Consider the following 144,179-nt stretch of genomic DNA (forward strand, 5'->3'; position numbering starts at 1 on the left):
GTAGCTTCCTTGAGATTTGAGTCTGAAAACATATATATAGTAATCCATGTGGGATTACTGGATGCTGACTAAAGCTCTGTACAACTGAGGTATTACTACAGGATTCTAACCCGTTTGAGAAAAATGCCCACATCCCATTTGCCTTTGTGATAACTTGAATTTTTCTTTATGAGTTGAACCCAGCCTCACTTTCCTGCTCACTCTTTAAGTCAAATAATATTCCTCTTAAGAGGAATTCCTTTCTTAAATTTATGGATTTTGTTTTAACAACTGATTGTGGAACAGGAGTCTGCATTCTAAAAACTTCTATATCACCTCTTTTTGTTCTTTTTGAAACTATTATCTTGTTACCACTATGAAAACAATGAAATATAATCTAACACCAGGTTCTTGCTACAACCCTTCATAATCTAAGATCTCAATCAATTTAGCCATAACCTATTTAAGATCTTGTGAAAAATGCCTCAACTTCTTAAATCTTGATTCATAACTAACACAACTATTTGTCTTTCGCTCCCATCCCTGAGCTCACCTTGAAAATGAGATCCCTTGCCTGCTCCCTTGACTCCAAATTGATGAAAAATTTTCCCACTTCCATTCAAAAGAATTATCATGCCTCTCCTCCTCAAAAGTCTAACCTCAAAAGCTACCACTGCCTCTCCAATCTCTCCTCTCCAAAATCCTTTAATGTGATATCAGGTCCCAAATTTGTGCTCATTTTAGATCATAGAATCATAGAAACCCTACTGTGCAGAAAGAGGCCATTTGGCCCATCGAGTCTGCACCAACCACAATCTCACCCAGGCCCTACCCCCATATCCCTACATATTTACCCGCTAATTCCTCGAACCTACACATCTCAGTACACTAAGGGGCAATTTTAGCATGGCCAATCAACCTAACCCGCACATCTTTGGACTGTGGGAGGAAACCGGAGCACCCGGAGGAAACCCACACAGACACGAGGAGAATGTGCAAACTCCACACAGACATTGACCCAAGCCGGGAATCGAACCCAGGTCGCTGGAGCTGTGAAGCAGCAGCGCTAACCACTGTGCTACCGTGCTGCCCTCAGCTCCATTTCTCCTGTCAGGTTTTGCCTCCCTACAGCTCTCAAACAGCTCTAATCAACATCTCAAATAACTCTGACAATTATCTATGTTATCACTCTCCATGCTATTTGTAGCCTTTGATGTTGTCGATGGCACCATCATTTGTTAATGACTGTTCCATTGTCCAGCTCACTTAGTCCAACTCTCGCCCAATCAATTTGGAGGGCAAATGGCATGTTAGCCTTATTACAAATGGAGTATAAGAGTAAGTAAGCCTTACTATTCCTTGGATTAATTGAATATGTAGACAGGTTGAAATTATATAGGGCCTTGGTAAGACTGCAGCTGGAGTACTGTGTACAGTTTTGATCTCCTAACTGAAGAAAGGACTTAGAAGGAGTAGAATGGTGATTCACTAGATTGATCCAGGAATGAAGGGATTGTCCTATGAGGAGAGACTGAATGGAAAGGTCTGGCTTCCCTAGAATTGAGTAGAACAAAAAGTGTTCTCATTGACGCTGGAACGATATATTTCCCCTCGTTGGGAAGTCAAGAACTCAGGGTCACAGTATAAAAAAGGGGCCATTTAGGACAAAGGTGAGGATTTTTTTTCATTCAAAATGTTGTGAATCTTTGGCAGTGTCTACCCCAGAGAGGTGTGGATACAGAGTTGTTGAGTGCTTAGCACAGTGACTGATAGATTTTGGGATATGGAGGAATTAAGGGATATGGAGGAATTAAGGGATAATGAGGCTTGTGCAGGGAATTGGCACTGAGGTGGAAGTTCAGCAACAAAAACAGAAAATGCTGGAAAATCTCAGCAGGTCTGACAGCATCTGTGGGGAGAGAATAGAGTAAGAGTTTTAACAACACCAGGTTAAAGTCCAACAGGTTTATTTGGTAGCAAATGCCATTAGCTTTCGGAGCGCTGCTCCTTCGTCAGATGGAGTGGAGAGAATAGAGCCAATGTTTCGAGTCAGGATGACCCTTCGTCAGAGCTTTTTCTCTTTTTGTTTCAGAAATTCCAGAATTCGCAGTATTGTGCCTTTATCTAGAAATTCAGCCTTTGATTTTCTTGAATGGCTCGAGGGGCTGAATGGCCTATTCCTGCCCTCATCAATTTAAAAAAATCTTTCGAAATGTTGGTCCACTCATATACCAAGTAAAAGTAAACTCTAAAACGAATGGAAAATAATATATTTAATACGATCCGGAAAAGTATTTTTCTGAGTCGGACTACTCACACCATTCAAATGGGCTGAAGCTCGCGCGCGCTCTAACGGCTGTCAAATTCGGCACCGCCCTACTGCGCAGGCTTGCTCGAGGATGGGTGGGCGCCAGTCTCGACAGAAGGCGCATGCGCTACAACAGACGGGTGACGTCACGTCGGTTGAGTCTGGAGTCCGGTTTGCTCACTCACTCCCTCCCTCGCCGCACGCAGGCGCGGCGCGGCGAGGGAGTGGGCGAATCCCGGGCGCCTGCTTGAGGTGGCGGAAGGGGGCGGCGGCGGGTAGTGCGCAGGCGCGGAAGGAGGCGGGTAGTGCGCAGGCGCGGGAGGCGGCGGCTGTAAACTGTAGCAGCAGAGGCGACGACGAGCGTTGCCCGGTCAGGAAGGAGGGCGCGACAGAGAGAGAGAGAGAGAGAAACGGACGGATTGATGTGCGCAGCTCAGTCTGCGCAGACTCCACACGGCAGCGTAGAGCGAGAGACGGACCCGGGCGAGAGAGAAAAAAAACAGTTTGAGCGAAGAAGGTTGGGAGAGTGGGGGGGGGGAAGGCTGCAATTCTGTTTGACAGCCCGTGAAGAGGAAAAAAAAAACCCCTCCGGATTCTCGTCTGAATGGTCGCCATTAGCCCACCGTGTCGAAGGCGACTCTCTTCAGGGTGAGTTGGCGTCGGTTTGTAATGGCTAAGAGGCTGGGCGCTCGAGGGGGTTGGCGGGGAGAGAGAAGAGAAGCCGGGGCTTCCTTTCAGATTATGTGGCCGCTGCCTTGCTGTGTGGTAATAAAATGGCGCCCGGCCGTTGGTAAAACATTAAAACGGGGGACCTTCAAATGATCCGACTCTCTGCCGCTGCCTTTTTTTTCCCTCCCTCTGCGACCTTTTGGGGTGTATTTCAAACGCAGTTCCTCAAAACATCATAAAGTCGCCGACGTGGCCTCTTAAAAGAAACGGACATCCATTTTTTTTCTCTCTCTTTTGTATTTGGTTGGGAGTTTGACCCAATTCCTTTCTATGTCGAAAAATTGCAGGTTGGTATTTTTTCTCTCTCTCTCTTCCTCTTGCTGCTGTGTGGCCGACGCCCGGGGTCCAGACACATTAGATCTCAATCCGTTCGTTTTCATTTAGAAAAAATGATCTTTAAAAGTGTGCGCAATCGAATGGATGGGCATACTTGCAGGTTATGAACAGTACTGATGAGTTTGGGTGGAGTGAGAAGAAACAAGATTTTTTTTACCGCAGGGTGGATCTTGACTTGTGAGACGCCCAAACGGTGTTATCCAATTATTACGTGCGTGTAAATATCTATGTGTGAGATATATAAAATTGCTGAACGCTTCATTTTGTTTTATGATCTTGAATGCCTGATGCAATATCTCATCTTTTTTTTCAGCGTTTTAGTTGTCATATTTTCATGGTCGGTGCAGTGCCATGAACCACATGCATCCTGCTTTCTGGTGATGCAGGATTAACATTACGACATTTTTTAAAAACCAGCTGCTTTTTTCATTTGCCAGCTCTACTGGTTCTGCAGAATACTCATGAACTCTTGACTGTTTATCAGTGCTTTTATGATGTGCAGAATTTTAAGCTGGAACTGATTTTACATTTTCTGGCAGCAACAAAAAAAAATGGGATGTCAATTTTCCATTCAATATTTCATAATATCAACACTAGTGTATTTTTTGGATGCAAATAATAGTTAACCAGGACAAATAAGAGCATCATTTCACGTTTGAACAAGTATTATGGTCGCATTTACATCATGATCAGCTTGGTGAGAAAGTAGGCTGTTTCAATTGTTAAAACAGGTTTCAAAGAGTTCCATACCTCAGGCCAATGACCAATTTGACATTTTCGTAACTTGACTATGGAGAAAGCCCACACGTGATCATATCTAACTAAAATATATGTAAATTGAGAAAATAATTTAAGATGTAAACTATTGTGTGATTGCAGTCGAAGGAAGACTAATAATTCATTATTAAACTTGTGCATTTTGGGGGGGAAAATTGGATGACAAATTATTATTTTCTATTCAAAATAATTGTAAACAGGAATGCTCATTATATCACATCAGTTAGTGAATAAGTGGTTCTTTGAAATAGCAGAAAAAACATGGTAGATCTGTTAGTATCTAAAAAGGAGAGAAATTAATGTTAGCTGGCCACCCTTTATCAAAAGCTATTATACTAAACCTATATACTCTTTATTGAGATACTGGCAAAATGCTATGTATTTTCAACATTTTCAGTTTTTGAAAATATTTTTGTCTCAAGTGTGTTTTTGCTAAGTTTTCACAAGATCTGATCAGAAAGTCCATACATGTAAAATTTAGAAAAAATGATACCCAAATCTTAACATGAAAGTCAAAAGTAAGCTCAAATAATTTTAGTAGTTCAGGTAACCATTCACAACAAAAAAACAAAATATTGTGCATCCTGGAAATTTGAAATAAAGACAGAAATAGTTGGCAGGATCTGTGTAGAGGGAAGCAAAGTTAATGCTTCAGGTCTGTGACCTCATCAGAACTTTCTGATGAAAGGTCACACACAAATCTGAAGTATTATCTCTCTCGATGCTGCGAAGCTGAATATTCCCAGCATTTTCTGTTTTTATTCCATACATCCTGTCATGTCTATAATTTTCTATTAAATCTGCCTTAATTTTGTTTGGTACACAATTTTGCTGTCAAACTGTTGAATTCAAAGATTTGCCATATTTTCTATTTGAATCTTTTGTTTATTGAACAGACCAACGTCGTCACATGAAAAATTTATTGGTCCAGTATAATGAAATAGAAGAATAGTCCAAAGGTGTGCAGGCTAGGTGGATTGACCATGGTAAATTGCCCCGTAGTGTCAGGGGGATTAGCAGGGTAAATACATGGGGTTATGGAATAGGACCTGGGTGGGATTGTTGTCAGTGCAAGCTTAATGAGCCAAATAGCCTTCTGCACTGTAGGGATTCTATGAATAGTGAGCAGAAGGCAAGATTGGTCCTTTAGAAGATGAGATGGGGATAGCGGGAAATGAGGAAATGGCAGTCTTCACAGTGGAAGACACGAATAACATACCAAAAATTGATGACAAGAAGGCGATGGCAGGTGAGGACCTAGAAGTGATCATTATCACTAAAGAAGTTGTGTTAGGCAAGCTAATGGAACTAAATGCATCCCAGGGCATTTAAAGAGATGGCCGGGGCAATAGCTAATGCACTTGTGGTTTTTTTTACCAAAATTCGCTGGCCTCTGGGGTGGTTCCAGCAGATTGGAAAACAGCAAACGTGACAAGATTATTTTAAAAAGGCGGTGTCAGTTGAGTCACGTCAGTTGAGGCGTGTAACTATAGGCCGGTTAGCTTAACCTCTGTAATAGGGAAAGTGCTTGAACCTATCATTAAGGAAGAAATAGCAAGACATCTGGATAGAAATTGTCCCATTGGGAAGACACGGCATGGGTTCATGAAAGGCAAGTCATGTTTAACTAATTTGCTAGAATTGTTTGAGGACGTTACAAGTGCGATGAACAATGGGGAACCTGTGGATGTGGTGTAACTGGATTTCCAGAAGGCATTTGATAAGGTGCCACACCAAAGGCTGCTGCATAAGATAAAGGTGCACAGTGTTACGGGTAATGTACGGGCATGGATTGAGGATTAGTTAACAAAGCAAAGAGTAGGGGTAAATGGGTGTTTTTCTGGTTGGCGATTAGTGTTGTACCTCAGGAATCAGTGTTGGGACTGCAATTGTTTACAATTTACATAAATTACTTGGAGTTGGGGACCAAGCGTGTGTCAAAATTCACAGATGACACGAAGATGAATGGTAGAGCAAAGTGTGTAAAGGACACTAAACGTCTGCAAAGGGATATAGATAACTGAGTGGGCAAGAGTCTAGCAGATGGAGTGCAGTGTTGGTAAATGTGAGGTCATCCATTTTGGTAAGAATAACAGCAGAATGGACTATTATTTAAATGTTAAATTGCAGCATGCTGCTGTGCAAAGGGACCTAGGTGTCCTTGTGCATGAATTGCAAAAAGTTGGGTTTGTGGGTGCAGCAGGTAATTAAGAAGGCAAATGGAATTTTGTCCTTTATCGCGAGAGGGATGTAGTTTAAAAACAGCAAGGTTATGTTGTAGCTGTATAAGGTGCTGGTGAGGCCACACCTGGAGTACTGTGTACAGTTTTGGTCTCCTTACTTGAAACAGGATATACTGGCACTGGAGGGGGGTGCAGAGGAGATTCACTAGGTTGATTCCGGAGTTGAGAGGGTTGGCTGATGAGGAGAGACGCAGTAAACTGGAACTATACACATTTGAATTCAGAAGAATGGGGGGGATTTATAGAAACATAAAATTATGAAGGAAATAGATGAGATAGAAGCAGGGAGGTTGTTTCCACTGGCAGGTGAAACTAGAACTGGGGGCATTGCCTCAAAATAAGGGGAAGCAGATTTAGGACTGAGTTGAGGAGAAACCTCTTCACCCAAAGGGTTGTGAATCTGCCCAGCCCAGTGAAACAGTTGAGGCTACCTCGTTAAATGTTTTTTGAGGCAAAGATAGATTTTTGAATAGTAAAGGAATTAAGGGTGGTAGTGAGCTGGCGGGTAAGTGGAGCTGAGTCCACAAAAAGATCAGCCATTGTCTTGAATGGCGGAACAGAATCGAGTGGCCAGATGGCCTACTCCTCCTAAATCCTGTGTTCTGATTGCTGTCTGCCTTGTTTGTTCTGGACACAGGGCTGCATGGTGGCACAGTGGTTAGCACTGCTACCTCATAGCATCAGAGACCTGGGTTCAATTCCCGGCTTGGGTCACTGCAAAGTTTGCGTGCTCTCCCCATGTCTGCGTCGGTTTCCTCCCACAGTCCGAACGACGTGCTGGCTAAGTGCATTGGCCATGCTAAATTCTCCCTCAGTGCGCCCAAACAGGTGCTGGAGTGTGGTGACTAAGGGATTTTCACAGTAACTTCATTGCAGTGTTAATGTAAGCCTACTTGTGACAAATAAATGATGAACTGCAAAAATCTCTGAAGAATGCAAAATACACTTTTAAATTTGAATTTTCCGTTACAATGATTCTGCAGTCTTTTGGCATTGAAGTTTCAAATGGCCCACTGAGCTAATAGACCTAATTTTAGCTTGGAGAGCCTGACCAGTGTCTTTCTGAAAGCCTGCCAATTGATTAGTACTGTCAACATTTAAAAAGAAGTTTTTTCCACGTTTTCATTTTTAATATTTAGTCAAAACAAAATTACAGTACATCAGGAAATATTTTTATGCTTCATTTTTGTTGCAAAATACAAATAACTTTATGCATTTGTCAGTTCCTACTGTACTAGATTTCAAGTTTAACTATATCAGTTAATAGAAATTAATTGTAAATACTGATGTGCTAGGCATATAGTGAGCCATTTGGTATGACTTTGTACCTTATTTAATAGCAACATATTGTTCTCTAACTGTTGCTATTTTAAAACATTTCGCATTTTTTATTCTTTCGTGGGACATGGGCATTGCTGGCGAGGCTTGCATTTGTTGTCCAGCGTGAATTGTCTTTGAACTGAGTGACTTTCCAGGCCATTTCTGTGGAGTCACTTGCATTTCTGTGGATCTGGAGTCACATGTAGGCCAGACCAGGTATGGATGACAGATTTCCTTTCCTAAAGGCTATTAGTGAATCAGATAGGTTTTTAAGGCAACTAATAGTTCCATGGTCACCATTACTGAGATTAGCTTTCAATTCCTGATTTTATTTGAATTTAAATTCCAGCCGCTATGGTGGGAGTTGAACTTTGTCCCCAGAACATTAACTTTTGGATCACTAGTTCAGTGAAACTACCACTATGATGCTATCTTCCTTAAGTTTATAAAGAAATCTGGTGTATAAGGAGCATTTTTACACTTGAACAACTTCATCTATCTTGTGTTTTTCATATTTCTTCAGTTACCACTAGCAATTTGCAATTTTTTTCTTCAAAATGAAATACTTTATTTTATTGATTGTTTCAAAATGGATGCAACACAGGATAAAAGGAGGGGACTGGTATTTGGCCAAATTGGTCAATTTTCCAAGTCTCAATCCATGGCATGTAACTAGCCTCTGTACAGCATTGGAAATCTTTCTGTTGTGTTTGAGCACGAGAAAAGCAGTTAAAGCATTTGCACTTTAGTTCTCTGTTCATCAGAACAGTGTTTATGTAATTGCCAGATTGTGCTTTTTGTTAGTAAAGGTATCAAGGGATATGGAACAAAGCTGAGTAATTGGAGCTGAGATACAGATCAAGCTTAAACTAATTGAATGAATGACAACTGCTTAAGGGGCTGAATGGCCTGCTACAATTCCTAGGTTTTCTAACAATGCATCCATCTGTGAATGGATAGTCAAGTTTGCAGAAAAGGGTCATTGATAGACACTCTGTTAATGTACAAATTATGAATGTTAGTAAAATGATAAAATCCCTTGAATACACTGGCACATTTACTAAACATATGAGGCTTACTAAGCATTTCCAGGGACAGATCAGGATTTGAAATTAACACCCATATGTTATCCAGTCAAGATTGCAGTATTTTTAAACTGTGAAAGGGAGCATGATTGATTTGACAGATTGGTAAATGTATTCCATTGTCTCACGTGTCATCCATGACACTTCCATCTTCATAAAGATTGTGCACTGTTTCATTAGTCATATTTGTCTGTACAATACATTGAATTTCTCCCCATCTATGTAACCCACTCCAGCCCTACAATTGTCTGAGATATTGGTACTTTCCCAGTTCTGATCTTTGCACATCTGATTCCCATATCCCCACGATTGGCAGCCAGGTGTTCAGCTGCCTTGGGCATAGAGTCTTGGTTTCATTCCCTGTCCCCCTACATCTTTAAGTTGCTCTTTTTAAAAAAAAATCTGTCTTGTTCTTCCCTTGGCTCAGTGTCATTTTTTTTATTGCCTTGTGACCTACAGTGTTGAAGGTAATATACAAATTGTTCATCGTTAACCAGTGCATTTTCTTAGTCCACACCAGATTGTTGTCAGCCACTTGTCCTGTTTAGATTTTATGCCTCAATGGTAAATCTTACCAGTTATATTTGTTAGATTCACAGTGTCCACTGTCTGAATCCAGAATTGGACTTGAGAACCTGCCTGGGGTATTCTGTTAAACTTTCCCTGCTGCTTCAACCTTTCATGGAACAATTGTTACATAGGTTTTCTTTGAAATAATATGCCTTTTCTCTCTTCTTGCGGAAGTCAAAATATTAGGCGATCAATGACTAGTGGTGTGCCTCAGGGATCAGTGTTGGGACTGCAATTGTTTACAATTTACATAGATGATTTGGAGTTGGGGCCCAAGTGTAGAGTGTCAAAATTCGCAGATGACACTAAGGTGGGTGGAAGAGCAAAGTGTGCAGAGGACACAAAGTCTGCAAAGGGATATAGATAGTTGAAGTAAGTGGGTGAGGGTCTGGCAGATGGAGTACAATGTTGGTAAATGTGTGGTCATCCATTTTGGTAGGAATAATAACAAAATGGACTATTATTTAAATGGTAAAAAATTGCAGCTTGCTGACATGCAGAGGGACCTGGGTGTCCTTGTCCAGGAATCTCAGAAGGAGTTGGTTTGCAGGTGCAGCACATAATTAAGAAGGCACATGGAATTTTGTCCTTCATTGCTAGAGGAATGGAGTTTAAAAACAGTGAGGTTATGTTGCAGCTGTATAAGGTACTGGTGAGGCCACACCTGGAGTACTGTGTACAGTTTTGACTCCTTACTTGAGAAAGGATATACTGGCACTGGAGGGGGCGCAGAGGAGATTCACTAGGTTGATTCCGGAGTTGAGAGTGTTGGCTTATGAGGAGAGACTGCGTAGACTGGGGCTATACTCATTGGAATTCAGAAGAATGAGGGGAGATCTTATAGAAACACATAAGATTATGAAGGGAATAGATACGATAGAAGCAGGGAAGTTGTTTCTACTGGCGGGTGAAACGATGGGGGCATAGTCTCAAAATAAGGGGGAGCAGATTTAGGACTGAGTTGAGGAGGAACTTCTTCACACAAAGGGTTGCGAATTTGTGGAATTCCCTGCCCAGTGAAGCAGTTGAGGCTACCTCATTGAATATTTTTAAGGCAAGGATAGATAAATTTTTAAACAGTAAAGGAATTAAGGGTTATGGTGAGCGGGCGGGTAAGTGGAGCTGAGTCCACAAAAAGATCAGCCATGATATTGAATGGCGGAGCAGGCTCGAGGGGCCAGATGGCCTATTCCTGTTCCTAGTTCTTATGTTCTTATTTTCAGCATTATTTGGAGATAATATGGCTTTAACCGGTGTCCTTACCCTTTCTATTTTCTCCCCTTGCCCCATGAGATTCACAAATACTGCCATGCAAAACATTGGCACAAAGTTGGACTTGGCAGTTCTGTGTGAATGACTATTTACGTAACTTCTGGGTATTCGCTGTTCAATTTGCTATAAGGTGTGTGTCAATATGGCATTCATTATGGGGCACGTTTTGCTTCCCTGTTTCTTGATTTAGGAGTGAAAAGTTGGTAATAGTCCCTGTTCAAGGTGGCAAGCTCATGATGTAATGATTATGGCTTTTAGTGAATCATAATGCAACTGATTTTCAAACAAATGTGCAAAATAGTAGGCGGGGATCCATCATGTCACTCCGCACAGAATCTTGAATTGATTTGGTTTGTTGTTGATGCTGATTTTACAGCTTTCTGCTGCTTAGTGCTCACTTATTGCTGGAGTTTCACGTAGTATAGTAGTTCAGAATTCTAGAAATATTTTGCAATGTTCCATGAGCAGAGCAAGTTGTGTTACATGAAATTAAAAGTGCTACCAAGTCTTTCCAATGAATATTGAATACAGCGTTAAATTTCAAAATTTGCCAATGATACCATGATACCAAACTAGAGTTACACCAATAGGCTGCAGCAGGACATAAAAGCGCTATCTAAATGGTCAGATAAATGAGAGATGGAATTTAACACACACGTTGGCAGAAGATATAGGAAAAGGCAGGGTGGCAGGACATTTTGGAGAATTGTTAGCAAGAAATATGGGATCTTGGGCTTGAGGTATTGTGCAAAAAAGGCAGGGAAGTTGAACCCTTACAAAGCTCTGTTTGGGCCACAACTTGAGTATTGTATCCAGTTCTGATCACCCCGCTTTAGGAAGGATGAGGTTGATATGAGAGATTTTTGAAACCGCTATCTATTAATTTCAGTGTGTTGAAAATTGGAGAAAGGTTGCAAAAGCAATAAGACTTCTGGGAAGAAAAGTCAATTTTTGATGTATGGATAAGCTTGTAGTCTGTCAGGACATCAGTAATTAATCTATCTTACATAAGGGATTGAACATCCATTGTTTACTTGAATAGCCCAGAAATCAAGTTTTTAAACTGTCAACTAATAGAGATCGATCTTGCAGGTTTGTTTTCTTTTTGTATCCTTTGAAAGATATAATTTGAATGACATGTTAAAGTGAATATTAAAAAAATCCTGTGAAAAGTAAATAAGAGTTGTGATCATCTGTCAGTTTTTGTTTTTAAAATAATATGGATTGAGTTAGTGGAGATGTGTTTGATGGTGAGCCCAACCGTGTGCAAGAACCAATTTAAACTGCCAGGAAGGGAGAATTTAGAACCATGGCAATGACAGTCATTTTGTAACTGATTTGGTGGTATTTTGTATAAAAGCCAATAATTTTCATGTGCATCATCTCTTGAAGATAATGATGTGCAATGGTGTATAGCTGCAATGGGGTATATCACCTAAGTGGTTCTTCCTGGTTGAACCTAGACCAAGATGCTGAATGTCAATTAGTGCTCAATCGTGGAAGCTTTGAGATGAGCTTGATGCTACCTCCATCTGATACTTTTAAACATGCAGAGCAATAGTCACTAAATAGTAATGAGCATTACATGAAACAACTTGAAACTTGCCTGTCAGCAAGTGAATTCTTTGCTTTTAAAGTTGGGTGGGTACAAATTAAAACTTTCAAAGGAACATTTGGTGCTATGGCTCTAATTACATTGGCATAAATTTGGCAATGGAGTTTTTAGTGCATTGGTTAATGTTAAAATATTCTGATCTTTGGCAGTTATTGAGAGGCATGCTTGCTTCTGCAGGCATAGTACACGAGTAGTTTTTCCCTCCTTTGGATACCTATGGCAACAGAAACTGCTACAGGATATTTGTAGATAGGTTGAGTACTTGGTCTGTATTTCAGAAATATGATTTTCTAATTGCTTATCTCTGTAGATCATTCTCCATGAAGAGTTGTGGCTGGTACATGAGACATAAGCAGGCGCTGTTTGAGTTGCCAACAGTGCTCAATTTGATTAAGGGTGGGGATGGAATAGATTCCACTGTTGGAGCTGCAACAGGCTGAATAACCTACCTCAAATGAAAACAGTATTGCAGTAGTAATCACCTTGAGAGTCTAAGTAGAGGCTATTTGTAAGAAGTGAATTTTATTGCATGTTAATATGCCAGTATTTTACAAATCATTCTTTGAAAATTGTGTTTTATATCTCTGCTTATAAAATGACTTTTATTAATTGTAAGTACTCTTAATTATACCTCTCAATTGGTTATACCATCCCAAGTGATTTGGATAATTTACATAAAAGTAAAATACTGCACTTGCTGGAAATCTGAAATTGAAGCAAAAATGCTTGAAAATCCGGCTTGGCATTTGTGGAGAGAGAAACAGAGTTAATGTTTTGAAGAATCGTATTCAACTCAATGTTATCTCTAACTTAGATATTTATTTCACTTAGAAACTGTTAAATCTAAAAAGATGACTAAGATAGTTGCTGTAAAATTTGAAAGAATGGCTCATTTCCAAGTAGTTTGGTGAAACTGATCAAAATTAATGGATTTCCTGAATAACTATTTCCATGAGACCTGCAGGAATTATACCTAAAAACATGGAGTTATGTGTAATGACTGGCAAAATCATGATTTTGCCAATTTTACAAGGGTGAAATGTTTCATTTTCTGCTTAATAACACTAAGCAAATTGGCAATTTGCTAGAGTATTGTACAACAGTTGATTTTGTTCAGAAGGTGGTTTGCACGTGATATTTTTGTTTTGTCATCCTGTCTCTTTTAAATGTGATGTTCTATGTGTACCAGATATATAGGATCCTCTCTAAATAGTCATTCTTTGTGAACAAAGACGATGAATGTCAATCGTTGGGCCAAATCAAATGCAGTACTGAACCTGATATTGTGCGAGCTTTTCAGCAGGAATTGAGTAATAACTGGGACTGAGCCATTGGCCCCTCAAGGGCAGTGACACACCAATTATAGTGCCCCACTTAATAACAACTTCAACCAATGCAATTTGAAAGTCTGTATAAGGAGATCTTATTAGTTTTTAAACTCCCAACTAAAAATTTAACTTCAGCACAAATGCAAATATATAAAAACTTCCTTAAATCTGTCATTGGTGGAAAACAACTGGGGGTATTTTTAAGTGTCCAGAAAATAGTGCTGTGCTTTGCAGAGATGTGATGACTTCTCCATTAACACACTGCCATTTTATGTTACTTAAAATTTCTCTTCAGACACTGACCTTTTTCACACTTGCTGGGAATATATACCTCAAAAGCACACTGTAAATTGGATTTTGTACAGTGAAATGTGAGTTTGATTAGCCGTTCCTGTGACTACAAAACATTGCTGTCTCTCTGCTTCTTGTGTTGTAAATAATGGGTTCAACTTGTATTTTTGTGCTTTGAAGCTAAAAAAAATCAGTTGTAACTTTTCAGAAGGTAAGGCTTGAAGGAATTTTATCCTTGATTCCTTAAAGTTTCTTGTATACAACTTATCCCAGCCCGTGGGATTTATTTGCCTGAGGTTTTTCACAGCTGTTTGGCAATCGGCTAGTAGTGATGAGAGTTGTCGTAACTTTGGCTCTGCAATACCTGCTAATTCCCTATCTGTATCATCTAAGTTAGTTATCTGCTGTCTCATTAAATACTGAAGAAAAAAATCTTATTTTGCACCCTGGAGAGTCAACTTTCACACACCTAATCCTAGTACCAGTGGCCCCACTCTATCCATCACTTTCCTTCTAATGCAACTTAACGATCTTGCCATCTTTCACTGCATTCCATATTCGATTCAGAAAATCATCTTTGCTATTTTAATGCCTTATTTTCACTCCTGGCATGCTTTTTGATATTGAAACCGCCTTAGTTGTGGAACGTCTAGAACTAGGGAACACAACCGTAAAAACGTAGGGGTCTCCCATTTAAGATTGAGATAAGAATTTTTTTCCTAAGGGTCGTTACTCTGTGGATTTCTCTTTCACATAGGTTAGTTCATCGGATATACTCGGGGCTGAGTTAGATAGATTTTTGATTGACAACGGTGTCAGGGAACTGTCTCAAAAATGGAGTTGAGGTCACAATTAGCTAAGCCATGATCTTATCAAATGGCTGAGCAGGCTTGAGGAGCCAAAGGACTGACTCCCAAATTCTTACGTTCTTAGTTCTGTGCCATATTCTTTGAGTCACTTGGCAGTTCAGTTTGACTGGTCATTGCTTTTAAACTTGATGTATTTTGTTTTGCATTAATCTACTGCATTCGGAATCCTCCTCCTCCCTCCTCCTCCCCTGCCCCCCCCCCTTGCAAGAACTCAATGGCTTCTCTACCCCAGTTGTCATGTTGAAATCTTCCAAGTCTACTCAAACATGACTTCTGATGTGCCTGAGGCATATCCTCTTAACACTTGGCACTTCTGTCTCTAAATTTCTCCAATCCTTGAAATATGATGCTGGCAAGGTCCAACAAACAGGAATGCAGTACAGAGCCCAATATTTTGCTTTTTAGTAATTATTGGTTGAGAGTTAAATGATGACCCAGGCTGTTAGGAGGATTCCACCACTCTTGCTTGAATCGTATCCAGAGATCTTTTACATCCACATGAATGAGCAGATGAAGCCTTAGTGTAGGGCTCACCCAAATGACAGCACCCCTTCATTAATGCACTGAAGTTGTCAGCCAGATTGAGTTGAAGTATTTGAAGTAGAACTTAAGCATTCTGACACGAGGCGAGTGAGCCAAGGCTGATACTTATAATTCCACCTGCCATTGAGTTGTGGAGTTGAGTGCTCGAATCGAATTCACGCTTCTCCTTGTTTGCATCTCCACAAACTGAATCGTGGAATATCTTCGTAAATGGCTTGGAGTCATAAATCAGTGGCCAAGACGCTATTTCCCTGGCCCTGCACTCAACCCTGGAACACCTAGATAACAAGGACACCTATGTCAGACTCCTATTTATTGACTACAGCCTTCAACACTATTGTTCCCACGAAACTCATCTCCAAACTCTGTGGTCTGGGCCTCAGCACTTCCCTCTACGACTAGATCCTGAACTTCCTAACTCACAGACCACAATCAGTGAGGATAGGCAACAACACCTCCACGATCATCCTCAACACTGGTGCCCCACAAGGCTGTTCTCAGCCCCCTACTATACTCCTTATACACCGATGACCGTGCGGCCAAATTCTCCTCCAATTCGATTTTCAAGTTTGCTGACGACACCACCATATTGGGTTGGATCTCAAACAATGATGAGACAGAGTACAGGAATGAGAGAGAGAATCTGGTGTGGCAACAATAATCTCTCCCTCAATGTCAACAAAACGAAGGAGATTGTCATCGACTTCAGGAAGCGTAAAGGAGAATATGCCCCTGTCTACATCAACGGGGATGAAGTAGAAAGGGTAGAGAGCGAGAACTTCAAGTTTTTAGATGTCCAGATCACCAACAACCTGTCCTGGTCCCCCCATGCCAACACTATAGTTAAGAAAGCCCATCAACGCCTCTACTTTCTTAGAGGACGAAGGAAATTTGGCATGTCAGCTACGACTCTCCAACTTTTACAGATGCACCATAGAAAGCATTCTTTCTGATTGTATCACAGCTTGGTATGGTTCCTGCTCTGCCCAAGACAGCAAGGAACTACAAAAGGTTGTGAATGTAGCCCAATCCATCACGCAAAGCAGCCTCCCATCCATTGACTCTGTCTACACTTCCCGCTGCCTCGGCAAAGCAGCCAGTATAATTAAGGACCCCACACACCCCGGACGTTCTCTCTTCCACCTTCTTCCTTTGGGAAAAAGATACAGAAGTCTGAGGTCACGTACCAACCGACTGAAGAACAGCTTCTTCCCTGCTGCTGTCAGACGTTTGAATGGACTTACCTTGCATTAAGTTGATCTTTCTCTACACTCTAGCTATGACTGTATCACTACATTCTGCAATCTCGCATTTCCTTCTCTATGAACGGTATGTTTTGTCTGTATAGCATGCAAGAAACAATACTTTTCACTGTTAGTACATGTGACAATAATAAATCATCAAATCAAATGTTTGCAGATGATACAAAGTTAAAGGTGATGGGATTATTTGGGTATGCTTGGGGATTGGCATATGAAATTCAACACGGAGAAATGGAGTTCTTCTTGAAAACATCCAGGTAGGTAATACATAAATGACACAACATATATGGAAAATGAGAGCGCTGATCCTGATTGTCAGTACATGGAAGCTATAGCAGTAGTGCTCACTAACCATGAGTAAAACTAATCGGATGTACTCAAGGTCAATACTGAAAATAAATGATGAGATTTCTGACTCTCTTGAGCAAACAGTATACAGTTCAGGTTACCATAATACAGAAAAACTGCTGGAGCTATTCAAAAGATATAGAAAAGGACAACTAGCATGGTGGATAGATTGGAATATGATGAGCATTTTCATAAATAGGGCTTGTTCTCGCTGGAAAGGAGATAGTTCACTCTGAATTCAGTTTGCTGTGCGTGGCTGGCTTGTTGCACTGCTTGGTCTCTTTAAGACTAAAGCATGGTCACACATTTTAAAGGAAACACTGCTTATGCATGGCTTGTTTGTTCATTGCGCTGCACATTCCTGTTTGTTGCTAGGCACACAGCTTAAAATGGACGTGCAAGATTGCTTCTTTAGGATTCTAAGGGAGCCGAATAATGTAGACCATGATCAACTGTTTTACGTATTTCAAAAGAACTGAAGGACACAGCCTGTACTTCAAAGGTAGCTCGCTGTAGTCCACGAGGAACCATAGACATCTCTATCTGTTGGAGGGAGAGCCAAGTGGTAATAAAATTTGAGGAGCACCACTCTGCCTCAAACAGGGAGCAAGGTAAGGAGGCAGTCCTCCATGAAGTACTCCAAATCTAACCGACAAGAAGTTATTTGAGTCATCAGTGTGAGGAGGCAGGTGAAACAGTAACTTGTTCAACAAAAAACTGGATTTTTAAAAATAAAGTAATATTTTGGGATAGTAAAAATGCCATAGAAAATAGGAGTAGCTCATTTAGACCTTCGCGTGTACTCTGCCATTTTATACGATCATGGCTGATCCTTTATCTCAATGCCAAACTCCCGCATTCTCCCCATTATATAATCTATATATTCCTAAATATACACAGGGATACAGTATATAAGTAATTTGAGACATAAATGAACATGTGACTTTCAACCTGTGGTTCACAAAGCTTTCCAGGAATATGGATTTTGTGTGTCAGGTTTGAGTCTGTTGTAGATTAATTTATAGAAATTGTCATGATTAGTCATTATCATACAACTACCAGTATGATAGATGGCAAATTAGATGGACTTGGGGTCTTTTTAATGTATATTCCAATGTACGTAAAACCTATTAGTTGTCTGCAGGTTTGGTTGCTGCCTTGGTTGCTGGAAGGACTTGACACTGCTTACAAGCCTCTTTTATAAAACGAGCTGAATGACCAGCAGGTGTTATGCTGCTGCTGGCTTCTTCTCCATCCTGCTTTGAGTATTTTGGCTGCCATTCAGCCTGCTGAGATGTAGAAAGGATATAAATACAAGGTATTGCAATGGACAAAAACTACTGAATTGTGGCAGAATAGAGAAATATGTCAGACTCCAAGTTTCTGAATTGGTGGTTAGGTATTACTGATAAAGTTTTCTGGCATTGTAGGACTCTTAGAATTTTTAAATTTAAGCCTGAGAAGCAGAAATATTTGTGTTCTAGTGAAATGCTGCTACGGTTTACTCTGGTTCCAAAATGGCTAATATTGAATTTTGTATGTCTTTTATCCTTTGATCAAATGCTGAAGTGTATCGAAGTACAATTTAAGTTTTAATTAGATATCTAGCTTGCTGCTGTCCTGTATTAAACTGTATCAAATATCACTGAAGAAGAGGCGGTCATAGCTGACTCAACATTAACTTTGTTCCTCCACAGATACCGCCAGACCTGCTGAGTATTTCCAGCACTTTCAATAGTGGCTGCTTTCATGTTATTTTCATTTACATTTAAGTAATCCTAATGTCAAGCCAGAGATGAAAATAATACTAAGGGCGACTGAAGGTTTAGTCAGAGGTGGGTTTCACGAAATGCCTTGAGATAAGGGAGGAGGTGAAGGCAGACACATTTTGGAAGAGAATTCCAGATCTCTCCCGAGATCATTGAAGGCACAGTTGTCAATAGGCAAAGAGGAATGAGAGATTTACAAAAACTGAGACTTGGATGAAATGCAGAGTTTTTGGAGAGTAGTAGAGCTGGAGATGGTTAGAGCGAAGGGAGGTGGAAACCTCAAGCTCTTGAAAGGGTTTAAACATGAGGATGAGAATTTTAAAATTTGAGATTCAGAAACCTGAAGCCCGTAAGAGAATAGGAAATTGAATTATAGATGAGTGGAACTGAGTGCAGGACAGAATACAGGTAGCAAGAGATTTGGATGACCTGAGAATGGGCAAGCATTGGGACAATTGAGTCTGGAGGTGAGAGGCATAAATCAGAATTTCAATAGCAGGTATGATAAGATGGGGAGAGAGAATGATGGAAATTATATGTCTTTTACAGAACAGATATGGGGTTAGCAACACGCTTTGGGAGCAGATTGGACACCAAACTTGAAAGCTTTGCGAGGTTGGTAGGGGTGCAGTATGTGTCACGAGGCAAAGGCAGTGACTTTGGTTTTTCCCAATTTTGATGTTGAACTGAAAGCTCACCCAGAACTGAATGTTGGGAAACAGTTAACAGCAGATGCAGTGAAGAGGTTGAGAGAGGCTTTTTGTTTTGAACTATTTATATCACGTTTTCATGTTTCAAAGTGTAGCTTTCAAGTAAGTGTTCTTTTTCTCTTATGAGCAGACGTATAGCAATTTGGTTGCTCAGCTTTGTGATTCATTCAGTCACATCCCAAAATGCTGTTGTATGCTGATCCTGCCCAGCGCGCTCCCTAGAATGATGCTGTGCTGGACTACATCAGGAGATGGAGAATATGAGGTTGTGTGGGGAAACTGGTTACTGGTGAAATCTTGATTGGGATTCATATTGTAACTGCTCTTAATCTGCAATGATCTCGATGAAGGTGTGGATAACACAAAATTTATGCTATTGATAGGCACCTATAAAGGAAAGGAAAGCAAGCTACCATCAACTTGATACGATGGAAGAAAATGCTTGACAGAAATGTTTGAAGCAGGAAAGGAATCAAGGTGTAATGTGAATCTATTAAAATGCACAACCAGTGTTTAGCAGACTGTTGCTTTATAAAAAAGAGCACTTCGATATAAAACCACAATTTGATATCAAACTAAAATAGCTTCGATATCTTTGTATAATACCCTGTTTAGGCCTCACGCGGTTGTCAAGACCACATGGTAACCCTGAAGGGATTGTAAGAATGATGCTTATCTTAAAAGCTGAGTTGTCATATAGACCTAGACTTCAAATAAGTCTGGAGTTATAAGTCTATAACTCCAGACTTATTTGAAGTATTGGAAATGTTGAATACACGAGTGTGTGGATAAGGTATGTGAGCTGGATAGAGCAAAAATAAGAATTTATACCCATTAACTCCGCTATTCCAACCTCTTGGAACTTGTTTTTTAGGGCTTTAATGAGTAGGAAAGGATTTTTTCCTGAATTAGCCTAGATTTTTTTAAAAATTGTTTTTCAGAAGATTATATAATGATTACTAGATGGGAACTTGAAGTTTTGATGGTTACAGCAAAGGGGGAGGGTGGAAACTTCAAGCTCCTGAAAGGATTTAAACATGAGAATCAATTGACTCAATTGTCCCAATGCTTGCCATTCTCAAGTCACCCAAATCTCTTGCTGTCTGTATCCTGGCGAGGGCAGAGTTGATGGTTACAAGATGATTTTACCTTGTGGAAGATGTAAAGGTTATGGAGAGTCAGGAGGTGACCCGCTTGCTGCAAAATACCCAATTGCAGTGTTTACCTTGTTGACCCAATTAAGTCTCTGGTCGGTGTTGATTTTACTCCCAACATTCTTTTGCGCGCACTCTCTCTTCTCCCTGCCCCCAAAAAAACATGTTGGTCGGGGATAAGGGGATGTCGTTATGTACGTTCTTAAGATTGTTATCTAAAATTTGTGTGGTGCAAACATTACTTGCCACTTATTAGCCATGCCTGAAGGTTGTCCAGGTCTTGCTACATACAAGCAAAGATTGGTTTGTTGTCTGCATTCGTCACTGAGCATCCCCACTTCTGACCTTTAGGGAAGTCCAATTAATGAAGTAGCTGAATATGGTTGGACCAAGGATACGGTCCTGAAAAACTCCTGCAGTGATGTCCTAGTGCTGACAGGGTTGGCCTTTAACAACCACAGCCATCTTCCTGCGAAGTATGATTCCAGTAAGAGTTTTAACAACGCCAGGTTAAAGTCCAACAGGTTTATTTGGTAGCACTCCATCTGACAAAGGAGCAGCGCTCCGAAAGCTAATGGCATTTGCTACCAAATAAACCTGTTGGACTTTAACCTGGTGTTGTTAAAACTCTTACTGTGTTTATCCCAGTCCAACGCCGGCATCTTCGCAAGTATGATTCCAGCCAGTAGAAAACCTTTTTATCGATCCCCTTTGTCAATTTTACTCCGATTCCTTGGTAACTCACTTCACCTCCAACATTTAGCTCTTTTTCCTGTGTTTGGATCAAAGCTGTCGATAAGGTCCTGGCAGCACCCAACCCTCAACATCAGCAAGCAGGATAAGAGTAATAATCACTTGATAGGCTTGCTTATGACATGTTCTATCACTTTGATCGAGAGTTGGATTGCTGGTGTGGGATTTGGCCTCATTGAATTTGTCCTGCTTTATTTGACAGTTACCTGGATTATTTTCCACTTTGTCAGATTGATAGTGGTAGTTGTACTGGAACGTCTTGACTAAAGGTGTGGCAATATCTCTAAAGCGTATGTCTTCAAGGCTACAAATAGGATGTTGCTGGGACCAGTACTCTCTGTTGTATTCCTTACTCTCAGCTGTTTCGTGTTAAAATGTGGAGTGAATTGAATTGACTGAAGACTGACTGTTATTGTGGGGACCTTGGATGAATCATCCACTTGGCACTTTTCTAGCTGAAGATGGCTGCAAGCTCTTCAGCCCTGTCTTTTGCACTCGCATACTTGACTCTACCATCACAAAGGGATGGGATGTTCATGGAGCCCCTATTTTCTATTAGTTAATTGTCCATCACCATTCACAACTGGTTGTGGCAGGACACCAGAGCTCTGTTCTGATATGTTGGTTGTGGGATTGCTAGGCTTTATCTATATCATGCTGCTTCTGTTATTTAGCCTCTATGTAGTCCTGTATTTTAACTTCTTCAGGTTGGCATCTCATTGTTAGATATGCAAATATGGTAATTCAGAACAGAAGTTGGCCATTTGGCCTCTTGAGCCTGCCCTGACATTAGAAAAGATCATGGCAGTTCTCACTGTGACCTCGACTCCACTTTCCAATGTGTCTGCCATAAACTTTAACTCCCTTGTAGACCAAAGGTGCGTCAGTTAGGTTGATTGGCCAAGCTGAATTGCCTCTTAGTATCCAAAGATGTGCAGGTTAGGTGGATTGGTCATGGTAAATGTGTGGGGTTATGGGCTAGGGCAAGGGTTGGACTTGGATTAGATGCTCTTTTGGAGTGTTGGTGCAAAGTCGATGGGGCTGAATGGCCTCTTATTGAACTGTAGGGATCCTTTGAAGAGTCAACATACTAATGGCCCTCTGCGTAAAAACAATTCTCATCTCTATCTTAAATGGGTGACCCTTATTTTTAAACCGTGTCCCCTGGTTCTAATGTCTCCCAAGAGGGGGAATATCTCTGCATCCATCCCCTTAGAATCTTGTTTAAATAAGATCAACTTTCCTTCTGAACTCTGGTGAATTCAGGACCAGCCTATCCAACCATTCCTCGTAAACTAACCCCTTCGTACCAGGAATCAGTCGCGTGAACCTTCTCTGAATTGTTTCTAATGCAGTTTTACCCTTTGGATAAGGAGACCAAAGCTATATATAGCACTCCAGCTGTGGTCTTAACAATACCCTGTATAACTGTAACAAGTTTCCTATTTTTACTGATACTATTCAGGCTGACATATATACTGACTTGTGGGGTGAGGTAGAAAAAGTTGCCTCAGTAACCATTCACTGTGGCAAGGGGTCAAGCGTTTGATGGGTGGAGCAAAAGTTTAGAGGAAGAGGTGATTCAAAGGTAACCTTATAAATCCTGCAAATTTCTAAAATGGGAATGGGGCAAGTATGTATAATAATAATGAAAATATAATTGCATTGCTTGGAGCATGGGTACTGATTAGGCCATTTAGATCCATGAACCTGTTCATTTAGATGATAATATTTGGTTCAATTCCATAAATGCCTGCTTTTGCCCAATATTCCTCAATACCTTTGATTTAACATAGTCTATCAATCTGATTTTAAAATTAACAAGTAATCTTGCATCTGTTGCTGTTTGTAGAAGATTTGCAAACTGCTATCGCCCTTTGGGCGGCACGGTAGCACAGTGGTTAGCACTGCTGCTTCACAGCTCCAGGGTCCCGGGTTCGATTCCCGGCTCAGGTCACTGTCTGTGTGGAGTTTGCACATTCTCCTCGTGTCTGCGTGGGTTTCCTCCGGGTGCTCCGGTTTCCTCCCACAGTCCAAAGATGTGCGGGTTAGGTTGATTGGCCAGGTTAAAAATTGCCCCTGAGATGCGTAGGTTAGTGGGATTAGCGGGTAAATATGTGGGGGTAGGGCCTGGGTGGGATTGTGGTCGGTGCAGACTCGATGGGCCGAATGGCCTCCTTCTGCACTGTAGGGTTTCTATGATTTGCATGTAAAAGTGTTTCCCAATTTCTGTTTGTGTGTAATATTCACCAGAAGCAACTGAAATTGACAAGATTCACAAATATGCTGTACATAGGGTGGCATTAGAATTGAGACTTATTCTCTGAACCTGTATAGTGCTTGCCATACAACATTCATTGTTCACCTTTAGTTACCCTGAGACCCAGTGCACTCTGATGGTGCTAGATATATTTCTCATCGCTTTATTTCAAAGCAGTTGAGCAACTGTTTGACTCTTCTTGTCCCCTGAAGTGGTTATTCACCTATTGTGGGACTGGAGTCACATGCATCCCAACCAGACGGTGCTGATGGGATCTATTCACTAAAGGACCTAAATTAATCCGTTGTGTTTCTTTCAATGGTATAGCTGGAATAGTGTGTGCAGTATTGGTCCCCTTATTTGTGGAAAGATATATTGGCCTTGGAGGGAGTGCAGAGAAGGTTCACCAGGTTGATACCAGAGATGAGGGGTGTTGATTATGAGGAGAGACTGAGCAGATTGGGTTTATATTCGTTGGAATTTAGAAGGCTGAGGGGGGATCTTATAGAGACATATAAGATAATGAAGGGGCTGGATAGGGTAGAGGTGGAGAGATTCTTTCCACTTAGAAAGGGAACTAGAGGGCACAGACTCAAAATAAAGGGGGTTCAGTTTAGGTCAGAGTTGAGGAGGAACTTCTTCTCTGAGGGTGGTGAATCTCTGGAATTCTCTGCCCACTGAAGTGGTGGAGGCTACCTCGTTGAATATGTTTAAATCACGGATAGATGGATTCCTGATCGGTAAGGGAATTAGGGGTTATAGGGATCAGGCGGGTAAGTGGAACTGATCCACTTCAGATCAGCCATGATCTTATTGAATGGCAGGGCAGGCTCGAGGTGCTAGATGGCCTACTCCTGCTCCTATTTCTTATGTTCTCTTATGTTCTTATAAATCTTTGAAATTGTTTTAATTTGATTGTGAAATTTGGACAGAATTATATCTCTTTTTCAAAAGGGAAAGACTTTAGATAGTTGCCACAAAGGAAGAATGTGTTCCATGTGTGACAGTTCCCTCATCAATTATTGAAAAGCTAGAAGCCTTAAGAATAAAACAAAAGAAGACAATCTGCCCATCTGCTGATTTAAGAACTAATTGCAAATGTGTAGACCCTGAAGGGTTTTATTCAGATTAATTTTAAAATTTTTATAATTTCATTTTTATGGGATGTGGGCATCACTGGCTAGAAACATAGAAAAACTACAGCACAAAACAGGCCCTTCGGCCCCACAAGTTGTGCTGGACATAGCCCTACCTTCTAGGCCTACCTATAACCCTCCATCCCATTAAGTCCCATGTACTCATCCAGGAGTCTCTTAAAAGACCCTATTGAGTTTGCCGCCTCCACCACCACTGACGGCAGCTGATTCCACTCGCCCACCACCCTCTGTGTGAAAAACTTCCCCCTAACATTTCCCTTGTACCTACCCCCAGCACCTTAAACCTGTGTCTTCTTGTAGCAGCCATTTCCACCCTGGGAAAAAGCCTCTGAGAGTCCACCCAATCTATGCTTCTCAACATCTTATATACCTCTATTAGGTCTCCTCTCATCCTATGTCTCTCCAAGGAGAAAAGACTGAGCTCCCTCAGCCTATCCTCATGAGGCATGCCACTCAATTCGGGCAACATCCTTGTAAATCTCCTCTGCACCCTTTCAATCTTTTCCATATCCTTCCTGTAATGAGGCAACCAGAACTGAGCACAGTACTCCAAGTGGGGTCTGACGAGGGTCTTATATAGCTGCATCATTATCCCCGGACTCCTAAACTCAATCCCTCGATCCAGCACACCATACGCCTTCTTAACCACCTTCTCCACCTGCGGGGCCAATTTTAGAGTCCTATGGACCCGGACCCCAAGGTCCTTCTGATCCTCTACAGTACTAAGAGTCTTTCCCTTTATATTGTACTCCTAAGTGTGTTGATGAAGGTAGGGCAGTTGATGTTATATACATGGATTTTACTAAGGCCTTTGATAAGGTCCCCCATGGTCGGCTTGTGATGAAAGTGAGGAGGTGTGGGATAGAGGGAAAGTTGGCCGATTGGATAGGTAACTGGCTGTCTGATCGAAGACAGAGGGTGGTGGTGGATGGAAAATTTTCGGATTGGAGGCAGGTTGCTAGCGGAGTGCCGCAGGGATCAGTGCTTGGTCCTCTGCTCTTTGTGATTTTTATTAATGACTTAGAGGAGGGGGCTGAAGGGTGGATCAGTAAATTTGCTGATGACACCAAGATTGGTGGAGTAGTGGATGAAGTGGAGGGCTGTTGTAGGCTGCAAAGAGACATAGATAGGATGCAAAGCTGGGCTGAAAAATGGCAAATGGAGTTTAACCCTGATAAATGTGAGGTGATTCATTTTGGTAGGACTAATTTAAATGTGGATTACAGGGTCAAAGGTAGGGTACTGAAGACTGGAGGAACAGAGATCTTGGGGTCCATATCCACAGATCTCTAAAGGTTGCCACTCAAGTGGATAGAGCTGTGAAGAAGGTCTATAGTGTGTTAGCTTTTATTAACAGGGGGTTGGAGTTTAAGAGCCGTGGGGTTATGCTGCAACTGTGTGCAGTTCTGGTCACCTCGCTATAAGAAGGATGTGGAAGCGCTGGAAAGAGTGCAGAGGAGATTAACCAGGATGCTGCCTGGTTTGGAGGGTAGGTCTTATGAGGAAAGGTTGAGGGAGCTAGGGCTGTTCTCTCTGGAGCGGAGGAGGCTGAGGGGAGCCTTAATAGAGGTTTATAAAATGATGAAGGGGATAGATAGAGTGAACGTTCAAAGACTGTTTCCTCGGGTGGATGGAGCTATTACAAGGGGGCATAACTATAGGGTTCGTGGTGGGAGATATAGGAAGGATATCAGAGGTAGGTTCTTTACGCAGAGAGTGGTTGGGGTGTGGAATGGACTGCCTGCAGTGATAGTGGAGTCAGACACTTTAGGAACATTTATTGGATAGGCACATGGAGCACACCAGGATGATAGGGAGTGGGATAGCTTGATCATGGTTTCAGATAAAGCTCGGCACAACATCGTGGGCCGAAGGGCCTGTTCTGTGCTGTACTGTTCTATGTTCATCCCATTTGACCTGCCAAAATGGACCACTACGCATTTATCTGGATTGAAGTCCATCTGCCACTTCTCCGCCCAGTCTTGCATCCTATCTATGTCCCTCTGTAACTTCTGACATCCCTCCAGACTATCCACAACCCCACCAACCTTCGTGTCGTCGGCAAACTTACCAACCCATCCCTCCACTTCCTCATCCAGGTCATTCATGAAAATGACAAACAGCAAGGGTCCCAGAACAGATCCCTGGGGCACACCACTGGTGACCAACCTCCATTTAGAAAAAGACCCATCTATACACACTCTCTGCCTCCTTTGGGCAAGCCAGTTCTGCATCCACAGGGCAGCAGCCCCTTGGATCTCATGCCCCCTCACTTTTTCGAGAAGCCTTGCATGGGGGACCTTATCGAACGCCTTGCTAAAATCCATATAAACCACATTTACCGCTTTCCCTTCGTCAATGTGTTTAGTCACATTTTCGAAGAACTCCACCAGGCTCGTAAGGCACGATCTGCCTTTGACAAAGCCATGCTGAGTATTCTTGAGCATACTAAACCTCTCTAAATGCTCATAAATCTTGTCCCTCAGGATCTTCTCCATCAGCTTACCAACCACTGAGGTTCGACTCACTGGTCGGTAATTTCTTGGGCTATCCCTATTCCCCTTCTTGAAAATAGGAACCACATCCGCAATCCTCTGGTACCTCTCCTGTCTCCATCGACGACGCAAAGATCATCGCCAGAGGCTCTGCAATCTCTTCCCTCGCCTCCCACAGTAACCTGGGGTACATCCCATCCGGACCCGGCGACTTATCTATCTTGATGCCATTCAAAGATTCCAGCACAACCTCTTTATTAAAGTCCACATACTCAATCTTTTCAGTCCACCGCAAGCCCGCAGTACACCCACCCAGGTCCTTCTCTGTGAAAACCGAGGCAAAATACTCATTAAGCACCTCTGCCATTTCTACTGGTTCCGTACAGATTTTCCCGCCTTCACCTTTTATAGGCCCTATTCCTTCACGTCTCATCCTTTTACTCTTCACATATTTGTAGAACGCCTTAGGGTTTTCCTTAATCCTACCAGCCAAGGCCTTCTCGTGACCCCTTCTGGTTCTCCTAATTTCCTTCTTTAGTCCCTTCCTACAAGCTGTATACTCACCTAGATCCCTATCTTTGCCAAGCTCTCTGAACCTTTTGTACGCTTTCCTTTTCTTCTCGACTAGGTCCCGCACAGCTTTCGTGCACCACGGTTCCTTTAACCTACCAACTCCCTGCCTGCCTGCTCGGAACGTTGTCCTGTAGAACTCTAGACAGACATTCCTTGAAAAACTGCCACCTCTCTTCAGTACATTTCCCCGAGAATACCTCCTTCCAATTTACTCCTCTAATTTGCTGCCTTATGTCTTCTTATTTATATGTCTCCATATAAACACTTTCCTAGCTTGCCTGATCCCCTTTTTCCAATGCAAGCGTAAAGGAGATAGAGTTATGATCGCTATCCCCAAGATGCTCTCCCACTGAGATCTGACACCTGTCCAGGTTCATTGGTCAGTATCAGATCAAGTACAGCCTCTCCTCTTGTAGGCTTGTCCACATGCTGTGTCAGGAAACCCTCCTGAACACACCTAACCAACTCCTCCCCATCCAATCCCCTTACCCTAGGGATATTCCAATCTATGTTTGGGAAATTAAAGTCTCCCATCACAACAACTCTGCTATTATTGCAACTCTCCAGGATCTGTTTCCCTATCTGCTCCTCCACCTCCCTGTCACTATTGGGCGGCCTATAGAAAACTCCCAGCAAAGTGATCGACCCCTTCCCACTCCGAACTTCCACCCACAGAGACTCTGTAAACAATCCCTCCACAGCATACACCTTCTCTACAGCTGTGACACTATCCCTGGTCAGCAGTGCCACTCCACCCCCTCTCTTGCCTCCCTCCCTGTCCTTACTGAAACATCTGAATCCTGGCACCTGTAGTATCCAGTCCTGAACCTGAGACATCCAAGTCTCCGTAATGGCCACCACATCACACTTCCAGGCATCGATCCACGCTCTGAGCTCATCCCCTTTATTCACTGTACTCCTAGCATTAAAGTAAACACATCTCAATCCTTTGGTCTGAGCTCTCTCCTTCTCTATCCCCTGTCCATCCTCCCTCTTGCACTGTCTATAACCCTTCTCTGTTTGTGAGCTAACTTCCTCGCTCCCAGTCACCTCGTCTCGATCCCCTCCCCCCAACCTATCTAGTTTAAACTCTCCCCAGTAGCCTTAGCCAACCTTCCCGCCAGGATATTGGTCCCCCTGGGATTCAAGTGCCACCTGTTTTTTGTGTACAGGTCACACCTGCCCCTGAAGAGGTCCCAATGGTCCAGGAACCTGAATCCCTGCCCCCTGCACCAGTCCCTCAGCCACACATTCATCCTCCACCTCACTCCATTCCTGCCCTCACCTTCTCGTGGCACAAGCAGCAATCCTGAGATTACTACCTTTGCTTTCCTCCTCAGCTGTCTCCCTAATTCCCTATACTCTCTTTTCATGACCCCTTCCCCCTTCCTTCCCACATCAGCGGTACCAATATGTACCGCTATCTCTGGCTCCTCTCCCTACCCCCTCAGGATTTCTGGGACTCGACCAGCGACATCCTGGATCCCGGCCCCAGGGAGGCAGACCACCATCCGAGACTCCCGCCTGCCTCCGCAAAAACGCCTGTCCTACCCCCTTACTGTCGAGTCCCCGATTAACACTGCCTTCCTCCTCTTTTCCTTAGCCCTCTGAGTTACAGGGCTGGACTCCACCCCAGAGACACGGCCACTGCTGCTTCCCCCAGGTGGGCTGTCCTCCCCCAGCAGTACTCAGGCAGGAATACTTGTTGTGTAGGGGCACATCCACCGGGGTGCTCTCAATCACCTGAGCTTTACACTTCCTGGCAGTCACCCACTTGGCCTCCACCCGTGGCCCTGGTGTGACCACCTGATGATGGCCCTTGTCTATCACCTCCTCATTCTCCCTTAACAGCCTAAGATCCTTGAGCTGCAGTTCCAGCTCCCTAACACGGTCCCTCAGGAACCGCAGCTCGACACACCCCTCACAGATGTGGATGTCCGGGAGGCCAGGTGCCTCCAGGACCTCCCACATCCTACACTGGGAACAACAGACGGGCTTCACACTCATATTTGACCCTTTATACCAAGGTACACAGAGAAAAGTGAATAAGAATTAAAAACTCACCCCTGCTCGCCCTGTCCCCCGAAGCCCTGTGAGCCAAAGCCCTTATAGCTCTCACTCTGCTTCCTGCTCGCTCTGCTGCCCGCTGGGCCAGCATTTATTGCTTATTCCTAGTTGCCCTTCAGAAAGTAGTGGTGAGCTGCCTTTTTGAATTGCTGCAGTCACTGAGGTGTAGGTACATCCACGGTGCTGATATGGAGGGAATTTCAAGATTTTTGACCCAGCAACAGTAAAGGAACGGCGATATATTTCCAAGTGATGATGAGTCACTTGGAGGGGAACTTCCAGGTGGTGGTGTTCCCAAGTATTTGTGCAGTTGTAATTTTAGTGAGTGGTTTACTGTAGTTGATCAAGCTGCATTTCTCTTTATTTGGTAAATACCAATACCTTAGCTTCGACACACTAACTGAATACCTATATTGTAGTGCAGCAAACAGATCCACTAACCAGAGAGATGGATTATAAATCCTCTGCTCTATTTAGTGCAGGATGAATTTCAATCTCAACCAGGCTGTCTTGGAGTCAGGGTGATGAATGTTATATAACATAGGAGGCGGCAATTGAAGAACAAGTTACACAGCAATTAAATAGCACAAATCAACTGATTCAAGAGCAACATGTTTGACAAGTAGCAGTTGGTACCTAGTCTCTCTTTCACGAGAAGGAACAAGAAAGAGAATGGAAAGATTCAGTGTAGGAAATAGGAAAAAGAGTAGGCCAAACAACCCCTCTAGTCTTCTCTGCCATTCGATAAGATCATGGTTGTGCTTCTAATCAACTCTGCTTTCCTGCCCTGTTCCCATAATCACTTAATTTCCTTTAATGCCCAGAAATCTATTTGCCTCCATCTTGAATATGATGAATGAGTTAAGTATCCCAGTACGCTGGTGCTGAGAATTCCAAGCATTCCTAACCTCCCAAGTGAAGAAATTTATCCTCGGCACATTTCCAATTGGTTAAAAAAGGGCGGCATGGACAAGTTGGGCTGAAGGGCCTGTTTCCATGCTGTAAACCTCTATGACCTTATCTGGACTGACCTCTAGTCCTAGATTCTCCAATTATGGAAAAATCGTCTCAACGTCTTAAAACATGTTTTCACGATAAACTGAAACAAATGCAAAATTAGTTTAATTTTTTGCATTCTGTTGGTATGTCAGCAGTGCGCTGATGGATAAAAGAAGTTAAATTTGACTTTCTCCACAAATTTTGTCATTTTCCCATGAAGCTCAAAACCCAATATTTCACTGTTGACTTAAATTACAAAATAAGCATAGCACTATGAACAAAAATATTGGTTATTTTATTTGGCAAGTGTTTATTACAATACAGCTGCTCCAATTTCTTTGAGTTCTGATGTTCCATTTGAAAATTGAAATTGCACGAACAGATTGAATATGGCCTACTTATATATTTTGATCTACTTCCTCCTTTCTGATCAACCAGTAATCGTGTACCTAAATATATAAATTGGCATTACAAATGTTACAAGTTAGTTGTTTTGTAAACTGTTTTTCTTTTATCTGCTCCTGTTCTGTAAATTATATTGGAAAAGGCAATTCAAGTTGCTATAAAATCATTTTAAAATTGTTATAGCAAGGTTTGAATACTATGATCAATATCAGATAATTGGCTCTGCAGTTGCAAATTCATTGAATAACTGTTTTCCAGAGATACAATTTTATTTCCTCTATCATTTTATTAAAGATGTGGAGAGTAGATTCTTCCTAAACAAAATTTTAGTAATACTTCAAACTAATGCAGGTTTTATCTTTTTAAGGAAAAGCTTGCATAGAATTTACAGCTCAAACAGGTGTTTTAGTCCAGCATGCTGGACTATGTTCACGCCACATATTAGACTTCTTCCATTCTATTTACCGTATCACCATGTTTGAACATATCCTTTCTTTATTCCTTTCTTTCGTATGTATTTATCTTGCCACCCTTTAACTGCATTTATTTCTACGCTCTGTTTCACATTGTCACCACTCTCTGGGTAGAGTTTCTCCTGAACTCTTAATTGGATTTATTATTGATGTATATGTAAGACTTTGGACACTACTGCGACTTGCACCTCAAGCGCTTTATGTAATCCTAGGACATAGCACTTCATGGCCAATGAAGTACTTGGATGTCACTGTAGAAATGTGGTATTGTAGTCATGTGCCTACATTCAGGTGTGTTATATGCCCTCCAAACCTAACCTCATTCTTCTCTTCTCCCCGCTCTCCATATCGCTCTGCATTTGCTGCCCCATCTGTTATGACTTTTCCTACCTTCTGTGCTTTGAACATCTCAAGGTTTGGTTCCCCATGGACTGGCTCATGATTGCTTTTTCCAACCTGGGGATCTTGCTTACCACATACTTGATCTCCCATGTGACCCACTGTCTTCCTTGCTGAAATCTGTTTGCTTTGATGATTTAAAAGGCGCCTAAACTCCCTTACCATGTCCTCTAAATTTTTTTTCCTTTCCCCTGTTAGTCTAATGTACCACAATTCTTCAATTTGCATCTCCCTTTTGGAATTTGTTGTCAATCATTAGACTTATCAGACTCCTTCCCCACTCTTTGCCTTCAGAAATACTTCTGAATACCTACCTTTGACTCTCCTTCTGATCCAAGTCTGCCTCCAGGGAGAACTGAACTATACCTCTACTTGTAACGTTAAAATTACTGAATCCATTTTGGTCTGGTTCCTTTTTTACTTTGAAGTGAAGGCTGAGATTGGTGTCTGTTGAAAGAACAGCAACTTGAAATTACCAGATATTTTGTTTGGTGCGCTTCCTACATTTTCAGTCAAGAATAGGAAAATCTTGCACTTGCTAGTGTGATATTCTTTAAGTGATGAACTGCTAAATGTTTAAATGTTTCTATTACTACATGACCCATATGTGTACTCTTTTATCCCCACCCCCACCGCCATCATCAAAAAAAGGACTTGCAGCAGAATAACACTTGATACTGTTTATGAACCCAAAATAAACTGCAGCATCTTTGCTGTTGTAATTTGAAGGGCATCACAAGCTCATGACCACTGAAGTGTCATTCTCCGATTGCAAAGAATTTATTTGATGATATGTACTTGCAACTGAAGCAAATAATTGTTTTGAAGTTAATTGATGTTTCATGTTTATTGTTTGCATTTATTCTGACCAATTTCTTTCTAACTTAATTTGCAGGTGAAATGAGTGTTGGTTGTTGAATGTTACCGAGTCCCCTCTTTGGTTCTTGGATTTGGCTTCTGCAAAGGTGTTTTGTGTTGGCGTAGGGCCACTGTGTGGCGGTACTCGTACTAAATTAGGAGTTTGCAAGGAATTTTGATCTCCTGTGGAGGAGGCAGCAGCTGCTGTACAAATCAGACTTGATTTCACACAATCAAAATGGTGTTGTCGCAGAGACAAAGAGATGAACTGTAAGTACTCCAATATATTATAGTGTGTATTTAAGCTATGTTGCTGATTGAATTTGTGGCTTCTTGTCTGTCACCTATTCAATGTGCTTTTATTTTTGAAAATAAAATTAATTCTTCAATATCTAGCTTCAATTATCCTAACTCTAAAATATATGAAGTGTGACCAAAATATTCTAAATCTTGTGTTTTTTCTCATTCAGAAAGGTTGGTGAGCTTCAAAAGGGGCAATTAAAATTAACAAAGCTTAATAAATTGAGTTGGGAAGATTTAAATGCATTGATACATGTGCGTATCTTTGTAATAAATGTCATTGTCAAATTTTAGTTACTAAACACTACTCCTGTTTGGGGGGACTTGATTTGAATTTTTCTTGCACAAAAAGCCTTTTTAATTCACATTCCTTAATTTGAGTTGCTGGATAGTTTGGAGTTTATACGCGCATAGAGCAATTTTTAATCAGCTGGAGTAAATTAAGCACCTTACTAGCTGTGCAATGAATAGTTTTTCATCTAACAGTTATATGCAGTTATGATTTATGACTAAATATTTCACATATTATGCACTACATTGGAATATTCAAATTATTTTGTCAGTTTGCTGAATCCCGTGTTGGTTATTGAAAGAAGATTGCATACATGTTCTAGAACATAATCATCACTTTGCAAGGTGTTGTAAATTTACCAGTACCCACCTATTATTTCCACGATGTATGTTGAAGTTTAAAAACTGACTTTGGATGGCTGAAATACTAACAGTTTTATTAAGTATTCAGCCTTAATTCTGTCACTATTAAGGATGCAGGGGCGACATTGCAGCTGTGCGCACAACCCGTGGACTGCAACAGTATAGTAATGTAGCTATTGTTTGGCTTTTAATCTTTGCTCCATAATGAAGAGTTGCATTCATTTTCTAACACCCACTTGAATGTAAAATAACAATCTCACTGAGTATTGATTTAAGAAATTTATTTGGTTCCTGAGATCAAGATCTTGCATCTTTTCCTATCAGTTTGGAGATATTGAAACTGCTGTCACTTTCAATGCAAATGGGTATGAGTTTCAGAAAAGAGCATAGTTCTTGTCATGCGGATCTGCACACAAGAATGACTTCCTTGTTAGTTGCTACTTGGATTGTTAGAACGTAAAAGCAGAGTATTTTTTAGAAAGCATGAAATTTGTATATGTTGATGTTCCAGGGCACTTGAGTGTGCTCGTACAAGGAGCACATATGCAGGTACAGTAAGCACTTAGGAAAACAGCCTGTTGTTCTTTATTGCAAGGGGATCGGAGTACAGGATTAAAGAAATCTTGATAACAATTGTACAAGACTTTGCTGAGATCACACCTAGAGTACTGGATGCAGTTTGACCTCCACGCTTAAGGAAAGATATACTTGCCTTGGATGCTGCACAGCAAAGGTTCATTAGAATGGTTTGTTGGGGTGAGAGCTTTATCACATTACCAATTGGATCTCCATTCTCTGGAGCTTAGAAGAATATAGGGTGATCTCACCGAGGCATATGAGATTCTGAAGGGGCTTGACAGTGTAATCAATGAGAATCTAGACACGGAATTTAGAACATGGGGGCATCATCTCAGGGCTCAGGAGTCGATCATTTAAGACAGATAAAAAATTTCTTCATAGAGTTGTGAATGTTTGGATTTCTGTACTCCAATAGATTGTGGATACTTCATCATAGAATACTAGACTGAATTTTGTTGTTGTGTCAGAATCGAGGGATATGGGGAGGGGCAGGAGAATAGAATTAAAGCACCAGTTCAGCCATGATCTAATTGAATGCCAGAGCAGGATCAACAAGCTGTATCGTCTACCCTTGCTCCTCTCTCTTCTGAGGATTGCATTCCTGAATTATTTGACTTCAAGAAGACAAGTGTAGGTTTGAACTGTCATATGCATTGGATTATAAAGGGTACATGATGTCATTTCTGCCTTCGCTTGATCTGTTTTATGTTTTGAAACTGCCTTTCAGTTTCATTGAAACTGATAGCCTGGGCATTTGTTAAGTGGAAATAGTGCCAACAGTAGTTCCAAAGTGGGGGATTGAAAGTAGATTGTGGTCTCTGGAAGCCAGTGCTTGATATGAGAGGATACGAGATAAAGTGCCATAAGTAATTATCCTTAAAATCCCAATGATTTATAGATCAACATTACAGCAATAGAACTGGATGATTTAGTTTATTATTTCCAAATATTGACTTTATGCAACAAGCCCTTTTTAATATAGTTTCAGAATTATGAAGAGGCTTTTTACCTCTAATTATATTTTGGATTTTAATGTCAACATAGTATATGAAGGATCTGACTGCAAGATTAATGTTTTTAAATTAATGGGTTTGAATTAATAAGTTCTGCACTAGAGTTTTTTTTAGTCTACCAATGAAGCTAGCAGTTTGTTCACAAAGCTTAAAGTGCATTGTGGAAGATAAATTAAGGGCTTCTGAATTTTTCTCCATCCCCTTTATCTGAATATATTGGTGACTTTATTGGGTATGCTTTTATGGGTGCCTTTCCCTCTTTAGAATTTGCTTAAGTATGTTAATATCTGAGCAGAGATGGTGGAAGTTTGACTGTTTAGGGAGGGGGAAGGGAAGGGCTCTCTTCACACCCAAAATGAATTTTACCATTGAGTGTCTCTGGAGTGTAATTGAAATAAAATGCCATGGCCAATCTTTCTCTCGGAACAGAGGCCGATTCCACAAAGCTTACAGCCACCTGGTTAAGGTCAGCCTCTTTCCAGTCCAATGTTTGATAGCAGGCTGTCTTTGCCAATAGCTATTTGAGAACCTTTACGTTCAATGAGCAGTTGTTAATTCACAAGTTGAGATGTATATCTGAAGTATACTTGTAAATCCGTGATATTGAACAATTTCTTCATATGTTTGAAAGACCACATTTGAGATTCCACATATAGTTTGTCATCAGTGCATTTGAGAGCTAAAGAGCAAAATTGAGACCAGCAGGGCAGGAATAATTATTCACCTGTTGCATAAGCTAAATGCAAAAGCTTCGTTTGTGAAACTGAACATGAAATTTAGGACATGACTGAATTCACAATTAAATCATGAGTAGAACAAATTTCTTGAGAAATGATTGGCTTATGAAATAAACTGCAAACTTGTGCAACAAACAGTCTGGTAATCTAGTTGGCAGAAGAACTGGAACCAAAAGCTTAATAAACTTTGGGGCCCAATAACAATGAGATTGATTTGATAACTAGCAGCTACTGTAGGACAAATCGCTTGGTTTAATGGGTTGTTCTGTGGCATGGTTGCAAATCATTCATCACAGTTGATACTGCTTGAGTTTTTGGAGCAAGAAGCTGCAAATTTCCTTAAATTCACAGTTGTTTCAAAGGAAGCTTTCTTCCTTTGCTTCCTATCTAAGCTCCAAATCCTTTGGTCAGTCGTTCTTGCCTCAGCCTCTTTCACTATTTTTCTTGCAGCATATCCATCACTTGAGATTTTACTACTCCACGTCCAAATCCTGATCATTTGGTTACCTTTGCTTGGCCCATTGTTTGCTCACATTGGAAGTGTTCCTTTTGTTCAGATAATACCACATGTTTCCTTTAAAAACTGCTGTCACCACTACTGGTTGATCTGCCTTTTTAGAGTATCACTTCATCTCTAACCTTACCATGTCAAAACCCATGTTTCTGTTTGAATCCTTTCAGTCCAGGTTCTACCCACCATGTTGCGCTCATCATGAGCAAAGATACCAACTATTTCCCGTATGATTCCAGCTGACATTCCTCTTAGCTTTAATATGGATCCATCTCTTGATGCAGTACAATCTACAAAAATGGATTCTTTTCCCAGGACTGCAAGCTGCACTGCCCCTTCTCTGTGCTGTGGAGATGCTGGCGTTGGACTGGAGTAAGCACAGTAAGAAGTCTCACAACACCAGGTTGAAGTCCAACAGGTTTATTTGGTAGCACAAGCCACAAGCGTTCGGAGCACTGCTCCTTCATCAGGTGAGTGGAGTTCTGTTAACAAACAGGGCCCTGTTTGTGAATAGAACTCCCACTCACCTGATGAAGGGGCAGTGCTCCGAACGCTTGTGGCTTGTGCTACCAAATAAACCTGTTGGACTTCAACCTGGTGTTGTGAGACTTACTGTCTTTCTCTGTGCCCCAGAGCCCTGCAGTATGGTGGCTCTGCAGTGCCAGGGACTCAGATTTGATTCTGGCCTTGGGTGACCTTGTGGAGTTTGCACATTCTCCCCGTGTCTGCGTGAATTTCCTCCGGGTGCTCTAGTTTCCTCCCACAGTCCAAAGGTTAAGTGGATTGGCCATGGTAAAAATGCACAGGATTACAAGGATAGGGCGGAGGGGTGGGTCTGGGTAAGATGCCTTTTTGGAGAGTCAGTGCTGACTCAATAGGCCGAATAGTCTCCTGTACTGTAAGGATTTTAAGGTTCCTCATTTGGATATTTCGCCCTAATAGCCTAATCATTAGTATAGCAGCTCAAATATATACTGTGAAACCCAGTTCTGTTCCTCCATCATTTCTTTCAATGCCATGACTGTCCCTTGTTGTCAAATTGCCTGTCCGATGTCAAGTTGAGACAAGTCATTTTCCATCAGTTGAATGTTGGGAAGGCAAAGACTTTGCTTTGGCCCCAATGTAAACTTCATTTGCTGTCATTAATTCAGTATTTCCCCCCATCTGTTTACTTAGCTGCATCACACTGTACATGACTTCAATACTTTATCCTGTTTGGTAAGGTGGTGAGCTTCAAATGCCATACCTGAGCTACCGAGATGATTTATTTCACCCCGACCACATCTGTTATCTTAGCTGGTCTCTCCCTACCACTACAGCCAGAGATTTCACCATGTCTTCCTCATTTTTTCCTCACTCAACTCCACCCTCGCACCCTTCCCCAGGTGTTGAAAGTCTAAAGTAGAACCAAAAAACACTGAAAATACTCAGCAGGTCTGGCGACACCTGTGAAGAGAGAAACATTTAACGTTTTCAGCCAATGACTTTGCTTGAGACCTGGGAAAATTTCCAAAATCTAAAAGTACCAATTGCACAGTCCAAAGATGTGCAAGTTAGGTGGATTAACCATGCTAAATTGCCCCCTACTGTCAGCAGGATTAGCAGGGTAAATATGTGTGGTTACAGGGATAGGGCTTGGGTGGGATTGTTGTCCATGTGGGGTCGATGAACTGAATGGCCTCCTTCTGTGCTGTAGGGATCCTATGATTCTCATTTGAGTCCCCTTACAATTACCTTGATTTTTGCGTTCTACGCCAGGCCTTTATTCCTCCAACTCTGACTTACTATGCCTCTCCCTCCTTGAGTTTCACCATTGACAAAACCTTTAACTGTTTTGACTTGCTTTCTGAAATTCCAACCAATTGTCTATTCTTTCCCCCCATCTTATGCTTTGACAAAAAACGTATTGAATCACATGTTTGGTCACATCTCCTAACATCCCAACTTTATCTTTTTCCTCTTAGTGCAGGAAGATGTCCCAAAGAGCCTAAAATGCAGAGTTTTAGTGTATGTAACTTTTAAAAGTTGAAAACTCAGTTTATTGAGATTGTGTGCAGAACATGATTTTATTTTTGCACCCTCCAATCAAAGCCATATATAAAGCAGCTCAGCTTCAAAATGTATAAAAGGAAGATTTGAAGTGCAAAAGACATCAGGTTTTTAAGATTATCAAATAGAAAAGTTGAGTTCTAAGTTAATAAATTGAAGTTCTTGAGAGTCAAAAGGAACAAATCTTGTTTGCGAACTAAGGGGCATTAGTTCTCTGAATCTTGAAACAGTGCGTCAACAATCCATTCAACTTGGGAACCATTGCAGCCAAGCACACTATTGCCCTCATTTAATACACCTTAGTGGGTGGGGAAAAGTGGTGCTGTCAGGAGCAGGCAAACTGCCTCTCTCCCAAATTCACATCCCAAGCCAGGATGTAGAAGCTAATTGAAGCACCAACATCTCTAACCTGGTTAGAACCCTCGCAATCAAACCGGAAACCTTTCAATATTTGTCTATTGTTTGAAAGCTCACATCACAAGTACTTAGTATATTTTGCTGCATCACATTCAAAACCTAGTGTGCTGTGCACTTATTTTCAATAAGTGCCAGAAGAGTTCTTCCAGAAGCTGAAAAATAGTAGTGCATAGGTACAATTTAGTGAAGCAAGTTGGACATTTCCTGCATGGTCATTGCAATTGAAATTTTGGTGGGATTTGCTTTTATATATGAAATGAGATGAATAAGTACTGTAGAATTCTATGGGGATATTTTTTGTGCAAGTGTTGACTAATGCAATTGAGAGAATTGGGATGCTTTTTTGATGGACACTGAGAAAGAAATGGGTGTTGGGCAGTGAAAGCCAGAGATTTGAAATGTTGTACATTGAGTCTATTTCTGTGTGCTGCATTTTAATTGCATGATTTGATAGTTATACCTGAAGTGATTGTGGATCTAACTTGTATTGAGATGGGTCCAAATTGGCACCATCATGAAGGGCCCCAGTAAAAAGACATTGCCACCATGCAACCCATCCATGGAATGGATTTTAAAGCAGAACTGGTTCAAAGCCTGAAGTGACCATGTCTTTGGGTTTTATTCAACCTCATAAGTAACCAGAGTTTTGAAGTGGAGTTGCTGGCGTTGGACTGGGGTAGGCATAATAAGTAGTCCCTCAACACCAGGTTAAAGTCCAACAGGTCTATTTGGTAGCGTGAGTTTTCGGAGTACTGCTCCTTCATCAGGTGAGTGTCACACTCGCCTGATGAAAGAGCAGTGCTCCCAAAGCTCGGGCTACCAAATAAACCTTTTGGACTTTAACCTGGTGTTGAGAGACTACTTACTAACCAGAATTAAGCTCCTACTACTACTTGACAATTTTCAAAGAGTTGAAATATTATAAGATACTGCACAATTGGGATTTAGTATATTATCCAGTGCTTCCATTATTTTATTGTCTGCAAGAGTTTTAATGTGTCAAACCAATGTGCAAGAAACATCATCTTTGGAAGGTTATTTGACCCTGTTTGGTGTTTCTGGCCCATAGCACCTCCATCACAAATACTATGCTGCAACCTCTGGGATTGCCATCTCTGCCCTATCTTGTCTCATCTGCTACTGGGACTCTTGTCTCTGCTTCTGATGCTTCTAGATTGGGTTATTATGTTTTTTGGCTGGTCTCCCAACATTCACCTTCCAAACTTTGCTTTCATATTCTCTCTGCTGTCATATTCTAGCCTGCACCAAGTCCCACTAACTATCACCCCCTCTGTGTGCTGACATGCCATCTGGGCCTCTATTTGAAATTCTCACCCTGGTGTTCAAATCCTTTCATGGACTCATCCGTCTCTCTCCAAGAACCCTGCATTCCTCTAACTTTGGACTCTGTGCAGCCTCCATCTGTTCGATCCACCATCTTTAACTATGAAGACACTAAACTCTGGAATTCTTTCCCTAAATTTGTCTCTGTCTCTTTCTCTTCCTGCATTAGGGCCCTCCTTCAAGCCAACATCAGGCCAAGCTTTAGCCAGCTGTCCTGATATGTGGTGTTCTGGCTCATTGTCAGCATTTGTCTGTTCAGAAGTACCTCACATGCCTCCGAAATACCTGCCTGGCTTTAAACCACTTTGGAACATGCTGAGATCATGAACGGTAAAGTCGCTGTAGTCCCAGATAACCATAGGCTGCTCCCCACTTGGAAGGGTTTAATCTGAGGATCACCACGCCTCAGGTGAAGGGCAAGGTTGAGAAGGCGCACCTTCATTAATAACCTCAACCGATACAGGACTTGAACCTGCGTTGTTGGTGTCACTCTGTACCACAAACCAGCCATCCAACCAACTGAGTTAAATGGTTCCCATGAGAACATGTAAGGTGCTATATGAATGCCTGCCTTTCTATGCTCATGTGAAACATATTTTGATCTTGTACATTAAAGGTGGTATGTAAATTGAGTTCCTTTGGTTGTAATCTTGCAGTAGAAACAATATATTTAGAGGTTGAAATTATTTTATTGATTTCTAATTTGTATTACTGCATAAATTGTTTTTTCTTAAGCATCAGAAATAGTACTGTTTCTTGAGGGAATGCTAGCATCCATCATTGCCTCCAATGTGCCAGCTCAGCCTTGGGCCTACCTGAGAGTTTGAACAGCAGGAGCTCAAACCTAAGACGAAGGTCATGACTTACCAGGCAGCAGTGATCCCTGCACTGCTATATGCTACAGAGAATTGGGCAACCTGCAGCAGGTATCTCGAAGCACTGAAGAAATGTCACCAGCAACGCCTTTGCAAGATCCTTTAAATCCAATGGGAAGAAAAGTGGCTTAACATAATAACATCCTCTCCCAAGCTTGCTTGCCCAGCATTGAGGCACTAATCACCCCAAACCCCAACTGTCATTCATATGTCTGACACCAGACTCCTGAAGCAACTGCTCTACCATGAACTTAGTCACAGCAAGAGACTCCCACAGGACAATAGAAAAGCTTTGGGAATGTCCTCAAAGCATCCATGAATTGATCAAACATGCCAGTCGACTCATGGAAGATTCTAGCTTGTGATCTAACAAAATAGAGAAGGTTCATTTGGGACTTTGTTGAGAACGTGCAACGTTGAGGCACTGGAGGAGCTCACAAAGTTCCAAACAGCCTATCTACCCAATCCTTCAAGCACCACCTGACCCATGTATGACAGTGTCTGTAGATTGCCCATTGGGTTCTGACATGGCAGATACGGGCATTCGGCCTCTGCTCTTCGCATAAGCGTTCTCCAAGGCAGCCTTCACGACACACGACAGCGCAGAGTCGCTGAGCAGAAACTGATAGCCAAGTTCCCCACACATGAGGACGGCCTCAACCGGAATCTTGGGTTCATGTCACACTATCTGTAACCTCCACAGCTTGCCTGGACTTGCAGAATCTCACTGGCTGTCCTGTCTGGAGACAATACACATCTCTTTAACCTGTGCTTAATGCTCTCTCCACTCACATTGTTTGTACCTCTAAGACTTGATTATCTGTAAAGACTGCATTCCAATCATTCTGTAAATTGAGTTTGTGTCTCTGTATGCCCTGTTTGTGAGCGTTTCTCCACTCCACCTGACGAAGGGGCAGCGCTCCGAAATCTAGTGGCATTTGCTACCAAATAAACCTGTTGGACTTTAACCTGGTGTTAAACTTCTTACTGTGTTTACCCCAGTCCAACGCCAACATCTCCACATCATGGCAGATATGACCATTGTAATGGAATGGAAGCAATTCATCTTCTATCCTGAGAAGTGTTTACACCGGTATTTGAGAATTTTATTTATATTGCACTTAAACCATCAGCAATGTAGAAATCCTCCAACCTAACATTTGTTCAAAAGTCTAATTTTTATGTTCTTCATTCTAAGTCTCTTACTCAAATGATAAGTATTGAATATCCTCTTTGCTAAGTTCAGCGAGAGTATGTGTAGAGGAAGACTGACAAAATACAAGACAATATCATGTAGAATAGGATGGAGAGATGGTGATGAATTTAGAATATTTTAAGCAGTTAAATTTAGTTTCTCCCTGGAATTCACCTTCAGATTTTATCACTATCTAACATTTCATTAAACCACTTGTGTAATATAAACCACTTCTGTAATATAAAGAGACTATCAAATTCCTTTGTTTTCAACTGGTTTATTGTAATTGAACTTCTGACTTGCAGATAGGTTTATACGGTAAAACCTGAAATTTTCTCTGATACATGTGCCATTACATTAGCAATAATTGAATGGACAGCTCGGTAATTAACATACACTAGACAAAAACCTCTGCTGTAGCCGGTTAGAAACTAAATTGAGTAAATGAAAGAGAACTGCCACCAAAAATTGTGGCTTTCTTTGCATCTCTGAATAAAATTGAGGTCAATAACACTTTGGAAAATGTAATCCCTTGCATCACTTGCTTACCACTTCAGAAAATGTGTCTGGGATTTTTAACATGTGGTTAAGTAAAAATTCCCTCCAAAATGCTCAAAAGAATCCTAAACAGTATGATCCACCTTCTAGATCAGAAATACCAAACCAGAAGATGTTCTGATCCGATTAAAGGATTCTGAGAAATTGCTGTTCCTTTTTCATTTAAATGCCAAATCTGTGGATTGGATTTTGATTAGTACAGTGACTACTTTACCTTCCTTTGCCATTGTTAGGATGCACAAAAAAACTAGTGCTGGTGGTTTTTTTAAAAAGCTTGTATGATCTGTATCTTGAGTAATGCTACATTGCATATACAAACTTAATTACTGGGTAATAACATTTCATCTGTTGTGAACAGGAGGCAGATTCATTTTAATTTAAACTGCCCAGATTTTTCTCCTACCTGTCCGTAAACGGGGGAGTTTTTTGATTTTTTTCTCTCCATGCCCCATTCCCAACCTTCTCATTTATGTTCTCCAACCCTTCAATTTAGAGTGGTCCAAAACTCTAGGAATAACTCGCACAACAAACTCAGGATAAGACAAAGTAAAAGAGAACTGCCATCAAGCATTGTGGCTTTCTTTGCATCTCTGAATAAAATTGAGGTCAATAACCCTTTGGAAAATGTAATCCCTTGCATCATTTGTATACCACTTCTGCCCAAGACTGCAAAAAACTGCAAGGGGTCGTGAATGAAGCCCAGTCCATCACGCAAACCAGCCTCCCGTCCATTGACTCCGTCTACACTTCCCATGGTCTCGGAAAAGCAATTAGTGTAATTGAGGGCCCCACGCACCCCGGGTACACTCCCTTCCACCTTCTGTCGGGAAAGAGATACAAAAGTCTGAGGTCACGTACCAACCGATTCAAGAACAGTTTCTTCCCTGCTGCCATCAGACTTGTGAATGGACCTACCTCGCACTAAGCTGATCTTTCTCTACACTCTAGCTATGACTGTAACACTAGATTCTTCACTCTCTCCTTTCCTTGTCCATGAATGGTATGCTTTGTCTGTATAGCATGCAAGAAACAATATTTTTCACTAATACTAATACATGTGACAATAAATCAAATTTAAAAAAAGGTTGGTTTATTGCACACACAACACAGGAAAGGGATTTCCCAACATCTGCCCCTTTTGCACTTGTACAATAAAAGAGGACTAATGTGAAGAAAGGGGTTCGGGGCCAGCCCTCAATAATGATGTACGTTATGATTTTATGAGTCGAGAATCAAAGGTCTAATGGAGTGTTCCTTAAGAGGGTAGATTGATAGTTGCAGAGTGATCTGTCTATCCAGAAGTGAGACTTCCATGATGAATGAAGGCACGTAGCGTTGAATTAGCCTCGAAGGCACTAGTTGCAATGCTCCAGTAATTCAGTGTTGATTAGGGCCAGGCAATTATACCTGGACAGAACTCCTTCGGCTGCCACCTGTTCGATGTTAAGATGGTAGACATCAACAGGCCATTCACCTGGAGTTGCTGTTCTCTTCGGAGGTCAAGCAATGACTGAAGATAAGGTCCAACAGCTTATTAATTAACTAAATTCAGACAGCTCAAGTAAGGATCATGTGACGGTGTAGATTTGGATTGACTGATAAGGTCCCTGGTTGAAACCTGTTGTGTTTTGGAGCATATAACAGGCCATCAGCACCACATTGGATATTAGGAATCGCAAACAGCTGCCTTTGTCCTTGGAGACATAGCATCTCAGGTGGCCAGAATTCTTTTTCAGAAATGCAAAGAAGGTTTGTGCAATACAGGAAGAGGCGTTAGTGCCTTTTTTTTTAAAGAAAGCAAGACTCTGCTGGTTTCTCTGAAGGTCAGAAAATCCTCTGGGATGAGTCATGGCTAGTGAGGGTAAAGCTTTGTCCATTTAAAAAAAAATGATTATACAGAGTAGCCTGGTTGATGTATTTATATTTTTCTTCCAATCTCAACTGGGGCACATCTTCTATTTTGGGTCTCTTGGGATACTCAAGTATCCTATAACTGAGAGAAGAACCACAACCAAATTCTAGGCTGTCGATGTTTTTTCTGAGAGAATATTTGTGGTAGCCCACCCAGCTCAGATGGAGGAGAAATATGCAGAATTGGGATGCGAGTCATCTAGAGTGTAATTTATAAGGTCTTTTCCCCCGAATTAATGGTGACTGAACACTTGAGAATTTTAAAATGTGCGCAAGTAGTTAATTGCTTGCGGATTTAGTGGCCGCAGGACTCATCTAAATGATTAGAAACCAGACACTGAAGTTGAATGAAACTATAAAGTTGGCTTCGAAACCATATTAGTGAATAATTGTCTCATTTTCATGTTGTTTTTGGACACACTATAGCTATCCCATTATATTTTTTTGTTGCACAAATGCAGAACAAATCTGTCTGTTTGCAAGCAATGGTCATATAAGCTTTGTTTTCTGCTGTAGTTGTGCTTATTTGCTCCTAATAATCAATTTCCAAGAAATTGGGCTGAATCACATTGTGGTTTGTATGAACAGGCGATAGAGGGATAGTCATGAAGTATACTTCATAGAAACCCTACAGTACAGAAAGAGGCCATTTGGCCCATCGAGTCTGCACCGACCACAATCCCACCCAGACCCTACTCCCATATCCCTACATATTTTACCCACTAATCCCTCTAACCTACGCATCTCAGGACACTAAGGAGCAATTTTTAACATGGCCAATCAACCTAACCCACACATCTTTGGACTGTGGGAGGAAACTGGAGCACCTGGAGGAAACCCATGCCGACATGAGGAGAACGTGCAAACTCCACACAGACAGTGACCCAAGCCAGGAATCGAACCCAGGTTCCTGGAGCTGTGAAGCAACAGTGCTATCCACTGTGCTACTGTGCCGCCCATGTTCTTCTTTTCTGTTGCAAATTTTATCTTCTATTCTCTTGGCTTTTGTGATTCCAGGTATGATTATTTTATTTAAATTGAGATCAAACTAATTATTATAAACAATTCAACATATTTTTAGTCTTCTCATTGTGCATGGTGAGTCACTTCAGTTTATCACAGTTCTATAACATAAAGGAGATACCATTACCTGCTTCATTAAGAAAACCTTTCACTTGTGCGTGTTCATAATACTTGTGTGTTATAATACCTGACAGATGGCTTTAAAGCACTTCAAGATGTTAATTTTAATCCAAACATTTGAGGAATTAAATAAAGTCAAACTAGCAATTTGATGTGTCAAAACAATACTTTTAAAAGCTGAGTTACACTGAAGGGTATATACCATCAACAATGTCAAATAAGGTGTTGGCTGTTTCTAATTTGAACTATGCACTCTGGTTGAGATAACCAAATAAAAATTTAAATAGATAATGTATTGACTCTGTTTTCACTCTAGTTTCATTCTTCCCATGTTCTGATAGCAGAAGATCTCAATTTAATGGGGGTCAAATCCCAGCAAACCAATCTTATAGCCTTTTCCACTTTCGAGAAAGGCTGTCTAGGTTTGGAACTTTGACACTTTATGTCCATGTTTCTATGTTGCTTGTTCTAATTTGTCATGCCTCAACTCTTTCCAATATTTTTATCTCTTAAATGCTGGTAGCTCCAGGAAATTTGATCTTCCTCAAGCTTGATGTTTAAGATTTCAGCTCATTGACCATAATGCTGTAGCAAGCATTAAAATACTAGGATTGATGCTCTCCAAGGCTTTAAAGCTTGCGTTAACTCTACACAAATACTGTATTCTCAACACACTGCTCTTTCTGTTCCTGTTAACTATTCTTTACTAAATACTACAGCCCCTCTAATCTGGAATGTTTGAAACTAAGGCATTTCTGGATTTTGGAGTTTTTTAAACTTTGGAACTAAGTTAGAATACCTAATTAAACCTGTGTAAATTGGTTATGAATTTATACCAGAGTCATGAATCAGTGACAAAACATTATAAAGCAGTAATAATTTTTATTTATCGAAAGACTATTGTCCATGTTTCCAAAGTGCTGTGCTCTTTAATGATAGAAAACAAATTTATCTTGTGTTGAACAGGCTTGGCATATGTGTGCTGACTTGGTAAGTCAGAAGACACCAATGTAACTCTGATTGAGTATGGGAAAAATAGGAGGTCAAGTGGCAAAGATGACTAGTGGCTTCAAGGATTGCTGTGTTTCTGCTCCTGTCTACCTGCAGTACAGACTTCTTACTTCAGGCTGGTGACTCTGAATCACAATGTTTCTAGGCAGCATCTGTGTTGTAGAGATTGGTATTTGGAAAACATGTTCTAAAGAGCAATTTTTTTTAGTCAGTTGAATCAAATTGATGTATAGAAAATACACTGGGGAGTTGAATTGGACAGCAGTCTACATTAGCTTCAAAATCTAGGTATCTTGAGTTGGTTGTGTTAAATGCACTAGTTTTTCTTGTCTTTCTCCACGTTAAATTCTACTAAGGTTTTTTGGTCAACTAATTCTTGTCTAATTAGGCTAACTGGATAGGACTTTTACCTGTTACAAGTTGTTTTTATTTGGCAACCCAACTAAAAAAAACACTTGTTCAACTGTGGAGAAAATTGGTCTCCATTGCACAGTGTCCCTTTACTATTCTCAAACTAGGATGCTTTTTTAAATTATTGTCATGTGTATTGGTATGCAGTGAAAAGTATTGTTTCTTGCATGCTATACAGACCAAGCTTACCATTAATAGAGTGCATAGGGAAGAAGGAAAGGAGAGGGTGCAGAATATAGTGTTATAGTCTCAGCAAGAGTAGAGAAAGATCATCTTAGTGCGAGGTAAGTCCATTCAAAAGTCTGATGGCAGCAGGGAAGAAGCTGTCTTTGAGTCAGTTGTGATGTGGCGTTGCCGGCGTTGGACTGGAGTAGGCACAGTAAGTAGTCTCACAACACCAGGTTAAAGTCCAACAGGTTTATTTGGTAGCACAGTTGGCACATGATCTCAGACTTTTGTATCTTTTTACCTGATGAAGGAAGGTGGAAGAGAGGGTGCATGAGGTCCTTGATTATGCTGGCTGCTTTTCCGAGGCAACCGGAAGTGTAGATGTAGTCAGTGGATGGGAGGCTGGAATCAAAAGAAAACGCTAGAAAATCTCAGCGGGTCTGGCAGCATCTGTAAGGAGAGAAAAGAGCTGACGTTTCGAGTCCAGATGACCCTGTGTCAAAGATGGAATGGAAGCTGGTTTGTGTGATAAATGTAAAAAAGCAGATGCATTTGTTCTGAAAATAAGATTTATGATGGATTTCTTTTCCATTTAAAATGAAGGGATATAAACTTTATGGTCAGTGTAAGAATTCTGTTCTTGCATAGCACAATCTGATGATGCTGTGAGGTCATCTGCATTCTCATCAATAATTTGTCAAATTCATGAAGCTGCAGACAACCTCGCACCACTATCATTTGTATTTCTTGGATTATTAGTTTTTTTGACAGGCAGAAGCCTATTAGTCTACTGCTTTTCACCAGTGACTTTACAGTGTTCAATCTGATATCTTAATCTCCCTTCGTATTAAAAGTAGATTTTAGTGGGAATCTGGTCTTATCCATTTGTTCCAGCCTGATATTTGTACATCTACCTGGAGAAACAAGCAAAGTGCAAATATTGGTATAGACTGCCTTTGAACATTGGTCTTTAACTTATTGCTGCTGCTGGATACTCTTAAGAGCTTATTACATGTATGGGTTTGGATGGTCTGCTAGATATCATTCAAATGGTGCACCAGATATCACAGTTTACTGAAAATACGTACTGCTGTGAAACATTTTTTTAAAGGAGAATCAAAATAAAGTGGAGTGCTCATTTGAAATACGTATGCTAAATCTTAAAGCCAGAGATTGATTTTTTTATGGCGTAACACAATGTGGGAAGGAGAAATGGATGCTGCAGTGTTCTACAACTTGGTGTGAATATTGCTGCAAGGTGACCAAGTGAAATGAGGGTGGCAATTTCAAACAATTTTTGTAGGGGTTACAAATTTATTATAATGCCTTCTATTCAGAACAGTTGAAAATTTTAAGTCAAGGGTGTGAGAAGTTGACATGCGAGTGCAGAGAGGGTCCTCTGCCCTGGTTGAGACACATTCTCTGCTATTCATCTTTTTGCCTCACCTCATTGGCACTGTTTTTCCTTGCATTGGGCTTTTCCCCTCAATGAAAGTTAGTGGGAAATGTCAATACGAATATAAAGTACACTTTTCTGCTTTCTGTTTAACAGATGGGGAAAAATGCAACAGTCAGACTACAAAACATGCTAATTCTTGAAGCAATCCTACTTTATCTTGTAATGGAAATCCTCTAACATTTTTACCAATGGAGAATTAATTCTGCTTCATCTGGTTTATATTTTCTTTAATCAAGAACACTGGAGTGAAGTCTGTTTTGTGCTTGAAATATTTACAGCCAGTCAATTCTTATAAGTGTTTTCAACAAATGTAATGAATAATAGGTAATCTAGTTCTTTGAATTATACCTGTATTAATCTGCAGTAAGAAGCTGTGATGTGCAGTATTAGATAAAGGAAATTCTACTCTTCCTTTCAGAGCTTGAAAAACACATTGTTCTTTTTTTCAAATGATGTGCCTCTTTCAGTAGAAAAGGCAGTAGTTTCTCTTAATTTCATCAACCCAGTGGGAGTTTTGTTAGCCGCCACTGAGTAACGGCTGCTGAAAAGCTTTTATTGTGAATGTGAAATGTGATAATTAAAATGCAATTACTGACGTTGCTGTGGCTTTGCAGACAGTTGTAGGTTGGAGCTCGTTGGTGACGAGGATTTAAACTTGTGCTGTTTTGGGAGATGATGTAATGCCAGAAGGAGTAACACACTTCCTTTTAGTCATGCTGCATGATGACAATAGCTGCTCTTGTTTTATGGGTCTGCAACAGTCTGCTGAAAGGTTGCCATTTCTTACAGCCGTAGCAGATTTTCATTCTGGCAGATTGAAGGCTGAATACTATGGGGTGTGTGTTTATGCGTAAAGGATGAGGGCCCATAATGAGTTGAAATTACAATTCAGCAAGAAGCCTCAATTTTTCTTATTTGGATTGTTTCAATGTATCTTTATTATTTCATGCTTACAAAATAGTTACTTGCCTTTTGAAGATGATTTACTTTTTGGAGATTTGGAGATTTTCATAAATTGTTTTAGCTAACATTCAAGTTATTTTCATGTGTTTAACTGTTTTCATATGCTGATCAGTGCAATGCGAGAAAGAAAGACTTCCATGGTTATCATAGAGCACTTTTCACAACCACCCGACACTTCAAAGTGCGTTACAGTCAATGAAGTAGTTTCTGAAGTATAGTTAGTATTGATGTTCTTCATCCCAGCAGCTCATTCTGTGTAGCTGGCTCAGGATACCTAGAAACATACTCCCTTGGCCCCCTCAACACCACAATAGATTCTGAACAAGTGATGTCTGGTTACGTAATTGAGGACAAAACTACTTAATTTTTAAAACTATCACAAGTTGAGTTAAGCCTGATATTGAAGTTAAAGGTAGCATTTGGAATTCAAATTTGCAACAACACATACAAACCAAAAGATACTGAACAGGTTGCACACTAGAAATTTATTTACAGACTGGTATTTTGTGCTGGTTCTGTATTATAGTACCCCATGCTTGAGGAAACATGACAGCTGATTTGCACTGAGCAAATTCCCATGCAACATGATAATGGCCAGGTAATTTTTGTGATTTTGTTTGAGGGCAAGTATTGGCCAGGAAACCAGGGTTAACTCCCCTGCTCTTATTCAAAATGGTGCCATACATCCACCTGAGCAGGCAGATGGAGCCTCAGTTTAACATCTCATCCAAAACAATGCTTCCTCAGTATTGCTAAGCCATAGAGTTAAACTTGAATCTGGAGCAAAGTGTCTATGGTCACACTAATAGGGAGAGGAGAGGGAAAAGTTCTGCAGGATATGAGGTGCCTCCTCAGGGGAAAACGAATTTTGTAGACAAATAAGAATGGATTGCCCTTGCGCACAAGACACAGGTTGTATGGATTCTAGATACTGCATTTAGGAAAAGGAATGGTCTAAAAAGAAAATGGTTACTAAAGCATGGGTCACTATAATACAGAACCAACACAAAATACCAGTCTGTAAATAAATTCTTAGTGTGCAACCTGTTCAGTATGTTTTGGTTTGTATGTGTTGCTGCAAATTTGAATTATGCGAACTTCAATATCAGGCTTAACTCAACTTGTGATAGTTATAAAAATTAAGTAGTTATGTCCTCGATTACTTAACCACACACCACTTGTTCAGAACCTATTGTGGTGTTGAGGGGGCCAAGGGAGTATGTTTCGATGTATCCTGAGCCAGCTACACAATGAGCTGCTGGGATGAAGAACACAGTAAGAAGTCTCACAACACCAGGTTAAAGTCCAACAGGTTTATTTGGTAGCACAAGCCACTAGCTTTCAGAGCGCTGCTCCTTCGTCAGGTGAGTGGGATTTCAGTTCACAAACAGGGCATATAAAGACACAAACTCAATTTACAAAATAATGGTTGGAATGTGAGTCTTTACAGGTAATCAAGTCTTAAAGGTACAGACAATGTGAGTGGAGAGAGGGTTAAGCACAGGTTAAAGAGGTGTGTATTGTCTCCAGCCAGGACAGTTAGTGAGATTTTGCAAGCCCAGGCAAATCGTGGATCACCTCAACACCTCACTGTACCGCAAGCCCATGGATAACCTCACAATGCTCACTTCTTCAGCTTCCACCCTAAACACGTTAAAGAAACCATCCCCTACGGACAAGCCCTCCATATACACAGGATCTGCTCAGATGAGGGGAATCGCAACAGACACCTCCAGACGCTGAAAGATGCCCTCATAAGAATAGGATATGGCGCTCGACTCATCGATCGTCAGTTCCAACGCGCCACAGCGAAAAACCACACCGACCACCTCAGAAGACAAACACGGGACACGGCGGACAGAGTACCCTTTGTCGTCGTACTTCCCTGGAGCAGAAAAGCTACGGCATCTTCTCCGGAGCCTTCAACATGTCATTGAAGATGAACATCTCACCAAGGCCATCCCCACACCCCCACTTCTTGCCTTCAAACAACCGCACAACTTCAAATAGACCATTTTCTGCAGCAAACTACCCAGCCTTCAGGAGAACAGTGATGACACCACACGGCCCTGCCACAGCAACCTCTGCAAGACGTACCGGATCATCGACACGGATGTCATCATCTCACGTGAGAACACCATCCATCAGGTACATGGTACATATACTTGCAGCTCGGCCAACGTTGTCTACCTGCAGGAAAGGATGTCCCGAGGCATGGTACATTGGTGAGACCATGCAGACGCTACGACAACGGATGAATGAACACCGCTGGACAATCACCAGGCAAGAGTGTTCTCTTCCTGTTGGGGAACACTTCAGCGGCCACGGGCATTCGGCCTCTGATCTTCGGGTAAGCGTTCTCCAAGGCAGCCTTCACGACATGACAACGCAGAGTCACTGAGCAGAGACTGATGGCCAAGTTCCGCGCACAACTGGGATCTTGGATTCATGTCACACTATCTGTAACCCCCATGACTTGCCTGGGCTTGCAAAATCTCACTAACTGTCCTGGCTGGAGACAATGCACATCTCTTTAACCTGTGCTTAACCCTCTCTCCACTTACGTTGTCTGTACCTTTAAGACTTGATTACCTGTAAAGACTCGCATTCCAACCATTATTTTGTAAATTGAGTTTGTGTCTTTATATGCCCTGCTCGTGAACAGAACTCCCACTCACCTGTTGAAGGGGCAGCGTTCCGAAAGCTAGTGGCTTGTGCTACCAAATAAACCTGTTGGACTTTAGCCTGGTGTTGTGAGACTTCTTACTGTGTTTACCTCAATCCAACGCCGGCATCTCCACATCAGGGATGAAGAACGTCAGTTTAGTTAACAAATATGCGATGATACTTCTGGCCTCGTCCCGTGTCTATTCGATGCTCAGCTTGCAGCAGGAAGCTTTTCTGTGGGACTGTATGGTTAATACACTTATTCCAAAGTACACAAGCCATAAATTTAATGGTATCAGTTAATTACCTGATTACATAACTATTTTCGATATAAATCTTTGACCTTTCATTTAATTCAAAGTGGAAAAATGTGCCAACAATTGCAGTTGGATATTTCCTGTACATGGATAGCATATTGTTTAGCTAATATGATGCACTTTGTGCCTGTTCGGCAATGTGTATTTATGTCTGTGAATTTTTTATTCGTTTCTAATCCAATTGAGTATTTAAGCATTAGCACAAATGTAATTTACCTTCTAATAAGATGGAGATAGGGAAGGTCTTCTGGTGTCTGAACACAATTTATCTCCAGTGAGTATGTAAGATTTTTTGATGGTGCTTTTCTGTTTTTGCTTTTTCAGGCAGTTTAAATTGGCATTCCTAAATGGAATTTAACACTATCTACCACAAGATCTTTCTCTGTCCGATGCTTCTGCAAAAGTTCCACAGACTGCTGTGGATTTTAAACTTGTCAAAAGAGATTAGCAATTAATGAAATAAAAACAGAATACTAAAAATATTCAGCAAGTCGGGTAGCATCTATGGAGAGCAACACAGATACCATTTCCAGTTGACCTTGTGGTAGAACTGATGACATAGCATTTGGCATATTTTAATAACAAAAGCGTGGAGGGTGGAATAGTGTGTGTGCAACCTGATTGTCTTATGTCAGGGTTACTGGGGCAGTTGCTTTTACTTGAAGCAGGCACTGGTCCGCAGTTCAATTAGGATGGGCAATAAATGCTGCTCTATTTGACAACGCCCACATCTCGTGAAATAAGTATTAAAAAAATTAGTGTTGCTTATTGTACTTTTGTGGTGTTCTGGTGTTTAAATGCAGATTGTTGGAGACCAGATACTTGATGTGTTGCATCTTTCCTTGATGGCACAAAGAATTTAAGTTGGACCTTTAAGACAGATCATGCTACCTTATTATTGTTTTTTCTCTTCTCACTCTTGCCCACCCCCAGCAACATAACCCACAAAGTATGCTCAGCAGCTTGCAAATTTACTCTCTGCTACTCTGATACCCATCTATAATTAGACATGGTAGATTAACTAGGGGTGAGTTTAGTCTTAATGCGGCTGTTATACAAGCATGATGGTCAATTTCTGCTTTAAGTAGTCGGTGAAGATCCTTTTGCAGTTCAACTGACATACTTATTATCTCTGATCCCAGTTTTTGCACATCCTCCAGTCAAAGGCAGTGTGCGCTCTTGGGAATCGCAATGTAACAAGGTGAGCTTGAAAGTGTTTTCTCGTAAGATGACAAACCTCTGCTACCCAATGACTCAGCTCACCATTTGCTGTTGTCAGCAAATTAAGCTATCTGTATAGTTTTTTTTCCATAGACCATCCACTAGTGTTACTGACATCTTTTATTTTGTAAAATATTTGGAATACATAGTTGGCTAACTAGAAACCATATCCAAATATAGGTTTGAAAATTTGGATTGCTGATTAACATTTAAGCACCTTTTTAAACAGTCAAACACCATTCTATTTGTATTTTAAATACTAACACTACATTTACTGTTAATTTTGCAACAATGTCTTGGTTTCTGTGGGGAACACAGAATTTGTTCCTTGATCTTAGCTCCTTTTGGGTTTTATTTGATATTTTACCACTTCGAGCTATAATCTAGCTGCACATAATTGGGCTGTTTATCCTTTTATCATGTAACTTCTTTGTTCCCTTGTTAAGATTTGCCCAGACCAAACATCATATATGGACTACTTGCTCATAAGCCTCTGCCACTACTGCTCTAGGTGGCTTCTGTGAAGTCCTTGCAATCATCTGGAAGATGGCTTGTGTTATCCCTAAACATAGTATCATAGACCAATATAGCACAGAAACAGGCCCTTCAGCTCAACTGGTCCATGCCATCCATAGTGCCCTCCCAGCTAGTCCCAATTGTCTGTCTTTGGCCTGTACCCCTCTAATCCTTTCCCATCCATGTACTTACCCAAATGCTTTACATTAATGCCATACATTAACATTAATGTACATTAATGATCTTATTGAATGGCGGGGCAGGCTCGAGGGGCTAGATGGCCTACTCCTGCTCCTATTTCTTATGTTCTTATGTTCTTAATATTTAGCAGAATTATCTCTGTACGTTAACATGAAAGGTGCAGAATCTCAATGTATTTTATTTTGGGTAAATAAATGTTAAGTTTTCCATTTCCAAACTCTAGGTCCAGTGTGATGCAATGTGTATTGGTGTAAAAGATATTTTAAAAATAAAATGCCAATTCAGTTTTTGTATTTCATGGGAGGTAATTTAAGAAACATTGAAAACAGAAGGGGAAAAGTCAACTTGAATGTTGAAGGAAACCCTGTTGATAAAGCTGCCAACCAGAGTACTAATTTGTAGGTCTTGTTTTGTTTCTCAACCCCCAGCTTCTATTTATATTCAGTCTTCACAAGTTTTGTGTTTTAAGCTGGCTTGCAGGGCTGCTGCATTTTGTGAATTCTGGTAACAGAAAAGTTGCTGATGGTCAATGATCAGAGGTCTGGGAGGATGTGGAATTTGGGTGGATGAGTTGTGTTTGGGTAGCACTTTGTGATTTTTGAAGTGTTCTTTAATTGCAGCAGAAGCTCTTCAGAAGGTTTAGCTTGAGTTCAATAATTTTGATTGTCTACACCAATCAGTAATTGGTTGAACACCTATTGATTTGAGTTAGTAAAAAGCTGCTTCTATCTGCTTGTAAAATCTGGTTATTGGCATTAATTGTTGGTTTCGCTCAGAATAATTGGCACTTGTGCAGATTATGGATGAGGCCATTCATCGAATCCTCGCAGTGCATGGAAGCCATTAGACACATCGAGTCTGCACCAACTCTTGAATAGAGCATCCTACTCAGGCCGTACCCACATATTTTCCCCACTAATCCCTGTAACCCCCCACATCCTAGGACACTAAGTGGCAATTTAGCATGGCCAATCAACCTAATCTGCACATGTTTGGAGTGTGGAAGGAAACCAGTGCATCTGGAGCAAACCCCCGCAGACATGGGGAGAATGTGCAAATGCCACACAGTCACCCAAGGTCAGAATTGAACCCGGATCCCTGACACTGTGAGGCAGCTGTGCTAACCACTGTGCCACCCTTTATTTTTTAATTTCCACATTCATAGATCAAGTCCGAGATCTGCTTGACACCACAACGGTGAGCCAGGCGGCAGATTGCTGGTTTAATGATGTCCTGAATATTATCACTAAGCACTTTGTGGTGCTGCTTTGCTCCGCCTTTACTCAGTCCTTTGCCCTCTTTCCCTCTGCCAGACATGAATATTCTTCACTCCGATCAATGCACAATAGGCCAGTATGTAATTTTTAACATTGTGGTGTTCTGTCGTGTCATTTGATCACTTTTTTTGTTCCAGTAAATATCTTTTGCCATGTTATTTCATCCTTGTGAAATGATCATGGGTTTGTATCAAGTGAAATTTATTCTGCTGATTTTGGATCAACTCTCTAGGGCTCTTAACATGCAAGTGTGCATACAAATAGTCTGTTTCTGTTCTCACACTATCCTTGTCCTACTGGGAATCATCAGCATTTAGCATTACAATGCAGTAGGATTCATTACCTATATTCAGCCAAAATTTTCAAAGCCTCAAAGCAGAGGTGAGGTAAAGGAGTCTCAAGATCTGGAAAAATGCTCCCTGGTTAGTCTTCTGAATAGAATTAACTGAGATGGGAACAAATAACTATCTGTTTTGTTGAGTATTTAACAGAAGTTGAATAGGAGTGATGCATTTGGGGGGTAGGAGTGGTGATGGACAGGGTACAATTCGATAGGCTGTGTGGAAAAAGCAAGGGAATGAGATGAATCAGTTCTTTCAGAGTTGGCACTGGAACCATGGACTAAATTGCTTAACTTCTGTGCTGTGAGCTTCTATGAAAATGGGATACAAATGGTCAAAATAACTACTAAATGCAGTAATTTATGTTCACTTGAAACCAGGAAAAAATTTTTTTTAAGAAACCCTACAGTGCAGAAGGAGGCCATTCGGCCCATCGAGTCTGCACCGACCACAATCCCACCCAGGCCCTACCCCCACATATTTACCCGCTAATCCCTCTAACCTACGCATCTCAGGACTCCAAGGGGCAATTTTTAACCTGGCCAATCAACCTAACCCGCACATCTTTGGACTGTGGGAGGAAACCGGAGCACCCGGAGGAAACCCACGCAGACACGAGGAGAATGTGCAAACTCCACACAGACAGTGACCCAAGCCGGGAATCAAACCCAGGTCCCTGGAGCTGTGAAGCAGCAGTGTTAACTACTGTGCTACCGTGCCGCCCCAATTGTTTTTAAAATATTGAAAGTGCATTAAGTTAACAGCAGTCATGCAATTTATTTTGTTTCTTTGCCTTAATCTCAGATGCTGATTCATGCTGGGGCACATTATTGAGTCCAAAAGTAAGCTAGAATGGATTTAAAATAATGGGACTTTGTTACAGTTGACCCTGATTCTATTATTGCTTGACGGGCACATGGGGTAATGGGGCTGTAATGATCAGTAACTGAGAGCAACTAATAGCGCAAACAAAAACCACACCTGTAAACTCAAGTTTTTTTATGGCTCAGTAAAGGGAGCTTAATCCACCCCACTTTTAAGTTAACGCAGCAATATTTCGACACAATTGGTTTTTGAAGTGGACTGGTAAAAATAAAAGTTGTTCTTTGAAAAAATCAAACCACTTCCTGCCACAAATATTGGGTAGAAGTATTAATTTACAAAAGATGATAGGATCCCTATAGAGACTATTAATGTTAAGAGAAATTTAAACTCTGTGATAAACTGAAGAGATTATACCATAAAATTTCACCTTTTAAACTAATACTTTACTGAATGTGTGGGGGGGGAAAAGACCAAATTAAGCATGACTAACGTGACATTATGATTTGTGAAGACTTGGATTCCAAACCCTGTTCTAGTTTTTAATTTCACCCAAGAGTTCCCTTTTACATTATACTTTCCTGAGGATTCATTCACTACTTTTGGGACCAAAGCAAAGTATGCCACAGCTCTCCAAAATTCACTTTGCGCTCTCCTCAGTATTCCAAATATTGTCTGAGGTATGAGATTTCACGGAGATCCTGGCCACTCACTTTTGGCTAACTGACCCTCCAACTCTACTTCAGAACCTCAGTTGTGGAATCTTCAGCTCAAACTTGGTCTTCACTGCCGTCTTGCTTAGAGACTAAAAATCGGTAACACCTCTGGTTCTACGCTGCTCGTCCTGACTTTGGAAGATGGATTGTTTTTCCCCAGTCTCTCAGCTGTTTTACAGATCCTAATATGGTCTGTCTCTCTGCATTCTCCAAGCTCTAACCATGCTGACTGACTCTCTAATAGAGGTAACTGCCCTTTTTTTCAGACTTTGTGGTTCCACCAAGAAGCTCCGTTCCCTTGTACAAGTTGCTTTTAGCTTCTTTTCATCTGGGAACTACATGAATAATTTAAATCATTTATTGTGATAACTGGAGGCATCGAGGCTTTACCAAGATGTCCAGAGAGGATTGTGCATTGCTTAGGGTGTTCTTTCTTCCAACTCTGATGTTGGAAAATAAACGCAGGTTACCCTTTTAAATAATTAATCTAGATCTGGTTAATTTGCACCCACTTTAGATGTCTGCCAGAAATAGGATTTCCTATTTTCCATTTTTAAAATTCAATTTTAAAACATGATTTTGAAATTAAAAGTATTCACAACCAGTGTAGTTTGTGTAATACATGACAAAGGGAAAGCTAGTGAGCTGTATCATTAACCCTGTATTGTTGTAGTGTATGAAGCAACCTGGTGTAATGACTTCCAGGTTTTGGGAAAAAATAATGAAGGCATCTACTTACACTCGTAGTATTTTAAACCAGATAGTCAACATCCAGGCTGCAGTGCAAGAGTAGCAATATCCCCTCATAATTGACCATAATTTGACCTTTGTTACCATCTTCTGATTTTTAATTGAGTTTAAAATACAGATCGTTTAATGGAGAAACTTGCCCTTAATACTGAGCAACGGTTTGCTTTGGGTGCCATTGTTGAAATTGTAAGCACTCAACACATTAACTGCCTTGTTGCTGTGGGACGATGCCACACCCATGGCTGGAAGAAAGCTGCAGTGTTCAGTGGAATTGCTGGCTAACTTGCAAATGTGTTTTGCATTAGAAAGCGAAGAGCAGAAAAGCAGCAGCATCTGCATTACTGAAGAACTTGAATAATCTGCAAGCCCCAATGAGAAAGGTATTGGGAAATACTGGCTGGACAGTTGAATAGTTTAATTTGTTCAGACCTTGAGACATTTACAGTTGAGAAGAATTGGGAAAAAGTATGCAAAATTGTCTTATCCAAAACCATACTCATGACTGTGTGGCCAAATTCTGCTCCAACTTCATGTTCAAGTTTGCTGATGACACCACTGTAGTGGATCGGATCTCACGGCACGGTAGCACAGTGGTTAGCACTGCTGCTTCACAGCTCCAGGGTCCCAGGTTCGATTCCCGGCTTGGGTCACTGTCTGTGTGGAGTTTGCACATTCTCCTCGTGTTTGCGTGGGTTTCCTCCGGGTGCTCCGGTTTCCTCCCACAGTCCAAAGATGTGCGGGTTAGGTTGATTGGCCAGGTTTAAAAATTGCCCCTTAGAGTCCTGGGATGCGTAGGTTACAGGAATTGGCGGGTAAATATGTGGGGATAGGGCCTGGGTGGGATTGTGGTCGGTGCAGACTCGATGGGCCGAATGGCCTCCTTCTGCACTGTAGGGTTTCTATGAATGACAAAACGGAGTACAGGAAAGAGAGAATCTGGTGAAATGGTGCAGCTACAATAATCTCTCCCTCAAATGTCAGTAAAACAAAGGATATGGTCATCGACTTCAGGAAATGTAGTGGAGGACATGCTCCTGTCTCCATCAACGGTGATTAAGTGGAAATGGTTGAGAACTTCAAGTTTTTAGGTGTCCAGATCACCACCAACCTGTCCTGGTCCCTCCACGCTGACACTATAGTTAAGAAAGCCCACCAATGCCAGGAGGCTAAGGAAATTCAGCATGTCTGCTACAAATCTCCAATTTTTACAGATGCACCATGGAAAGCATCCTTTTTGGATGTATCTCAGCTTTGTGTGGCTCCTGCTGTGCCCAAAACTGCAAGAAACTACAAAAGATTGTAAACGTAGCCCAGTCCATCAGGCAAACCAGCCTCCCATCCATTGACTCTGTCTGCACTTCCCACTGCTTTGGAAAAACAGGCAGCCTAATCAAGGATCCCACGCACCCCGGGCATACTCTCTCCCACCTTTTTTTGTTGGGAAAAAGATAGAAAGATCTGAGAACACATGCCAACAGACTTGAACAGCTTCTTTGCTGCCATCAGACTTTTAAATGGACCTACCATACATTAAGCTGACCTTTCTCTACACCCTATCTATAACTGCAACATTATATTCTGCACACCCTCCTCCTCTCTGTACAGTATGCTTTATCTGTATAGTGCACAAGAAACAATACTTTTTGCTGTATTCCAATACATAAAACAATAATAAATCAGTGGTTCTTTCTGCACTAAAAAGAGGAAAGGGGAATACCAACCTGTGCAGACTATGAAGTGTGTTGAGGAAAATTCTGCATCAGAATATCAGTGGGAGCCTCTACCAGGCTACTTGTTTCCACTAAGATCAGGGGAGATAAAATTGGCCTGGATTTCTACTCCAATTGCTCTCCAACAACCCCACAATGAAACTTCAATGTGTGCATCTTTGGACATCATGTTCTGTTGTGATGCTCCCTGTTCAAACACAGTAGTCATATAGCTGATCTACTTCAACAAGGAATGTTCGCCTTCCAAAGTGGGATTAAAATTGGCCTGAGGCGCGCACAGAAGCTATAATGTAATCTAACTGGCTGCAGATCCTGTATGTGTAGTGTTGTTGGCTTCATTTTCTACGGTGATACAATATATTTTCGGTATAGGTGAATATTATTTTAAACTGCTGCTTTGGAAGAGTTATGCCATTTCTGTTCAGTATGAAATGTCAACTTGGAGATGAGACGGTTCTCGTAGGCAAGTGAATTTGCTATTTTTTAAAAAGGTGGCAGCTTTTAATCGAAATCTGCATACTTGCCCCTGCCAATACAGGATAAAGGAATGATTCCATTAGTAAATTTTAAATTATTTCTAGCTTCTCAAATTTGCACTATATAACATTGGCAGTTTGTTACAAAATTGCATAAGTAATATGCTCCTGCAGGCAATTCTACCATGACTGCAGAACCACCCAGGCTAACATGCGAGGGATATCCTTCCACCTATGCAGTTTCTCAACTGGAGTGCTAGTTTCGGATCACTCCACCCCGCCCCCCCACTCATATATGTTCTTAAACCACAATTATAGGAATAGATGGTAAGTCTGAAGTTTTATAAGAACAGGGGTGTTTCATAAACATTGACATATCTGCATTTAAGGTGGTTCTGGCAGTGCTGAGTGTGTGTTTGGGGGTCGAGTAAAATTTTGAGACACGATCTCCAGTTCAGGGAACTCTTAAAGAATTTATTTACGGGATGTGGGCAATGCTGGATAGGCCAACATTTATTGCCCATCCCTAATTGTCCTTGAAGGTGGTGATGAACAGCCTCCTTGAACTACTGCAGTTCATCTGGTATAGGAACACCCACTGTGCAGTTAGGGAAGGAGTTCCAGCAACAAGTGAAGGAAAAAGATATATTTCCATGTCTGGGTGGTGAGTGACTTGGAGGGGAACTTCCAGGTGGTGTTGGTCCCATGTGTCTGCTATCCTTGTCCTTGTAGATGGTTGCTGTTGTGGTTTTGGAAAGTGCTGCCTATCAACCTTTGAGTTCCTGCAGTGCATCTTCTAGATGATGTACACTACTGGCACTGTTTGTAAGTGGTGGATGGGGTGCCAATCAAATGGGCTGCTTTGTCCTGGATGATGTTGAGCTTCGAGTGTTGCTGGAGTTGTATTCATCCAGGTAAGTAGTGAGCATTCCATCACACTCCTGACTTGTGCCTTGCAGATGATGGACAGCTTTGGGGACCATAAATGGAATTACTTACCGCAGGATTCTTATAGCAATATTTATATGGCTAGTCCAGTTCAGTTTTTGGTCAGTGGTAACCCCTGGGACACTACATTCTGCACTCTCCCATTTCCTTCTCTATGGATGGTATGCTTTGTCTGTATAGCACGCAAGAAACAATACTTTTCACTATGTTAATACATGTATCAATAATACATCAAATCAAATAGGGTATTCAGCGATGGCAATGCCATTGAATTTTATGGGTTAGATTCTCTCTCGTTGGAGATGATCATTACCTGGCACTTGTGTGGCATGAATGTTATTTGCACTGGTCAACCCAACATTGGATATTGTCCAGATCGTGTTGCATTTGGACAAGGACTGCTTCAGTATCTGAGACGTGAATGGTACAGAACATTGTGCAGTCTTCTATGGACATCCCGACCTCTGAACTTATGATAGAAGGAAGGTCATTTATGAAACAGCTGAAGATGGTTGGGCCTCGGACACTACTCTTGTGAATTTGCCCAAGAACTGAGAAATTGGGTGGGGGGGGGGCACTTTCTATGAACACTGGGGAGGATGCTGGGAGGAGATTCCCAGGACCTAACAGGATTAAAGAGAGAATTTTTGAAATCCATGAATAGTGGCTGTTGGATTTGGGATCACTGGTGATGTCACAGGGTGGAATGGAGAAGGGAGAGATACAGCCATGTACAGAATGAGGTTTTAGAGAATTAGCTATTGTGATTGAGTCTGTCGTCATCAGATTCTTAACCTTGTACATGCTATCAGCACTTAAGCATAAATTTGTTAGAATGTAAAATTGCTGGACAGGACCTGGGAAGGGGATGCACAATTTTCTCATAGGGAGTTTCCAAAACTCTAATTTAAAAAAAGTTCATAATGAAACACACTACCTCAAAACACAGTTTGTCGATGCAGTTTTTAGGTTTTTATATCAAACATTGCTCATTATATAGCCAAAAGCGTTGATTGACTAAAGAAATTTCAAGTTTTCTTTCCAAGCTATTAAAAATGCCAAAACTCCTCTTCCCATCTCTAAAGACTATTTTCTCATGTTTGCTTTTATTTTTCTTTACCAACTTCATAATAAAAAAAACATAGAATATAAGTTTATCACTTGCTTCATAACATATTTGAGAATTAAAGCTTGTGTTTTTAAGTTATTGGATTCAGGAGAAATTAGAATCAGGATTAGAAGAAAACACCTTCTTCCCCTCCCAACTCCTGTTACACTGCTTGCTGGAAAATACTGAAAATCACATGTTGAGAATACACAGCAGTGAAAACTCAATTGTTTAGAAAATTCTTGAGGTTTTGAACTAAAAACTTCAATGAACTTATTTAAAGACACTACTATTCAGTGGAAAATAATCTGAAATATGTTTTTAAAATGTATATTTTAAATTTCTCTATTTTGAGTGTTTTATTGGAAACTGATGGTCTGTTTGCCCAATCTCTAGATAGTTTATAAAATCAAACTAATACAGTTGGAAATATGATGAACAGAGAATGTAGAAATACTCAGGGTTAGGGAATATGAGAAGAGTTAATGTTGAAAAATGGAAAAGATTTTGAGATGTAACAAGTTTTAAGGAAGTGGAGGGGAGAGGGTGAGTGGGTAAGGAGAAGGAACAAGGGAGGGCCTGTGATGAGATGGAGGACAGACGAGGTTATGATAAAAGGGACAGTAATGGTGTAAATAAAGAAACACAACATGGGTCTGAAGGAGGTGTAAGTAGGAATATCAGAATCATCCCAAGCAGCTGTCCAAAAATGGAAACTATAATTATGATCTGAAAATGTTGAACATGACGTTGAGTCCAGAAGGCTGTGCCATGCTTAATTGAAAGATCGGGTACTGCATTTCAGATTTTCCTTGAGCCTCTTTAGAATGGTGTAGGAGTGGGGCGGAGTATTAAAATGACAGGCGATTGTAAACTCCCGGTTCACTCTTGCTGACTGAACAAAGCAAGAGCAAAGCAATTATACTCTGGTCTGTCCAGTGTAGCGAGATCACATCACGAGCAGTGACTGCAGTCCAATAAATTCAAGGTAGAAGTAAATCACTGTTTCACCTGGAAGCAGTGTTTGGAATCCGGGATGGCAGGGAGAAGTGATGCATCCACTGAGCTTGCAAGGGGATGTGGTGTTGCGGGTACTTGAAGAGTGGACTCGGGTGTCATGGAGAAGCAGTCTCTGCAATGTTTAAAGGGGAGAAAAGCTATGTTTTTGTCATGAGGTGGTGAGAATGTGGAGGGCAGTACATTTAATGTGGAACAGTGTTTCCTTTCTTTCTGCTTGTGTGACTCAGTTGTTTCACTGCGTAATCACTTTTACGATTGCCACGAGCGTGCTTGTGTGCATTTTAAAGGCAATGTTGCCTGTGTATTACCTGTTTCCCTGCACAAATTCCCGGTTGCTGTCTGGGTGGACAGTTGAGGGCACATTGATATGCAGGCTGGTGGGGTTGAAGATGTGGGCGAGGGAAAACCCAGTTGTGGATTCCAGGAAGTAAATTGGTTAATCAAAGAACAAAAAAAGTTATAGTACAGGAACAGACCCTTCGGCCCTCCCAAGCCTGCAACGACCATGCTGCCCGTCTGAACTAAGCCCCACTACCCTTGCGGGGACCATATCCCTCTATTCCCACTCTCTCCATGTGTCTGTCAAGACGCCCCTTAAAAGTCACTATTGTAACTGCTTCCATTACCTCCCCCGGCAGTGAGTACCAGGCACCTACCATGCTCTGCGTAAAAAAAAACTTGCCTTGTGCATCTCCTTTAAATCTTGCTCCTCGCACCTTAAACCTATGCCCCCTGGTAATTGACTCTTCCACCCTGGGGGAAAAAGCTTCTGATTTTCCACTCCGTCCATGCCCCTCATAATCTTGTTGACTTCAATCAGATCATCCCGCAACCTCCATCATTCCAGTGAGAACAAACCAAGTTTCTCCAACCTCATAGGTAATGCTCTCCATATCAGACAACATCCTGGTAATATTTTTCTGTACCCTCTCCAAAGTCTCCACATCTTTTGGGCAGTGTGGCAATCAGAATTGAACACTATATTCCAAGTGTGGCCTAACTAAGGTTCTATAAAGCTGCAACATGACTTGCCAATTTTTAAACTCAGTGCTCCAGCTGATGAAGGCAAGCATGCTGTGTGCCTTCTTGACTATCTTGTCCACCTGCGTTGCAACTTTGTGGCTGTAATCGTAGGATCATAGAATCCCTACAGTACAGAAGGAGGCCATTCGGCCCATCAAGCCTGCACTGACAACAATCCCACCTAGGCCCTATGCCAATAACCCCACATGTTTACCCTGTTAGTCCCCCTGATACTAATGATCAATTTAGCATGGCCAATCAACCTAACCCGACAATCTTTGGAATGTTGGAGGAAAACGGAGCACCTGGAGGAAACCCACGCAGACGCGGAGAACTTGCAAACTCCACCCAGTCACCCAAGGCCAGAATTGAACCCGGGTCCCTTAATCTGAGTTTGTTTACTTGGTTTGGTTTGACCTAAAAAGAGGGCAGCAGTTCAGGAAATGGGATGGATCCAGTTAAGGCAAATCTTTGAAGAAAATCCTGGATATGCCTGCCTCATCCTCAGCAAACCCCCCCACCCCCCCCCCCTCTCTTTGTCCAACAATAGGTGTCTGTGTCACCATCCTTCATTCCTCCTGACCCAAACTTTGCTTCCACCCCTTTCATCACCTTCACATCTCCAACTCTTCCCTTCTTTCTCTATCTTTATTTCTGGAGCTAGTTTCTACATTAAGCCCATCAATTCTCATAACTACCCATTTTCCCCAATTCAATCTCTGCAAGCACACTCCCAGTTTCTAAGTCAATGTCATAGGTATTCTGATGATGCCACCTTTCATACCAGAAATTTCCTTGACTGTGGTTCACAGTGCCCTCAATAGTATCTGTCACGTTTCCCTCCGTCACAGATTCGAGTAATACCTCTACATCAGCTGTATATAAGGGGAAAACTGTATGTAAATGTTTTATGTGGCATGCTGCAGATGCATGGTTCCTTTTGGCCTCAGCAGTTCTGGGGTTCAAGAAAAAATTCTTTAATATTTATTCTTCAGATTATCACTTTTTTTCCTTTTGACTCAAGTGTTCAGCGATTTCTCAGTTGGATCGCCTCTGAGTCAGAAGGCTTTGGGTTCAAGTCCCACTTCAAGGCTTGAGCACGTAAGACTAGGGGATTTTCACAGTAACTTCATTGCAGTGTTAATGTAAGCCTACTTATGAAACTAATAAATGTGAAAACTGAAAGTCCACTACAGTGCTGAAAGAGTGCTACATTGTTGAACATGCCACCTTTCAGATGAAATGTCAAACCAGGGCCCATCTGCCTGCTCCAGTGGATGTAAAAGATCGCATGGCATTGTTTTGAAGAAGAGTAAGGAGTTATCCCCAGTGTTCGGGCTAACATCATACCTCAATCAGCATCATAATAGAACTGATTATCTGGTCAATATAACCTTGTTTGTGGTAGCTTTTCCTGTCTTACAGCAGTGACTGCACTTCAGAAGTACTTAATGGTTGTAAAGCGCTTTACAAAACATCTGGTGGTTGTACAAAGCACTAAGTTTTTAAAATCTCATGTCTTATTTTTCGTTTTTAAAATTCAATTTTATTTTTCAGAAATCGAGCTATAGCTGACTATCTTCGCTCCAATGGATATGAAGAAGCTTATTCAGTTTTTAAGAAGGAGGCAGAATTAGATATGGTAAGTCAATTTACTTTGCTGTTCACATAAGTAGGTCAATACAATAATGTGATTGAGAGCAGTTGTTGCCAATCAACTGTGTTGAGAGCTATGAAATAATTTCATAACTTAGAATGCAACTCTGTTGCACGGAGTTGAGCCAATCCAGTAGTTGTCAAAAGTTTCCAGATACCAGAAAAATGAGCCATTGGCACTAAATGGTGTTGGCCAACTGTGCTTCCAACAGCCTGCTTGGTTGCCCTGTCAAGCTGTCCCAGGATGCACAGAACCTTCATTTACTGCTTGCTCATACTCAACATCCTCCCCCACATCTGTTTCATTACTGGTTTCTTTCATTGTCTGTTTGCACCTGCCCCTTTCTACTGCCATTCCTCTGCTACTACCACAACTGTAGTCAATTCAGTCAACATAGAGGTTTTTCTCAATTTTCTCCCATTTTGACCTTCCAGTTGACATCTCATTCAAAGTGCCTCAGTCAAACAAAATCCGACATACTTCCATCTGCATCCTTTCCTAGTCTTGTGCCCTGCCCCAACCAAGCAGGTTCAAAATTTTCACCCTCCCTTTTAAACCCTCCCTTATTGCTTCACCTTCCCTGACCTTCAACAATCTTTCATCTTGGCATTTCACCTTGTACAGCTATAATATCAAGCAGCTGTTTTTTTTGCTTCTTCATTATTGAAGCCACTTAAACCCTCAGTGCTGGTTTCTTCTGGATCTTGCTGCATAGGTCACTATGCCTTCCTCAAAACTGCACTTGGAGTCCTATGAACTCAACGATTTCCTCTTGTGTATAGCATCCATTTTTATTCCCCATTCCTTGACTATAAGGCAACAGTGAAGATTGCTAGAGAAATGCATGTGTGGATTGGCTGCTACAAATCTGCTGGAAAGGAAACATCTCAAATAGGTGGACTGATACCAAGAGCTTGCGCTCCGTTGACTTGGATTCTGGGACATTCTGCAGACTTTGTATTAGAAATTTAATGCAACAAGAGAAAATAAGTTGCTATATTGTACACTTTGCATTTTTACACCTTAGCAGCTGAAATTACGATGTTGTAAATTCTTTTTTTCTGAAAAAGGCATAAATCAAGGCCTTGACCTGATCTTGGTAGACAGCCTGATATGACACAATTTGACATATTTTGTATCACACAAGAGATTTGAACCTGAATTCCAGACACAATTTTGAGTTCCCCCAGGTGATCTTTGCAGTGTTTGACACACAAACCAAAGCCAACGTGTCCAACCAAGTGAAAAATAAAATTGTCTGGGGCTCTCTTGTGGGTCATTCTTTAATAACCTCGACCTGATGCCTGCTGAGCAGAACAGTGCAAAATGCTGTGCAAACGCCACATACCTGCATAGCTTCTCAACAGAGATGGCAAGGCTGAAAGGACAAATGTATTAACCCTTGTGTGGAGTTGGAGAATGTTTTAGCCTGCTTCATGAAACCTTTTAAGGCAATCATTGAGAATTTTCCTTATTTTGTGATCTCGCCATGGTTCATTGTTCATCTGGAACAAGGTTTATTGAAGTTTGTCTAATTAGAGGCCCAACAAGCTAACTGGGTGCTTATCCATGATATTTGCTGATATTCTGCATGAAGGAAAGTACAAGGGAAAGAAATGCCATTTTATGGAATGCCACCTTTTCAAATCTTTTACACAGGATTCCTGTACCTTAAAATTCATTTAATATGTTTTATGCATAATCATAGGCACTCAGAACTTCAGTAACTTTTGAGTTCAGTTGCTCCTTTTTCATAATTAAATATTGTAACATTTCTGGGCATAGCTTTATGATCAATGGGCAAACTTTACAGAGGCTCCAGTACCAATATTGATTAAATACCATGGACGTTTGACTTCCATCCAGATGTTCTGTACAAGATGGGCTTCTGCAGCTATTATGCTCTGTTTTGTATACTTCAGACCTACCAGTCCTCGGTCTCGATGTCTGCTGTGTCAGTAGCAATCTTTTTGTTGAACAGACATTTAGCTTTTGTTGCTTTCAAAGCACCTAAAGTGAATTTGGCGCATTGTCCAAATGAGGAAATGTATGTTTTGTTGATGTGCATGACCAAAGTTCCATAAACAGTAGAAATTGTCACTGTAAACTGGAGCTTTGTTACTGTTTAAAATAGGAATCATTGTCCAAACTTAGCCATGAAAAGCATCCAAAATCAGCTGCAGTTTTTGATGTCGTTAAGTTCAGAAGCTTGACAAATGTTTGATGTTTAAGCAGAAGTTGTGGAAATTTTATTGCCCATCAGTCTTTGTGTCTTAAATTTTTTTTTTAAAGACACAAAGATGTTGATAGATGATAAAGTGGCACATGCTATATATGCAAGTAAATGGACACCAAACATAAGTTCCCACAATTACAGATTTCACAAGTTTTGAGCAAGATAGGAGATGAAGTCTTTTTTTCCTCACTTGATTGGGTTTGGAGGACAGGTGTTGATTTTTTTGGGGTCAAGTTAACAAGATGATAACTGTTCGGAAAAAATGAGTTACAGGTCATAGGAAAAATTGGATTTGTTGTTCAACTAAATTGCAACATGTATTTTTCTGACTCTTATTTTGTTTCTGTTCTCTAGAATGAAGAATTAGACAAGAAATATGCTGGACTGCTGGAGAAAAAATGGACCTCTGTGATAAGACTACAGAAGAAGGTGACTTTCTAATGTGATTTGTTGGGCAGTTGTCAGAAGAAAACACCATTGGTCCATGTGTATTTGCCTAATTTTGCTGACCTCAACTTCACTTCCCAACTCGTGAGAGATGCCTAAAATCTCAATGTCATTACAAGAGCTCAATGTTGTGTCTGACCCTCACAGGCCATCAGGCAACCCGAAGGAGGACCAACATCTTTACATTTTTCAAAAAATGCATTTAACGCAGTTTAGGAACCACTAGCTCTGGAATCGGATTTCAAATGTCCATTTGAAAAATTCTGAACTATTCTAGAAGACAAATCTAAATTCTGCATTCCTGAATTGACATCTAATAAAATGAAGGTTTGCTTGATGAGATTTTCAATTGCATATACATTTAAAACCAAATAATTTTTTTTCTTTATGAACGTAGAATTCCTTTTGAACTCCAGGCCCTTGGCTTATACGTATGGCTCAAGAAATTGTTCCAACTATTCCTATCTGCTTGGAGTTGTCTTTGTTGACCGCAGTGATCTTTTTCCAGGTTAAAAAAAAAAATTGCCCCTTAGAGTCCTGAGATGTGTAGGTTAGAGGGATTAGTGGGTAAATATGTGGGGGTAGGGCCTGGGTGGGATTGTGGTCGGTGCAGACTCGATGGGCCGAATGGCCTCCTTCTGCATGTAGGGTTTCTATGATTTCTATGAATAAGGAGGAGCATCCTATTCCAGCACTACACCTTGGTCTTAAGTTGTTGCCTAAATTGCATTTCTCTTGCAAGGAAGTTGTTCAATATCTAGTAGATATCGTCTCTGATTTCTGTAAAGCTTCCACCCCAGAACACGAAACACACGACTGTAGTATTTTGAACATAGAAGAAAATTCTCCCAAAAAAAATTTGACATTTTAAAAAATCATTTTGGTTTATTTCACAGCTACAAAATACTTTGTTTTGCATGTAATAGGCCCCATGTTCTATCACGTATTTACCCATGCTCCATCGTGAAGTGTACTCTGTTACTCCAAGTTCTCAAAATGTCCTTTGAAATTTCCATCCATTAAAATTGACAAATGGAAATGACTTCTCAAATTGCAATCGGCTCTTACAGGATCCTAGCTATCATTAGGACTGTCATCGCCTTTCCCTCCAGCTACACTCCCACATTTGGTTCCCATAAAGCTACCTGTCCTGAATTTTGAAATTAAAATCCTGAAGCGTTTGATTTAATTCTCTTTAACAGGTTATGGAACTAGAATCCAAACTCAATGAGGCAAAAGAGGAGTTCACTTCAGCTGGACCTCTGGGTCAAAAACGTGACCCAAAAGAATGGATCCCACGTCCTCCAGAAAGATACTCTCTGAGTGGGCACAGAAGTCCAGTCACACGAGTTATTTTCCATCCAGTCTTCAGTGTCATGGTATCAGCCTCTGAAGATGCCACAATAAAGGTAAAGAATGCTTTAAATGAAAATCCTCTTTCAGATATCTAAATGAAGTTAAGTCCAGCTACAGGACAAATGTGTAATTTCTATACTTCCAGGTAGAGCCTGTCACCAAATTATTATTAACTTGGATCCTTTGCTTAACTGACCATACCCATGATAAGAGAATGGTTGGCTCTGAATGGGAAAACAGAACATGTTTTTGAGAAAATAATCCACAGTATAGTTTTTCAATTCCGTACAGCTTTTTTTTGTACGATCTGTCTTTGAAGGATGAGAGTTTGAAATTTGTAATTGAATTGTACGTAACATTTAGTGTTGTTGTAAGCACTGACTTTGGATAATATACCATCCACTTTAATGGAGCCTTTTTTACTTCATTGTCATGTTTGAAATTAGCCATTTTAATAAAAGAACAAGCGAGACTTCTTAACATTAGTTTACAGGTAATTTAAATTAGACAGTATGTACGGTGGCTCATATTTACTGAAATAGATCTTCCAAGTAATAACTGGGTTGTCTGGGCAGGTAATTTTTTTGAAGTAATTGGGCGGAGTTCTGAATGAAATCTAACAATTAATTTTCTGCACTTTATGACCCTCTGCTTTGAGGAAAAATTAGACCTTTGTGTTGACTGTTCGATGTTCTAAGTTTGCATGAGTTGGGAAATTCAGTCTGGTGAAACAAGGGGGGTATGCCTGTTGGGCAAATTAGCTTTCCTCATTTGTGAGAACTGTAGAGTTTTTTTTATTGTAAATATGCGTTTAGGGTGGCTAGGTTATTGCTGATCCCTAAGCATGGGTAATGAAAGGGCAAAAAGGGCAAGTTAAACATTGGATGCCGTGTGCACATCCAACCAGTGCTGGCACAGGGCAGGCCACATAAACCGGAGAGTTGCATGAAATTTGAAAACATTATGCTTGCTGGTGCATGAATTATATGCTTTTAGTTCAGTTAGCCACTACACCTGGTCAGAATTGTGGTTTGGTGTTCGCTGAAAGAGTCTATGGTCATAATTACTCCCAGGTGTATGCTGGGTTTGAAAATCATTGTGTAGCTTTAAAGATTTTGCAGTTTAACATTGCATGTCTAATTGCTTTTAGCTCTCCGGTTAATTTTCTACCTGTCACTCCTTAAGGCACTGATTTCATACTTGGCACACTGGTTGCTCTTTATTATTTCCCTAAATGTCTATTCTTGCATGATCATGGACAATAAGTGTCAGCAGGTTTTGAACTGCAGGATGATCACTGCCTGACCCAACCCTGTGTTCACATGATACTTGTACGCACATTGCCAACTTGTAGTTCCTGTTCTAATCCAGGCAAATAACCTTGATTTTTTTTAAAATAAGAGTACCAAAGTCAGTTAAGCTTGTATTGCCATCCCTGATGTAATCAACCAATAGAACACAAAAAAGGAGTTTGACCATTTAATCAGAGTTTAACAGCACAGAAAGAGGCCCTTTGGCCCATCATGACTGCACTGGCCATCAAGCACCTGTCTATTCTAACCCCATTTTCCAGCACTTGGTCCATAGCCTTGTATGATGTTTCAAGTGTTCATCTAAATGCATTTTAAATGTTGAGGGTTCCTAAAGCTAGCCAGTCTCTCTTCAAAGCTCCAGCCCACGCAACATCCCAGTGAATCTCCTCTACACCCTGTTCACTGCATCTTCAGGAGGTATCATGAAAATGGCAAAAAAGAGGAATAAGAACATCATGATAGTATTTTTGTAGCACTTTTTGACAGAAGTAGGTTTTTATTTTGCAGAGTTTCCTAAACAGTATCCTGACTTTAGCAGAAGATTTGTGTTGTTGTGGCATTGAATGTCAATTTGGCTTCAGTTCAGGTGGACTTCTATTTTCCTGAACATTTGCTGAGTGGATTTCTTCCTTCACGAGTGCATGCTACTACAGAGCTATTAGACTGGTGTGGGCTGGTGGGTGCAGGTGTTATCCTTCTTAGTTTGAGGACCTAAAAGTGAAAATGGACTTTGTAATAATGCATGTAATCTTAGACTTGCTGTTTAATGGGGGCAAGTTGTTACAGGAGGGCAGATCTTCTGCAAGATTGGTGATTTCTGACAACTTTCCATGCTGTGTTTGCAATTTTGATTATCAAGTAAAGAATTCTTAAGGAATTCATCATTGAAGGTTGTCATATAGTCAGCTTGCTGAATGAAGTTCAGTAAGAATATAAATGCATTTAAAGCCTTTCTAATTGTACAGTTCCAACTTATTGAGTAAAATTATCCTTTTGTGTGGTTCTTTGTTATGGCACTTACCTTTCCAAAGCAAGAATTGCTTTCATTGAGGTTGACAGATAATGTCTGCCTGACTCACCTGCCCCATCCCCTTTTGGAGTCGCAAAATAAAGGAGGAAACGATTTGCATCATTTTGTAACCTTCATGGATCTATATTCATGGAAATTAGTATTTATTAAGAAGGAATGATAGAGATGGCAATCAAGATACTTTGTAACTTTTGTAGGAGGATAAATTAGCTGCCTGTTTAGAAGAAAGTGAACATTTGTTTCCAAGATGAGAAATATCCATGAATGTTGCCATCATGTTGCACAGAATTGTCTTTTTCATGGCAAGTTTTACCAGGACTATAATAAATACATCCAACATGGAGCAGCTAGAATGGTTATGCTGTCTAGTGTAATCAGAAGTCTGTGGGTTTTATAGCATTCCATCTCCATAATGCTTTTTTAAATTGTGGATGAAAAAGGTTTCTAGGCTGAAGAAAAAACGGATTCATGGAGTTATTTTTTATGGTCAATTTTAGAATCCTGCATATAGAATAGTTTCAAGCATCTTGGCTTTTTCTGACAGGATTTTACCCATTGAACCCTATTGGTAGGCTTCTTCTACTCTCCACTGCCTCCTGTATGAATATGTTAAAATTTGGAGTCCATAACTTGCCCAAGTGTGTGTTCCCTCAGAATCATATCCCTACAGTGCAGAAGGAGACCATTCAGTCCATCAAGTCTAAGCCAACAATAACCCCACGTATTTTCCCTGCTAATCCCTCTGATGCTAAGCGGCAATTTAGCAAGCCGAACCCGCACAAGTTTGGACTGTGGGAAGAAACCAGAGCATCTGGAGGAAACCCATGCAGATAGAGAGAGAACGTGGAAACCCCAAGGCTGGAACTGAACCCGGGTCCCTGGCGTTGTGAGGCAGCAGTCCCACATCTATGTGAGCCTTCAGAGGCTATTGGACTATTCCATATGAGAACTGAGCTTGAAGCTATCCTCGCCCAATATCCACATGTACACATGTCACAGCAGGAATCATTGACCAGTTAACCTGAGTGGAAACTCTTCACGGAAAAGAAGCAAAATATGCAGATGCAGGAAATCTGAAATAAAAGCTGAAAATGCTGGAAACCTCAGCCAGTCTGGCAGTATTTGTGGAGAGAACAATAGCTAATGTTTTGAGTCATATTCAACTCGAAACATTAACCCTTTCTCTCCTCTCAGGTGCTGCCATACCTGCTGACTTTACCAACATTTCTGGTTTATCATAAAACTGAGCAGCCTTCCCAGCTTCCTGCTTGGGCATATCAATTTGTAACTATCTAAATTGTATGCTACATGTAGTACAATCTTGTTTCTTTGTTTTCTGTTGGGTATATCCATAAGACTGTGCAACCATGGAAGCAAATGAAGCTATTTGCTTAAAAAAAACACGGGTATGAGAAAGCAAAAAGGCAAGGACTTCTTTGTATTTTGAAGAGGTGGTTCCTTTTGCCCTCCAGTCCTATGGCTTTTAAAATATTCCATATTTTTTGCCATATAAGCCCAATGAATTGCATGTTGAAATTTTTGAAATGGAATTTGTTCTACATGTACCAGTTACAGTTTTCAATAGACCATGCCATAACCTACAATAAGATCCACCAGCTAGTTATGAAACCACTTAAATTAGCAATTGATTATTCTAATTACCACTTTCTATTTGCATATCATTAGTCTGTGATATAAATTTTATTCAGAAGAATAATTGCCTGCAAGTCCAATTTGGAATAAATGAAAAACCCGATTTGCTGTCATTTGGAACACAGCATAACAATTTAATACTATTACATATATTACTTCATCAGTGATGGCATGGATTACCTTGTGGAACAGTGCTCAAGAGAATTAATTTTTCACAAAGATATGGTGAATTGTCCTGCTGTGTGTAAATGTGAAATTGGCAAACAATCCTGCAGTTTGTGAATTCTAGTTTTTATATTCGCCTGATAGGTTTGGGACTATGAAACTGGAGACTTTGAACGTACACTGAAAGGTCACACAGACTCTGTACAAGATATCTCCTTTGATCAGAATGGCAAACTCTTGGCATCCTGCTCTGCTGATATGACCATCAAGCTTTGGGATTTCCAGAGCTTTGAATGCATTAGGACCATGCATGGTAAGAGTCTAATTCTTTTATTGGAGTGGGGCTGGGAGGTCACAGGGATGGAGTTGCAGATGGTGACACTGTAAGGGGAGCTAGTGTCCTTTTTATCAAGTAAGTAAAAATCAATTTTTGCCGTAAATTGAATTTTAAGCAAAATTCTACTTCATAAATCAAATCACACTTCATAAATCTAATAGTAAATTTCATTCATCACTGTCAAAAATCAGAATTCCAAGACTACTGATCATTTTTCTTGCTCTGCACTGTTTCTGAAAATATTTCAAATATTTTGTGGAATTCCCGTTTGAAGGTTTTACCCTTTATTAGTCACACTGTTGAGCAGCATTTCTAATCCAGAAATTGTATAATATTTACTTGTAGCTGGTTATCACTTTGAAATGAAACTAGTCACAATGTATCAGAAAGGCGTTTTGGAAATCCTGTCTTGAATTCTTTTCTTTTCTGCCTTCCTCCCTGACCCCTTTCCCTGATGAAAGTTGCAGGCACAGTTCTGTTTATAACTGCAATTTTACAGCTGCCCTAATGCATTTTTAGATATTGTTTCATGCTTCTGTAATTGTTCACTAGTAGCTGTGCTGACTTTAATGGCTATAATTGAAATTTTAAATGCACAAATAAAATTCCACTGAAGTGGAGGAACTATCCAAGAAATAGCACAATTTTGAATTTGGATTGTCCATGATAGGATCTGACTTGGTATTGTAACTAAACTGATTTCTTTCTGTCTCTGATCCATCGATCAGTTTGATTCTTTTTAGTATGTAGTTTAAAAAATATCGGCAACAAATGCAAACCCTTATTTTAAAGCAACGAGGGGTAAACTCAAACAAGGAGAATATAATTATACGAAGCCAGAAATTCTATTTCACCTTTGCCTTGTGCTACATCTAGCTTTGTTACTGACTACTCTGGTTATTCACCCTTGAAATATAATTTACTTGCAGGATTACTGTCCATTTAATCATGTTCATGAACGCCCACTCAACCTGCCATCCTTGCTTAACTAGGTTGGTTATTGATGGTGCACAACACCCACAGGAATGTAAACACATGCTTGGAAATGTTATCTTTATTTGCCCAATGTATTACAAGATGATTGACATCTCGACAATTGTGATGATTTTTCGAACTAGTTTGCAAGTTGGGAAACAAACTTTTGAGAATAGTTGTGTGTTTTAATGTTTTTTTAAAAATTCTTGCATTTAGCAAAAGTTGCAGAACAGACTTGTATATTCACAGTAATTCCTAAAGAATAATTAAAATTTAAATGCCTGTCAACCAGGCTTAATTGGTAGCACTTTTCTCTCTAAGTTGAAGCACCACTCCAGAACTTGAGTATATAAACCAAACTGACAAGTCAGTGCAATACAGAAAGAACACTGCCTTTTCAGGTGCTGCTCTTCAAATGAGGTGTTGAGCCATTGTCAAGTTTACTTGTCAGAGTGCTTTAAGTGGTCGTGGCACAATTTGAATAAGGTCAGTTGCCCTCAACCAATGCCACTACAAAAACAGATTAGCTAGCTATTTCATCTCTTCGTGAGTTGTTACTCCCTCAATGGTCGATGTGCTTGAGTACCTTATGAAGTACATTCTAAATACTTTGGGACATACCTGAAATTGCTAAGACACTATATAAGAGCAGGTCTTTCAAAAATATAAACCTTTGTGGCACAGTGGTAGTAAGAATATGCGAAAGAAAAGAAATCCAAGGCTAGCAAGTGCTCTTGTATTTTTTTAAAGTAGAGTTAATGCCGAATAATTGAGAGGTTGGACCATTCACCAGAGTTTGATGGGTCCCATTTGAGATGTTCTTTCTCCTTTAGATGCTGTCAGAACTGTTGAATGTTAATGGCATTTTGGGGTTTTTTTTATCCCAAGCTAACTTAATTCTGTTTCACTTTTAGGACATGATCATAATATTTCATCAGTAGCTATCATGCCTAATGGAGATCATATAGTATCTGCTTCAAGGGATAAAACCATGAAAATGTGGGAGGTGCAAACTGGGTAAGTGTACAAGCAAATGCATTGAATCAAAGTCATAATTTAAAGTTTAATTTTAGAACAATATATTTTGGGCACTATTGTGGAAGATGATCTGTCACTGGAGACTATATGTAGAATCTGGTATAAAAGCAAAATACTGCGGATGCTGGAGACCTAAAAAGAATTCTAGAAAACAGCCGCAGCATCTGTGGAGAGAGAAACAGTTAACATTTTGAGTCTAATATGACTTTAGAATTGGAGAGTGGGAGGGATGTGATGGGTTTTTTGCTGTTGAAAAAGCAGCAGGGAGGGGCAGATGGAGCAAAAGAGCAGATCGGGTATAGGTTCAAACGCAGAGGAGATTAAATAACTAAGAAATCATGGAACACGAGGCAAGTGGAGTGGTAATAGTACTGAAGGCCAGAAGCATTGGTCCAGATTGAGTGTTAATAGCAGAACAAAGATGACTGTTGTTTGAAGGCAAAATGGCAGTATGTGTTAGTAGCAGAATAAAAGTCAGCCCTGTCTAAAGGCAAGAACAAGAGACATTCTGGCACCTGGAGGACTGAGAGGTCGAAAACAGTGGAGGGAAGATGTTTAATGGTGATGGGGCCAGAGACAGTCTTGGAAGTTATGTGGTGGGGTCATGGTCCGGGGTATGTAGGAAGTGTCTACGAGTTGGTGTTCAGCCTCTGCAAGGTAGAGATCAGTATGCCAGACAACAACAACTGCTCTACCCTTGTCAACAAGTTTAATAAAGTCAGGGTTGGATCCGAGTGAACAGAGCGCAGTAAGTTCAGAGGGAGACCAGTTAGCATGAGTGAGGGGCGCAGAGAAATGTCACGCTGACAGTTTTCAATGAAAGGATCAAGAGCAGTTAAGAGGCTAACGGGACGGGTCCAGGTGGATGGAGAATACTGGAAGTGGGTTCAGTGGCCCGTTGAATGTGAGGGGAAGGGGGGAGGAATGTACTATCAGTATATATGAGCAATTTCTCTTTCTCATAGCATTTCACTTGAAATGTACTCAGCAAAGGGCTTACTGTTAATTTTAGGCTGTTTATACTCCTGTGAAGGACCTTGAGACATTCTATGCTAAAGGTGCTATATAAATGTAAGTTACAGTAAACATTGCACAGCAATAGTTTTATGTGCAGTAACCTTTGTAACTTGAATGAAACGGACTTTGATACGACATTCAAATCAGCTGATATAATTATGGAAGCTGTCTACCTTGAAAATTCCAGGGATACAAATATTCCCTGAAAGTTGCATGCAATATTTTGTATATAACAATGAATAATTTATTTCGCAGCCTACTCCATGGTAAGCCCATCTGGATGGAGTCACCATGTTTGCAGTTTCTGGGCCTTTTTTCTTATGGGTTGGCATCTAAGTTCACCTGCTTTATGGATTTTTTGTTTAACGCAAAATAGCACGGATGCTGGAATCTGAAACAAAATCAGAAAAATGCTGGAAAATCTCAGAGCGTTCTGATGAAGGGTCATCTAGACTTGAAACATTGGCTCTATTGTCCCTCCACAGATGCTGTCAGACCTGCTGAGATTTTCCAGCATTTTTCTGGATTTTTTGGTTTTTTCAGATTATATTTGTGCCATTTGACTTTCCTTTTTACAGAGTTGACTGTCAGCTCTGGGTTTGTTGAGTGAGTCACTCAACTAACTTTAATGTTATGTTTTTAATGGGTGCACAAATATAATTTTGGCTGCGCTTAAAAAGCTTTTATGTAAGGATTCAAAGATGTCATTACTGGAAAGTGCAGGCAAGTAAAACCATTAAAAGCTCCTAATATTTTGGGTTTTATAAATGGGACAGAGCGTACAACAATCAAGTAATTATCAATTTATGCAAACATTTGGTTAGGCGCAGCGTAGAGTAAATAGTTTACTATGATGGGGGATTTAGCTTGACAAGGGGCCATCGATATAGTTATAATGAGGAGAGGGTGTAGAAGAAAATGTTTAAATAAAATAATGAAATTACTGAATGCTTTGCCAAAGGGAGGGATTGAAGTAGAGACCTTGGCATCTTTTATGGGGAAGATGGATAAATGTTTGAAGTAGAGGAATATATAAAGCTATGGGGAGAACAGAGCTGTTGGATTAGTTTTGAAATTTCTCTGGTAAAGAATTGGCAGAGATTTAGGGTATTAATGGCAGCATCCAGTGCTGTAACCTTCCATGGTCCTTATAGTTGGGTATCTAATCAACTGATGTTATGATGAAAGTCCCCAGGAAATTGTATCGATTTTAGCTCTTGCATTGATTTTATCTGCATAGACCTGCAGACTGAAGAAAGTGGTAAGGTCACTGAGACTGTTGCTATTACACTTTTTTAATGTTATTGGTGCTATAGGTGTTGCATGTCATCTTCCTGACTGCTGGTTATAGATTTTGCAGTTCGCCTTATTGATTGCTGTCTTGGTGGAGGGGATCATTTTTACCATATTGGTATATTGATAACCAATAGTTTGACTTTTAACATTCCTATTTGTAACTTGTAACAATATTCACTATATTCTGTGCAGCAACAGAAATCATGCTTTTAGTATGAGAAATTCAGGGAAGTATAGTAACTTCACAAGATTGAGGGCTCTGCTGCACCCACTCAACTAGTTCCAACTGTATGGCAGCTAAAGCTGATGGGTTTTCCTTTTAAAAAGGGGAGTAGTGAATGGTAAGTTGCAATATTTTGAAGCATTTTCTGAGGTAGCTTCAAATCAGAGACTAGTAGAAAAACCACAAATTTCTTTTGTTATTTACAATGCGGTAAGTACTGTTTCAAGGTTTTGCATTGATTAGGCAACAGGAGCATTTGATTGAAGGCAGTTTGCTGAACATGCAACATGAATGTTAAAGACTTCAAGGTATCGTTGTTGGTGAGAATAAAAACCCACAGAATAAAAACCTAAATACACACAATATAAATTATTTCTGAACTTGTGTGCTTGATTAGTGAATTGAAAAGAGCTGTTGATTAAATTTCTCCTCCTGTTCATTTATAAATGATCATCAATTTAACTTTTTGCTCACAGTTATTGTGTGAAAACTTTCACGGGGCATAGAGAATGGGTGCGCATGGTCCGACCCAACCAGGATGGTACTCTTTTGGCCAGCTGTTCCAATGATCAGACTGTCCGCGTATGGGTGGTAGCAACAAAGGAATGCAAAGCTGAACTTCGAGAGCATGAACATGTCGTAGAGTGCATCTCCTGGGCACCGGAGAGTTCCTACCCAACTATTTTGGAAGCAACAGGATCTGAGGTAAGATTCTAAGAGTTGGAATGGTTCTATTTCAATCGGAAGTCACAAAAAAGTTGATCTAAAACATAAGTCATTCTCATTCCAAGGAAAACAGGTTGCATTAAGGTTTCAGTAGTTCAGCAATTCCAGAAGAGTTTACATTGGCTTCAAAAGGCCATACTAAGAAATTTTAAATTTAAACCTGAATCCAAAATATTTTAATTCTAGCAAAAGGTGACTGCTGGGAAAGCGTCTGATGACCCAAGTACAATTCTGTCAAGTGATGCATTAGGCAGATATAGTGCAGATCTTTGTTTAAATAATGATGTACTTAGTGCAATACTTCACTTTCCAATCGACCCATTCATAGGTCCTCCGTTATGGTCTGGCTACTGCCAGATTGCAAGTATATTTCGGTGTTTTTTATTTTTTGAGAATTGGATTGAGAATTCTCAAGTTAATTCTTGGCATTAATGGAAAAATAGTGAAACTGGCTTTAAAGCCAAGAGGTTTAATTGTAGGATTGATCAGTATTAAAGGACAATTTTAAATGGAACCAGTCTAAAGTTAATAAACAGTTTGTTTCTCAGGCTTAAAGGTTTAATAATTGGATTTCTTCTGCTCCCATTTTTTCCAAAAATATATTTGATGCAGAATGCAACCAGTTAGACTAGCCTGCACCCATTTTCATTTGAAGGTAATCTAAGGTCACTTTGTCAAATGTGATTGACAGCTGGTGACCTCTGACTCTGTAGTAATCCATACGGTGATTGAACTTGGAGCAAGTCGCACAAAACCACATTTTTCTCCCTAAGGCTTTCCTATGCAGTTGTTCAACAATTGGAGAGTGTAACAACAATCCTTGGTGGTTTTTATTTAAAAATCCAATGTAGTCCTATTAAAATAAAGCTGAAAACTAAATACTTTTCATTGATTAGTGTTTTTCATTATTTCGTGTGCTGACTTTTTCCATTGAATGTGGCTAGTTATATGAGGGGTGCTGAGTTGAATGACAAATCTTTGTGCATTTAAGATTGCGTTTCACAATATAAACTTTTTTCCCTGATATGGCCGTTATTAGAAATCATAAATGGGTGGCATAGTTTGAATCTGCTTTTCTGATTCAAATATTTGTGTTGGTATGATAAATAAAAACGGCCATAAATTTCTTCAGTCATTCTCCGATCAGCTGCCATAACTTCAGCAGATTGGCAAACTCCCCAGGCGGATACAAAAGGGAACTTCTGAAGTTAGTGGCTTTCGCCAGGGGTGTGGTGGGGACCTTTAAGGCAAATGAATTTCTATCTCTGGTCACTGAGTAAGAGTTTTCTTTTGGATATGCAGGAAGGCTTGGTAGACAAGAGTTTTGAAGTTTGCATCAATTAATACAATGAATTTGTGGCTACAATACTGCCACAAATGGTAATATATCACCAAAACTTGGTATAAGAGAGACATTGTCAAATATAAATAGTGGATTACCTACATTTGGCTATTTCGTTAATTAGATTGTGTTACAAATATCGGCATACCATTTTAAAAGCCAAAAAGAAATTCTCATTATTACTCCTCTCAGACACTATAGCAAATCAAAAACTAGATGCTGTTCTGCATTGGATGCAAACTGCTGGTTTAAATGGAAGTAAACATCTGTTTGAATGTTTTAAAGCTTATTTTTTGAACTTCATACGAATGGTTTTGTGAACCTGTGCAAAGTTTGTCATGTACCATCTCTCAACCATTAATTCTGCTGAACCAGTGCAACCACTGGTCACTCTCTATATTAATTCACTGGTACTATTGGGAAAAGTCAGTTTCGGATTTTTATAAATGATAACTCTTGGATGTTGAGCTGTTCCTACATCAAACAGTTCAATATCCAACAAGTAATCATAGCTCAGCGTTCTCTAGTCGCACCACAGAATATTGACAAACTCATGGCCCAAATAAGAATGTTAAGGACCTGAACCAGTGCTGCCAATGAATTGCTTCCTTCAGCAATATCTATAGTATCAGTATAGCAAAATAGAATACAGATTTCTAAGAATTATACTAGCATGTCCCTAGCAGTGGTCAATTTAATTGAAGTATCTAACTTTTGTCATCAAAATATATACCTATCAATACCAATTTACTAAAAGGGAAAATGAATTTAGTTTGGTCAGATTGTAAAACACTGTTGGGAACTTGAGTAGAATTTGAACATGAGCAGTTGTTTGCTGGTTCGGATGTTGTTTCTCTTGTGCCACACATCTATCTGTGAGGCTGACGTTCCTTGGTACGGCTGAGTACTTGTTCTAAAGAAGCTTCATTGTTCCATTGAAGCTCCTTGAGTCATCTGAGGTTTCAAGAAATGTAGATTTTTCACCCTGGATCTTTGCATAGCTATCTCCTCTGAAACCAGCAGCAGCCGTTGGAAATCAAAGCATAGTGAGTGGTTCTGTGCTTCCTCTTTGGGTTCACTGTTGAAGTTCCCTCAAGACTGCAATGTAGAACTAATGAAAATGTTCCCTTTTATGCTATTAGACTTGGTATAAAACTCTTGGAAAAAGTTGTTGAGGTGTAACTGGGTTTTTACCAGCATTAAAAGTTCATAATTACTCATCAAAGCCTCAGCCCCTGATGAGCTAATCCTTTTACTTGTGGAGTGCCAAATTTCTCCAATGATATATTTTAACACAGTTTCTTTAATTCAGAATGTATCCCAGTCATTTATTTTGTTAGCTCTCTTAAAATTTTGGGGTGAGGCAGTGGTGCAGTGGACTTGTCACTGGACTAGTTAGTAATCCAGAGACCCAGGACAAGATCTGGGGACCTAGGTTCAAATCCTGCCACGGGCAGATGATATTTGAATTCGATAAAAATCTGGAATTAAAAGTCTTATAACTATGAAATCATTGTCGATTGTTGTAAAACCCCATCTGGTTCCTTTAGGGAAGGAAATCTGCTGTCCTTAACTGGTCTGGCCCATTTGGAACTCCAGATCCACAGCAATGTGGTTGCCTTTCAAATGCCTTCTGACGTGGAGAGCAGTTAGGGACAGGCAATAAATGCTGGGCCCAGCCAGTGACGCTCATGCCCTGTAAATCAATATTTTAAATGTTTTAATGTTTCTTTAATTGTCTATATCCCAGTCGTTTGTTATCTCCAATTTTAACTGGAAGTGAAAAATTCGGTGCAGTTTATTTTCTGGTTTGCGGTCTGAATATTTGAATTATGATTCATTGTAGACCCTGCTTGAAAACATCACTGTTGATGGATGCCTTGAGATCCCCTTAACTGGGCACCAGAAGTCAAGAGACGGGAAATTCACTGCACAGAGATCTCTGATCTTTGTGGGCAGCTTTCTTTGAGGTCAGCAGTGAGCGTTGTCATTTCTCTGCTGACCACGAAATCCATGCCACAGTTTTTGATGTAACTTCACATCTTATAACTTCAAATGTACCCATAAGTTAATGACTGTAAGTAGTAGTATATGTTACATTACAGCCCGTAACTTCCAATCTCCCCAGCATCGGATTTGGGACGTAAGCCAAAAATGCACTGGGTTATCCCCCTCACAATTCCCAGGTAAGGGTTTACGTGGCAATTGTTCAGAAGTGCTAACTTCCCTAGGCCAATTGCATCGCACTGAGAACCATCTGGCAGTGATTTAAATCACTATCTTCAGATGATTGTGCCAGTGTTACACTAATAGTTACTCTGGAAGTTAGAAATAGAACCACTTCGAACTTCAGCATAACTATAAACACCCAGACCAAGCCCTGTACGGGACACCCCCCTCAGAGTCGGCACCAGTACAGTGCAGCACCTTCTCATCATGGCAAAACTATCATGTTGTTAATATAATGAGCAAAGCTTCAGAATTAGTGATTGAGTTCTTGTAAAAAAAAAATTGGAGTAGAGTGGAGAAAAGAAAACAACCTAGAAAACTAGGAGGACCCACGTAAAGTTTCACATAGGAGTTCCCATTTGCTGAATGTACATGAAGTGGGCAGATGGAAAAGTAAAGAAACACTGCCAATATGCATTGGAAAGTATCCTGTGAAGCTGGAATGTCTTGAGTGGCCCTTGTTCTGAGCCCTAATTACTGGTATGGGTTCGTTGTAATATAATTCAACAGTAGCACTCGATTACCAAGCTTGCAATTATTTCTGTTAAAATAGTGCCCCCACAAACTCCCCTGTCAGATGATAGAGATGATGTGGAGATGCCGGCGTTGGACTGGGGTGAACACAGTAAGAGTTTTAACAACAGGTTAAAGTCCAACAGGTTTATTTGGTAGCAAATACCATTAGCTTTCGGAGCGCTGCTCCTTCGTCAGATGGAGTGGAAATGTGCTCTCAAACAGGACACAGACACAAAAATCAAGTTACAGAATACTAATTAGAATGCGAATCTCTACAGCCAGCCAGATCTTAAAGATACAGACAATGTGGGTGGAGGGAGCATTAAGCACCGGCTAAAGAGATGTGTATTGTCTCCAGACAGGACAGCCTGCAAGTCCAGGAGGCAAGCTGTGGGGGTTACTGATAATATGACATAAATCCAACATCCCGGTTTAGGCCGTCCTCATGTGTGCGGAACTTGGCTATCAGTTTCTGCTCAGCGACTCAGCGCTGTCGTGTGTCGTGAAGGCCGCCTTGGAGAACGCTTACCTGAAGATCAGAGGCTGAATGCCCGTGACTGCTGAAGTGCTCCCCCACAGAAAGAGAACAGTCTTACCTGGTGATTGGCGAGCGGTGTTCATTCATCCGTTGTCGTAGCGTCTGCGTGGTTTCCCCAATGTACCATGCCTTGGGACATCCTTTCCTGCAGCGTATCAGGTAGACAACGTTGGCCGAGTTGCAAGAGTAGGTACCGTGTACCTGGTAGATGGTGTTCTCACGTGAGATGATGGCATCCGTGTCGATGATCCGGCACGTCTTGCAGAGGTTGCTGTGGCAGGGTTGTGTGGTGTCATGGTCACTGTTCTGAAGGCTGGGTAGTTTGCTGCGGACAATGGTCTGTTTGAGGTTGCGCAGTTGTTTGAAGGCAAGAAGTGGGGGTGTGGGGATGGCCTTGGCGAGATGTTCGTCTTCATCAATGACATGTTGAAGGCTCCGGAGGAGATGGCGTAGCTTCTCCGCTCCGGGGAAGTACTGGACGACGAAGGGTACTCTGTCCACCGTGTCCCGTGTTTGTCTTCTGAGGAGGTCGGTGCGGTTTTTCGCTGTGGCGCGTCGGAACTGTTGATCGATGAGTCGAGCGCCATATCCTGTTCTTATGAGGGCATCTTTCACCGTCTGGAGGTGTCTGTTGCGATCCTCTACAGACTCCTCCGGAGCCTTCAACATGTCATGACATCTGGCATCTCAAAGAGCTTTACAGTCATAGGCACTTTTGAACTGTAGTCACTGTTATAATGGAGGAAACTTGGTAGCCAAGTTGTGACAGCTCCAGCAAATTTCCACAAACAGTAATGTGATCATTCTGTATCATGTAGATTGAGGGTTAACTTTGGTTATGATTTCAGTGGTAACTTCCCTGCTGTCTTTTGAAATGGTCATTGGATCTTTGCATGCACTCAAACTGGCAGATGGGACTTCTATTTAATGTCTCATTGAAATATCAGCATAAATTGATATTTTAATTACCAGTATTATAGAATTGAAGTGAATTGCATTCTTTAGATTGGATGCAAAGGTGCAGTTATTGCTCCTAGGATTAGGCAGCTTTTGTGACCCAGTTTATAGTTAGGTTTCTGATCTGTGCATTGGCATCTTATGGATAGAGAAAGCATGTCGTTGTGGCTTCCACTGAGCTGAATTCTTTCTACTATCTGGACTCTCACTTAGAAGTTCACAGATGGTAGAATCACCTTTTGGTTTTAAGTTTTTGCTAGTTACATTTCTCAAATGTCTACTGTTTTTTGTCTTGAGTGCTTTAACTTCAGCAAATAATGATGGCACTAGCTATCATTGTGCATTCTGCATAATTTCATGCTGAATAAAAAATTTAAGACAGCAGTTTAGGTAAACTATTTGACTGAACCACCATTCAAAGATACTGGATTATTAGAACAATCAATTATTTGCCCAACAACTGATATCCTGTGTGAAATACAGTGAAGATTTTTAGATAATGCTTCTCATTTTTCTAACACTCATATCTGCTATATTAAAAAGAATTAGTGAAGTATGCAATCTATTCCCACGGTTGAGGTGAATACTTTCAGCCTGACTGTTTTTTTATTAAACAGTCATCTTGTATGATTTATTTTAAATGTTAATGTGCTTTACACAGTAGTTATCGAGATGACTTTGCTGTGTTACCAATATCTGCACCATCACGTGGACCTGTGTTTAACCAACTTGTTTGTCATGAACTAGCCTACTGCGACTTGTATCCAAATTAATGGTTAAAATTGTAATCTGGGAAATTAAAGCAAATGCAAATAACCAATAATATATTTTTTCAAACCAGTGTAGAAAATTATTTCTCTTCCTTTCAGTGGTGTACTTTAATATGCATTTTTAGCATCTTCAATTTCTGTTCCTTCCAGACTAAAAAGAGTGGCAAACCTGGACCTTTCCTTCTGTCAGGATCCAGAGACAAGACTATTAAGATGTGGGATATTAGCATTGGAATGTGCCTTATGACACTGGTGAGTGCATGTCACAAGCTGAAAAATATATTGGAGATAATTTAGAGTGTTTCAGTTGTCCTGGTCAGTTCTTTTACCAATGGCTCAGTTGGTCAATGCACTGAACCACATGGGCTGGGAGTAAGGTTAGACTCCAATTCAAGTATGAAAGAAGTAGCCGCCTAATTTTATTGCCGGGCTAGGGAAAGAGAGCAGTTGTCAGGATTCCACTCATACTGACCTCAATGCTAAGTATATGGTCAGATACAGAGTTCACATCAGTTTGGCTTTTAATTTTCTCTTATCATTGTTGAATAATCCAACAGAACTCATCCAGTCTTAACAGCATAATGTTGACTGCCTATTAATCTGTAACCAATTTTTTTGTAAATGCTATACTGCAAGTTCTGAATTTGTTACTTACATCATTGCCAATAAATTCAGCACATGTGCTACTTCCATTGATCCTGTAGAGTACGATGGTTAAATGAAATTGTACTTGAAATTCTTCCACTTATACCAACATTGTCTTCCAGCAGCATGTATAATTTGGGATGATGGTTTTCTTGATGTGTCCATTTACTAGCATTGAACTGTGGAAGCTCAAAGTCCGAGTTCCTCCAAAGCACTGCACTGTTTTGGGTGCACCAAGCAGAAATTATAGTTTCAGTAAGAATCTAAATCTATGATGCTCGATTTTGTATATCTGTTCGAATCAGATGTCCACCCTGTAGATTTATCAGTTTTTCGCTTTCAGGACTGTAAATATTTTATTTGATATGGCAACAGCAAGTAGCTGCCAAAATATATTTCGGGCATCAAAAAACTTAGTCACTGCCTTTTCACCAGAACTTCAGTCTTCACTACATGGTTCATTTGTACTGCCAACATCTTTGAAGCAAATACTTATAATCCTATTAAGAGTTTGTAGTAAGGAAGAATGGGATGTATTTTCCCAGTTTGAGCAATTATCTGCTCAAACTGGGAAAATAGTACCTTAAAAGCAAGTTGAATTTTCAAGGCTAAGATGTGCTTTGTGAGATGAAATTGCATTCATAGTGACAATGGAAATCAATAGCCCATACTATCTTAGATTGAAGGGAAAATGTTTCCAATTTGCAAAAGATAGAAAACAAATGCAATTTTAAAGTTTTCTTTGGGAAAATATGGTCTGAGCGCTGTTTTGGCATCCGAGTGGCAAACTCCTGCATGATGTGTTCTGTTAAATTTAGGTTGGCCATGATAACTGGGTACGTGGTACCCTGTTTCATCCTGGAGGAAAGTTTATTGTGAGCTGTGCCGATGACAAAACCATTAGAGTGTGGGACTACAAGAACAAACGGTGCATGAAGACCCTGAATGCACATGAACACTTTGTAACCTCTCTTGGTATGTATGTTTATAATAGCTTATGTCATTATTAGGGAGATAGTACTGTACTTTGTATTTCAATATAGATCGATTGGATTTGTAAAAAATGTTTCTAACCAACATGGTTTATTGGTACAAACTCTGTACTAGTTCAGATTAGAAGTGGTTACTTTATAAAGACAGCAAAATTGATTATCATTTCAAGTGCAATGTTCAGCTTGTCACTCATATTTTGGTTTACTACTTCATGGATGCTTTTAAGCAGATACATAATAGAGTTATCACTAAACTTATTTAACACTTCAGTTTAATTTATATGATAATTCCTCATCTTGAATACTTTCACTCATTATGATCTTGTAACCACCAAGCCTTCACCTTTAGTGTTACATAATAGAAGTACTATGTAGTATTTATAATATGGGACACTCAGTTCCGAAATATCCAGGAGGAATAAATGTGTGCCAAGCATTGGAATTGTGTTGCTCAAGTGAAGGAATATTGAGGTTCAGGACCAGCTAACTGCACTCTGCAAAGTATAAAGAAAGGAAACATTTCTGTGAATAACTTAGTAACCCACACACACACACATTGAAGCAGAAGGTCAGGAGTAAGTCACTGCCCACAAGTAAAGGAGACAACTGAGGAACTAGTACAGCAAGGTATAGTGATAAGCCGTGGTTCTGTAGCTTGAGTCTTGAATGGGTGTTGCCCTCCACGTGGTAAGGTTAGAAACACAGTGGTGCAACTGAAAAGAATTCCTGTAAAATATATGGCTATGTACTAAAATGTAGTGCAAGGCTTCAGGGATAGTAATCTCGATGACTTGTGCAGAATATGCCATCACAAATAAGAGATAAGATATATCACCATGCAAAATATATGGTTGGGTTAGCAAGAAATATGGGATAACGAGGAATATGATTATATTTGATTTTATGGGCAGCACAGTGGATTCAGTTCCAATCTTGGGTGACTGTGTGGAGTTTGCATGTTCTCCCTATGTCTGCGTGGGTTTCCTCTGGGTGCTCCCGTTTCCTCCCACAGCCCAGAGATGTGCAGGTTAGGCGGATTAACCATGCAAAATGTGTGGGCTAATGAGGATAGTGTGGGGGAGGAGAGCTTGAGTAAGATACTGTGTCAGAGAATCAGTGTGGACTCAATGGGCTGAATGGCCTCTTCTGCACTGTAGGGATTCTATAATGAAAGTATAATGGTTTTGCATGGTGATGCATAATATGAAGAAATCAGCTATTCCTTGTAAAGTTAAATACATAATAGCTGCAAGATCCCAGTGACGTGATAGACAGTGACCAAGGGATAACAGGCATACAAAATGATTTTGTCTCTGATGTGCTAAGCCGACCATGGGCCCACTCCCGAGTGCACCCAGTTGAAGTTGTGGTGAGCTGGGGCAAAAAAAATGCTAAAATATAAATTTGAAATAAGCTGGTGACTGTCGGCTGGAGAAGTTAAAGAAAGGACTGTATGATTGCTTTAGTAAAATATGTTCATGTTGTCAATATCCAAATGGAATAATCAGGAATTGAAATAGTACACAAGATACAAAAGTAGATGAATTACCAGTTTAAAAAGGCCACAGAGTTAATGCAGAAAAGTAATGTCTGTAAGGCATCCTGATAAAAGGGATAATGAAATATATAGTTAGATTTGGTTTAGTCATGAGAATTAGCAAGGATTTGAGTGGAGAATGTCTTGCCTCAAACGGCCTGACTTTATGATAATTGTATAGATGCTGTACAGTTTTCAGTTTCAGTAAGGCTCTCTACATTGTACCAGAAAGGTCATTTATCCACAAAATAGGAAAAAAGGGAAAAGAGGCAAGTTTTTGAGTTGAATTGAAAATTAAGCAAACCAGAGAAAGCAACAACTGGCTTTTAATGACTGCTGATCTGGCAAGGGCTCACAAGTGGAGTGCCATGCAAATTGATGTCATATAACTTGTTGGATCAGGGCCCTGTTCACCTTCTCTAATGCAAGTGTCTCATCACTGAGGTGCAATTCGATTACTTTGACCAAGTGGTTATTTATTATACATGAATCTCAGGCTATTTAATTATGGGATGCGTCAGAGCTAGCCTTGACCACGTGATGTCCACTCACGCATATGGAGGTTACTGGATTGCCATCAGGAGTGGAATTCTATCTGATATTTTCCTGTCCTTTGTGTGAGCTACTGTTTAAATATGTTGAGATTTGATGCCTATTTTACTTTCTCATGTAGGTTTATAAACTTGTATCTTGGTTTTTTTCATTAGCTTCATAATAAAACTTAATGAGCAATTTTAGTAACATTGTTTCATATGCTAATTCTGCTTTAATCTGCATTCTGAATATGTACTCGTTTAACCCTATCTTTCTCATTCTTTACTTTAATTACATATTACTGTCTGCTCCTCAGTAATTACAGATTTATTTGTTACAATAACCCCTTCACAGTTATGGGGAGATGGCACAGTGGTAATTTCACTGGATTAGTTATCCAGAAGACCAAGCTGATGCTGTGAGGTCATGAGTTCAAATCCCACAATGGTGGAAAATTCAAGTAATCAACATTAAAATATCTAGAATTGAAAGCTTGTCTCAGTAACGGTGGCCATCATTAATTGTTGTAAAAACCCACCTGGTTCACTGATGTCCTTCAGGAAGGGAAACCTCAAGTCATTTCCTGGCCTGACCTGCATGTGACTCTCGACCTATAGTAATGTGGTTTACTCTTAACTGGCCTCTGAGATAACCCAGGAAGCCACTCGGGTCAGAGGTAATTCGAAATGGACAACAAATACTGGCCTTACCAGCGACATCCATATCACATGAAAGAACTAAACAATAGAGGCTATGAAATGTTGGAATATGATTTTATTTTTTCTAGCTTTGTGGAGAGTTGGGTAAATTCAACAGTGATGCATAGTTGTGTTTAATATGAAGATTAAAACAAATAGCACAGCAAGTACTTTTGCCAGTGCAAATTTTAACTGTTAGCATAATGAACCAATTCTTTGAACTTAGACAGCATTTCCAAGTTAGGCATTCCCTTGTCCTTCCAGGACAGAATTAATTATTACACGTACTGCAGAAAGCCAATATCCCAAAACTGGTTTTCAAATTTACAACCTCAGCTTTTGTAACACACTATAGGTTAGATACATAGCAGTGGGGATAAAGATGGGACATGATGAGTGATGTGACCAGGGATGTGTTCTGGAGCCTGAACTTTCCTTCATATTTATTAATGATTTAGCTGATGGAACAAATTGGCACATTCATTTTGTCGCTGACCCTAAGTTAGGTGGGACAGTAAATAGTAAAAATGAGAGCAGGCAATTACAAAGGAACATGGGTAAAGGAGTGGGAAAAATTGTTGCAGATTATTTTGGACCTAAAAAATCAAAATGGATTATTTTCTAAATATTGAATAAATGTAGAGGAACAGAGATTTAGGGATCCACTACGCAATGGATGAATCCCAAATTCACCAGTTTCACTTGAACTCAGATGAAATATTTTTTTAAAGTCTTCCACTACGACAATCCTCCAAGGTTTCTGCACTGCCCCAATTCTGACCTTTTTGTACAGCCTGATTTTCATTGTTTCACCAATCACAGTTATCCATTCAGCTGCCAAGGCTCAATATCTTGCAGTTTCCACCCTCTGCTTCTGCATTTCTCGATCTCCCTTTCCTCCTTTAAGATGCTACTTAAAACCCAGCTTTTGGAGGTTTTGGTCACCTATCTGAATATCTCGTGAGTTAAGTATCTTGATGTTTTGCTAGTTTAAATATGCAATATAAATGCAGGTTCTTAAAGGGATTTGGTGCAGTAGACATTAGAAACTATTTCCTTTATTGTGGTGGTGAAGATCCAGGACTAAGCAATCCACTTGATTGGCACCCCGTGCACGACCTTAAACATTCAGTCCCTCTACCACTGATGCATAGCGGTAGCAGTGTGTACCATCTACAAGATGCATTGCAACAGCAATTCACCAAGGCTCCTTCATCAGCACCTTCCAAATCTGTCGTCACTACCACCCAAAAAGACAAGACCAGTGGTTGCATTGGAGCACCACCACCTGGAAGTTCTCCTCCAAGCCACTGACCTGACCTAGAACCATATCACAGTTCCTTCTGTCACTGGGTCAAAGTCCTGGAACAATAGTACCGTGGGTTTTCCTACAATATTTGGATTGCAGAACTTCAAGAAGGCGGCACACCATCACCTTCTCGAGGGCAATTAGGGATGGGCAATAAGTTCTGGCTTAGCCAGTGATGTTTCCATCCTGTAAATGAATAAATTGAAGAAAGTGAACTTGTTGATCTCAACGTATTGCTATTTAGCAATGTCTAATTTACCCTCTACGGTGGCACAGTGGTTGGGGCAGCACAGTGACACATTGGTGAGCACTGCTGCCTCACAGTGCCAGGGACCCAGGTTCAATTCTAGCCGTAGGTGACTGACTGGAGTTTACATGTTCTCCCCGTGTCTGCGTGGGTTTCCTCCAGTCCAAAGATGTGTGGGTTAGGTTGATTGGCCATTTTAAATTGCCCTTTAGTGTCAGGGTGATTGGCGGGGTAAATATGTGGGTTTACAGGGATAGGGCCTCGGTGGGATTGTTGTTGGTGCAGGCTCGAATGGCCTTCTGCACTGTAGGGATTCTAATTACTCTCAGATTTAAGAGCAACGGATGACAGCCCCAAAATAAAATTACCTGAACTTATTTATCGTATTCTTTTTAGAACATGTAATAAGTGTTGAGACTGAATATTTTGGCCAAGATGCACAATTACAATGCTTGCTCCAGTTAATATGTTTATATTTTTAACATATGGTTAAGGATTTATGTTATCAGATCTTTTGTTCAAAAGATTTTTGCCATTTGTGTATTGATGTAGTATTTGTATCATTTTGTAATAGTGTCCCAGTCAAATTAGGGAATGTTACGGTTGCATTTGGTTTCATATAATGCAGCTTGATTTGCTGTGATGGCTTTAATTTCAAAGTTTAAAAATATAAATTTCAGTAGGATATAGCTAAGATTTTATTAATAAGATCCATCATCTATCCATTATAAAGATAGAAATTTGTTGAGATGTTCCTGTAGGTGGTAGTACCATATGTGGTACTATATGTTTGTTCTCCCTGATTTGCTGTTTTTTTTATTAGGCAGGGGGTTATCATTATCTGATTTGGTATGGAGATGGTTGTGACAGCAACCAGATCTCAGTTCTTGTACCTCTGTAAGCCGTTCTATGTTGTATACGTGCTGACTGAGCCTCTGATCATTGTAATGTGATTGAAGTCTCATCTTATAGTTGTTCAAGGAAACAGCTTCTTAAGCCAGTCTAATAACATCTACAATGTTGTTAGATTTGGTTGAACCATTCATACTTCCTCTAATATCTCAGGGCTCCCTATCTCTCTTGTGTTCCCACATTTCTATTCCTAAAGCTACCTTTTAAACATTTTCTCTTATTTGTGGTGTCGTTTTCCTCAAAAGTTTGTCAAACCATAAAGCCCAGAACTGGAGATGTTCTCATAACTTGTGCATTCCAGGTTAAGGCAGTTCTTAATTTGCCCTATAACCCACCTCCATAGAAACTTTGGGATTTTCCAGCCCCATTACAGTGGATTCCACCACAATGCATGTAGCACTAATGTCCTTTAAGGAAGAAATCTGCCATCCTTACCTCGGGCTGGCTTAGATGTGACTCCAGATTGTTATACAATGTGATTGACTTTCAAAATGCCCCCAGGGATGGGCAGTAAATGCTGGCCAAGCCAGTAATGCCCACAGACATCCCATGAACGAATAGAAAAAAAAACAGCCAAAAATCCATTGACCTCAGATCCCGCTGGCAGGTGGGACCAGAAAATCTTGCTTTGTCTTTTTGAACTATTGGAATCATTGCTCCTCTTGCCTTCCTATATTCCCTCCTGAGTTCCAAATCTGCTATAGGGAGGCAATAGCCTTGTGGTATTGGACTAGTAATCCAGAGACCCAGGATAATGCTCTGGGGATCAGGATTCAAATTCCACCACAGCAGATGGTGAAATTTGAATGCAATATAATCTGGAGTTAAAAATCTAATAATGACATGAAACCATTGTCAGTTCTTGTAAGAATCCATTTAGTTCACTAATGCAATTTAGGGAAGGGATTCTGCCATCCTTACCTGATCTGGCCTACATGTGACTTCAGATCTACTTGTGATTCCAGTTGACATTTAATTGACCCTCAAGGGCAATAAAGGATGGACAATATATGCTGGTCCAGTCAGCAATGCCAACATCCCATAAAAGTTTTATAAATCTTGCACATTGCAGTTGAACTGGAGACCCATTGAATTAAGAAATACCATGTTTGACAACTCGTCTTTCAGTTGGTCAGTTTCATTTGGAAGGTGTCTTTTGAATAGTTTAGATATCAATGAATTGACTTTTTGGTGATTCTTTTAATCCTAATTTTCTTCCACAGATTTCCACAAGACGGGTCCATTTGTTGTCACTGGAAGTGTAGATCAAACGGTAAAGGTCTGGGAGTGCCGCTGATAGAAATGATCTTCTGGTTTTTTTCTCCTCCCCTTCTTTCCCTTTCCGAACAACCTAAAAAACCCCACCCCTCCGGATGCACTCAGTTACCATGGTTACCCATCAAGCTCTGTTTAATAACTATTGTCCTTTCATGTAAATTATTCTGGATGTAGATTGAGCTATTAAATGTTACACAAAAGTATTCATGCATGGTGAATCCGAATTGTATACTGTAAATTACATACGTTGTCTAGAAGTACCATAGGTAAAGAACAAGGGCTAGCATTGGTCATATTAGACCTGGAAAGCAGAAGTTGATTGGATAATTAGGGCACTGAATATGACTGAAATTATATCAACAGTTATCAGAAATGGTCTTTATTTTCTTCATCATTGTAGTCTAAAGCACAAACAATGTGTTGATTCTGCAATCCTTAAATCACTTTGTGTGGTACTAGGGTTCATTTGAGGAGTGTGTAGGTGTTATCCATAAATTATCTACCAATCTGTTAGCCCCTTATAAATGGTCACAACCAAGAATCCCGTGAACTCGGTTGCAATGGGTGAATTCTGAAGACCATTGTTAGATCTCCCACTCAGGCTGGGATTAACATTCACATTTTGAAGTTGGCTTTCACAATATGTAATAAATGAGACTATTTATCTTTCTAAATCTGCATGTCAAGCTCTCCAACCTTGAAATGCCGCAGTAATGATCAAATGTAAGGCCTAACAAGTGACTGCTGAAAAAACATTTGATCCCTGCAAAGATGATAGCTGCATACTATACTGAAAATCAAAAAGAACTGTCAGGTATGCATACTATCCAAGGATTGAAAGCACTTCAAACAGTACTATAATCTGAGCACTGATGAGTCTGTTTTAGTGCACACTGTTCACTGTTTAGTTATGGTCAGACAGTACATTAACCTCAAAACTGAAAATTCAAGTAGACACTTTAGCTTACTTTAAAAATAAAGTTGATACTTCTAATGACAAGCTTAGTAGCACCATTCCCCATAGTAGACACATTGCGTTCATATGTTTTCGAAAGATTTTAGTGGCAATTATTCACACCATGAAAAATCCACTAAATATGCAACACTTTTAACTAAGATACCCAGTCATTTTAAACTGAACATTTTTTTGTAAATGTCTAGAGAAACATGCTGAACGATTTTGTAGCAACTTAGTGCCATTTGTTTTAATAGCTGTTCTTTTATTTAAAACATATGAAAACCTTGTGCCTAATCCAGTCAGCGCATCCTGCTTGAAGCAGGAGCCACTTATGAAGGATATACGCTACGACTTGAAATATTTAAAAATCGTAATTTCTAGGATGGAATATTGTAAAAGATACCTTGTTAAAGGCTATTCACATCATCAATCAGTTCAAACGGTGCTTTAGGATAATGAATCATTAAAAAGCCCTTTGCTTTTTTTTTGTTGCAGTGAGATGTGCACCATGCTTTTTAATCTTGACTTTAAGCCAGTCCGATTTATAGACCGATCTTGAAATTATTTTGGCAACATTTCTGTTTTTTGATTTTGATTATTCTTTTTGCGCATGGCCCACAGCGCACGCACCCCTTCCCTGTCACCTCACCCCAATTCTCTCCCCATGGTACATATATAAAATGCCTTTGGTTGAAAACTTTTTGCTTGGGAGAAAAATAATGCATAGCTTATGAAGGAACCAGTGTCGATGGAAGAATAAAGTGCAACTTAAAATGTCACATCAGCACTAGGAATTGCATCAAGTTCTGCTTTGTCGTGTCCAATCAATGCAATTTCTTGTTCATTCTGGAGAGTGTGCAGTGATGTTTTGTGGATTCTGTGGCTGCCTGCCATTATAACTTCTGTAGTTCAATAGCAGTAACAGTAAAACAGCCAGATAATTCCAGTGTTCTGAATCTAAACAGAACATCAATTTTGGAAAGACCAATGTGCTCATTAGTGGGCAATTCACAGTAGCTGCTGTAAATTACATGCAGTGCATCACGTGTAATGTTTTAAACTGAGTAATGAATGCAGAATGGTAATTTATAACTGCATAGGGTTAAGTTCCTGGTTGCCAATCAAAATTCTAATGAAGTTGGCCTTGACAAGTGAGCTGCACTGTTCAGTTTGTATGTTTATGCTTTTATTTTGAACTTACATTTGTGACTCGCTCTTTCCTAAAATCCACAATGCATTGGTGCAGCCAAAGAAATCACAGTTTAGTAGCAATTCGAATGCAAAGCCTTTGTCAAGCAACTAACTGCAAATGTTTGATAAGAATCCTGTCTGCAACTGGTTTAGTGTTCCCATATCTAATATAAAGGGTGTTGCCTGGATTTCAAAAAAATCTGAAACCTGATAATTTGGACAGGAGTAACTGTTACCTACAAAATATCCTATTACCCTACAGAAGTTGATATGCCAAAAATTCTATTTCTCAGTACTTTCATGCCTTCTATTGCAGCTCAGGTTATTCTATGTATTCCACATTAAGCCTCATCGTAGACCTTTACAAGTTGAGATGTGGCATTTCATGTCTAAAACATCATGTAAAGTTTGTTTACTGGTATTTCTTCTGGCAAATAGATTTCAACTCTGGCAGTTGGATTTGATGTGGTTGTATTCTAGATTAAATATTTTAACAAAGGTGCCCATAACTATTACCACAAAACCAGGTTATTAAGTAAGCTTCCATTTCTCTCTTCCCTCCCTTGCTGAATAATACACCAATGTCAAATTGCACAATGCTCCCAAGATTCCAAGCGTTATTCAAAAGCCATTTTCCTGCTTTCAGAACTCTAAATATGCTCTTGCGTGCACCTGTAATGAGCAGCAAATGCTTATTACGGTCACTGCCTCGCGTGAAGCCTTACAATGAAAGCGAAGTCCAATCAACCAAGTGAAGTACAGGCAGCTTTATGGCACTGTGGCTGTGTTAAGTCAGAAACAGCCACATTTAGGTGTTTTTTTTTTTTGCTGGTAATTTTTGTTAAAAGCACTTTTCTGTCAAAATTAACATACTTGACTGACAATGGCACTCCTGTTGGATACTCTGCAACTCGAGAATGCTAGCACATGTATCAATTATAATTGAGTGGTACGGTATTAAAGCTTGTGGTGCTGTAAGGAAATTGAAACAGTAGTTGTGGTAGCTCAGCTTTGAAGTGTTTGCAACTATTTTAGCTTAAGTGTTGAAAAAATATTTTCTGAGCAAGTGATTTACCTTGAGGCCTAACAGAGCTACCCTCGTGTTCGATTTCGCACCAATCTAACATTATAGCCTGCTTACATGTGGAATACAGTTCATTCCTTTTAGGAGCATGTAGAATTTTTCAATAATAAAATTCACTGTCTTGACCAAAATTGCTTTTGCCTTTCCATTTTTTAATCCAAAAATGTGTACATAGGAAACAATTGTTTTAATGAGGAAACTGCTCTTAAATGGAGTAACCTGTAAACTCACTTGCTAAGTGAAACACATGAACCAAAATCATTTTAAACCCATTACACATTCCAGAAATGAGCCCTTAACAACCTATGTGCCCCATTCCAAATCGTTGGTGACTTTAATATAACCGCTTCAATATATATTGGTTGAAACCATCTAGCACGATTTGGCCTTTGTTGAAGTTGAAAAGAAAACTTGTATAGCATCTTGCACTTTAAAACAACAAAAACCGTCCTGCTTTCTTCAGTGCGTGTATAGTGTGACCAATGCTATGTCCAAGGCACTAAACAAACCTAGTAGCTAGCAAGTGTAAGGGGCTATGGAGCACTGTAGTTTTGAAAGCTTGGTTATAGACTCACCAAGCCCAGTCTACTGTCAGTACCCTGCTTCTCCTATTTGCCTCTTCCTCTTTTTGTGAATTGCCTGGTTCAAACTCTTCTTTAAATGGCCATTCCCACTGGAGCCATTTTTAACCCTTCAGACTCTGTTTTGTCAGCTATTTTACTGGCTGTTAATTGACCTTTGCCATTCCCACTGTATCATGTGATTGGCTGCTTTCTAGTCCTGCCTTTTCCCTCCAGTGTTCCTAAGGTGTTCCTGAAGACCAGTAGTGAACCTCCAAGTAGACGTTGTACTCATCACTGACACTATGGCAAGAAGTAATTTTACAAGCAGAAGCAAAGGGTGCAATTATAAGTACCAGGACTGTGAGAAGATAATTGAGCTATTGACACAGTACAAGCAATCAGTTAAGGAATGTATATACTGCTGTGTGTTTTACAGTAAGATTTGTTGCTATCAAACTGTGTAAAACAAGATTTATTCATGTTTTCTGCATATTAAAATCTTAATGTACCAATTGGTAAAGACTATTAAAATGCATACAAAACTGCTGTGTTTTTTCCTTCCTCTTTGTGATGGATTTTCTTTTACTAAATCCATTGTTTGAGTGTCTTGCACCATACTGATGCTTTTACATCACTGGTCAAGATGCCCATCCTGGAATTGTGCAGCTTTTTAAACAGGGCAGTGTTTGTTAATGAGAAATGAGACTGACCTTGGATTCTAATCCTGCAACAACAATGCTGTTCAAATTGGCAATGTCCACAGCATGTCCTTCCCTAGTGATGGATGTTTGGACTTGGAGGTCAGTGATTATGAATTTGTTTATATTCTGGTGTGCGTGCATGCTTGGGCTGCAACACTCTGCAGGTGTGTTAGAGAAGATGTAAGAGAAACAAACTGGTCATGTGTGTCACTACAATAAAATTGAGTTTTCAGGACATTAGTGCTGAAAATGAAGGAATTACTTTCTACCTCCCCTTGTCTTTTTTAAAGATTAATTCTTCCATTGATTATCAAGTTAATTCATAGCTAATGGACAATGTACAATTAGTTTAGAACCAGCCAAGAAATAATTGGTTATTCGTTTTAGTTTAAAAGTTAGTGATGCATAAAGATCAAATAACTTCTAGTAAATAAAACTACATCACAAGTACAAGGCATTAGGCAGGCAGACTCCATTGTTATAATTTTATTGCAAGTTCTCAATACGTGAAAGTTGGTTTTCTGTAAATGCTATATGCAGAATGACTACAAAAATTTACAGAACATTGTCATTTTTCCTGTCTTTTGACGAAATCAAAGAAGATCTGTCATGAATGGTCTAAATAGAGTTTGACTTTAAGTTCAAAAAGACTTGCCTTCTGATGAAAGAACTACAGTCATCATAAAAACATGCACTTTCATTGAATAGATGCAATGGAAAGAAGCTATGAATGGTAGAAATTTGGCATTATAACAGCTTGAAATATAACTTGCTCATCTATCTTGAAAAGGTTACACCTGAAGTTACCTGTTACTTTGCGATAACAGGTCTTGAGATCCACTCTTCAGTTTTCACTTTAGTTCCAATTTAAAATATTGTCAACATTCCAGTCTTTAAATTTTTTTGAAGAGTAAAAATGTTTGTGATCTCAAAGGACTATTTTTGCCAGTTGGTCATTGCTTGTAACTTCACTGGCTGAATAAACTTTAGCTACCAATGGATGAGCCAACAGTTGATGAACTTTTAAAGTAGTTTTCAATTTGAAGGGCATTGAAGGCTCCTTTGTTCAACACCGTACCCTCTTAAAAATGGTTCTGAAAAGAATTGTTCTGCTTCGTCGCATTTGTTCTTGTTGAAAACATGGTTAGTAAATGCTTTATTTTATCTTCCCAAGTATGGTATTTTAAAGATTCTTGCTTTAACCTGGGAAGTGGCAAAACCTAGTGTTTTCATTTCAGCAGAATCTTATGAAATCTGTATCTTTGATTTGAGGAATAAAGAAAAATGACTAATGGAAGAGGCACCTATTTAAACATACGCTGTAGCCTAGGACTGCTTTTGCTTCTTTACGCACTCTTCTCACACCAAGAGGATATGAAGAGACCCTCTCCACCTATGTTCACTGTTAGAACCAGTATCCTCTCCTCCAACCTTAGTCTTGCTGCTGTAGAGATAGCTGTTTTAGTGGCAGTCATTTGCAGAATGGTTTTGGCTGAATCTGTTTATCATGCTGTCAGCCAGGGTTACATGCGGGGCACAGGAATGGCAAGGAAAGAAGCATATTTTGCCAGTTGTCAGCTTAGTTCACTGAACTTCTGAGTCAAAGTTCTGGTTTTAAGCTTGAATGTATGAGTAGAGGGTATAATCAGATTTCATACAGAAAGTAGGAATGTAGCAGTGTTGTTGTCACCTTTCAAATAAGACATTGAACTATTGACTATCTGTTCAAGAAGCATTGGAAAGAGGGGAGGTTTCCCCACTGTCTTTTCCAGCAATTATCCACCAGCTAAGTCCACCTAAACATTATCTGCTTATCCATTACATTCTTGTTTCTGGGCTTGCTTTAGCAAATTTGTTCCCATGCTTAGCTACACAATTAGCGACTACACTTAAAAAAAAAGTAACAGTAAGAAGTCTCTCAACACCAGGTTAAAGTCCAACAGGTTTATTTGGTATCATGAGCGAGTGTTCCTTCATCAAGTGAGTGGAGCAGCACTCTGAAAGCTCGTGATACCAAATAAATCTGTTGGACTTTAACCTGGTGTTGTGAGACTCCTTACTGTGCCCACCCCAATCCAATGCCAGCATCTCCAGGTCTTAAAAAGTAATTAATAGGCTCAGAATATTTGGAACAGTTGGAATACTCACAAGATACTATGTAAATGAAACATTTAAACTTAATACGTTGCTCCTTATATTAATATGGAACATTTAAAACACAAAAAAAGCCCTGATCCAGGGTAGAAATGACCAAAAGCTTGGTCAAAAGTATATTAAAGGAGGGAAATGCTGCAAGGGAGAATGTATGACTTATAGGCTCTTGTTAGTAGTGAGATAAAGAAAACTGCACAAGAGGAATTGAATTTCTGGATGTACATAACGGTGCATGAGTTTGCAGAAATGGGATTGGGTAAAGCCATAGCTAAAGATCATGAGGTATTTAAAAGCTTCACGCATTGAAGTCTGCACAACAGTTTTAAGCTCTGAACCTTGCATGATGCACAAATGATGGTTAAGTAAATGTATAGCATAACTAAATCTAATAAAAGCAAAATATTGCAAATGCTCAATCTGGGAAAAAAAACTTTTTGTTTTTATAACTAAATTTATTCAATATTAAATGACAACTGTTAGACGGGGACTTTTTTCCAATAACTTCTAGTTGCCTTTTCCCCTCGGAAGTTTCATTTTTACAAATCTTTGTATGTTCATGAAGTATCTAACGGTTTCAACCATAGCCATGTCATTAATAAAGGTTATGAAGAGCCTGATTCCTGAAGGATTCCACTCATAACCAATCCCCTGTGGAACAATTTACATTAATACCCATCTTCTGTCAGAGTACAATTAATTCCTTATTCAAACCAAAATTAGGTCACCTGTGCCACATCTTTTAACTTGAGTAATTTTATGGCATGGTGCTTTATCGGAAGCACTTTGAGAATATGGTTCTGCAATGTCGACCTGACTATGTTTCAGTCTAATAATTTCTTCAAACATTTCAACCAAGCTGCTAAGATGTGGTCCCACATTTTCAGAGACTGGGCGGAGTCAACCTATCAATCCAATTGAAGTCCACTCCCATCTTTATGAACCTAGCCCTTTCAAAAACTGGCATTAATATTTTTGCCAACATTTACCTGGCTAATAAAATTGGAACATAATGATTACTCTCTTCCCTGGCATGGAAATCTGGTACTGCAACCAGGTCAATATTAAAATTGAATGAAGTAATTACACTTCTCACTTGCATGTTGTGTTGGGAAACAATTGTTTATGATGACTTCAAATCCTTCAGCTGTTTGACCCTCAATACTAGATACCTCACCGTTGAAACTATGAAGACCTGGGAAATTAAAATAATCTACTGATGTTTCCTGATTTTTTTTGTAATTTGTGCCCAAAATACAGCACAATGGGCCCATGAATTTGAGGCCCTTAATGAGTACTGAGGCGTTACCTCTGATAATGACCAAGGCAAGTAAATTTAGCAAACTTTGCAACAGGCAGCTAATATTGGAATAGAAGTAAGTCTTTGTGATGGTTCTGTATCTTAGCTCAGTAAAACAGGATGTTGAGGTTACATAGTCTGGTTCATTCTTTACCAAAAATAGAAATCCAAGATAATTTTATTTCTTCACTCACCTTAAATTCAAATAACTTCTGAAATCTTGCAAAGAAGTAATTGTATGTGTCGTTCTTGTACCAATGGCAAGTTTTTTGGTATTCTCAGTGTACAAGCCAATGCTTATACCTCAACCAACATCACATAGAATCATAGAAACCCTGCAGTGCAGAAGGAGCCATTCCACAATAATCCCACCCAGGCCCTATCCCCATAACCCCATGTATTTATCCTACTAATCCCCCTGACACAATGGAGCAATTTACCATGGCCAGTCCACCTAACCCACACATCGAAAGGTCATGAATGTAATCCAATCCATCACGCAAACCAGTCTCCCATCCATTGACTCTGTCTACACTTCCCGGCAAAGCAGCCAGCATAATTAAGGATAGCATGTACCCCGGACATTCTCTCTCACCTTTTTCCGTCGGGAAAAAGATACAAAAGTCTGAGGTCATGTACCAACCGACTCGAGAACAGCTTCCCTGCTGTGTCAGACTTTTGAATGGACTTGCCTTGCACCATGGCTATGACTGTAAATGTCATTTACAGTCTGCACTTTCTGGTTTCCTTCTCTATGAACGGTATATTTTGTTTGTATAGCGTGCAAGAAACAATACTTTTCACTGTAAATACATGTGACAATAATAAATCAAATCTTTGGACTGTGGGAGGAAACCAGAGTGGAGGAAACCCATGCAGACACGGGGAAAACATGCAACCTCCACACGATCACCCAAGGCCGCAATCGAACCCGCGTCCCTGGCGCTGTGAGACAGCAGTGCTAACCATGTGCCACCGTGCCGCCCCAGATTATAAACTCATTGGAATCCATGAAGTTATTGTCATAATTCTCTGTTAACATTTAAAAACTAACGTCAGCAACACTTTTTTATGTTTTATATACAGTCTAAATATATGGTTGCAGGCAGTGTTTGAGCCTGTGACTTTTTAAAAACTTCTTGCTCATGGGCTTAGAAGAAGTAGAGTGGGGAGAAGACTAGTGAACACTTGCAAAAATCATTTGGGCTGAATAGTTTCTGTGCTGTAAATTCTGTTGTATTTCATTGCTGTTTGTGGAAGTATGTAAATTGGGGCTGTCCAAATTCCCATCATGAGTGATTTTATTTCAAACATTGTTGCTTTGGTGTGGCCAGAGATCAGGAAAGATGCTATATATATGCAAGTCTGTCAGTCTTCGCGAGTGGTTAACACGGGAATGTGATAAGTGAATTGTGATGAAACACTTGCATTGTGTTTATCCCCTCTGATGGTCAAACACCAGTAATAATTGATCCTTTGACTCGCCAGAAGACAAGTTAGTTGAAAACATTTGCATTAATTGAGGCTGTATCTTTCTCAACATTTTATATCACTTTAAAGTAGGGAAAATCCCAAGATATTCCATAGGTATATCAATGGGAAGAGGATAGCCAGAGAAAGTAGGGCGCATTAGGGACGAAAGGGGCAATCTGTGTGGAGCCAGACGACATTGGTGGAGTGTTGAATGAATACTTCACATCCATCTTCACCCAGGAGAATAAGGACAAAGGTATAGAATTCAGGGAGAGGGACTGAGAGGTTCTTGAGTAAATTGACATGGGGAAGGATAAGGTATTGGAGGTGTTGGCAGCCTAAAAGTGGATAAGTCTGCAGGTCCGGATGAATTGTACCCTAGGCTGCTGTGGGAGGCAAGGGAGGAGATTGCAGGGGCTCTGACCACGAGGGATGTGGCAGATGACTGGAGAACAGCTAATGTGGTTCTGCTATTTAAGAAGGGTTGTAGTGATAAACCCAGGGAACTACAGACCAGTTAGTCTCATGTCAGTGGTAGGGAAACTATTGGAGAAACTTCTGAAGGAGCATCCATCTCCACTCGGGGAGGCAAAGCTTGATTAGGGATAGTCAGCATAGCTTCGCCAGAGGGAGGTCATGCCTAACAAATTTGTTTGAATGTTTTGAGGTGATGACCAGGTGTGTAGATGAGGATAGTGCAGTTGATGTAGTTTATATGGATTTCATCCAAGCCTTTGACAAGGTGTCACATTGGAGACTTGGAAAAAAGGTAAATTCAAATGGGATACAGGGTAATTTGATAAAGTGGATTCAAAATTGATTCAGTTGTAGGAGACAGAGGGTGGTGACAGAAGGCTGATTTAGTGACTGGGAGCCAGTGTCCAGTGGCATACCACAGGGATCTGTGTTGGGCCCCCTATTTGTCATTTATATAAATGAAATTGATGACTGTGGGGGGTAGAATTAGTAAGTTTGTGGATGACACAAATTGGACGGAAGGTGGAGTGTTTTGGGCTACAAGAAGATAGAAACGGAATAGTCAAATGAGCAGATAATTGGCAGATGGAATTTACCCCTGAGTAGCGAAATGATACACTTCGGAAGGAGTAATTTGACAAGAAAGTATTCAATGAATGGTAGGACACTAGGAAGCTCTGTGGAACAAAGGAACATTGGTGTGTTTAGCCACAGATCTCTGAAAGCAGAAGGGCATGTTAGTAGGGTGGTGAAAAAGGCATATGGGACACTTGCCTTTATCAATCGAGGCATAGATTACAAAGCAAGGAAGTCATGTTGGAGTTGTAAAGAACTTTGGGGCCACAGCTAGAGTACTGTGTGCAGTTCTGATCGCCACATTATTGGAAGGATGTGATTGCACTGGAGAGGGTGCAGGGGAGATTCATCAAGATGCTGCCTGGGATGGAGCATTTAGGTTATGAAGAGAGGTTGGATAGGATTGGGTGGTTTTCATTGCTGGGTGGTCTGATCGAGATTGAGGGGCATAGACAGAGTGGACAAGGAACAGCTATTTGCCTTAGTTGAAGGGTTAGTCACGAGGGGACAAAGGTTCAAGGTGAGGGGCAAGAGGTTTAGGGGGGATGTGAGGAAAAACGTTTTTACCCATAGGCTGGTGACGGACTGGAATGCGCTGCCTGGGAGGGTGGTAGAGGCAGGTTACTTCACATCCTTTAAGTATCTGGATGAGCAGTTGGCACATCAAAACATTCAGGGCTATGGGCCAAGTGCTGACAGATGGGATTAGGTGGGAGTTCAGGTGTTTCTAATATGTCAGTGTGGACTCGATTGGCCAAAGGACCTCTTTTGCGCGAGTTGATTCAATGGCTTAATAATTATGCTACTCTCCTGTCCCAATAAGTTCTTTTAATTTCAACAATTTTGCAATTTAAGTATGCTGTGTTTTAAACACATCTGTGTTTGTGTTTTGAAAGCATAAAGATTTGTTTCAATTTGTGGTGTTATATCTCATTTGCCAATCACTGGCCCATGTCTGTTTAAAATTCTTATCTTTAAGGGTTCACTCCTTGCTACAACTCAACCACCATTTTCATTGCTCTAACTTTTGTTTATCTACTTATGCCCTTCCCTTTTCCTGACATGTAGCCCAATCCGTCATACAAACCAGCCTCCCATCCATTGATCTGTCTACACTTCCCACTGCCTCGGCAAAGCAGCCAGCATAATTAAGGACCCCACGCACCCCGGACATTCTCTCTTCCACCTTCTTCTGTTGCGAAAAAGATACAAAAGTCTGAGGTCACGTACCAACCACGACTCAAGAACAGCTTCTTCCCTGTTGCTGTCAGACTTTTGAATGGACTTACCTTGCATTAAGTTGATCTTTCTCTACACCCTAGCTATGACTGTAACACTACATTCTGCACTTTCTCGTTTCCTTGTCTATGAACGAAATGTTTTGTCTGTATTGCGCGCAAGAAACAATACTTTTCACTGTATGTTAATACATGTGACACTAATAAATCAAATCAGTGGATAAGTCTTTATCTACCATGCCCAGTTGCTTTGGAATCCTTCCTCTAAGTTCCACCAATCTCCTCCACCTCACAATCTCTCTTAAAACCTATTATTTAGTAAGCACCTCTAAGTTCACCTTTTGACCCAGCCCAGTTTTTTCCCCTTAGACCTCTAAAGTGCATTGTAATTTTCTATATTACTGATACTATATAAATGCAAGTTACTGTCTTCTCATTTAATTTTGCATTTCGAATGAGATGATTGCAATTTGGAAGTGTCAGCAATGAACTAAATGCTGTAAATGATTTGTAGCCCTTTTTCTCTAGACAACAATCTTCAGGTTGACTGAACCCAACTTTGTATTTTCCAGTTTCACAAAGGTGCCTTTCCCTTAATAAAACCTAAATTACATACACAGGAACAGTGACATTCATATAACACTGTTACCTCTACGAAAACAAGTCTGCATCTTTATGTTTCTGCTGAAAGCATTTCTGCACTTGAAGCGTTCGGTACTGAAGACACTGACCTCACAAACCAAAATGTCATTTATATCATTTTTCACCCCACTGGAAATTTCATCTCATCATTCGTGGCCAAATGATCTGACAACTCCTACTGTGTTGCTTGGGGCAGTTATTTTCATTTAAACATTAAGTGCTGTGTCTGAATGTGTTGTGTTTTTGATTGATGGCTTGTCCTCCTCCATTCAGCTATTTCCAAGTTCAAGTTTTCATTAATAGCAAGTAACTAACAACTGCTGACAAATTAAATGAAGAAATTGTTATGGAGAACATATACTGTCATTAACATACTGCTGTATTGCTGAGTGATAGAAAAATGTTAACTGTGGGACTAGGCATAAAATGGTTCGGCACAGACAAGAAGGGCCAAAAGGCCTGTTTCTGAGCTGTAATTTTCTATGGTTCTATGGTGTTCATGCCTCTTCGAGAGTCTGGAAAATAACCACTTCTGTTTTGAGGGTGATGAATTAACATCGGAATAATATCTAATAATTAATACAATACTCCTTCAAGGATGAATGTGTGACCACACCATTTGGAAGGGGAAAAGATGCCGAGCAAATTTTCTTGGGTCCATGTTGGTTCTAAAATAGCAGGCCTGGTGAATGGAGTAAAGACCAAACTGATCTTGTGTTGCGAGACTCAGGATGGCAGCTGGACAGTCGAGAAATTTGGGCTCGTAAGATCTGTTGTCTTCATTAAAAGTCACATTTTGGAGATACTGTGCTAAGCTTTGCCAACCAATATTAAATTTCCTGGCCACAGGTAAGGGGGGAGGTGGCAGTGTAGTGGTAATGTCACTTTGACCAGAAATCCAGAGGTCCAGCTAATACTTAACTGGTTCAAATCCCATCATGGCAGCTGAAATTGAACTCCATTAACATCTGGAATATAGAGTGTCCCAGTAAGGATGACCACAAAACCGTTGTCAAAGAGCAAAGAACAGTACAGCACAGGAACAGGCCCTTCGGCCCTCCAAGCTTGCGCCCATCATGATACCTGCCTAAACTAAAATTCTATGAATTTATGGAGTTTGTATCCTTCCATTCCCATCCTATTCATATATTCGTCTTGTTGCCCCTTTAAATGCTGCTAGCGTGCCTGTTCCCACCACCCACCGGGCAGCGCGTTCCAGACATTCACCACCCTCTGTTTAAAAAAAACTTGCCTCGCACATCTCCTCTAAACTTTTCCCCACGCACCTTAAACTTATGTCCCCTCGTACTTGTCTTTTCTACCCTAGGAAAGAGCATCTGACTATCCACTCTGTCCATGCCACTCATAATCTTGTAAACCTCTATCAGGTCACCCCTCAACCTCCGTCGTTCCAGTGAGAACAAACCAAGTTTATCCAACCTCTCATAACTAATACACTCCAGACCAGGCAACATCCTGGTAAACCTCTTCTGTATCCTCTCCAAAGCATCCACATCCTTCTGGATTGTTTTCCTTTATGGAAAGAAATCTGCCATCCTTGTCTGGTCCGGCCTACATTGACCGCAGAATCTCAGCAACGTGGTTGATTCTTAACTGCCCTCTGAAATGACCTCATCAGCCACACAGTTGAAGGGCAATTGGAGATGTCCACATCCTATTAATAAATAAAGAAAAAAAGTGGCACATGTCCTACAGGGAGAGTGTACTCCATATTCAGCAAACAAATTCTCCTAAAGAAATTAGAACATGCTCAGAATACACAGCAATGCTAGGAATCACCAAAGAGGGATAAAATATGTTGAGATTAACAGTAAAATTCTTCTTGTTAACACTTTCCTGTTGACTGATATTCATTTTTAAGAACCTATTGTCTGGATTTCTTAGTATGGTTTTGAATTTTTTTTACCTTGTGCTAAATTTTCTCTCTGTTGCTATGGGCCCGGACTCTTCATAAGCATACAATTCCATGGGCGCCAGCAGCATTTTCATAAATGACACAAGTGGTCATTTGGAGGTGGGACTTTACATTTATCACAGGAATCAGTACAATGTAGTCCTAACCTACCTGCACCATCAATGGATGTTCCTGGTGGAGGAACCCTGCATCATTTGTTCCCCTCCAATCCAGAAGTGATGGGACTAATCCTAGGACTCAGTTGTTGTGCATTGACTGAGACCAACCACCTTAGTGAGACTTGGGATCCAAATTTGTACACCTGATTTGAATGGCTTTTACACACTGGTGTTATGGTTACGATCAGAAAATCCAGTGTCTTCTACGGAGCCCGCCTGGAACATAAGTTTTGTGTCTTGTTTTTGGCTAGGTTAAGCATATGTTTCACTTCAGGTATGATTCAAAGGACCCACTAGGGAGCTTTTATCAAACAAAGTTTATTTAAGAATTTAGTTAACATGTATGGAAAGAAAATTAGCAATAACTTTTTACCAATTGCAAACAAAAACAAAGCAACCATGATAATGTATAACCCTTAAATATATCGAAGATGTTCCAATCAAAACACCTTCCATAGACAAAACCCTTTAAACAAGTCCCACACAGCAAAGACTAAAAATGCTCATGTGATACTGGAATTGAGTCCTTTGGTTGGAGAATTGAAAACTCAGTCTTGTAAGTTCTAGACCTCTTGACAGCTTCCCAGAACCCCAGGTAGACTCTGGTCAAGCCACCAACAGCAGATTTTCTACTCCAGGAAGGCTTTCCGCTAACCTGCAGAATTTCCAAAAACCAAGGGGAGAGAGAGATGCTACTTTTCAGCTTGGTGCCCCTTCTAAAACACTCAAAGCTGCAACTCAGAACTGAAAATAAAAGAGCTCCTGTCAGCTGACAATGTTTCTCTTAACAATGCAGGGCCATAAAACTAATCCCAGAGTAAACATAACCCCATTTAAGCCACTTAAGTAGCAATACAAGGACTCCTCAGAGTATCTTGGCAACAATGACATCAGTTGAGGCTGTGACAAACATGATTTTTAAAAAATACATCTCTTAAAGGTGCACTAATGTCACACGATAAACTCAACCCATGATGCAAGTAACTAATTATGCTTTCATGCATTAAGAATATAGTTGACATGTCTGGAAAGAAAATTAGCAATAACTTTTTACCAAAAAAATCATTATCCAGCTATCCAATGGATAACCATTGGATAGCTGGATAACCACTAGGAACAAAAACCTTACTTGATTCTTATCCCTATTTCACATTGCACTGAAATTAATTGAATTACTTCTGTGATTGCCCCAAGTGAGAGACCTGCAGTACAAGCCTGCTTGCTCTACATGTCCCGTGATAACATTGATGCATTTACCCGCCGTGCTGAGTGTATTATTACTACGTTTACTAAGTATGTGAAAACAGTCAAGTTACATTCATTCATAACATTTTTTAAAAACTGATTCATCCTGTGCCCTTCCCTCTTTTCCTGAACATATTAACTGCTCCTGGGATATGATGCCATGGGGCCCAGGGATTTCTCAGTATCTCACCAAGGAGTCACTTCCCTCAAAGACCAGACCGTGGGATGCATTAATCATGTGGAACTCAATCCTGTTCAAATAGAAGAACGTTCCAGGAGTCCTCACTGGACAGCAATAGAAAGCAAGAATCCTTGCTGATTTCCTTCCCCAACACAGGAGCTGAAGCCAATGCCAGTGTCTTTACTTCAAGCCGAGCTAAGATTAGCCATTTCAGCACCGATCAGGAATCCACCTTGCGGTTTTGTATGGGTTAGATTAACTAGTTCTTCAGATCTCAAAATCTTTTACCTATTCTCAGTACAGCAATCACAAGATATTTCCATACTTTAACTTGCACTTAATGCACTTAGGTTCTTAATAAGAACTAGGAGCAGGAGTAGCTCATCTGGCCCCTCAAGCCATTCAATAAGATCATGGCTCATCTTTTTGTGGACTCAGCTCACCATAACCGCCTGCTCACCATAACCCTTAATTCCCTTACTGTTCAAAAATTTATCTATCCTTGCCTTAAAAACATTCAATGAGGTAGCCTCAACTGCTTCACTGGGTAGGGAATTCCACGGATTCACAAACCTTTGGGTGAAGAAGTTCCTTCTCAACTCAGTCCTAAATTTGCTCCCACTTATTTTGAGGCCATGCCCCCTAGTTCTAGTTTCACCTGCCAATGGAACCAACCTCTCTGCTTCTATCTTCTCTATTCCCTTCTTATTTCTGTTTTAACAATCTCGTCAGTTTGGCAAGTGCCACATTAGTGCCAATTAATTCACCTTGTACCACAACTGCAAGGTGCTCCTGTGCAGGGTGGAACTTTTAAAACAAATGGCTACTTGGTACAGGGTAAATATGTTAGGATAAATTCACAGACTCTTTACAGTGTAGAAGGCAGCACTGGCTCTCTGAAAGAGCATTCTCCCTTATCTCACTCCCCTGCCTTATCCCCATAATCTTGCACATTCTTAATTGCCTGATAGGACCTCGCTCAAGCGAGTATCTTGCTTAAACCTGCCTCCACCCTCAGGAAGTTCATTCCAGACTCTAACCATCCTCTGGGTGAAAAGAAAACGTTCCTCATGTCACTTCTACTCGTTTGGCCATTATTTTGGACATGTGTCCTTTAGTTCTCGATGCTCGCTTGAGAGGGAACTGTTTCTCACTATTCATCCTGTCCAGATTCCTCAGGAATATCTTTATCAAGTCTCCTCTCAGCCACCTTCTCTCCAAGGAAAACAAACACAATCTTTCCTCTTAACTACAGTTGTTTATCCCTGGAATCATTCTTGTGAACCTCCTCTGTAGTCACCAATGCCATCACATCCTTCTTCAAGTATGGCACCCAGAATTGGATGCAATACTCCAAGATGAGGCGTAATTGATTTGATTTTGTTACATTTATTATTGTCACATGTATTAGTATACAGCGAAAAGTATTGTTTCTTACGTACTACACTGACAACGCATACCGTTCATACAGAAGGAAAGGAGAGAGTGCAGGATGTAGTGTTACAGTCAGATCTACAGTGTAAGGTAGGTCCATTCAAAAGTCTGATGGCAGCAGGGAAGAAGCTGTTCTTGAATCAGTTGGTATGTGACCTCAGGCTTTTGTATCTTTTTTCTGACGGAAGAAGGTGGAAGAGTGTAGTGTCTTACCACCGTACAAGTTCAACATGATCTCCTTACTCATGTACTCAATGCCCCTATTAATGAAACCAAGGATACTTACTGTATACTATATTCTTAGCTGTTCTCAGCATTCCCTGCTACCGCTAATAAATACATATGCATTGAGGTCCCTTTGTTCCTGCACTTCCTTTAGAATTCCTACCTCTCCACATTTTCCCTGCCAAAATCAAACGCCTCACACTTGTCTGCATTAAACTTCACTTACCACTTGTGGTGAACCATTGTTGGTTCCCACTAGGTAGTGCTGAGCCATGGTCTGGCCAGTACTATGAGTCTGTATATATGTTACTGTTGGGGTTAGGGTTGGGCTGTTCTACCTGTTAATATAGTTGTTATGGTACACCCCAGTCGGCTCCGCCTCCTGGGAGAGGTATAAAGGTCACTGCTCTGCCTGGTGACCCTTTAGTCTGGGATCGTGTACTGTATATGGTAGCTCTGTTATTGTTGGCAATAAAAGCCTTTATTTCCCGAGTACATCACGCCTCTCGTGTGTTGTATCGCGCATCACCACTGGTCTGCCCAATCCACCAATATGTCTGTGTCCTTTTGAACTTCAACACCATCCTCATCACAGCTGACAATGCCTTATCTACTACTTGTTGTGGCAAGTCCAACTTCTAATCCTGTCATTGCACCAAAAATAGCGCTTCTAGCTGTTGAGTGACAGTTTTCATCTTGGAAGGTGTATGGTGGCTTTTGCATGAAATTAGTTATCGACATGGGGGAGTTGTGTGTTTGCATTCGGAAATGGAACCAGAATCAGTTGTGGGACAAATCTCACATTTGACCTCAGTGGTTGCCAGGAGCAAATAAGTACTTGGAGGACTTTTGAACAGACATCAGTGTGTCGAGAAGTATGAACTCAGATTTATGCTCTTTATCAGAATGAATACAAAGATGGTAACCTTTAAATTTGGCAGATGCTGCATTCTCGATATCAAATTTTGTAGCATTCTCAATTTACATTTTATTTCATAAATTCTGCACAGCTGACGACACCACCATAGTGGGTCAGATCTCAAACAATGATGAGACAGAGTACAGGAATGAGATAGAGAATCTGGTGAACTGGTGCGGCAATAATAATCTCTCCCTCAGTGTCAACAAAACGAAGGAGATTGTCATCGACTTCAGGAAGCGTAAAGGAGAACATGCCCCTGTCTACATCTCTCTGTCTGGACCACTCTCTCTCTCTCTCTGTCTGTGTCACTCACTCTCTGTCTGGGTCAATCACTCTCTGTCTGGATCACTCTGTCTCAGCCTTGGTCACTCTCTCTCTGTCTGGGACCCTCTCTCTCTCTGTCTGGGACCCTCTCTCTCTCTGTCTGGGTCACTCTATCTCTGTCTGGGTCACTCTGTCTCTGTCTGGGTTACTCTCTCCCTCTGTTTGGGTCACCCTCCCTCTGTTTGGGTCACACTCCCTCTGTTTGGGTCACACTCTCTCTCTGTTTGGGTCACTCTCTCTCTCTGTCTGGGTCACTGACTTTCTCTGTCTAGACCACTCTCTGTTTGGGTCAATCACTCTCTCTGTTTGGGTCAATCACTCTCTCTGTTTGGGTCAATCACTCTCTGTTTGGGTCACTCACACTCTCTGTTTGGGTCACTCACACTCTCTGTTTGGGTCAATCACTCTCTGTTGGGTCAATCACTCTCTCTGTTTGGGTCAATCACTCTCTCTGTTTGGGTCACTCACACTCTCTGTTTGGGTCAATCACTCTCTGTTTGGGTCAATCACTCTCTCTGTTTGGGTCACTCACTTTTTCTGTCTGGGTCACTCAGTCTGGGTCACTCACTCTATGTTTGGGTCACTTTCTCACTGTCTGTGCCACTCTCTCTCTCTCTCTGTCTCAGTCGCTCCCACTCTGTCTGGGTCACTCTCTCTGGGTCACTCACTCTCTCTCTGGGTCACTCTCTGTCTGGTTCACACTGCCTCTGTCTGGTTCACTCACTGTCCGTCTGTGTGTCTCAGTTGTGTTTTGGTCTCATTCTCTGTGTGGATCTCTCAATCAGCCTGTCTGCTCTACTTCTGTCTGCAAGTGTGTAAAACGTTCTAATTCCCATGTTTGTTATATGAAAATATTAATATCCTGCACAGTAATGTCGGTACGCTGAAAAAATTGCATTTTATTTTCCACAATGGAAATATGTTTTGATTTATGTTTTAAATGTCATGTATTTTGTATAACTTGAGTGGGGTGTGGGAGGGGTGCGCAAGACCTTTAATTAGTTTTAAAAGGTGGACCATCTCTCCCACACAGAATTATTATCTGAGCTGCAGCGCGAGAAGAATGTCGATAAAGGAAAAGTAGTTTTAGAAATTGCCTCATTCATCCTCTTATTCTCTGTCTGGGTGTATCTCTGTCTGTCTCAGTCCATGTCTTATCCTCTTTGGCTTAGTCTGGATCTCTCCAGTATCTCGGTCTGGCTCTCAGTCTCTATCTGACTTGGAATATTTGGAATACTGCGTCCAGTTCTGGTTGCCGCACTACCAGAAGGATGTGGGGGCTTTAGAGAGAGTGCAGAGGAGGTTTACCAGGATGTTGCCTGGTATGGAGGGGCTTAGGTATGAGGAGAGATTGGGTAAACTGAGGTTGTTCTCCCTGGAAAGACGGAGGATGAGGGGAGACTTAATAGAGGTGTATAAAATTATGAAAGGCATAGATAGGGTGAACGGTGGGAAGCTTTTCCCCAGGTCGGTGGTGACGTTCACGAGGGGTCATAGGTTCAAGGTGAAGTGGGGGGAGGTTTAACACAGATATCAGAAGGACATATTTTACACAGAGGGTGCTGGGGGCCTGGAATGCGCTACCAGGCAAGGTGGTGGAGGCGGACACACTGGGAACATTTAAGACTTATCTAGATAGCCACATGAACGGAGTGGGAATGGAGGGATACAAAAGAATGGTCTAGTTTGGACCAGGGAGCGGCACGGGCTTGGAGGGCCGAAGGGCCTGTTCCTGTGCTGTATTGTTCTTTGTTCTTTGTTGTTCTAACAGGGACCAAAGTAGAAAGGGTCGAGACTTTCAGGTTTTTAGGTGCCCAGATGATGCCCGGAGGGAAGTGGCAGGTTACAGAGGGACATAGATAAGCTGCAGAGCTGGGCTGAGAGGTGGCAAATGGAGTTTAATGCGGAAAAGTGAGAGGTGATTCACTTTGGAAGGAGTAACAGGAATACAGAGTACTGGGCTAATGGTAAGATACTTGGTAGTGTGGATGAACAGAGGGATCTGGGTGTCCACGTGCATAGATCCCTGAAAGTTGGCACCCAGGTTGATAGGGTTGTTAAGAAGGCGTACGGTGTGTTAGCTTTTATTGGTAGAGGGATTGAGTTTCGGAGCCAGGAGGTCATGCTGCAACTGTACAAAACTCTGGTGCGGCCGCATTTGGAGTATTGCGTACAGTTCTGGTCGCCGTATTATAGGAAAGATGTGGAAGTGTTGGAAAGGGTGCAGAGGAGATTTACCAGGATGTTGCCTGGTATGGTGGGAAAATCGTATGAGGAAAGGCTGAGGGGCTTGAGGTTGTTTTCGTTAGAGAGAAGAAGGTTAAGAGATGACTTAATAGAGGCATACAAGATGATCAGAGGATTAGATAGGGTGGATAGTGAGAGCCTTTTTCCTCGGATGGTGTTGGCTAGCACGAGGGGACATAGCTTTAAATTGAGGGGTGAGAGATATAGGACAGATGTTAGAGGTAGGTTCTTTACTCAGAGAGTAGTAAGGGCGTGGAATGCCCTGCCTGCAGCAGTGGTGGACTCATCAACGTTGAGAGCGTTCAAGTGGTTATTGGATAAACATATGGATGATATTGGAATAGTGTAGATTAGAGGGGCTTTAGATTGGTACCACTGGTCGGCGCAACATCGAGGGCCGAAGGGCCTGTACTCCGCTGTAATGTTCTATGTTCTATGTTCTAGATCACCAACAACCTGTCCTGGTCCCCCCATGCTGACACTATAGTTAAGAAAGTCCACCAACGCCTCTACTTTTTCAGAAGATTAGGGAAATTTGGCATGTCAGCTATGACTCCCACCAACTTTTACAGATGCACCATAGAAAGCATTCTTTCTGGTTGTATCACAGCTTGGTATGGCTCCTGCTCTGCCCAAGACCGCAAGAAACTACAATAGGTCGTGAATGTAGCTCAATCCATCATGCAAACCAGCCTCCCATCCATTGACTCTGTCTACACTTCCCGCTGCCTCGGCAAAGCAGCCAGCATAATTAAGGACCCCACGCACCCCGGACATTCACTCTTCCACCTTCTTCCATTGGGAAAAAGATACAAAAGTCTGAGGTCACGTACCAACCGACTCAAGAACAGCTTTTTCTCTGCTGCTGTCAGACTTTTGAATGGACGTACCTTGCACTAAGTTGATCTTTCTCTACACTCTAGCTATGACTGTAACACTACATTCTGCACTCTCCTTTCCTTCTCTGTGTACGGTGTGCTTTGTCTGTATAGCGCGCAAGAAACAATACTTTTCACTGTATGCCAATACATGAGACAATAATAAATCAATCAAATCAAAGTGATCAATGCTGAATTTGAGTTTGCATGTACAAAGCACAGAATCTTATGTAATGGTGGCAACTAAAGGGCAAAGTAAAATGGGTGTGTGGACTTGAGTACTGGTGCAAGAACATAGAACCTGTAGTGTTTTTCAAAGCCTGGCTGTACACATCACTCCAGCTACCTTTTAGCACACCAATGGCTCAATCCCACATCTGGCATTCGAGAACACACCACTTTATGCTCTCTGGTTTGTGTGGCCTTTTTCTGTACTGCCTACAGAACCGAGAGAAATGTTTTGTGTGCAGCCTGCCAGCAAGAGCTACGCTGATTCATCGCTGCGCTGCTGTACGTTTTCTGGAATATTGGGAGTTACGCTGGTAACTAGCAAGGCCAAGCGTTAATGAGAAGTCGTCTTCTACCAGCGATTTATTAATAACACTAACATCTGTCTGTTTCAAGCGCCTTTTGTCACAGTATAATGGTGAATGCTGCTCTTAGATAATGACTGCTGAAGTCCAGCAGTTCTTCGTGAGGGTACGGTAATTATAAGCAGCACTGCTAAATAACAAGTTAATGGGTTGTTAGTGAATAACTGCAGGAGCTCAATCACATGTCTACATGTGGAGATGCTATTAATAGATGCTATTTACAGACACTTACTAGCTTATTGAATTTTTAACCCACTGAAGAGTGCAGCTAAGATATTGGTTGCTCCTTCTCCCTGAATGGCCTGAGTCATATCCCTATCTCCATTGCACCATTAGTAACATTTTCCCTAATGCATCAATGTGGTGTTTTTCACACCTTTGCAGTTCACTGCTCTCATTGCTGCACTGCTTTTGTCTCTCTGCAATTCAATTCTTAATTCCAGTTCTCTAAATCTTCCAACATCTTGTCATTTAAACACAATATCTATTGTAAATTTTCAACCTCAAACCTGGCGTTCGCTGTCGAAAAACTCCTCTGCCTCTCCATCTCCTTCAATACATTTCTTGACCGGGCTTTTGGTCATCCTTCCTAATTTCACCACCTTTCGCTCCACTTCCAGTTTTTTTAAATAATCTTTCTGATTTGATTTATTGTTGTCACATGTATTAGTATACAGTGAAAAGTATTGCTTCTTGCGCACCATACAGACAAAGCATACCGTTCATAGAGAAGGAAAGGAGAGAGTGCAGAATGTAGTGGGACAGCCATAGCTAGGGTGTAGAGAATCTGTGAAGTGCATGGCACTGTTTGTAAAGGAAACTTGTTCCTGCAAAGATTCCGCCCTCATCCCAGCTTCTTTGTCCCCAGCCATTTTCTTAAACCCCCTCTCCCCTCCACCCTCACTCCTAACAAGTGCAAGGAGTATATGGACTTGGTGACAATCGGATCAGCTGATTCCGTCCCCTTTGATCACCTTTTGTGACTGGGTGTCAGACTTTGTTTCATAATGCTCCTGTGAAGCCCCCTTGAGGGTTCATTACGTCAAAAAGTGCCATATAAGAAATAGGAAACGTGCGTGGATATTGACACAGCAGCTCAAGATTCAACACAATGTTGTGCAGAAGGTGGCCATTCGGCTCATTGAGTCTGCACCAACCCTCCCGACAGGGTATCTCACTCAGGCCCACCACCCCGCTAACCCCCTACTTTTGAACCATGGCAAATCCACCTAACCAGCACGTCTTTCGGACTGTGGGAGGAAACTGGAGGAAACCCACGCAGACATGGGGAGAATGTGCAAACTCCACCCAGGCAGTGACCCAAAGCCGGAATCGAACCCAGGTCCCTGGCGCCGTGAGACAGCAATACTAACCACTGCGCCATCCCAAACATGACAGACAATTATTACTATTGCATTGATGGAGAAAGGGGACAAAGCCAAATCAGTGCGACTGAAGAGAGTCACTGCTTTAAAGATGTGTACAGTAAGAAGTCTCACAACACCAGGTTAAAGTCCAACAGGTTTATTTGGTAGCAAATTTGGTAGCTTTCGGAACACAGCTCCTTCGTCAGATGGAGTGGTCTCTGTTCTCAAACAGGGCACAGACACAGAAATCAAATTACAGAATACTGATTAGAATGCAAATCTCTACAGCCAGCCAGGTCTTAAATGCACAGACAATGTGGGTGGAGGGAGCATTCAACACAGGTTAAAGAGATGTGTATTGTCTCCAGACAGTACAGTACAGTAAAGATGTGTGCCAGGAATGATGACTCAGACAGGACTCTCCTGAAGTGCCACCTAGAGGTGATTTCTGGACTGTACATTAGGCATTGCATCAGCCTCCGGATCATTTTGTTTACTCTGCAGAATGGAACAAACTGATCAGACAGCTTTCCGAAACCGCTTCCACTCGACAAGTGTCTCTGAGAGTGTGCGAATTAATAATTAATGTTGCTTTAATTATAAAGAATTCCTACATAATGAATGAGGCAAAATTATTTTTAAACTGAGAATGTGAAGCTGCGAGAACTCATGTCGATAACAGGGGGACGAATATAAAGCTACTGTAGATTTGGCTGCTGTGGGGGACACTGTGACTCTGCTTTGTTCAGGCGGCTCTGTCTAGGTGGGGAGTAGGGGCAGAGTGGGAACTGGGTGAAGGGATTGGATCAATATCCATAAACAGCCGCTTGCTCGATAGCATTCGCTTCCAGTCTGTAACCGGAGAGCAGAATTGATGCATTCTCTGGTGAACTTCACTGACTGTATTCAGCAGCTGTGAACCCCCCAGACTCCCGAGCTGAATGAATTCGTGGCAACAAATCAAAAAGGGTGGTGCTATCGAGGGAGGGATAGAAAATGATTGCACAAAAAAATGGAACGCAATTATTATTCCAAAGTTATTTTCCTTCAGCGTTACAATTAAAATGTGTTTTTTTAAACATATTTTTTGTGAAAACAAAAATAGGCTCTTTGAGCACGAATCAAATCCACACTGATTCCCATTAAAGAATGCAGCCTGGGTATAGTCCAGTAACCCCAGTTAAAGGAGCAAAGCAGGAGGAGAGTATGTTGCACTCTCCAATCCGCTAAGTATTTTGCTGTTATCGAACCCGGGTCACGGCCGAACCTGGATAATTTCCAACTTCTACCTGGCAAGTGACCGATAACGATCGGGCTGTTGGTCAAGGAAAAGCCGGGTCATTCTTCTCGCAGGCTTCAAACTACCCCCACCCTCAAACTACCCCCACCCTCAAACTACCCCCACCCTTCCCCCACCATCCAACCACCTCCTCCCCCACCATCCACCCGTCCCCTCCCCCACAATCCAATCACCCCTGACCCCCACCATCCAATCACCCCCTGCCCCCACCCTCAAACTACCCCCTTCCCCACCATCCAATCACCCCCCTACCCCCACTATCCACCCGCCCCCTCCCCCACCATCCAACCACCCCCCACCCCCACTATCCACCCGTCCCCTCCCCCACCATCCAATCACCCCCTACCCCCACTATCCACCGCCCCCTACTCCCACCATCCAATCACCCCCTGCCCCCACCCTCAAACTACCCCCACCATCCAACCACCTCCTCCCCCACCATCCAATCACCCCCTACCCCCACTATCCACCCGCCCCCTCCCCCACCATCCAATCACCCCCTACCACCACTATCCACCCGCCCCCTGACCCCACCATCCAACCACACCCTACTCCCACCATCCAACCACCCCGTACCCCCACCATCTAACCGCCCCCTACCCCATCATCCAACCGCCCCCTACCCCCACTATCCACCCGCCCCCTCCCCCACCATCCAACCACCCCTGACCCCCCACCATCCAACCACCCCCTACCCCCACCATCCAACCACCCCCTACCCCTACCATCCAAACACCCCCATCCCCCACCATCCAACTGCCCTCTACCCCCCCCACCATCCAGCTACCCCCACCATCCAACCACCCTCACCATCCAACCACCCCCAGCTACACCCACCATCCAACCACCCTCAACCCCCACCATCCAACCGCCCCCGACCCCCACCATCCAACTGCCCCCTACCCCACCCTCCATCTTCCCCCGACCCCCACCATCCAAACGCCCCCCCCCACCCCCCATCCACCACAAATTCACCGGCTATCCAACCATGAAGTGGCGCCACCATCAGCATTTTGCGAGTCACCATGGGTCAGAAGCTGAATTGGGCCTCCCAGATTGATCATGTGACTAAAAGGCCAAGGTAGAGGCTGGGACCCTTTGACACAGAGCTCACGTGACCCCTGATTAGGTGGTTAGGTAGCTGGTTAGGTGCATTGACCCGGACAGGTGCCAGAGTGTGGCGACTAGGGGAATTTCACAGTAACTTCATTGCAGTGTTAATGTAAGCCTTACTTGTGACTAATAAATAAAACTTTAACTTTAGAAAACCGCTCCCCTGTCTGAAAGGCTGGAGTGGGGAGTGGGATGGAGTATTCACCCCTTTCTTGGCTGAGTCTAGCTCTAACAACACGCGAGGATCCTGACAGCATTCAGAGTCAAGTAGTTCCTGGGTCGTTGGGCATATTATCAGCCCTTTTGTCGCTAGCACGTTGAGGTTGTAATATATACAGCCTACATGATGCAGTGCAATCTGGGCAGCTTTGTCCCCTGCTCTATCCCTTGCAGCTCTCTAGTTTATTTCCCCCCCAAGTGCCTGTCGATTTCCTTCTGAAATCATTGATTGTCTCCACTTCTGCCATCTTCATATGCAGCTCGTTCCAGATCATTGCCACTAAAGTTAAAGTTTATTTATTAGTCTCACAAGTAGGCTCACATTAACACTGCAATGAAGTTACTGTGAAAATCTCCTAGTCACCACACTCTGGCACCTGTTCGGGTACACTGAGGGACAGTTTAGCATGGCCAATGCACCCTAACCAGCATGTCTTTTGGACTGTGGGAGGAAACCGGAGCACCCGGAGGAAACCCACGCAGACACGGGGAGATTGTGCAGACTCTGCACAGACAGTGACCCAAGCTGGGACTCGAACCCGGGTCCCTAGCGCTGTGAGGCAGCAGTGCTAACCATTGTGTCACCATGCTGCCCCTGTGTAACTGTGTAAATTAACACGTTACGTTAACTGTGTAAAAGAAAAAGAGCATTCGGACAACTCCCTTATATCTCTCCCCCAGAATCTGAACTCTGAGTCCCCTGGAACATCAGTGAATGAGAACAGCTTTCTTCGCCAATCTAAACCGATCACAGGACTCACACATCTCTCCGCAGCTGCTTTTAAATGAATATTTCAATTTGTTTTCGATTTTGTGGTTATCTTGGCAAACATTCTTCAACCTGCTCAAACCTTGCCCGTCACCCCAACCCTCCTAATTTGCATGTTCATAAATGAATCGCTCGATACAATAGAAATTAATGGTTAAAACGCAATGAAATGAAGTTACAGCAAAGGAAATCACCAGCAGGGAGAGAAAATCTGCAACAGGCCACAGGGATCCAGATCAGGGTTCCTGATGACTATCCATTGACCCTGGTAAATTTGGAGAAAGAGATGACTCCCACTGGTAAAATATTTTGACAATACTGACTATAGATTCCCATGTGATGATTGAGCAAGGTAAAGGAGGAAATCTGGTTCCTGTAGTTCTATGTCCAAACATCAACCTTCAACAGTGGGCAATAAGTTGAAAAGGAAAGAAATGCTGAGTAGTTTCGAAGATGAAGTTATGTTGTAGCTGTATAAGGTGCTGGTGAGGCCACACCTGGAGTACTGTGTACAGCTTTGGTCTCCTTATTTGAAAAAGGATGTACTGGCACTGGAGGGGGTGCAGAGGAGATTCACTAGGTTGATTCCGGAGTTGAGAGGGTTGGCTTATGAGGAGAGACTGAGTAGACTGGGGCTTTACTCATTGGAATTCAGAAGAATGAGGGGAGATCTTATAGAAACATACAAGATTATGAAGGAAATAGATAAGATTGAAGCAGGGAAGTTGTTTCCACTGGTGGGTGAAACTAGAACTAGGGGGCATGGCCCCAAAATAAGGGGGGAGTAGATTTAGGACTGAGTTGAGGAGGAACTTCTTCACACAAAGGGTTGTGAATCTATGGAATTCCCTGCCCAGCAGTTGAGGCTACCTCATTGAATGTTTCTAAGGCAAGGATAGATAAATTTTCGAACAGTAAAGGAATTAAGGGTTATGGTGAGCGGGCAGGTAAGTGGAGCTGAGTCCACGAAAAGATCAGCCATGATCTTATTGAACGGCGGAGCAGGCTCGAGGGGCCAGATGGCCTACTCCTGCTCCTAGTTCTTATGTTCTTGTGTTGTTATAATGTAACCCACTTCTATGTTCAGACAAGCACGAGCAAACCAAGTAGGAGCATGAGTAGACGACTTAGCTCCAGCCTGTTCTGCCATTCAATAGGATCATGGGTGGTCTGATTGTAACCTCAACCCCACGTTCCTGCCAACCCCCCAATAACCTTTCACCCCCATTGTTAATCCAGCATCTATCTAGCTCTGCCTTAAAAATATTCAAAGTCTCTGCTTACACTGCCTTTTGAGGAAGAGAGTTCCAAAGACTCACAACCCTCCCCCCAACCCCGAGAGAAAACAATTTTCCTCATCTCCATCTTAAATAGGCAGCCCCTTATTATTAAACAGTAACCTCTAATTCTAGATTCTTCCACAAGAGTAAACATTCTCTCCCCATCCACCCTGTCAATACCTCTCAGGATCTTAACAGTTTTGATCATGTCGCCTCTTACTCTTCTAAACTCTAATAGATAGAAACCTAACCTCTCCTCATAAGTCAACCCACCCATTCCAAGTGCTTCTAACATTTAATTATTTTAAAATTTATTTTATTAGTGTCACAAGTCAGCTTACATTAACACTGCAATGAACTTACGGTGAAAATCCCCTAGTCGCCACACTCCGAAGCCTGTTCGGGTACACTGCGGGAGAATTTAGCACGGCCAATGCACCCTAACCAGCACACCTTTCGGACTGTGGGAGGAAACCGGAGCACCCGGAGGAAACCCACGCAGACATGGGGAGAACATGCAGACTCCGCACAGACAGTGACCCAAGCCGGGAATCGAAACCGGGTCCCTGGCGCTGTGAGGCTGCAGTGCTAACCACTGTGCTGTTGAGTTTGCCTGGCACTTGTGTGGCACAAATGTTACTTGCCACTTGTCAGTCCGAGCCTGGATCTTGTCCAGGTCTTGTTGCATTTGGACATGGCCTGCTTCATGACTTAGAGGCAGGCAGCTGAAGGAACGGCCATGTTGGAGCACTTAACTTCAGGGATGGTCAGATTGCTGAATTAGAGAAGCATGGATAACTCAGAGGCTTGTAGAACTGGAGGAGGCAATATGAGCCAGTGAGAACAGGAGTGAATGGTGAACAGGAATTGGTGCAAGTTAGAACAAGACAAGCGTTTTGAATGACCTCAGAGTTATGTATGGAGGGTAGAACATTGGAAACCAGCCAGGAGATTGAGATATTTTTAGACAGACTATTGATTAAACCAGAATGCCCAATCTGAAATCAAACAGGTAATCAAATGTCATTTTGCATTTGTTGCTGTCAGTTACTTTTGGTTGTGATGTCATAGTCCTATATGGTTAATAAAGTCGCACTTCTGTAAATGTTTTGGAAGGAGTTGGCCAGTGTAAGTACAGTACCCAAATGTCAAGGAGTGGCATGGTGGCACAGTGGTTAGCACTGCTGCCTCACAGCACCAGGGACCCAGGTTCAATTCCAGCCTCGGAGTTTGCACGTTGTCCCCGTGTCTGCATGGGTTTCCTCCGGTTTCCTCCCACTCTTCCAAGATGGGCAGGTTAGGTGGATTGGTCATGCTAAATTGCCCCTTAGTGTTAAAAGATGTGCAGGTTAGGAGGATTAGCAGGGTAAAGACATGGGGTTACAGTGATAGGGCCTGGGTGAGATGTTTTGTCAGAGAGTTGATGCAGACTCGATGGGCTGAATGGCCTCCTTCTGCACTATCGGGACTTTATGATTTGATGATAAGCATTTGGGGGACTCCCTGCACTGTACAGCCTACTCCCTATCTTCCATTGAGTTTATTCCTGAAACTGTTTTCTTTAAAAGATTTTTTAAAAGTTTATTTATTAGTGTCACAAGTCGGCTTACATTAACACTGCAATGAAGGGGAAATTACTGTGAAAATCCCCTAGTCACCACATTCTGGCACCTGTTCAGGTACACAAGTGTATTAATATAAAATGCAAGGTAGAGAGGAAAAGGGATTCAAACCTTAGAACCCAGAAAATGTTATACGTTTGGATCTCAGGACTTCCTATAATTTTATAATCGTAGAATCCCTACTGTACAAAAGCAGGCCATTTGACCCATGGAGTCTGCACTGACTCTCCAATGGACCAGCATCCCACTCAGACCCTATCCCCATAACCCTTCATATTTACCCCACTAACCCCCTCCTAACCTCCATATCTTGGGACACCAAGGGGCAAATTTAGCATGGCCAATCAACCTAACCAGCACATCTTTGGACTATGGGAGGGAACCGGAGCACCCTGAAGAAACCCACGCAGACACGGGGAGAATGTGCAGACTCCGCACAGACAGTGACCCGAGCCGGCAGTGCCGCCCTAATAACATCCGAGGAGCTCTACTCTTTTGAAGAAGCAAATGCTGGAGCTCCGGAATATTTTGACTGATTTTCTTTCTTCTTTAACGAATTTTCTTCCAGAATAAGCAGGCTTCTGAAAAGATTCTGCGCACTTCGGAAATGTCAAATAATTTTCAGCAACTAATTTAGCCTCGTTGTGAATAATACCTGTGATTAAAGGGTATACGTTATACTGATTCCTGTCGCTTTCTGGTTCCGCACTGTTGATTATCATTTGATGATGAACGTACAGTGATTATCTCACTATCATTAATTCCCCAGTATTATTGTGTTTTAATGACATGCATCGCACAGGCTGTTTACACTTTATAATGACAGCTGTTGGCAGACAGAAAGGACTAAAGCAAGTTCTTGTGGTCCCCCCCAGCATCAGAAAAAGAACAATTCACCGGGACGATTTCATGGCTGGGATCCCATGCCAGAGTTTAGAAAGTCTGCAGAAAGCCTCCACACCTTTTGGAGTTGATCACATCGCCAGTTCTTTGCCAACACATTCACAATTCTGCTTTCCCTCGATCCTCCTTTCAAGTCTCGTATTCTTCGTCTAATGTCATCGCAGCTCGACTCATAGCTGTCAGCGTTTATTTAATTGAGCTGAACCACAGGGCAAAATTAACCAAATATAGAGCAAGCAATTAGGCTGTAATTTTGGAGTTCAGAGAATGTTCATGATGCATGAAGGGGGGCCATCAGCTGACTGAGTGACAACCTTATTCACTCTGGAGCATCACTAGTCTATTATTTAATAAATATAACAGATGTTATATAAGCCCGTGGGCTTTCAGTGTAACACTGATCAGAAATATGAATTGCACATTTGTGAGTTGTGCCCATTTGTCTACTCCCCATATCTTCACGAACAAAAAACATTGCCGTTAGCATCAAATATTTATGGCACTGACTGATCTTTGGCATTGCTAATAAACAGAGTAACAGACATATCTTCCTTCTTAAGTTTTTTATTTATTAGTCACAAGTAAGACTTACATTAACACTGCAATGAAGTTACTGTGAAATTCTCCTAGTCACCACACGCCAGCGCCTGTTCAGCTCAATGCACCTAACCATCATGTCTTTCGGACTGTGGGAGGAAACCAGAGCACCCGGAGGAAACCCACGCAGACACGGGGAGAACGTGCAAACTCCACACAGACAGTGACCCAAGCCCAGGAATCGAACCCAGGTCTCTGGCACTGTGAAGCATCAGTGCTAACCACTGTGCCACCGTGCCGCCCTTTCTATCTATATCTCGGTTGTTTTATGTGAAGACTATCTACTGTTTTAGCTTTCCACAGCTATCAAATCCATTTTTATCTACATTTCTTTCTCAAGTTCTCTCTTTTTGTATAAGTCTGTACTTTGATTTGATTTGATTTATTATTGTCACATGTATTAGTATACAGTGAAAAGTATTGTTTCTTGCGCGTTGTACAGACAGAGCATACCGTTCATAGAGAAAGAAAGGAAAGAGTGCAGAATGTAGTGTTACAGTCATAGCTAGGGTGTAGAGAAAGATCAAATTAATGTGAGGTAGGTCCATTCAAAAGTCTGATGGCAGCAGGGAAGAAGGTGTTCTTGAGTCAGTTGGTGCGTGATCTCAGACTTATCTCTGCCTCCTCTCTTTAAGTCTCTTGTGCTCCCTGTGTCCCTCATACAGTTTATGTCTTTGATTCTCGGTCTGGCTGTATATCTCACAGTTCCTTCAGTCCATACAAATGTCACTTCTTTTCTTTCACCTGTTGTGGAGGACCCAGAGGCAGGCACGAGACTGAAAATCTGTTTCATTGACGCTAATTGACATAAATATCGGCTGCTAAACTGGAGAGAACTCCCTAACTCTTTGAGAAGTGCCATGGGATCGTTCACATCCACTCGAGAGGCAGATGGGGCCTTGCTTTGATGCTTCATTTGAAAGACGGCACCTCCAGCAGTGCGGCTCCCCCTCAATAAAGCGGGGAAGTCGGAAACAATTCTGAGAGAAATACCCTGGAGCAGCTGGTCACACACAGCAACATTAGCAGCTGGCTAGAATGGAGTTACCTGCCCCCTCCCAGGATGGCAAAAGAGAAATTAAAGGTTGGAAAGGCTGATCAGCCTCTTCTTCAGTTCCCTGGCGGAAGGCAGATCCAACTCACAGTGCCACCACCTCTGATATGGGGAGCGCAAGAAGGCAAGTCCCAAATCCATCCCAGCAGGATTTGGGATTGAACTCTGTTCTGTTGACATCAATCATGATTAAATCACAGCTGTCCACCCAACTGAGCCAACCGGCCCCACCAAGGAGTCCTGGTTGCTATGGCAACATATACTTCGATCAGCTTGAAGGGCTGAATGGCCTACTCCTGCGACTATTTTCTACGTTTCTATTCTGACAAAGGAAGGGTTTCTCATGGAGGCGACTCTGACGTGGATGACAAAGGCTCACCAACACTGGGAGTGTTGAGGCTGCAGCACCAACCACACGGATGGAGTGGGAGACCTGGGGAAGCTGCTTCCGGGCTTTCTCTCACTTACCTGGATATCCTGCTGGGGGATGTGAGGGGCTGCGGTGAGATGAACTTTCCCCAAGGACGAGGGGGTGAAGATGAGCCTTTCCAGGTGTGGATTGAAAGAAGGCAACAGGTCCCACCAACCTGGAGACAGGAGGATCCAGGACATCGGGAGGACATGGCAGGCGAGGGGTACAACCCGATGCACCCCGACTCACCCAATATCCTGCTGTGAGCACCCCTCCGGATAACCCACTTTGCTGCTCCGCCTTTTCCTCTCTCCAGGCACCTCAGCAACCAACACTCACAATCCCTATTTCCCTCTCATCTATCCTCCAGAATGTCCTTCCCTCCTCTCCACACAGGTGACTGTGAACACCCTCACATCTCCCTGCTTTAGCTTCTCGCAGGAGAGACCACACATCTTGGTGAGGAGTTGAGACTCGGGATGGCCCTCCAGTTCTAGACACTTTATTGGCCACGGGCCATACCTATGCACCTGTTCCACTGGGAAGGCAGCCATTCTCCAGCAGACGTCTGCAGTGGCCTCTCGTGAGAGCCAGAGCCCCCTGGGGCATTGGTGTTCAGACATAAGATCATAAGTTCACATGTTCCCAATGGTGGGGGAGACCAGGACTAGGGGTCATAGTTTGAGGATAAGAGGTCAATCTTATAGAACTGAGGGGAGGAGAAATTTCTTCACCCAGAGGGTGGTGAATGTGTGGAATTCACTACCACAGAATGTAGTTGAGGCCAAAATGTTGTCTGATTTCAAGAAGAAATTAGATATCGCTCTTGGGGCTAAAGGGATCAAGGGATATGGGGGGAAGGCGGGATCAGGATGTTGAATTTGATGATCTACCATGGTCAAAATGAATGGGGGAGCAGGTTCGAAGGGCCGAATGGCCTCCTCCTGCTTCTAGTTTCTATGTTTCTGTAAGAAATAGGAACAGGAGTAGGCCCTTTGGCCCCTCGAGCCTGCTCCACCATCATGGCTGATCTGACATTTCTCACGTCTACTTCCCTGCCCTTTGGTTGAAAGTGGGAGGGGGAAAGTTTAGAAGCGACTGTGGTGAACCATAGATGGTTACCACTATGGGTACTTGTACATATGTTACTCTTGTTACTGTTGGGGTTAGGGTTTGGGTATTCCACCTGTTATTATTGTTTATGTGGTACACTCCGTTCGGCTCCGCCTTCTTACAGGAGTATAAAGGTCACTGGTACTTCCTAGTAGCCCTTAGTCTGGGATAATATTGTTAAGTAGTGTGCTCCAATCTTGTTGTGAATAAAAGCCTTTATTCCCGGGTACGTCCTAGCCTCCCGAGTGGATCAATCGCGCATCAGTGACGTAAGGGGCAAGTTTTTCACACAGAGGGTGGTGAATGCCTGGAACGCGCTGCTGGAGGAGGTGGTGGAAGCAGATTCTATAACAACGTTCGAGAGGCATCTGGATAGGTACAGGAATAGGCCGGGAATAGAGGGATATGGACCGCGTAGAGGCAAGAAAATATTAGATTAGAGAGGCTTCTGTGTCGGCACAGACTTGGAGGGCCGAACAGCCTGTTCCTGTGCTGTACAGTTCTTCATTCTTTCCCCGTACCTCTTGATTCCCTTACTGATCAAAAATCTATCAATCTCGGAATAAAATATACACAATGGGCGGGTTTTCCAGTCGTGCGCCCCAAGACTGGAAATTCCCACCCGAGGTCAATAGATCTTTAGCCGGTCCGCCAACTTTTCTGTCCCACCCGCTACAATTCCCACGGTGGGTGGGTGGGACGGTAAAATTCCACCCCCTGTGTTGGGTGAGTGGGGGGAGGTGGCGTCTTCCTCCAGCTGAATCTTGGTGTCCATCCTTCCCTGGAGAGGTATGTGTCTCAGGGGAAAGCAGCTGCTAATGCTGGTTCTGGAGCTGGTGGCAGCGTTTGAAGGCTGGCGGCACGGAAATGCAGCTGATGGTGAGTTAGGTGCCAGGCGGGTGAAGTTGGCACTCACTCAGCCCAACAGTGAGGGCACTCTCTGAGAGCAGCCTCTTCTCAGCTGACCATGGCTGGAGATCTTCGGCGAAATTGATCAAAACCCTCCCAGTCTGTCAGTTTCACTTAAAGTTTAAAGTTTATTTATTAGTGTCACGAGTGGCACTTCCGGGTGCTCCGGTTTCCTCCCACAGTGGAAAGATGTGGTGGTTATGTTGATTGGCCATGCTAAATTGTCAGGGGATTAGCAGGGTAAATATGTGGGGTTGCGGGAATAGGACCTGGGTGGGATTGTTGTCAGTGTAGACTCAATGGGCCGAATGGTCTCCTCCTGCACTGTAGGGATTCTAAGAAGTAGGCTTACATTAACAATACAATGAAGTTACTGTGAAAATCCCCTAGTCGCCACACTCCAGCGCCTGTTCAGGTACACTGAGGAAGAATTTAGCACGGCCAATGCACTTAACCAGCACGTCTTTGGGCTGGGGGAGGAAACCGGAGCCCCCGGAGGAAACCCATGCAGACACGGGGAGAACGTGCAGACTCTGCACAGACAGTGACCCAGGCCGGGAATCGAACCCAGGTCCCTGGCGCTATGGGGCAGCAGTGCTAACCACTGCGCCACCGTGCCGCCCAACCCTACTGGCGGTACATTTTACTCAAAGACCCCGACAGGTCAGGAAACGGGTGCTCTGGCTGTGAATGCAGTTTAATTGCTGAAACATTACAGAATTGATTTTTTAAATGTCTCAACTGCTTTCCTGACAGATCCAAGAGGCCACCATAATACTGCACCATAAAACCCCGGTGTTATGGGGATCCCAACCCAGTATCACCGAGAGACTCCTTGCACACCAGCAGACCCATCTGGGAAAGATTGTCCCAGCTGAAATATAGAGAAAGATGGCAGCCAATGTGTGAACAACAACGTTCCAAGAAAAGAGATCACAAGTGACAAGATCAGCTGTTTTTTAGAAATACATATTTTGCTTGGAAGATTGTGGTCAGATCGCCAGGAGAACTTCTTCAATATACTCATTGTTTTACATGTAGCCGAGGAGACAGAGGAGCCTCCCAGTTAAATCTGTACTGATAAACACCAGCTCCAATGTTAGAGTCCTCCCTTCACTCCTGCACGGGAGTGTCAGCCTAGACTATTTGCTTCAATCTCTAGAATAGGATTTGAACTCACAACATTCTGACGAAAGCAGCACTTCTACTAATCCAAGGCAACACTTGCAGTGTAAGCTTACATGATTGCTAGGACATGAGATTGATAGGGTGACACAGTGGCACAATGGTTAGTGCTGCTGTCTCACAGCGCCAGGGACCCAGGTTTGATTCCGGCTTGGGTCACTGTCTGTGTGGAGTTTGCACATTCTCCCTGTGTCTGCGTGGGTTTCCTCTGAGTGCTCCGGTTTCCTCCCATACCCCAAAGAGTTAGTTCGATTGGCTATGCTAAATTAACACTAGGAGGTTAACAGGGTAAATGGGGGTTGCGTGGATGGGATAGTGGTTGGTACAGACTCGATGGGCTGAATGTACTGTACTTCTGTACTGTAGGGATTCTATGATATGATCTTCATGAGCATTTGAGTGGGAAAAGCACGGTGGCGCAGTGGTTGGTCACTGTCTGTGTGGAGTTTGCACGTTCTCCCCGTTTCTGCTCTGGTTTCTTCCCACATCCAAAGATGCGTGGGTTTGGTTGATTGGCCATGCTAAATTGAGCCTAGAGTCAGGGTTAATGTGTGGGGTTACGGGAATAGGGCCTGGGTGGGATTGTGGTTGGTACAGACTTGATGGGCTGAATGGCCTCCTTCTGCACTGTAGGGATTCTATGATTTCCATTTTCTAGCAATTCATTAAATGAAATAATAGATCTAAGAAATACGAGTAACCATCGACTATATAATCCCTCGAGCCTATTCTGCCTTTTTATTTGTACACAGAATGTGGGCATCGCTGGCTAGGCCAACATTTATTGCCCATCTCCAATTCCTCTCAAGATAGTGCTGAGCTGCCCTCTTGAATCACTGCAGTCCCTGTGGTGTAGATGCACCCATAGCCAAACACACTTATATAGTTTAGAAATTCTCCTTACTAAATGTTACTCTCAGTATCCCAGGGGATGGACACAAAGCAGTCACTCCCAATTACTGGTTGACCTTATGGTAAATTGCATATTCATGAGTGCCCGGATCAAGTTGAATCTTTGTGCACTCTACAATAATAAAGTCCCCATCGTCCCAGATAATTCCATAGGATGCCCTCCTCTTTGAGGGGGAGAGCTAACTTTTTTTATTCGTTCGTGGGACATGGGCATCATTGGCTGACTGGCCAGCATTTATTACCCGAGTTGTCCGAGGGCAGTTGAGAGTCAACCACATTGCTGTGGCTCTGGAGTCGCACGTAGGCCAGACCGGGTAAGGACATTAGTGGGCCTGATGTGTTTTTCTGACAATGGTTTCATGGTCATCAATAGATTCTGAATTCCAGATATTTTTTTTATTGAATTCAAATGGCGGGATTCGAACCCAGGCTCCCAGAACATTAGCCAAATTTCTGGATTAATAGTCTAGTGATAATGCCACTGGGCCATCTCCTCACCGGTGGTGGTGATTTTACCTGAGGGTCACCGCACCTCAGGCGAGGGGCAAGGTTGAGAAGGCGGGGTCTTCATGAATAACCTCAGCCAGTATGGGAACTGAAGCTGCGTTGTTGGCATCGTTCTGCACCATTAACTAGCCAACTGAGCTAGCCGATTATACAACAGGCAAGCTTGACTTGCATATAGCCAATGGCTTCACATTTGAGAGGACCTGTGTTCTAGGGAAGGGGGGAGTAATGGGGAATTATTTGTTTTGAATGATCTCGAGAGGATTTTCTGTTTCGAACTCTATTTTCCTTCGCTGTGGTGAAATCCCAACATCTTCAAGATGCCGTCTCACCTGACGCAATAGGGTAGACTAGTTACTGTTTAACTGGTTACAAGAATCAGTAGTGAAGAGCTGTTGAGAGCACTGCCAAGTTTCTAAGCCGTTTGGTTTTGTGGTTATGGAAGCTTCACCACACCTCGAAAAACTTGTCCACAAACACTGGCTGATGTACAAAGATAGAAATGTCACATTGGCGCAGCATGAGGTAATCCATCACAACTGCTATATTATTAAAGAGTAGAGGGGTCTTTGTGTAACCATAGAAATTGGTCTTTCATTTTGTGTCACGCAAATAGGGGTTTAATAATGGAGGATACTATTTATCCTGTACAAAATGCTAGGTCAGAAGGACTCCTTGTGTATAATCCAGCAGAGCTAATTAGTTGATAATAGATCTTTGAGATGACAGGGTGAAGGCAGTGCGGGAGGGGGTGGGGGGCACAGAAATGGCAGATGCAGCTCTTGTCAAAGTTGTTATTTCTGTTGGGTGTTGGTTCTGGAACAGCGCATCTCAAACCTTTGTAGTCTTCAGTAGGTTTACTCTAGTCTTTATTAACTACTAGAACTATTTACACCTGCTCCAGGGACCTGGGTTCGATTCCTGGCTTGGGTCACTGTCTGTGTAGAGTCTGCACGCTCTTGTGTCTGCGTGGGTTTCCTCCCATGGTCCGAAAGACGTGCTGGTTAGGTGCATTGGCCATGCTAAATTCTCCCTCAGTGTACCCGAACAGGTGCCGGAGTGTGGCGACTAGGGGATTTTCACAATAACTTTATTGCAGTGTTAATATAAGCCTACTTGTGACACTAATAAATTTTAAACTTTAATAGATTATGTGGTCCTAATTAATTGATTGGATGAATGAATTTTAAATTAAGTCATCTAGAATTAAAAGCTAGTCTCAGTAATGGTGACCATGAAACTATTGTCTATTATCGTAAAAACCACATCTTTCTTGTTCACTGATGTCCTTTAGGGAAGAAAATCTGCCGTTCTCACCCAGTCTGACCTACATGTGACTCCAGAGCCACAGCAATCAGGTTGACTCTTAACTGACCTCTGAAATGGCCGAGCAAGCCACTCAGTTCAAGGACAGCTAAGGATAAGCAATAACTGCTGACCCTGCCACAAGCCATTAAAGAATAAAAATACTAGATGGACCCAGTCTGTGTGGGGTTTGCATGTTCTCCCCATGTCTGCGTGGGTTTCCTCCAGATGCTCCAGCTTCCTCCCACACTCCAAAGGTGTGCAGGTTAGGTGGATTAGCTGTGCTAAATTGTCCTTTAGAAACATAGAAAACTACAGCACAAAACAGGCCCTCGGCTCCACAAGTTGTGCCGAACATATCCCTACCATTTAGGCCTACCTATAACCCTCCATCCTATTAAATCCCATGTACTCATCCAGGAGTCTCTTAAAAGACCCTATTGAGTTTGCCTCCACCACCACTGACGACAGCCAATTCCACTCACCCACCACCGTGTGTGTGAAAAACTTCCCCCTAACATTTCCCCTGTACCTACCCCCCAGCACCTTAAACCTGTGTCCTCTCGTAGCATGATGTGGAAAGCTTGTGTGGCTTTTGCTACCAAATAAACCTGTTGGACTTTAACCTGGTGTTGTTAAACTTCTTACTCCTCTCGTAGCAGCCATTTCCACCCTGGGAAAAAGCCTCTGAGAGTCCACCCGATCTATGCCTCTCAACATCTTATATACCTCTATCAGGTCTCCTCTCATCCTATGTCTCTCCAAGGAGAAAAGACCGAGCTCCCTCAGCCTATCCTCATAAGGCATGCCACTCAATCCAGGCAACATCCTTGTAAATCTCCTCTGCACCCTTTCAATCTTTTCCACATCCTTCCTGTAATGAGGCGACCAGAACTGAGCACAGTACTCCAAGTGGGGTCTGACGAGGGTCTTATATAGCTGCATCATTATCCCAGGACTCCTAAACTCAATCCCTCGATTGATAAAGGTCAGCACACCATACGCCTTCTTAACCACCTTCTCCACCTGCGGGGCCGATTTTAGTGTCCTATGGACTTTAGTGCCCAAAGATGTGTAGGTTAGTTGGATTAGCCATGATAAATGTGTGGGATTACAGGGATAGAGTGGGACAGAGAGCTCAGCTAAGATGCTCTCAAAGTTGGTGCAGACTCAATGGGTCAAATGGCTTCTTCTGCACTGTAGGGATTCTATGATATTCCAATAGTGAGGCTCAGGCTGGTAATGAACTTTTCAAAGTGATAATTTGGATGGTTGAATGGTTGGTGCTTACTTTGTCTCATCTCCGGCAGAACATACAATCATCTCTCCCCTTCATCCACATAGAGCAGATTGGAACATTCAACAGTCTAGGTGCACGAGAGGATTGTTAAAACTGTACACTTGTCCTCAGCACTGCAACCAGATCATAAAAGAGGGAACAAGTACATTCCCAAAGAACAATTTCAATTATGCATCCAGCTTCCTGTAATTATTTTAATATTCAAAAATAGATCAACATAGCAAGTGAGGTCAGTGCAGATTGGGGCCTGCTGTTCTTCAGTCCCAGTTAGGCAAATGCAAAGCATGTTTCTGGTGACAAAGATTGAAGCTCAGTAGTGGGGGTGTAGGGGAGATAAATGCACCTCTAGATACCAGGAGTGATTTACTGAGGAGATGAGAACCCAGCACAGATCACCCACAGTAGCTGGCACTGCTTCCTCACAGCGCCAGGGACCTGGGTTCGATTCCTGGCTTGGGTCACTGTCTGAGTGGAGTTTGCACATTCTCCCTGTGCCTGCATAGGTTTCCTCCCACAGTCGAAAGATGTGCGGGTTAGGTGGATTGGCCATGCTAAATTGCCCCTTAGTGTCAGGGGGACTAGCTAGGGTAAATGCATGGGGTTATGGGGATTGGGCTGGGTGGGATTGTGGTCAGTGCAGATTCGATGGGCCAAATGGCCTCCTTCTGCACTATATGATTCTATTAACCACTTTGGTGTCTGTGGCACAAAAGGCCGCCTCGGAGAGGTTTTATTAGACTGGTCCCTCCTCCTTCCGTCCCTTTTAAAGGCATTGAGTCCTTGTTACACCTGTGCATGGGTACACATCGTGCTCCAATACCTCAGTTAAGCAACCATTAATTGTGAACTAGTCTCTCAACAGACTATATGACTGCAGCAATGGCAATGGCGGAAGAGGGCGGGGGTGGGAAGGGGAGAAGGTGAAACATATTACACATTCCAAGGATTTTGGCCTTGGATTAGGCAGTGGCCTAGTGGTATTGGCGCTGGACTAATAATCTAGAGACCCAGTGTAACATTCTGGGGACCTGGGTTCAAATCCCACCACGGCAGATGGTGAAATTTGAATTCAATAAAAGATACCTGGAATTAAGAATCTACTGATAACCATGAAACCATTGTCGATTAAACCTATCTGGTTCACTAATGTCCTTTAGGGATGGAAATCTGTCGTCCTTGCCTGGTCTGGCCTACATGTGACTCCAGAGCCACAGCAATGTGGTTGACTCTTAAATGCCCTCAGGGATGGGGCAATAAATGCTGGCCCAGCCAGCGACACCCACATCCCAAGAATGAATTTTTAAAAAAATTCTTGGAACGTAGGAGAATGAGGGGTGCCCTTACTGAGGTGTATAAAATCATGAGGGGCTTAGATAGGATGAACGCACAGAGTCTTTTTCCCCAGAGAAGGGGAATTGAAAACTAGAGGGCATAGGTTTAAGGTGAGAGGGGGACAACAACTTCACGCAGAGGGTGGTGCGTGTATGGAATGAGCTGACAGAGAAAGTGGTTGAGCCAGGTACAATAGCAACATTTAAAAAGTATTTGGATAAGTGCATGGGTGGGAAAGGATGAGAGGGATATGGACCAAACGCGGGCAGTTGGGACCAGCTGGGAGGGCACCATGGTCGACATGGACCAGTTGGGCCGAAGGGCCTGTTTCCGTGCTGTATCGCTCTATGACTCTCAGTGCTAGTCTAAAATAAAGAAAGGAGCTTAAAGGTCAGTTAAAGAGGTCAATGTTTCGGATTTATTCATATTAGCAGATATTCCCCTTTCCTAATATGAAACAGATTGAATCCAAAATTTTAAAAAATAAAGGAATCACGAGGCAGATAAATTGAGGCCAGGTTTCATGTCATTGTCAACAAAATGAATACCACAATATGATTTTTAAACAACATTACTTTAAAAATTCATTAGCATTAGTAACAATGTTGAACTTCCCCCATCTTCACTGGAATCAAAGTAAATGCGGAACAAAAAAAATCTTGGAGATACAAAAACAAGTTATGTTCCTTGTTCATCTTTTTATTGAACTCTTGGTAGTAAATTCAAATAATTTAAGAACAAGTCACTTTGCAACGAAGACACTGCCCTCACCTTCTCTTGCTCCGTTCCCCCCCCCCTCCCCACGACACAGCCGCCACACACTCGCCCAACCACCTCAACCCTCTGCGCAACATGGCTGCGCAAGAACAATTTCAAAGCTGTTAGCATAACGTTAACATCCAAAAGGGCCAGTGCAGCAATTAAGATGATTTTTGCATTAATCAGATACACCCACGCAGTAGCTCAGGAAGCAACTTATGGACAATCACCGTGAATACCCAGGTAAAAAGAAAATCAACTTACTCCAACATTTATTACACATCCTTAATGGGAGGAATTTACTGTGTAATGATTCCATTATCACATCACATGAAATACGATTATAGGATTCGAGAATATACTATATATCACTCATTACTTTTCATAAATGTATCTTTTTTTTTTGTCTCATCAGTACCACAACGTACATACACAGCTTACAGGGTTATTCATTTTTTAAAATGGCTTTCATTATCTCTCTTGGTCACAGTCACTCACTGGAACAATAAGAGGTCTCCCCGTGAGTACACACTGTGCAATGCCAGCGCTCTGCGAATCAAGTGGCTTCATCGCACATACTTTAAATGCACTAAATAGAAATCCCACCATCCATCAGACTTACAGCTTGGAACCGTGTCACAGCACGATACAAAAAGAGGAAAAAAATAAGAAAATCAAAGTACACATTTCCTCCACTTATTCCACGTCAGTTTGCAGACATTTTCCAATTCTAAATTTTTGAAAAAGGGAGCACTCCCAAAGCTGGGGTAAAAAAAAAAAGAGGGGGCAATTTTTAAAAAAATTTTCCTTTTTGTTTCGGGGCGAGGAAATGATCCCGTTACCAATGGCAAGTGCGCAAATTCCAAACAATTTTGACAGTCCTCGCAATTTAAAAGTCGTCAGCTTTTAAAATGAACACGCCAACTCGAGCCGGGGTGGTAGCCGAACTTTTTCGCAACTCGTGTACAGGTTTCACCACCCGGACAGTGAGCGACTTGTAAGCGCGTTCGTCAGGGTATGTAGCTAATTATCATAGTTAGCTTCAGAATTGGAAAAAAAAATTGCCTTGGAATACCAAAGTCTTAAATGTTTTTTTCCCCCCCCCCAGTTGGTGCCCCTTACACAACGTATAATGACCTGAGTATTTTAAGTATTTCAAGATTCATTCTTTTGGAATTTGTCATCTGTACAGTTTCTTTTAGACTATTACACAGGTACTTTACAAACGATTGATTCCTTTTCATTGACTGTACAAGTTGAGTTGTATAACTTTACAAGTAACTGCGTTTAAACACCTAGTTTTTTTTTTAAATAGTTTTTTTTAAAAAGAAAACATTGTGCAGTCAATGCCACTGCTAAGGCTTTGATATTATCCAGATCCGCTATGGCAGGATTTTCCTTCTTTTTTTCCCAAAAAAGAAACGTTAAATGCAACACATTTGCGTGTACCAGTGCATTTCCTGTCTGTGCGCAAGAGATAAAAGTTTATTGCAACAAGTCTCCTACAGCCTGCAAAAACGTGCCGAGGTTTAAGCAGGTGTCAGTTCCTGGAAGGTTCGGAAAAATAAACAGGCTTCTTTTTTTTTTACGCTGAAGCCTGTTCCGTGGACGGTTCGACAGTTGGTTGACTCTTCTCTTTGGTGTGACGGGGTTCCATCACCTTTTCCTCTGTACTTTCCTCCTGCTCCGCACTTTTCACAGCTCCCTGCAGTTGCTGCCTTCGCTCCACCTCTGCTTTCAAATTTTCCAGGTCTTTTTGGCTGTTGAAATATTTTCGTTTTTTTTTAAAAAAACAAAAAGCAATAAAACATCTGCAAGCAGCATCGTCTGAGGGGCAGGTGCAAAGGTAGGGTTGGGGGGGGGGCTCATCAGTAATATCTAAAAATATCTGGGAACAGTTTGGTTCCATCCCATTCTCCAGCTTCCTCCTGCACTGCTGTAATGCTTTCGTTCCTTTCAAGTTAGGAGCATCAGCCATACAATTTTTGGGGAGTAGGAGAATTTATACATACCAATCTCTGGCATTTTGGGGGCAGCACGGTAACACAGCACTGCTGCCTCACAGCGCCAGAGACTCGGGTTCAATTTTGGCCTTGGGTGACTGCGTGGAGTTTGCACGTTTTCCCCATGTTTGTGAGGGTTTCCTCCGGGTGCTCCGGTTTCTTCCCACAGTCCGAAAGACCTTCTGGTTAGTTGGACTGGCCGTGCTAAATTGCCCCTTAGTGTCAGGGGGATTAGCTGGGTAAATACATGGGGTTAATGAGGATAGGGCCTGGGCGGGATGTGGTCGCGACAGACTCGATGGGCCAAATGGCCTCCTTCTGCACTGTAGGGATTCTATGATTTTACACTCGAGTCACTCCAGATCATGTTAACTGATGCCAGCAGTTAAACTGCCAGAACTTAATCCATGTGAGTGGCAGGAAGCATGATCAGGATTTTCCATCCAGGTAGCTTTGGGCTGTTAGCTATTTGAGGCCAGCACATGCGATACTAGGGCAGGGGCGGAGCCCTGGCAGTAATGCCCCGCCTGGTTAAATAGCTCTCAGTACGCCAGCAAGAGGTCAGGTGGTGACAAGAAAGTTGGTTTGAAAAGGAAAACAGAAAGTCCTCAGCCTTCTCTTTGGTATCTCCTGAGGTGCCGTTTGGCTCTGTATTGCCCAGAAGGAGGAACCTGATCAAAGATTTCAAGATATTAAGGGAAACAGATAGTTTCTCTCTCTAAACATTTGAGCCAGACCTTTCAGGAGTAAAATTAGGCAACAGCTTTACACACGAAGGGTGATTGAAGTTTGAAACTCTCTTCTGCCAATGGCCACTGATAGGAGATCAATAATTAAAATCGGAGTTTGATGATACTTACTGTTTAAGGGACGGCAGGTCTGTGCAGTCAGGTTACAGATTAGCCATGAGCAAGGGGCTAAAATGACCCACTGAGGAAATGTAAAATAGTGGTGAGATTTTCCAACAGGGGCTGGAATTCTGCAGTGTCACCAGCGAGCATGGAGAATTTGGCACTCGGTCAAATCTCCATCTACAGCAGCGGGGCCGGAGAATCCCAGCCGCGGGACCGGAGAATCCCAACCGCGGGGCCGGAGAATCCCGGCCGCGGGGGCCGGAGAATCCCGGCCGCGGGACCGGAGAATCCCGGCCGCGGGGGCCGGAGAATCCCGGCCGCGGGGGCCGGAGAATCCCGGCCGCGGGGGCCGGAGAATCCCGGCCGCGGGGGCCGGAGAATCCCGGCCGCGGGGGCCGGAGAATCCCGGCCGCGGGGGCCGGAGAATCCCAGCCGCGGGGGCCGGAGAATCCCAGCCGCGGGGGGCCGGAGAATCCCAGCCGCGGGGGCCGGAGAATCCCAGCCGCGGGGGCCGGAGAATCCCAGCCGCGGGGGCCGGAGAATCCCAGCCGCGGGGGCCGGAGAATCCCAGCCGCGGGGGCCGGAGTATCCCAGCCGCGGGGGCCGGAGTATCCCAGCCGCGGGGGCCGGAGTATCCCAGCCGCGGGGGCCGGAGAATCCCAGCCTCGGGGGCCGGAGAATCCCAGCCGCGGGGGCCGGAGAATCCCAGCCGCGGGGGCCGGAGAATCCCAGCCGCGGGGGCCGGAGAATCCCAGCCGCGGGGGCCGGAGAATCCCAGCCGCGGGGGCCGGAGAATCCCAGCCGCGGGGGGGCCGGAGAATCCCAGCCGCGGGGGGGCCGGAGAATCCCAGCCGCGGGGGGGCCGGTGAATCCCAGCCGCGGGGGGGCCGGTGAATCCCAGCCGCGGGGGGGCCGGAGAATCCCAGCCGCGGGGGGGCCGGAGAATCCCAGCCGCGGGGGGGCCGGAGAATCCCAGCCGCGGGGGGGGGCCGGAGAATCCCAGCCGCGGGGGGCCGGAGAATCCCAGCCGCGGGGGGGGCCGGAGAATCCCAGCCGCGGGGGGGCCGGAGAATCCCAGCTGCGGGGGGCCGGAGAATCCCAGCCGCGGGGGGGGCCGGAGAATCCCAGCCGCGGGGGGGGCCGGAGAATCCCAGCCGTGGTTGCAGTCGGAGAATCCCGGCCGTGCTTAAACGAATCACTGACATGAAACATTGGATCTGCATGGCATCTGTATGGGGGAGGTAGTGGAAGTAGATACAATAGTGACTTTTAAGGGGCGTCTTGACAAATACATGAATAGGATGGGAATAGAGGGATATGGTCCCCGGAAGGGTAGGGGGCTTTGGTTCAGTCGGGCAGCATGGTCGGTGCAGGCGTGGAGGGCCGAAGGGCCTGTTCCTGTGCTGTAATTTTCTTTTGTTACAATGATCGCTTTGGTGAGTCCCAATCCAATATGTACTACCTCATCTGTCATTAGCAGTTGAAATGGTTGCCAAATCATCAGTGGATGCTGAACACATGACAGGAAGACGACCAGTGTAGTTTTATGTCCCGTTCGCACAGTCGTTTATTACCAATTTAAAAATGAGGCTGAAAGGAAATGCAAAGAAAGCAGAAAATGCTGGAAAATCTCAGCAGGTCTGACAGCGTCTGTGGAGAGAGAATAGAGCCAACGTTTTGAGTTGAAACATTGCCTCTATTCTCTCTCCACAGAGGCTGTCAGATCTACTGAGATTTTCCAGCATTTTCTGTTTTTGTTTCAGATTCCAGCATCCGCAGTAATTTGCCGTTATATTGGAAGGAAATACATCAGTTTTTTGTTCAGTGCGATGTGTGGCCAGAGGGATAAATACAAAGGTCAGTTCCTTACCTGAGGGGTATGAAGAGGATTCCATTTATAACGTTGAGTTGTTCTAACACACTAGCCATGGTGGGAGCTGTGAACTGAAAACATGGCAAGGTCACCGATTCAGTACAACATTCAATCTCCCCTCGTACAACTTTTTTCAATCGAATTAGACTGCGTGAGAGTTTGAACAAATTCACAATCTATTCCGATTCCAGACATCGTACCCCCCACCCCGACTCTGCTGAGAAACAAGGTTTCCAATGATACAGCAGGCCATAGCAAGGCCACGTGGCGAGGAGCCAAAGTTCTGACAGTCACACCTGGGTTTTCCCAGGTGAGAATGGTTAATCATTGGCTTCTGGTAACCATAGAGAGAACAGAAAGAAACTCTGGCACTGCCATGGTTACCTACAGCAGCCAAGCCGCACAGTCAGAGAGATGTGACTGTGTGTGATCTAAACAAGGGAAATTAACCAGCTAAAGCTGAAATCACATCCTTCTCAGTATGCCTTTGAACTGTTCCTCCACGAGTGCCAGACCTTCACGTTGGGTTAATTGCGTCTGTGATCTTTCAAGGCTTTGAAATGACACGAATACAGATTCAAAATGAGGCAGCACATTTGGCACTGTTTCTCTTGCCTGCCAGGTTACTCAGGGCAGCAGGAGAGAGACCTGCTTTCAATCTGCATCGGGAAACGGGCTCAGTTTATGAAATCACAAAGGAGAAAATAAAAAGACACTAAACATTGATGTCCAAAGATGTGCGGGTTAGGTTGATTGGCCATGCTAAAAAATTGCCCCTCAGTGTCCTGCGATGCGTAGATTCGAGGGATTAGCGGGTAAAATATGTAGGGATATGGGGGTAGGGCCTGGGTGGGATTGTGGTCGGTGCAGACTCGATGGGCCGAATGGCCTCTTTCTGTACTGTAGGGTTTCTATGTTTCTATTGGATGGCACCCTCCAAAGCTACACCCGTTACCACCTAGAAGGACCAGGGCAGCAGATACATGGGAACACCACCACCTGGAAGTTCCCCTCCAAGTCACTCACCATCCTGACTTGGAAATATATCGCCATTCCTTCATGGTCACTGGGTCAAAATCCTGGAACACCCTTCCTACCAGCACTGTGGGTGTACCTACAGCATATGGACTGCAGCGGTTCAAGGAGGCAGCTCACCACCACCTTCTCAAAGGTAATTAGGGATGGGCAATGAATGCGGGCCCAGCCAGAGGTTTTCATTCACCTGGTTCCAGGGACCCGGGTTTGATTCCCAGCTTGAGTCACTGTCTGTGCGGAGTCTGCACATTCTCTTAATGTCTGTGTGGGTTTCCTCCGGGTGCTCCCACAGTCCAAAGATGTGCGGGTTAGGTGGATTGGCCATGGTTAAAAAAAAAATTGCCCCTTAGTGTCCAAAGATGTGTGGGTTATGGGATTAGTGGGGTAAATGCACGGGGTTGCAGGGATAGGCAGCGGCTGGGCTTGGATAAGATGCTCTGTTGGAGGGTCGAGTATGGAGATAAGACCATAAGATATAGAAGCAGAATTAGGCCACTCGGCCCATCGAATCTGCTCCGCCATTCAATCATGGCTGATATTTTTCTCATCCCCATTCTCCTGCCTTTTCCCCATAACCCCTGATCCCCTTATTAATCAAGAACCAATCT

The 144,179-nt window shown here is 41.9% G+C and overlaps 2 protein-coding genes across 5 annotated transcripts in view; one reads left to right on the forward strand and one right to left on the reverse strand.

Annotated features, from left to right (window-relative positions):
• The first annotated feature begins 2,591 nt into the window (after positions 1 to 2,591).
• On the forward strand, positions 2,592 to 99,692 carry pafah1b1a (platelet-activating factor acetylhydrolase 1b, regulatory subunit 1a). Its single transcript, XM_078224757.1, has 11 exons — positions 2,592 to 2,935; positions 32,985 to 33,217; positions 66,936 to 67,020; positions 69,626 to 69,700; positions 70,921 to 71,127; positions 75,380 to 75,548; positions 77,462 to 77,564; positions 80,598 to 80,826; positions 87,350 to 87,451; positions 88,663 to 88,819; positions 95,297 to 99,692. Exons 2-11 carry the CDS (start codon positions 33,186 to 33,188, stop codon positions 95,368 to 95,370), a joined length of 1,233 nt encoding a protein of 410 aa, XP_078080883.1. The 5' UTR covers positions 2,592 to 2,935; positions 32,985 to 33,185; the 3' UTR covers positions 95,371 to 99,692.
• A 38,033-nt stretch (positions 99,693 to 137,725) lies between these two features.
• The window catches only part of cluha (CLUH binding protein of NUMT mRNA a), a 102,096-nt gene continuing 95,642 nt past the window's right edge, over positions 137,726 to 144,179 (reverse strand). For all 4 annotated transcript variants that reach the window (XM_078224762.1, XM_078224761.1, XM_078224759.1 and 1 more), the window contains exons 25-26: positions 142,534 to 142,607; positions 137,726 to 139,566 (exon numbers count right to left, since the gene is read on the reverse strand). In XM_078224762.1, coding sequence (XP_078080888.1) covers positions 139,392 to 139,566; positions 142,534 to 142,607 — 249 coding nt within the window. In that variant the 3' untranslated portion in view covers positions 137,726 to 139,391. The remainder of the gene's footprint in view (positions 139,567 to 142,533; positions 142,608 to 144,179) is intronic.

Source organism: Mustelus asterias, chromosome 12 (assembly GCF_964213995.1).
Source record: "Mustelus asterias chromosome 12, sMusAst1.hap1.1, whole genome shotgun sequence".
Classification (NCBI taxonomy): Eukaryota; Metazoa; Chordata; class Chondrichthyes; order Carcharhiniformes; family Triakidae; genus Mustelus; species Mustelus asterias.

Bases quoted from the DNA above. Each gene is read 5' to 3' on its own strand.
- pafah1b1a (XM_078224757.1), top strand. From the start codon at position 33,186: ATGGTGTTGTCGCAGAGACAAAGAGATGAACT. The intron at 80,827-87,349 runs GTAAGATTCTAA...TGTTCCTTCCAG, and splicing joins TGGAAGCAACAGGATCTGAG to ACTAAAAAGAGTGGCAAACC. The intron at 88,820-95,296 runs GTATGTATGTTT...TTTCTTCCACAG, and splicing joins ACACTTTGTAACCTCTCTTG to ATTTCCACAAGACGGGTCCA.